This window comes from Anguilla rostrata, chromosome 9 (assembly GCF_018555375.3).
Source record: "Anguilla rostrata isolate EN2019 chromosome 9, ASM1855537v3, whole genome shotgun sequence".
Lineage (NCBI taxonomy): Eukaryota > Metazoa > Chordata > Actinopteri > Anguilliformes > Anguillidae > Anguilla > Anguilla rostrata.
In genome coordinates, this window is record NC_057941.1 from 13,706,177 (window position 1) to 13,809,946 (window position 103,770).

Sequence of the window (103,770 nt, forward strand, 5' to 3'; positions counted from 1 at the left end):
CCCAAACAACCATTGTTTCAGAAACTGCTGCACATAATGATATTTATAATCACAAAAAAATGGACCGATGAGGTTTTCCTTAGTTGATAAATCACCTTGGATTTCTACATTAACTTCAATGGACAAGAAGCGCTTTTGCCCTTAAGCACGCACATTAGAGGCGGTTTCCCTGTTACTTCTTAGGCTTCACCGCCTAGCCACTCCTGCTCTCTCCGATAGGCCTATTTCACAAGATGGCGACCAAAACCTGATGTAGGGATACTTTGTTTCCGGTTACCGTTGCTACGGACGCAAATCCATTTCTGACAGCGAAAATGGAGCCTAAACAGCGACGTGTGTTCTCACAGTCCCTAATAGCTCTGCCTAAGTTCACTATGTCGGATGTTATTCGCATTGTCGAAGCATTGCGAGCGAACGTTAAGAGGTCTAAACTAGACAAGGGCTATAAATTATTTTTTGAGAAGTTTATATTCAGCTATGAAGGTAAGCAGGGCCGGCGTGCGTGATGCCTTGGCCCGGGACAAAATTATTTCAACGGGCCCCGCCCCCAATCAATATCAATGGCCAATATTTTTGAGTGAGGATCAGTCTCTCTCCTGGGCCCGGGACAACTTCCCCGGTTGTCCCCCCCAGACGCCGGGCCTGAAGGTAAGTACAGCGTTAGCTCTGGTTCGGCAGAAAGCTAAATAGCGAGCTTGCTAACCACAGCAAGTTAGCCGATTAAAGAGATATTTCACTTCGATATGTTAAAACATGTTATTTTCTGGAGGCGACTCCATTGTGTTTTCGTAGCGTGAAGCAACATCTGCTGTCCGTTAACAGCGTCTGTTCCTCTCGGTTGTAATTTCGCCGAGGTCCGAAAATGAATGAATAGGGAGCCTGACAACCGCGAGGAAAAGCGATTCTGTTAACGTTAACGGTCAACAGGGGAGACAAAGCTATGTAAGTACAATGTGTTAGGCTCCACAAAATTACTTATGTTATACCGAAGTGAAATATCTCTTAACTAAGTTTTGTACTACCGTTACTATTTTGTGACATGTTTGTGCTTGTGACGCTCCATGGCGGATAGCTCATCGAGATATAGGAGCTTGACCGATCTTTTTCCAAAGTACGGATGGCGTGACCACAGGGACATTTCACATTTTGCTGTCTATCGCGCGAACCCGATCGATAATAGGTGCTCTCACGCTAACGTTAGTTCAAGCAAATCAGCCAGAAGATTAATTGCAAGGTTTTCTATGATGACAAAACAATGCGAAATAGAAAGTAGCTAGCTAGCCATGGCTATAAAGTTAGTAGGCTATGTCCGCTGTTTAGCACAAATTACCGTACCACATGTTGAATTGTCATCTCCATCGCTGCTGAAACAAGAAATAGTATAGATACATTACAGCACACAAGTAATAAGTAAAACTTCGCTCCTGGTTGGGAACTGTTGAATCTAGGCCTATAGGCCATTATCCTACAAAGAGTATTGAAAACGTGCAGAAAAACGCAAGAAAGTAACGCGCGCTGCACCCAACAAGCACTACATTCGTATAAATAGAACGCAAAGTAAACAGTTTCAAACATAAATCATGGACTAACAGCCTATTACATGAACACGTTATACGTAGGAAGATAGCCTAATGTATTTTATCTTCAATTAAAGGGCAGAGAGATGCCGACATCATGATAAGACGACAGAGCACAAAAATGTAAAAAAATGCAATAGCTATTATTATCAGAAAATCAGTTAAATCAAAACAATGTGATAGCCTACTGTGTAAATACCGCACTGAGCCCACCTGTAATTAAAAAGTAACGTTATCTTGATAGTGAATCGTTCCTGTAGTTCGTTGATGAGAAGCAGTCTGTTTCTAACCCAGCTCGGCTTTGGAAGTCTTGTCACAGTCACACCGATTAAACAAATCGGAACGACTCACAAGTAGGCAAGTAGTAACCCCTCCTATATCAGCTGGCTCACAGCATAGACATTTACATATGTATATGTCTATGGCTCACAGAAGGAACGGTGGTGCTCCTTCTGTTTGTCGGCGTTTAACAAGCGTATTTGCTTTGAGGCAGATGAGTTCATCCGTAGACACTGGTTGGTTGCATTGAACACGAGACAGAGCGCAAAAAGTCCCGCCCACTCCGGCGGAAAAAACATTCATCGCTCTCCATTGATTTTGTATTGCGTGAAGGTGCCTCGGTGAAGTCCTTGTCATTTCCGTCTGCTAGCAAACATCAGAAAAATGTGTGGTGGGATGCACTACCAACAGGGTAAAGAACCCAGAACTAAGTTTTTTATAAGCTGTCGAACTGAAAAACTGCTGTTCTCATTCGCTTTAATTTACAGATGGCAGAGATGTGGGCGTGAATTTACGAGGCTATCAACATTTCTGTAGCCACAACGACTAGCTCGTTATCGTTAGAAAGTTTAGAACGAATAGCCCGTTCCTAAAACAAGAAAGCGAGGTAGCTAGTGGCGTGTCAGCTAGCAAGCTAGCTACAGGCTACAGTACGTTACTCTCATTCGAATTAAGTTGGAGTTGGCTAGTGACGTTGTTTCAGCAAACTTGTAGATGGCTAAAAAGGGGAAGCTAATATGAAGCAATATATTCCTCTCTGGTAGACATAGGGTGCTAAAAATAATCCCTTGACATGCTTAAATCTAATGTTTTCAGCTAGCTACAGGCATTTTGTTAACATTTCAGCCCATTTCAGTTGCATATTGTGGCATATTTTAAGCATGTCAAAGGATTATTTTAGCACCCTCTGTCTACCTGCGTTAGTCTAGCTCTAGCTTGCTACTTCAGTGTAGCGACAATGTTATAACGGTCTCTGAAAAACGGTATTTGCCTTTGGTTCGGGAGGCTTCTGGTGAAACTGATGCAGAAATGAACCGTAGTTTAAATATGGCAGCTAGAACTTAGCTAACGTTACCTACTTATTACCTGCAATTTTATTAACGCTAGCTAAGTAGCTATCATGTTACCCAATCAGCAGCGACGTGTAGCCTACATAAACCCGCCGTATTAAAAAGGCAGTGCGCACAATGGATCCATCTGAAGTCCTATACAAATGCGTCCACTGCAGCTTGGTGTATGCAACAATTGAAGACATTAGAAGACATGTTTGTCATAAGTATTTTATAGTATTAAACACGTATTTAAACCGATTTGGCCTTCTCAGCTGCCATAGTTGCAACGCCTGCGTAACACGACAGGTTGTTCAACGCACCACCGTTTCCGTTTAAATAAACGTTTTGCTACGTTTTGTCGGGGTTGAACGCGCCCATGGTCTTGTTACGTGTACTCCGCAGAAGTATAAAAACAGCCGTAATGTCTTCGGCGTGGCCCACTTTAAAAAAAAAAATATATTTTACTAAATAGGTTTATATTTCTCAATTTCACCAACAGGCCTCACAGATACTTATGATACAGAGCTCAGAAATCACAGCCCTTACATAAAACGTGCTGTAATGGTTGACGTTAGCCACAGATTTACGAAGGTATCACTCTGGTTACAGGTGGCACCATTCATTTCTTAATTATTTTGCACAGACTTGAGACACTAATTTCAAGCACTGTGCCCAATAAACAACTGTGCTGAGGTTTTAAATTGTGTAAGTGCAGCCTTATGTGGGACATATTGTAGGCTACTCTCCCTCTCTGTCATGCATAAAAACACAAAAGTACTCAAGGTGCCATTCCGCCATAACAGGGACATGCAAAGCAGAATGTTAAGGTGCGCAGACCACACAGCAAACCACTGAAAACACATGAACATACTACAGTTACAACACAGCTCCGAAACATGGGGTTCGACTGCCATGGAGGTGCACCTGTGCCCCCCTTCAGTTTTGGGTTGCTTGGTCAGTGCAAGTCCTACTTACAGGGGGTACACCGAATAGCTCAGAGTGAAGAGCTAGGGTCATACTTATCGGGGTGTGCCCAAAAGCTATGAGCACAGCCCACTTATAGGGGTGAGCCCAAAAGCTTGGAGCACAGCCCACTTATAGGGGTGTGCCCAAAAGCTCAAAGCACAGCCCACTTATAGGGGTGTGCCCAAAAGCTGGAAGCATAGCTGGCATCCAGGAGCACACTGCAAGCAGGCGGCCTGCATCGGCGTGGACCACTGAACTCGTGGACTTCGTTTTAATGACGTCATCGCATCAAAGCCCAGCACTTCCGTATACAAAACGATACGAATGGAACCGTAGGGGACTCCCTGAAAACTTGGGCTGCGTCCGAATAGTAAAAAAAAAAAATACGTCCTGTCTTTTCCGAACCACTTTTCCTTGACCTCGATGGAAAACGTCACGAGGTTAAGGAAAAGTGTGAAGGAGAATTCATGAAGACTTAGGAAAAGACAACCGCGGTGCTAAGAGAATCCGACTGCACGTACACTGGACTACGTAATTATGCGACGGCGGATGTTATTGACGTGCGTCTACCGTCATGAAACTACAATGTTCCGAAGATGGACTACTAAAAGCGCATCTTAGATACTTCGCCCCGTGCGTTCTTATCGTGTTGTTTCAGGAAGGCTTTTCGAACGGAGACAACCCGGTGAAACATATTACTTCATTACCAAGGTTGGGATTGAAATAAAAAAGGAATATTGGCTACCAGTCACAAAAGTGAAACGAAATGGTTGTCACATTGAGAATGGTTGCTCAGGCTCACCCTCCTGTCCACTCATATTTATCGACATGAATCCCAATTAGTATGATTGTATGAACATAATTGTTAAATATGCAAGATAGGCATAACATGTTAGGCCTGCAAATCTACTACTGTACATGTCATCATTCTTAAGTTTAAAACATGTTGAATTAAAAACATCATCTGGCTAAAAATGTCTCTCATCCCTTTTTCTTGAAAGACAGATTGATGTGTTTTGGTTAATATGCTGATTATGATCTGATTATAAGCCTATGCATATAATAGCTTAAGAACCACCACACAACTCAGTCGTGTTGATTGTTTGTTTTCATGAACGGCCAAATTTTTGTATGTCAAACAAGAACAAGAACAACAATAATAATAATAATAATGATAATAATAATAATACATAAAAAAAAATGCCTTTCAGGATTCCCAAGGTCACTTCACAGGGAAATCAGGATAAGACGCAGAGTACAGAGAACACTAAACACGACACAGAGAAGATTAAAACATTTTTTAAAAGGATAATAAAAAATGAAATAGATATAAATAAGTAATAAACAAAAATATTTTAAGCCATACAATAATTATTGGAAAATACAATGTAAAAATTGTTAGTTAAAAGAAAGAAAAAGATAATGTATGCATGTGTGCGTACGTGTATGGTTAAATCTCTTCCATGTACGCTTGTCTAAATAAGTGGGCCTTGTGGTGTTTTTTGAACAAAAAGAGTGTGTTAGAGGAGAAAGCGTGAGGAGGAGGTTTTGGTGCAGCACAGCTAAATGCCCAATTATCAGGTGAGGAGAGGCATGAGGAGGGGATGGTGAGTAGGCCAGAAGAGGAGGTGCGAAGAGAGCAGGAGGGTGAGTAGTCCAGAAGAAGGTCAGAGAGATACTGTAGGTGGGAGCTAGATTGTGAAGGACTGTGCATGTAAGGAGGAGGATCTTGAATTGAATTCAGAATTTATCTGGGAGCCAGTGGAGCTTGTGAAGAACTTCAGTGATGTGGCCATGTGGTTTTTTGTGGGTCAAGAATCTAGCAGTAGTGTTTTAAATTAGTTGTAGTTTTTTGACAGCTCTGTTTGGGATACCTATGAGAAGTCAATTGCAATAGTCCAATCGGGATGTTACTAGTGCATGGATTAGGGTTTCTGTGTTGTAATAAGAGAGAGAGAGTCTGAGTTTGGGGATGTTTCAGAGGTGGAAGAAGGCAGTTTTGGGGATTTTTTAAATGTGCGGGTCAATGGAGAGTGTAGAGTCAAGAAGGACATTAGGGCTCTTGACTTGAACAGAAACAGGGAAAGAGACATTGTCAATGGGGATGTAGAAGAGAGGAGTTTAGGACAAAACCGATTTTGAGCCAAAACAAGGTCTTGTTACTGTTGAGATGTAGAAAGTTGTGAGTCATCCAGGTTTTAATGTTGTGCAAGCAGTTGGTGAGAGAGAGTGGAGGAATAGGAGTAAAAAGATGAGTTTTACTTAAAAATAATCTTCACCATGACTTTCCTCAAAATAGCCTCCTTTGGCTTTAATTACAATTAAACAAATTATTAGAAGTCTATCCTATCATTTTTGCAAAGTGGGTGGTGGAGGGGTGAGAGGGAGGTGAAGGGGTAGAGAAATAAACTGAAATCTTATCTACTTTAAGTTTTTAAAAAAAGCACACATAGCCTAATACCATTCACTTGTAGTGTAAGTAAAATAGGAACTAAAGTTGCAAGAAATATGGCAAAGAAGGAGTTAGGCTTTGATGTGCAGAGCCAAGTAAACATATTATTCCCGGAGAAAGAAGCTTAAGATTTCCAGGTGTAGTGTTCAGTACACACTCAGACGGGTCCAGCTCATGGGCAGTAATGTTAACATGAGAAGACTGGGAAGATCAAGGGGAAGAAGATCCATATCTTGTGTTGTCTACAAAAATCATTCTTGGTCCAGTGTCTTTTCTTCTTGTTAACTGCTCATAGCAAGGGTTTTTTCTAGGGCTTTTTCTCAGATTATTATATAAGTACTGCACTGTATAATTTCACTACACTGTCTTTTTGTTTTACCTGGTGACATCATCTTTACCCCTAGAATAATGGGCCAATATGGCACCTGATCCTGGCTACTTCTGTCATATTCATAGACAACCAAGTTACCTATTTTTAATGATTTCTTTCTGACCTATCAAGTCTATGTATAGTCTCTGTCCAATATATGTCTTGTGTCCCCTCCACTATATGTGAAGTTGTATGTATGCAGAACTGTGCCATGTATTGTCATGCCACTGCTTTGTACCAAAGGAAGTTCCTTTTACATTGTTATGAAGTGTTTTGATTCTGATAAATATAAATGAAACTGTCACTTTGATTCCAGAACTTGCGTGAGGAAGTAAAAAGTGGGAGCAATGCTGGATGTACCTGTGGGAGAGTCCCACAGCATCATTTAATCTAGAACCAGGTAAATGAATCAGACATTTGTTTTAATCTGTTCTTTTTAAGCTTAACTTTCAACAATCTCTTTGATCTTGTTGTATCGAAATGTGAAGCACATTATAACCATGCTTATGAAAAGTGCAATACAAAATAAGTTTTCATTAGTCGAGTGTGAAGAAATTTTAGAATTTCGAAGTCTTGTCCAAAATAGTATAATTTATAAATTAATATTTAGTAAATTAATAGTTTTGAATGGACTTCAATTTGAAAATGAGCCTTTTGGCACCACAGGATTAATGGTGTTTTCATGATTTGATATTAAAACAAAATTATATCACTTATATTTGTTTTTTTCAACCACTTATTAATTATACCAGCCCAGGGTATTTAATAGAGTTGGTATGTTCAATGTTCAGTGCATTACTTCAATTTTTTTCACTGATCATTGATCTCAAATATGAACATAAAGTAAGCCATTGACTGGAATTACGCATTCATCTGATGTTGAAAGAACAAAAGGAACCCTATCTTTAATATCCTGTCTGTATCAGATGGACAGTGTATATTAAGAATTAAAAGCTGAAAGCCTATGGTGTTCACTGCAACTGAACACATCAACTTTTGCACAAAATCCCCCATAACTTGCAAAAATTGCATTTTGGAAATAATTTCTAAAATGGACCCAGGAAACACAAAAAGCTAAAATGGTACATGCTTGCTTGCTGGCCATTCAGACAGATTTACAACTGTCCAGGATGATTGGATGAACAGTCAAGTCATCCAACAATGGTAATATTGATAGCTGTTATTGTAACCCACCTCCAATTATAATCACTTTTTGTGTTGCTATCTCCATTTGTTGCCACAAAATTACCCGGGTGAGACAAGATGACAGTATTTATCAGCTCAGATTTTATGTTCATGAAGAAGATGACTGCAATACCTGTTTTCGTTTATTTGGCAAGTGCCTTTATTCAAAGCAACGTACAATAAGTGCATACCAAAGGTCATTGGACAACTACAAAACACAGGTCTGATGAGGTGCAATACTCTTTATGTAACAGGTATCCATAGCCATGAACATCAAGTCCAGTTTACCCAGTAAGCATTGGCTAGGACAGAAAGTTTAGACAAGTCAAACTAGAATGAGGCATGATGACAAGATGAGACATACATACAACATCAAGATGACCATACAGGCTCAATATGCTGGATGAAGATACAAGTGTAACATGAAAGTGCCAGAGGATTAATATAGAAGGATACATGCGATAAGAGCGATTCTAGTTTGGAAGTACCCTGCAGAGTAGTGACAGTTAATCCAGGTACAGTCTGAAGAGATGCATCAAAGACCACAGCAGAAAATGGACATGCATGCACTGAATACACTGTCAGTCAAATACTGTCTCTCTGCGCAAACACTGGTCAATTATATGCCACCCTGTGAGGCTGCTAGCCACAGCTTGCCTTAGCATGGTCAGGATTACATTCTGAGCCATAGTGTGATACGCTGCATACAAAGGTTTTGCTTTAGCTGGATATGCCAACTTGCAGCTGTGCACTTGCATCACAGTTAACCACAAGAGTTGTTGGTCAGATATGTATGCATGTTTAAGGTTGTGACATATGAATGTCAGGGCCATATTTAGAATGAAAGGCTTCTGTCATTTCTGTCCAGCTCCACTTAAATGGAAAACACTCACTCACACCTCTTCTGCCAAGCTCTCACAGTCAGCATTTACTTTATAAATAATAAACAGCCACACATTTCCTGGACTTGGTAAATTTCTCTGTTCTTTTTAGCTCTTAAACTTAGTAATATACAGTGGTAATTTGTTTTGTGGGCATGTTCTTTTCTTTTTTTTCTTTTTTTTTCTTTCCCTCTGGAGCCATTTGTGTTGCTGTTAGAGCATCAACAGCAACACAAGTACAAAGAGAAGATGGCTAAATCATCCCTTAATACATTTTGTGTAGGACACTGCCATCACTTAAGCCAGTTAATTTATCACCATACGGTTTAGTTGTTTCATCTCCTGAATTTTATATTATAGTTCTTATAAGTATAAGTAATTACAGAAGGTTGCCAAATAGGTGAAGATTCACTGTGAGAAAGGTGATTGGTATTGACTGACAATAGTTTTAAAATATTTGTGTAAAACATGGTAAAAAAAAAAAAAAGAGTTTGTGAAGGTGCTATTTTTGTTAAAAATCCTTTGTGAAGGAAATACAGATGTATGGTGTAGTCATCCACAGAGGAAAGAGTTTCACTGTGTAGTCCTGCGTAATGTTTTTTTGTCTGAGGCGTTTGACACTTGGCATGTCTGTCAGCCACTCCCAACACAAGTTGTATCTCATTTTAAGATTTGATTTAAATAGCATCATTACCAACCAACAGCTAAGATCAAATATAAAAGTATACTAAGGCAAATGGTTTAATTCAATATATCATCTTTTTAATTAATTTAATTGGAGTCTTAATGGCGAAGTGTACAGTTTCTAGTTTATATTTTGTTTCATCATGAGTAAAAATCTAAAAATGCAAAGGAGGGAGATGTTAAATTCATGAAGGCTTGCATGTGCACCCAGTGGCGGACACTACGTCAGAGTCTCTACCAATCCGGCTCCGTTTCTCAGTCGCGTGTGAGTATTCGGCCGGGCAGCAGAAGCTAGGCTACTCGAGACCGCAGAAGATGGCATCACCAAGGACAATAACAATTGTCGCTCTTTCCTTCGCTCTTGGTCTGTTTTTCGTCTTCATGGGTACTATTAAGCTCACACCAAGACTAAGCAAAGATGCATACAGCGAAATGGTAAGAGCATGATTATGCACACGTGTGTAGCATCCCTTTGTGTGAAAATGAACCATTGTTTCAAGGATGCGCATGCCTTTTGCATAGGGTCGGTTGCTACAGATTTGCCTATACGTATCCATAAATACGAACATGACACAATTGTGTGTTTCAGCAAGGCGTTAATTCTGTAAAGTATAAGGATAGATTTTTTTTCTGTTAATTTGTAGACTACATTTGGGTCCCTCGACAACCGCAGACACAGGAATGGGTAACAGTCGTAACCTTAAATTTACATCTAAATGATCGAAATGAACTAAATGCGTGAATCTGATTTTGTGAAGCGTATTGAAACATACTGTAAAATGGAAACAGTTTATAATGGAGCAATCTCATTTAGCCCATTGGTTTTTATTTTAAGACACCCCAGATCAAAATGTAAATTCATTCATCAGACAAAAGTGCGAATGAAGGTTAGGCTTTACGTAATATCCGAAGTCCTAAAAAGAGTTATATCCTGCTTTAGCAATGGCGGCTGTTTCCAGCAATTTCCATTTGCACCTGCCGGTGCTGATGCTCATCCCCTTCATGAGAGCGCAACGGCTCAGCGTCCAGGGCATAGACATGATCAGGTTGTAAATTAGTGCTACATTATGTAATTCATTGGCTTGATTAATAGTTTTGATAGCAGTTTATTCTTTGGTAAATTGTTCCGGCGAACCAGTATCTAAAAATGTAGGATTTCAAATAACAGATAAAAGTTCATGAACAAAGCTGTTTGTTTGAGTTCAACTGGGGAAATCCAAGATATGATTTCTGGTATTAAGCGGGACATAACTAAATGTCACAGCATTAATATGAAAATATGCATACAAAATAATAGTCCAGTGTTTGACATTACTGCGAATGGTTGTGACTGTAAATTGATGTAAAAAAATATGCAGATATAAATATTTCGAAGAGACATATGGGTTCATATTGTGAGCTGCAATGCAACTTACTATTTCAAAATGTTAAGCTTTTTAATGAATACTGAAAGGTAATAAGATGGATGCAAGTGCTTTGTCAAAACAGGGTCTATTAAGTGTGGCCTGGAAAATGCCTTGCTATAAATAGAGGCATCTGACAAATCCACGAATGTAGCCATATGTGGAGTTCCTCCATGGGACCAGATGTACCTCATGATTGTGAAGTGGTTTGAAACAGACAGTTTTAGTGAAATTAACAAATTTCATTGTAGTGAGTCCAGGATGAATACCAGATGCCTCTGTCTCCTTTGTTTAAACTGGGTTATTATCACATTCAGACAAATTTATGATGTGGTCAGGGATATTTAAATGCATTTAAACCAACAATTGCACTAATGTAAATCCAGCCACATGACTATAGGTCTTCTGGCATACTATCTTATGGAGAAGGGCTTGAGTTTGGCGCTAAATTTTTTGTTGATTATTACTGCACATGAGCATCAATTTTAATAGGTAGATTGAATGATTATGCAAGGATCTACAAAAGACAAGATCCCTGTGGGTTCTTCTTTATTGTTTAAATATGCAGTGCAACAAATATCCTAGGTAAGCATTCTTGGTACATTTGAATTTCCTGACATCTGTTTCAGTCTGTACTTCCCTTGCAAATGCCATTTCAACTGCTTTGCAGAAACGAGCGTACAAGAGCTATGCCAAGGCTCTGCCGGGCCTGAAGAAGATGGGCATCACCTCGGTGCTTCTGCGCAAGATCATTGGCACGCTGGAGCTTGGCTGCGGCGTGGTGCTGACTCTGGTGCCTGGGCGGCCCAAGGACGTGGCCAACTTCCTTCTGCTGCTGGTCATGCTGGCAGTCCTCTTCTTCCACCAGCTGGTGGGCGACCCCCTGAAGCGCTACGCCCACGCCCTGGTCTTCGGGATCCTGCTGACCTGCCGACTCCTCATCGCCCGGCAGAACGAGGAGAGGCCCGAGAGGGAGGAGAGCAGACAGCAGCATGTCAACGCTCAGGAAAAGAACAAAGTCAAAGTGTCCTAGTGCGTCACACTCTGCTCCACCCCTCCCCGTCCCCTGGCCCCATCCCCACCTTTCCATGCTGTGCAGAACCATGCCAAGAGGATGTATGGACGTCCCATTGGATTATAGAATTACTGATGAAACAAAACAGTTGTCACACAAAAACGATAGCTGCAGCCCTCCTGACTGGCGGTCTGATTGTTTTCCACCTGCTCTCTTCTGACAGGCAGCCCACTGCCCCCCCATACCCCCTGTGACCCATGCTGTCTATACCTTTGCCATAAAAATCTCTCACTTCTGCCTACTGTTATGAGTTAGTACCTAATGGAAACCTAATGTTATGCAATGAGACTCCTCCATTTCTTTGTTTTGTTCATAATGTAAGCATTTTATTGTGCCATCCTATAATAAATAATGGTATTGTAAGATGGTATCATATCATACATGAGTGAGAATGCTACTAATATGTTGTCATCAGGATGTGGTTTTCATTAAGTCATTTGAGTACCGAGAGTTGTGCAATCTATATTAAACACAATATATAATATCCCTTAAGTAGAATCCAGAATGGCACTGTATAGTAATACAGTAAAAGCAAACATTGAAAAATATTGATAATTTAAGAATTGATTATATTATTCTTTTTGCAGTGCACATGGACAGTATGTAGAATACAACATTGTATTTATTCAATTTAAATTCCTTTAGTTTAGGTGACTACTGTCCTTTCATATTTTGTTCTACTGATATCTGTGCATGGAAAATAATTGCTCCTCCACATGAAATTGCTAACTCCCTCATTGTGCAAATGCAGCCATTTTTCCTGTTATCAAATGGATTTGGTATATTTGCAAATACTGGCAAAGTAGTCTTTGCCCCCTCTGTTAATGAATCATCAAATTAGATTTCGTCAACACCATTTCACTTTGTTTGAATATAAAATAATGTTGCCAACAGAAATAAGGGAAAAAAGGAAACAAAGACCTAAATCCAAATCAAATGGCGACCAAAATAATAAGGAATTGGTGTGCTCCAGAAAGTAGCATCTACGAGTTTCAGAAGGTAACTCATAGTTTGATAAAATAAGCTGATGGAATCCAAAACGTGTTTCGGTCTAAGTGTTATACTTTTATCTGGAGTGCCAATGGATTTGGGTTATTTTTAACCTAAACCTATTATGGATTCACATATAGAATTGCTATGACTTGAAAATCGGTGAGTTCCATGGATGTCGATAGATATATTATACTACTACACCATAACATGAAAGGGATATGTACAGTAAGGGTACATTTTGTACTATGTTGTCAAAAGATTTAGAGGTAACTCAGGTTAAATGTGGTATAAAGATAGTATGATGGTATGTAAGGCATTAATTATTTGTCACACATCCCCCCTTGTCCTTGCCAGTGTAGATAAATAAACGAATGCCAATAATGCTGATTACTGAACCTGATGTGTGCCAATCAGATGTGTGCGTGTAAAATTAAATGAGAAGAATAAAGAATGAAGTTTGGGGAAAATTAAGTGTTTTTTTTCTCTACACATTACATTGCATTAATACACATATGAAGTTGATTTTATGATTGAAATCCATCATGCTAGTAGTGGAAACACAGATATTTCAGAAGAGGCTTCCAAACGTATTTCAGAGACACCATAATCAATGCATCAATGAATTCCAGGAGTGGACCAGAATTTATTTTTATTTTCTTATATATCTTTTTTCTCATGGCTTCATCTTGCATCACACGTTGATAATACACTGTTCACACACAAACTGAAGCAAAAACTACTGGATTTGATATCAAACAGTACAACAAACTGTTGCAATCCATGATTGTGTCTGAGATTTTGGCTCATCATTCAACTTTAAATAGTATGATGCATGAGTCAGTATGTTCATCCATTGATGGTTAGGAGAAGAACAGCTGACTGGTTTGGAGTTCTATCAGCATTGAAGTGGCAGAATAAGCCACAGGAAGCCATTATTAAACCAAGAGATTCAGTGTACAGGTAAAACAGGAGGGGGCTCAGGGTGGATCCCTGGGGTATCCCTGGGGCTCCCATAGTATGGCTGTGGGACTTTGGGAGAGTCATGCCTGGTCACCTGAAAGAAGTGAACAGAAAGGTATGACATGAACCATTTATGCGCATTTGCCTGCAATACCAATTTCTGTCAGGGTAACTGCAATGACCAGATGGCCAGCTGATACATCTTCCATATAGGCTGCGAAAGGAAGGCCTCATTCGTTAACTTATACAATGCTGAAAATGGGGGTACTCAACACAAAAATAGCTGTTTCTATGAAATGGTAACATACGCATGTAAATACCATTAAATAAATGCCGATTGTCAGTACTTCAGTCTCAGCGGAATTTTTTAAATCTCAAATCCAAATGCCTTAAGTATATAGCAAAAATAACAAATTTCACTATGTCATTACTATAATTTTGGAGCGCACTGTATGTGTGTATGCGTGTGTCTGTGTGTGTGTGTGTGTGTGTCTGTGTGTGTGTGTGTGAATTCTATTTGATTTGATTGTATTTAGTGTGGTAGTTTTAAATTTCCATGAAATGGCTTCTCTTTCCACTGGAGAAAAAATTATTTAATGTTCATTCCTGAAGTGAACTAAGGTTTTCTATGTAGAGGAAAGAGAAGAAATTTCATGGAATGGTTCTACTATCACATTAAATACAATTAAATCAGAATGGAATTTGCTTCTCAGGAGAACTAAGCTGGTGTGCATATTGATCATGAAGTGCAATCACAAATCACTTTGAAATAGTTGTGAATGAATGCCAAGTTCCATGCTCCTGGCATATGTAACTCTGACTTGCAGTTGTACAAACATCACCAGCATTGCAATGCATGGAATGGGGAATGGATTTAACTTTCGTGATACAAAGGCTTGGAACTTGGCATTGTGACAGCAGATGTAAAGGGATTGGGTGCAACTGAGTTCAGATAAAGGATCAATGATAAGCAACTGCACAATTTGTGCTGTAGGTCATTTCCCAGAAAGTTTTAATTCAATTTTAGAGATCCTGTTCATCCACGTGTGTGTGTACAAGCAAGATTTTTACATTTATTTAAAAAACTATTTTAAAAGACATATATATATATATATATATATATAGGAATGAAATAATCTATATATTTTGGTCAAACACAATGATTCTTGTCTTGACACACTCAAATTTTGATTTGAACTTGCTGTGCTCTGTCAGGCTATCTGCTGAAGACTGGGTTGAGGGTTTGGCTGGTTCACTGCTGGGATGACGTTTTTTTGGCTGCATGCTGACACTGAGGGGTTGGTCTTTTTTTCCCGGGGCCCATTTCCAGGAAAGGCCTGTTGGTCTGGGGTTTTTTTCCCCACCAAAACCTTTACCTCAGACTTACTTTGAAGTAATAGAGTGAAATAAGTTTTACCTTGTTGCAAAGCCTAATAGGCAATGTTTAAGTGATGTAAGTCTCATCACAAAGACAATGGAATTTGAATGGATGAACTGCTGCAGAGCTAGTAGAAGGGATATGAATCCTTTTTTCTTCGAGTTATCACAGTTGTTTTAGCGGAATGATTTTACTATGTCCACTAGATGGAGACATTTCATAATTTTAACCTAAAGTGGTCTTCAAGTTATTATATTTTTTTTAAGTATTTCAGGATATTGTGAATACTTTCAGGATGTAAAATGTCTGATACCAGTGTTTTGGCCTCGTTGCAGTCATAGCTCATATAGCTGAATAACTAACAGTTGAAAACATCATTTCCCCCTGAGTTTTATAGATTAAAAACGGCACTGTTAATTTTAAGTTGGTTTTGGGCAATATAATTCATGCCACATATATTTTGTGCACTACATGTGAAGCCAGGTGGAACAAGATTTGCTTCTGAGAGCAGTTTTTTTATGACTGCATGGTGGGTTGGTTGACCCCGGTATAATATCTGTCAGTTAAGTTAATCAAGCATGGAAATTGGATGATGCAACAAAAGTTAACTGCTGAACAGTCTTCATTCCTTTATTCACACCTATCCATCACAACACCAGTCACTATATAATGGATATAAACAGTAGAGGGCAAAAGTATTAGGCCACCTAAGGTTTAAAAAAAAAAAACTTTAGGTAGAGAAGATTTCACTTAATATATGCACATATATTGAATAACTAAGCACAAACATTTTTTTTCCATTTCTACCTACAATAACACAAAAAGATTTTAACACTTTTAAATGCTGTATTGTGTGACCAGACTGATCGAAAATTTCACCACAAAAAAATGGAATGCAAATAACCCCACTCCAAATATAGGCCGGTCGTGACTTAAGAGGTTAATGGCTTAAGGGCTGAGAGTCTGTGGCTGTGGTAGTTATTTCTGTGGGAAACTCTGAAAAGTGCTACATAGGTATGGGACATGCCTCGCCAAGACGTAACTTGGTGGATGGCATACTTGCCACTCCTGTATATATACACAAACGCAGAGCTAATACAATATATATATATATATATATATATAGTTGCAAGGAAAAGTTTGTGAACCCTTTGGAATTACCTGCATTTTGGCACTAACTACTCATTAAATTGGGTCTGATCTTCAGACCGAATTTAATGAGTTGGGTCTCAAGTCAGCGTTTCCCAACCGGTGTGCCACGGCACTGTGGTGTGCCGTCAGGCGAGGTCAGGTGTGCCGAGTGCAAAATCCTTTAAAAAAAATTTAATGTTCAAATGAATTAAAAAAAACTTAAATGAACAAATCTCATTCACAAAAGCCAAAATAAATGTAATTAAAATGCAGATTGCTTCATTAAAACCCCAAAGGAACATTTAGGCCTACTGTTGTAACATGTGGAGGGGGGCTGCAGGGTGTTTATTTTTTATGCTTTTGGGAGTGGTGTGCCATGAGATTCTGTAAATTTGGAAAGTGTGCCGTGGAAGGAAAAATCTTGGTAAACGCTGATGTAAGTCACAATAATAGACAACCACATTCTGCTTAAACTAATACTGTAACACACAATCAATTGCACTTTTCTTTATTGTCTTTATTGAACATATTATCAAAACATTCACAATTCAGGCTCAAAAAAGTATGTGAGCCCTTGCATATAGTAACTGATAGGACCTCTTTAGCAGCAATAACCTCCACCAAATGTTTTCTATAAGTGTCACTCATACTTGTACAATGGTTAGGAGGAATTTTATTCCTCTTAACAAAACTGCTTCAGTTCATTGATGTTTTTCAGATTTCTTGCATGAACCGCCCTCTTCAGGTCATGCCCCAACATTTCAATTGGGTTAAGGTCTGAGCTCTGACTTGGCCATTCCAAAATGTGAATTTTCTTCTGTTTAAACCATTGTTGCTTGACAGCTGGGACGAGATCTTGGTGTTGGTGAGCAGTGCATTGTGCATTTCTCCAAAAATGTTTATCTTTTGTCTCATCCATCCGTAGAACATTGTCCCAGAAGCAACGTGGTCTTTTTAGATATGCAGCAATGTTTTCTTGGAGAGCAGCGGTTTCCTCCATGGTGTCCTCATAAACAAATGTTTCTTGAGAAGAGCAGGCTCTGTCAATAACCAACCTTTGTGTGCCTTTTTTATAGGGCAGGGCATCTCCATCTCACACCTCCAATCTCACCTCATTGATTGGAACACTGGACTCCAATTAGCTTTTGGAGAAGTCATTAGGTTCACATACGTTTTCCAACCTAGACTGTGAAGGTTTTAATGATGCGTTCAATATTGACAAGAAGAAGTACAATTATTTATTTTAAGCAGATTGTATTTGTCTATTATCAGTCCACATTAAATGTATAATATATATTCATATTAATATATTTATATACATATACAGACGGACGGATGACAAATTCAAGGAAAAACCAACATAAAGTGTCTTAGTATGGTGTTGGGCCACCATGAGCCACCAGAACTCTTAGATCCTACAAGTATCAAACCATTCAGTGACCCCTCGTGCCCCGTGGATGGGGGCATGGTCATCCTGGAAGAGACCACTCCCATCAGGATAGAAATGTTTCATCACAGGATGACGGTGATCACTCAGAAGAACTTTATATAGAGGGTCTGCATTGACGTCACTTTCCCACTGGAATACGCCCCCTCAGTCGGGACTGAGTGGCAAAACATTTAGTAGAGGAAACTGCAAAACCGGGAGTAAATGATTATCTGCTTAAATTAAAGGCAGTTGGACACGACATTGATCCTTACAACTTACCAAAGAACCAGTGGTCCATGGACATTCAACAAGAAATCGGAGCTATCTTTTTACAGACTGCCGAAAGCTAAAGAAAAGAGAAGCAAATTCATCGCTGCTATTCGCAGAAACAACTCGAATCCAGGCACCGAGTTGTCAGGTATGTTGGATTTTTGGGTAAAACAATACCTTAATAATTTGTATGCTTGGCTAGCTAATACTATCTAACCATCCCCCATTTGTTTGTAGAACACAAGGCTCATCATCATGGATGTTTTTTAACATCCAACATACCTGACACAAAATGACAACCGCAAATCCACGTTTCGGTGCCTGGATTCCAGTTGTTTCTGGGAATTGCAGCAATCCATTTGCTTCTCTTTTCTTTAGCTTTCGGCAGTCTGTAAAAAAGATAGCTCCGATTTCTTGTTGAATCTATTTGTACAGTCAATCGCACAACAGCTCTTTCCCATTTTAGATGTGTTTTTTGTTTTCACAGCATTCAAGTTGAACGCTAACACTGCCACTCATAGTCTTCTGCCACTCAGTGAATGTAACCTCAGTGACTTCCACTTATTGTGACATCATGTGCATACCCTCTATTGATTTGCAGTGACCCTTCCCTCTAAGCGGACAAGTGGACCCAAACCATGGCAAGAAAACACCCCCCACAGCATAATGAAGCTACTGTACCCCCTCACTGTAGGGGTCATGCATTCAGGCCTGTACCGTTCTCTTGGTGTACAGCACACATGCACTCGCCCACCTGTTGAGGATACGGTGAAGGATGACACAGCTGCCCATATCACTTTTTTCCACATCTATGTTAACCAGTGCCTATGGTTTTTACACCACTGAACTGTACACTTGTCTTTGTAATGAGGGGTTTATGCACTGCAACCCTACTATAATATCTGTCTCTATGTAGTTGTCGAAGGACTGTTCTTGCTGACACGGTCTGATCATGTCCTGCAGTGACTATCTCAGTCACCTGAGGAAGAATTGCTCTTCTGTTTTTCCTTACATATCGCACTAACAACCACTTTCAACCACAATTCCTGACCCTGACCAATTCACTTTCAATCATGTGTTGAGTCCTGCAGGAAAATTGGTATATTCCACTGCCACCTCATGCTCAGCACAGCAGACTGAATCCAGACACAGAGAATTCCTCAGGTAAGCTGTGCTTTTGTATTAGGCTTTAGTTTAGGCTTTCAGATAAATGGATAGACTTATTTGTTTTGTATGCTAACCCAAATTGTATTTGTTACTAATATTTATTTAAAATGATAAAGTTGGCCTATTTGTCTCCTCTCTGTTGTGTACTGCCACAGGGTTTCTGTACTGCAAGGGGTGTAGCTAGGGGTATAACAGGGAAAGCTTTCCTGGGCACTGGTGGGTCCTGGGAGCCCCTAGAGGTGGGGTGCATACGGTATGTATGCATGTGTGTGTGCACAGGCAGAGGTTTCTCCTATTTTTGTTTCTCCTATTTACACAAATAATTTCTAGATTCATCCCCACTTGCAAGGACAGCAGCTCTCTGGGCACAGTGGAGGCCACACATCTCCTGAAGTCTTGATACAGCTACAGTAGTTTCTCCACGTGAGTGTCTGTATGCACCATAGCATATCAGAGCTCTCCTGCAATCACACGCTGCGGATCTTCACTTCAATTAAGTGCCTGGATGAAGGAGTATGCCCTTTCTTACTATTAATAAGTGATGCAGCGGTGTCAAGATTCATATTATATTCATGTATAGCACATCTGGGAGAGGTTCGCTAGCACAGAGGTTTTTCAGTACAAGTTCCTGACCTTGTTGGGTGGTGTACTTCTCCACCGCAGGTTCTCGGCTCGTTGAGTGATGATCCCATCCTGCTCGGCTTGCACGAGTCCCATCTGTCAGCCCCGCCCCTCTGTGACCCGGGGCTCAGTGGCTCTTCAGCACTCCCGTTGTCCAATGGCAGGAAAGACACTCTGGCTTGCTGCGTCTACCGCAAAATGTGCTTTTCATATTTTATTTTCTCATCTCTGCAGGTGTCAAACCTCTCTTTTTTAACCCTAGGTGACCGACCCTCTCTTTCTTGTTCTTGCTGTGTCCATCTCTCTCTGAGTTTGCCTCTTCATCGCTGTCTTCTCTCAGAATAAGGTCACTGAGGGCATGAACAGCATGCTGGTGATGTGCCTGATCTGACACTCAGCACATGGTTTTCAGGGTCACCTCAGCATCAGTCTCAGTGCCAGGTTCTCACTCTAAGTTGTTGCTAACACTATTCTTTGCAAATTGGTAAATGGACTGCATTTATATAGTGCTTTTATCCAAAGCACTTTACAATTGATGCCTTTCATTCACCCATTCACACACACTCACACACCTACTCAAACAGTGAAAGGCTGCCATGCAAGGTACCAATCAGCTCGTTGGGAGCAATTAGGGGTTAGGTGTCTTGCTCAGGAACACTTGGACATGCCCAGGGCGGGGGATTGAACAGGCAACCCTCCGACTACCGACTTACCTCTTGAGCTATGTCGCCCCTTTTGGGGTTCTGTAGACAAATTGGGGATCTACAGACCCAGAAAATACTTGCAATGTGACTGAAATATAATGGAAAGCCAAGATATGTCCTCCCTGTCATTGAACAACAGATGGAATCTAAGATACACACATACATATACAGTGAGTAGCGCTGAGCGGTACCTGACATTTTGGCATTGATTAGATGCACATTTGAAACAATTTGTCCCAAATATTATGGTGCTCTGAAATGGAGGGATACGTATAAAAAGTGCTGTAGTTTCTACACGGTGAAACCAAAATGTATGAAACAGACCCATTCATAAATGCTAAGAATAAAAGCGAAAGAATGCAGTTGAACCACATTTGAATTGTTTGATTACAAGTCAAGAATTCTGGAAAGTCAAATAAAAGAAAACATTCTTTAGTACAAGTGTAAGAGAGCTTTCAGTATGCTGTCTTTATTCTAGGATTTTTATTGCTTTTGGAGTCTGGTGTTGGTGTTCGTCAGCATAAGGATCAGAGTTTTGCCAATGAAAGTCTAGGAAGCCATATGAGACTGAGAAATATGAAAAAAAAACAGTCATAGGCCAAACTTAAGGCTATCAAAAAATTAACTGTTGGAACATCATTAAGAAGAAATGCCTGGACACTATACTATACTATGCTCATACTGCTGAATAAAATATGTTTTTGTCTTGTACTTCCCTTAACAGCACTTCAACACTCTGATGAGTGTTTTTATCTTTTGTATTTTCAAGGCTATCTCTTTAAATGGCCTGCAAATGACTCCCAAACTCCTGGCTTATATAGTATTTTAGGGGTGTCAATTTATGCTAATCAAAGCTCTGATTTTGGTATTTATTAACAAACGCATATTGATATGAAAAACACTGTGTCTACACGTGTTTGGAATTGTTAGTTTACGATTATGCTTATATTTACACATGGCTTTACAAAAATATTGATAAATGAGGCCACTTGTTTCCAAGGCCTAAATAAGATGCTAACTTACAGAAAAAAACAAAGACTTCCAGATGTGTTTTTATTTTTAACCTTTATTTACCCAGGATAGGTTCGCTGAGCATGGATGCTCTTTTGCAGGAACGCCCTGCTTCACACTCATACACATTCACACCTGGGAGCTGCCCAGTACAACCACAATCCTCTATTGTTGGCCACTGAGTAGCTTTCTGTGCTATACCTATTCTTGACTAATTTTGACTTGATTTATTTAAATGTTCACTTTGTAGTCCAACGAATAAGTGGCTCTACACTTGTTATGTCTCTAAAGAACGTGGCTTTATTTGCATTAACTTAATTCTTATTTTATGGATTTTTAAAATAAAGAAATAGTTTCTCTTCTATCTCTTGGGTGAGTCCATTTTTATGTGCATTGTTACATGGTGTGTGTTTGACATCATTGTGCAGCTGGGGCATGTTGTACTGTAACTTCCAGAAGGAGCTCAAGGCTAAAAGCAATACAATTAAGAAAATAATATTTAAGGAATGTCAGATATAAATATGATGTTAATGTGTCCTATCATCCAGTACCCATGAATACACAATTATATTTCATAATTCAGTGCAGGTACATGAGGCTTCAATGTTTCATCCCATAAATAATGTACAGTAAATCCTGCCCTGGTCCACAACATCTGGTGTTATTCTATTGAGATTTAGAAGGGAAAAAATAGCTGTTTTCTGAGTGCTGGCAAGAGGGACAACCTGGACCTCGATTTTACCAGTGGGTGGAGTTTTTAAAAATATATATTGATAGTCCAGTGTTCTGTTTGTCATTTCTGCTATTAAGATATTAATATTATTTCAGGCATATGTTAGAGTGTTATTGTGTGTGACAACTGTGATAAACTTAATCTGACTGCTATGTGATGTTCTTAACTCCCCGGGCCACCAGGGCCACTGGGAGTTTGTCTGAGCAACTTGAACCTTTGAACGTCAACTCCTGACTGGCACTTGCTAGGCTAATAGGTAAAGTTGATGTCACTAGAAAGAAGTGAACAGAGATCATTGTAGGCATTGGCGACATAGGTGATCACCTAGGGCCCCATCTGTATGAAGGAAGGCACCCCCCTCCGCCCTTCCACAACTGCCACCCCCAAGCAACCTCCCCTCCCACCCTGCAATGTCAAAGTGACTTAAAAGGGGACCTCCACCAGTCCAGAGCCATACATATATAGTATATGTGCTGTCTATTTATCTTACTGCTACTTACAGTGAGTTGAATTTTGATATTTCATATCTGACTGTCATGTAAATGCAGTGGTGACCTTTTTGTATCCGGACTATTCTGTTTGTACTGCTCTGTACATTTATAGGATTTGGGCTGCCACCTCTCTCCATGCCACTGTTGTTTTTGGCTCGTTTTGTGGCGGTATAATCCGAGGTGTACTGTGAAATGTAGTGCAACAAATTATTTTTAAAGTGCGCTATATAATTAAAATTTCATTTGATTTCTTCAATGTTTTGAAAACCCAACAAATAAATGTTTTAATAATTTTGAACATTCATCTGACCATACACCCCAAAAACAAACTCACTTTTTTGCTCAGTTGAACTGAATAATAATATATTGGCTTTATTTACAATAACTTTATTCTTATTTTATGGATTTTTAAAATGAAGAAATAGTTTCTCTTCTATCTCTTGGGTGAGTCAATTTTTATGTGCACTGTTACATGGTGTGTGTTTGACATCATTGTGCAGCTGGGGCATGTTGTACTGTAACTTCCAGAAGGAGCTCAAGGCTAAATGCAATATGATTAAGAAAATAATATTTAAGGAATGTCAGATATAAATATGATGTTAATGTGTCCTATGAACCTTTGAACATTCATCTGACCATATACTCCAAAAACAAACTCACTTTTTTGCTCAGTTGAATTCAATAATAATATATTACATTTATTTTATATTAATTTATGGCCATAATCACTTTAAGAAGATGAATTGTCTGGTGGGAAATCAATGACAGAAAGTCATGTTTAAGAAATGCTATTATGGTCTGAGAGTAAATTGATTCTTAAAAATAGATTAGGCCTATGAAATGCTGATTATTCCTACCTTTCCTAAAGCAATATCTGTTTGGATTTTATGCACAGTCTGGGTACAGATTTTAAAAAATCTGAATAAAGCTTTTAAATCCTGTATAATATTTAATTGTTTATTTTAAATATATATATTTTTGTGACGCCATATTACCATTCCACTGAACTTGCAATTTTTCAAAATGTAAAATACTCCAGCAAGCGATTTACTTTTAAAAATTCAGGAAAACATTTCTAAGCTGCCCATGATTTTTTTAAAGGAAGAATGGCTGTTAGCCCAGTTCTCCTATGTCTAAAACAATAAAATCCCTCACATTTATTGCCTGCAAGCGAACCATTTCGCTTGCAGACAGTATGTCAGCTTTCAAATATTAAGGACATTCTAATGTCATCTTTTTATGTCCAACATGACACACATGTTACTTTGTGTAAACTGTGTGCTTTGTTCTGCAGAGACAGTCAATAGTCTAGCTACTTAGTGCACAAGTAGCCATAAAATTAGAACGATTTAAATCATTTTGGTTTGGGTAGGTTGCCTTGCTAATTCTGATTCCCCACCCAAGTGAAGGAGGACTTTTATTAAAGCAAATAGTTTGAGACTCAAGCTTCAATCCACAACAGAATGAAAACGTTGCTTTCTATTTGAAAAGCTTTTAAATGCGCTTACATTCATTCTTTGAATTCGTAAACTGGGCACCTAGGCTACCTGAACTATGAATCCACGGTCGCTAACATCGAAGATATAGCCTGGACTTGCCTTCTCAGATATAAACAAGGGAGGTTTATTATTTTTTGAGAATAGCCAATTAATTATCTTAATTGAAAAATCATATCAATATACGAATTACGTGCTGATAGTGGATGTATAAGATAATTCTACAACTATAGACAGGACCATTTAACAAGTGTAGCCTGTAGAATTGATAGAAAAGGCAACGTGAGCTCCCTTAAGCAGTTCTCTGATGTCAGCATCATTACCGGCAGGCTGCTTTCCTTCACAGTGCTACTCTGACCGAAGTATCGTCGTTTGAAATGTGCATTTTTCTCTGAACAGTCTTCTTCTCGCTTGTAACTGGTTTGGTTTTCACATACGAAGGGATTTTGCCAAGGTGGAGCATATTAATTTGATGGCAGCATAAGCTGCTGCCCTGCATTGTATCCCATAGGGACGAGAAGGTAAGACTCTTGTACTTAGCTAACAAGTATTATAACTACACTATAGCAGGGTATGCTGCTATTCGGTTTACATCAAACGATCTACTTAACGTATATGCTGGTAAAATGAAAGCATCACCGGAGTTATTTCTCAGAAAATCGATAAACGCTTCTGTGTGACTTATTTCGGTAGATCCTTGAAATTTTCCATTATAATTACAAATAGGCTACATCTGTTAAACAATACCCGGCGCCTTTCATTACACACACACCATCCCACCGCTGGGTGTCTTGGTTGTCCCAGCTAGGTTAGATTTGACAAAATACGCTCTGAAATCGGTTAAATGCAGGAACAGGTTATTTATGTGATATTTTGTTTGGTAGCCTATATAGCCTAGATGCTGTGCAGGCGTTCTTAGAAATTTAACTTGTCTTCCAAGATAATGTAGAAAATAATTAAATGCAACTTCCCCTTTGGGATTCTGGTACGAAGCAATCAGTTAAATCTTTGACATTGAATACGTATTGGATATTGTTATGCCATGTTGCAGCAGGTCGTGTAATAAAGGCAATGGATTTTTATATTTGGGTGAGCTTCGAGTTAAATTACGTTACTAGTTTGCGGCTTGTTGGTTCACCATGGGGCTTCGTAAAATGCAATTATACAAGTAAACTAGTTTAACCTTTCACAATACATAAAAAAAAAAAAAAATGAGATTGGTTCCCACATCTTTTTAAGAAAAATATCGGAAGATTCTATTCTATTTTTCGTACCTTTAAAACGGCGACTGACTTAAGTTGTGACTGGAGTTTGCTCAGCCAGTGCAGAGCGCTTTGATACTGTCTCAAGGTAGCCTACACAGACGCTTCGGGTAGAACCAAAGGTAGGTAGAGGGTATGTCACAACACTTTCTCCACCTGGTGTGTTTTGTTTGATTAGATGTGAGTGTGTCATTTCGACGTGTTCTCCGGTAGGTTTTTTTCTTTTTCAGTCGATCCTGTTGTACTTCCGTTACCTTTGCGAATGCCCCCTTTCGCCGGCATTTTTTTCTGGTGACCGGGGCTAGGCTACAGCAGGCTATGCTCCCAATCAATCAATGGAGACGTGTCAATGAGATTTGTTGCAGATTCATTAAATACTTGACATCATGATGCATGTTTCATCGTTTCACTCACCCCCACCCCCCGTCTTTGAAGATAATGTCCTTCGGGTTGAAGATCACTTATAAGATCACAATAGGTGGAAATCCAGTTCATACAACTTTATTGCCGACCAGCTTGCTGTCTTTATTTATTTATTTATTTATTTATTTCGAAGAACAATATTTAAATGTCACCACAAGTTCAATTGTTAGTTTGATCTTGAGGAATTAACGTGTTTTTGATTAAGTAATCTAAAAAAGCAAGAGAAATATGAACAATCTGAACTCTTTAAAAAGGATTTTTTTAATCCAAAGATAGACGCCAAATTTTAAACGGATATATCCTCCTCCTTCATTTGCCAATTGCACGTTTAAGGTCATGATGATTTATTTAGGTATGTCATGACTTTGCTCTAAAATCTATGCCTTTTTTAACTGTACAGAGGGCAGCAGTTGATGTTAAATTGTGTGAAGGCCTTTGTCAGTGATCTGGGTAATATAAACATAATTCCCATTTGTACGTCATGCTCTCTTTGTAAGGAAATGTCAGATTCAGTTTAAATGCACCGTCGATGAAAGGCAGGTCTGTTTGTTGTCTTCATGATGAGGCTAACAACCAAAAGGAGAGCTGCTAGCATCCTCCACCTTGTCTCAGGTTGTATTAATGTAGTGGCAGGTGAGAAGGTGAAATAAAAAAGAAAAATACAACCTTTCATCAGGTGGTGGCGCTGTTTATCATGGCATGTCTGAAAGCATTCTTCTTTTAGCAGAATAATTGTATACAATCTTCAAGCAGGGCAGTAAACATGATGGTTAGAAGAATACTATGATTGATGGGTGATTTCACATATTTGTCCCTTTCTGCTTAGCTTCATACAATACAGTCTGCTTGCGTTGCAGAGCAAGTCACCGTGTTTGGTTCTATGACTGTCACTTCCTGAAACAGATGCCTCGGTTGTGTGAAAAAAAGGTCTTATGTTATCTGCTCACTGGCATTATCCAAAAGATGTTTAAGTAGGAAGTGTAGAGATAATAGAGGGAGAAAATGCTGTAACAGGGTTCCCACCACTGCATACTGGGGTATATAGCCTACAGTTTGCAGGCTATAGTCTGTGCTATGTCATTAGCTGGCATTGGCTGGGGTTCTTCGGGTACCTCTGTACAAGCACTATCTAACAAACACCAGGTGACTGTCTGTTGTTGTCATAGTGAGAGAGCACCTCTCTTCAGAATAATGCTAACGTTGCTGTAGTGTGCTGTGTAGTTTGAGCTGTGGGGGAAAGCCATTGGCTCACAGGCAAGTGAATAACAGGGACACCGTGCGCTTCAACTGAGGTGCTCTCTAAATGGGTGCGGATGGCACGTGACATCGCTGATGTGAAACCACGGTGCAATCAGGGAATCCAAAAAAAGGGAGAAAAAGCAGAACACATGAAAATAAGTACAATTTTATTCCAAATGTGGAATTTCTAATTGCAGCTATAGGCACATCCCATTGCCGTAGCATTCCCCATTGATTTGCTTGGCAAACAAAGCCACCATTAAATGAATGATATTGAGTCTGGCTGAATATGTTTTCCAGGGCAGGGTTGCATAGAAAGGCTACAGCGTTCCTCCACTGGTTACTAGTGGGTTGGGGACACATCCCCAGACTCAGCCCACTGATGTCAATCCTTTTAGCTTCTTAACAGTCTGCAGTTATGTACTTGAAAGAATGATATATGTTACTACACACATATCTCTACTGGTATAGGGTATGTGAACTTGAGAGCTTTCTACATTTATTTATATGTTTACATAGATTCATATAAATATTACAATAATTTATTTCTGTCTTGCTTTTTAAAATTTTTTCTATGGATCAGGTAATGAGTTCTACATTTTGGGTGACATTTTTGATGCACCATGTCTTGTGCATCTATTATTTGCAGTCTGGCAACAGACGGCAAATTAATTGCTAGATATTTTCCATTTTTCTGGCAAGATGCATGAATTTAGTTTATTCGCCACGTTCCGCTTCTAGCTGTACCACTTGACTTTTTCATACTCCTCTGAACATTCAGCTTTGCATTTAGACCTTTAGCAAACAGCTGCCTTTGTTTAAAGAAAATGGGAAATAAAGTGCATTTTGAACAGGAGAGAGGTACGCGTTCTGATTAGTAACAGGATGATAATGGGCTTGTGGTGGCGCTTTGGGGCACAAAGCCAGTAAAAGATATGGCAGGACGGTGGTGCGTGTGTGTTTTTCAGGTTGCTTTGAACGGCCTTCATGTTATCTCCACTGTGAAGATGGGTGAGCTGAAACATGCTTTCAGAGGCTGGCTCTGTCCCTTGTCCCCTGTCATTACTTCAAAACAAAATTTCTTTAATTTGTATGCCCGATGATGACATGGTCTTTGCTGCTATCCTGACACTTGTTTCTTCACATGCTGTTGGCCTCCAGTTTCTCTGTAGTCATTCTCTCAGCCTCTGACATAGCTGTCAGGATGTGAGTATGAAGTCACGTGAAACAGTCTGAATGGAGTAAAGTGTGATGGTAACAAGTACAGTGGCAACAGTTTTGCTTGTGACCTGTAGAGGATTCTTTATTTATGATAAACTGAGGCAACTGGCGAGACCAAGACATAATTGAAAGCCATTAACCTTAGATTTATACATGCCTTAGACTCTTGAACTGATTTAATCAGAAGTATGTTTCACATGAGCAATGTCAGGGAGATGTCACAGTGGTAAGAAAACAACAATTCACTCTGTCACAAGTGTTCCCTGTTCACATGTTGACATGTTAGAGTTGAGTGATAATTCTTTAGTAATGTATCACAGGATCCATAATCACAGTAACCATAGTTGATAACATGGGAGTGGATGACATGTCACCTCCTCTTTGTCATCTTCAAGGCAAGGCCATTAAGTGATCCCTGTATTTATTCACCATGGCCCATTAGTCTGCAAAACAGATAATATCTATGCATGTACGATATTCTTTAAGACTGGAAAGGCATGACCAGGACCCAAGTTGAATCTTCTCAGTTCTCAGTTGCATAAGGACAAGATTGTTTGTGAAATGTGCTATATAAATACATTTTGAATTGATGATTTGAAGATGGCCACTGTTCCTTTTTAACATGCAAGAGTGTTAAAATGTTCTCTGTGCACACAGGGGGTCATGAGTTGTTCAGACAGTGATTGCTACAATTTCTACAATATTGCATTGATGGATCTAAGATGTTCCCCCCAGCCTTGTTGTTATACTTTGTAATATGCTTTGGGTAAGCTTCTGCTAAATGCGTGCTGTGGATAAAGTTTGTTTTCTCACAAATTTATATTATTCTGTTTTGAATTTCAAGTGATTTAATTGCATTCTGTTTGCTTGATGTTCATCTGTACTGGAAGTTATCTGTACAGATATAACGGAAAATAGAATCACTGTGCTGTGGTCATGCTTATGCATCATGTTACCAATAAACTGTAGTAGACATAGACTAGCACCGTAAAATACTGTAATTGTGGAAGACCTTCTTTTGGAAACAATTTGTTTCAGATCTTTTTTGGCCACACAGCCAGAAACAGATGACCAAAGCAAAAGCAAATGGATAAGTTCACGAGACAACAATTAGGTACCTTTAGATACGTGAGCAGTTCAGTTTTACAGTCGCATGAGTTTTGCATTCAGAATGTTTTTGCTTTCACACTGTAATGTTTAGGCATGCCAGTGTTGCAAACGTCCAAAGATAATGTTTTTAAACCCTTTTTAAACCCCCCAATTTCATCACTGTGAGGTGTTTCATGGCTTCACACAACAAAATCACAATTGTTTCGAACGAAACAGTCAAATGAACTAGTTTTAAAAGTGGCTCTGAGAACTTGTATTGATTGAGTCATTGAGCTCTTTAGCAAGGTAATTAAAATTTAATTGTACATTTTAATTATTTAAAAATCACTTTACAAGCTGGGCATATAAGCCATGCTCTGTAACTCATAAAACAAAAACATTGTCCCACGGCATGGCGTAGAGAGATGAGCTACTTTTTGCACCTGTGCACTATCCATCAGACCATACTCATCATGGATCATTTAACCTCATTTAACCTCACAGGCTAAAAGCTTCTGGGCTTCCGCCAGAGCATTTCAACTTTGGTGCAGCAGAGTGGTTGATTGTTTGCAATTATCCTTGTATCCTCTTAAAAGGCTCAAGAGGAGTAGAAAGGTTTAAGTTTTACTGCTGTGTGAGACATTGGCCACTGAGAGTGGAACATAATTAACTGTAAAAGGAAATTTCTAAAGTGGTGGGTCATGTGTTCTATCTGAAATTATAGGTAAAAGAATCTTTACAACCTGTTATTTGCTGAGTAGCAGCAAGGGCAGCCTGGAGTGTTTGACGGATTTCAGTTAGCAGTGAAGTGTGGGTGGCGTGCCCAGGCCAGGTCAACGTGACTCTCGCCCTGTGGAAACGATCGTTAGTCAAAACTTTGCATCCCGCACGCTCCGCCAGTCTCCTGTCACCATGATTTATCAAACAGCAAAGGTCACACTGCCTTGCAGTAATACATTCTGCCTCGTTTGGCACTTTAAGATCCACAGATTTCCCCATTGCAGGAACATTGTTATGTATTGTATCCCCGAGAAATGTCAGAGCAGAGAGAGAGAGCAGCTTTCATTTCAAAGCTAATGTCCTGTTATTGAAGCCTAAGGCATCCCCAACATTGGGGACAGGGACACACACACCCTCTCTCAAACACACACACACTCACTCACTCACTCCCCCCCCCCCCCCACCCCCCACACACACACATATGACAATTGGAGATAATTACTTAATTGATGTACAATTTATTAAAATCTATTTACATTTTTTTTTTTTTTTTTTTTTTTTACAGCAAAGTCAGGTCAGTCAGTCACAAGTAATGCAATAATCTTAAACATGTGTTTTAAGTGGGTCCTTAGATTTGTGCTGTTTCTATGGAATTTTGTTTGCATTGGAAAATATCAAAGAATGGCAGGTGATATCTAGGTTGGTGAGGTTTACACTTCTACAATACTTCCATATATTTGTTCCTGTGTCAAGTTTTCATTATAGTCAGATCCAAAGGCCGCCTTGTCTTTAAAAATGCACATCACAGACATGAATCTTTTGTGGATTAACTTGTCTTGTGTGTCTGATTATTTCAGTGGTTGTAACTGTATAATAAATGTTCCTGTTAATTTTAACTGTCCTAGTAGTGTAACAAAAAGGATGAATGAATGAAAAACAAAATATGTTTGCAAAAACAGAAACCGTTGTGCAAATGGATCCCAATCTATTTATATCATGCATGCTAATATGTAGTTTTGTTTATGCTGTAAATGTTTTATTTTTTCCAAAATGTTTATTTTTTGTGAATGCACTCTTCTCATTGTATTCTGTTTTTGTCGTGCATGATGTGTATGTGTGTAATAAAAATCCCACAGAGGATGTATTCATTGATTCTTGAGTATGCATTCAGTACTGTGGTAGATTAAACTTCCTGGCTGTAATCATTACTTACCAAAACAGCCTCTTTTGGAAATGGTTGACAGGGTCTTTAAAAAACCCTGTTAATGATACATTTTGATGATAATAAGGAGCTCCAAATTTAGACATGAATGGACTGTTTCTCCTCATGGCTTTATCAGTGCCTGTCATAAAGGTTTTGGAAGTGTGGATATTACATTAAGAGAAATACAAAGGATTTCTTTTAGGCAAAACAATCAAGACTTGACCTTTATATTTATATTTAATAAATGACTGTAATCTTGAGAATTGTCTCAAGGAAGAAGGCAGCAGGTAAAGAATTTTTAGAGGTTATTTTCAATTTTCTCAAGGAGCCAGTATTAAATTCCATATATAATTGTCTCTGGTCTGATGGCTGTGTCAATAATTGGATATGGAATATGATAAGTAAAGAAATCTTAACCAAGTCACATCTATATTTAGATCACTGCAACCTTACAAGTCAGTAGAATCTCTATATGTAAGCCTTACCGATGACAGAACCACACAGAATCTAACAAATTTAAACCAGCTCTATACTTTTCCTCTGTGGTTCTGAAGAATAAAGAAATGTCGGCAGTTTCAAAATACCGCGTTGCAGGATTATATTTCAATGAACAAAATACACTGTGGCTAAAACTCTCCCTGGCATGTTTCTGCACTATTAAATGCATCAGGAAAACCAGGCCCACATATTCATACTGTGCCTACGGGGTCTGCGTGAGCCCCTCCTTAGGTTGTATCCTCATTCCGGCTGGTTGGCTCTTGCTGAAGGGATTTGCAGAAATGATTAAATTAGCTACAGCCAGGGGCTCAGCATGTAAAGTGGTAAACCGTGTCAGGGCATTTGCACGCTCTGTCTGATTCCGACTATTCACTAGGTCTACTTCCCATCTGATTGCAGGTGATCAATTAATTTAGTCTATCTGGTAAGTTGGTGCTTATCGTTAAATAGAATTAAAAAGAGGCACGGTGCACACTAAATTAGGGATGGCTTATCTGCACAGGCTAAATAATCATCTGCAGAGTACAGAAATGGTGATTATAGGATGTGTGGCAGTGTCCATTATTGTTTGCCAAAAGCACTTTTCTCTGATGGGTCACTGCAGGCTTGAGGAAGAGTGTTCGTCCTTCATGTATTTGTTTATAAACACCTATCTCCCCAGTGTGGAAGAATCTCCCTGCTGAAGGAACACTGCAGGCACCTTCCAGGCACCATCCCATGAGCTTTTTTTCTACTCTACGCACATCATAGGGGTGTGTCCCTCACTGTACACAGCTGGTAGGCTCAGGGTACCTAGCTAGTCCTCGATAAAAGCTAACAGAGCAGTAAGCTTTGTAACCACCACTGCATGTCTGGTCATTGTCAACTAATTACATATGCTGGGCCCAGACCTGAACAATTTCTGGGTTATAAGGCTAAGCTTGCACCCATGGTGGACACCTTTAATTTTTAATTAACCTAATTTTTAATTAACCATTTTAATTAAACCTGCTTAAGATGTACAGTAAATGCACCTATGCATTTACATTTCTGCATGATCAAAATAATTTCCTTGTTGTTTTAGAGTGATTTATATACTTCTAATCTTGTACAAACGACCAAAATAGCATCCATAGGTCAGTGCTTTTATGCATTCTGTGCCATATTCAAAATGCTCTGGTTTTTTCCTCAGTAAATATCAAATCCTTTGTGGAATGCTGTTATACAGACTATCCAGCTCTCCTGTGAAGAGTAATCCTCATTCAAGTGCACAATGTTTTATCTATGACAAAACATTTGACTTCAGTGCAAATTTACCTTCTCCAACACGCTGCATTCCCTTCAGTGATGTCTATATATAAATTGGTTTTGTCTGGAACAGTGTGGAAGAACTTGACTGGCTTCGGCTTCAACCCCAACCACCGACCCCAACCCCATCCAGCATTCTAAAAGCACCTGTTAACCAGTGTAAAGATTTGAAAATAAGGGTAGTATGTGCACTATTCTTGGTTTTAGTTGGTGCCCTAGCAATATCATTTTGTACTGATTGAAGCTCGCCACTCATTTTTGAGGAGTCCAGAGAGTAGTGCATTACAGTAATCGAGATGACTGGAAATAAAGGCATGCATTAAATCACTGCCAAGAATAACACTCAGGTTCTTAGCCTGGGAGGTAAATTTAAAAGAGTGTGAACTTAAATAAGAGATTACCTTCACTCTCCTTTACCCTGAGATCTCCATCTTATCTTTGTTTAATTGGAGATGATTATTAACATGTATAACCGCAATATTTTGAACAGTAATACTTTCGTATCTAGGATGATATATTATCCATGTTCATAGGCATCCTCCTCCACCAGAGAATCAATGATGTCGCTGTCCTCATCTGACTTACTCCAGAAATCAATATCAGCTGGGTGAGCATATGCCTTAGCCATACTCAGTTGTTCTCAAGAATAATAATATTTTCCTAAAAATTACAGAAAACAATTATGTCTCGCCGGGTGCAGTGTCTTTTACTGCTATCGCAGAGGCTGAATGCGTAACGCAGCGACAATGAGACAAAACTTTTGGTTACGCTGGGCTATAAATCGCTATTCCGAAAGTCAAATTAGACATGTCATACATCATTGGAATCTTGTTTTTATGAACTCCCAGATTGATGCTATTGTCCAGTGTGTCACGATTGGGGGTATAGTTGCAGAACAGAATGCAGGGAGGGGGTGCTTGTTAAATGAAGGACCTATGCAACAATGGTGTCACTTGACAACTATGTTAAACACAAAGTTTCTAACTATTGTCAACTAATAAAGGGCCGTATTTGGGCCTGAGTGGGTTCATTTGCATTCATTCTATTTTTTTTACACTGAAATTTTCAGTCAATCTGTTCACTGGGTTTACATTTCAATAACATTGCATGATATTCAAAGGATGGTAAAAGGTATTTCCAAAGGTAAGGGGCTTGTGACAAAGAAAAGCGAGGGCAATGCTGGCCATACCTCCCCCTCCCCTGCATTTCTAACTGAGACAGAGAATTGGTACTGTAATTGGGAGGAGACGCTTCAATAAGAATAGCCTGTTCCTAGCCAGGTTTATGTTAAAACAAAAAAAAAAAACAGTCTGGTTTATTGTCACAGATAAGATCATTGATAATAAAAGATTTATTTGTAAGTGACCTGATATTAAAAAGTGCTGTAGGGCCAGGGGTAGTGGAACCACATGCAGCTGGGCAGAGAGCAGTGAAACCATTGGCAGCAGTGCCAGGTGGGGGTGAGGCACAGATAGGGTGAACAAGGTCCTCGTCATCCAGTCGTGAAAAGCGGTTTGTGAGGTCCAGAGAAGGACAAGGAGAGCCTCCAGGGCTTGTGTGGTGTATGTATGTGCAATACTTATTCAATTCAGCAAGTGTTCACAAGTATGTTGTAATGTGCTGTTTGGTTATGGCTTCCATTTCATCACATAGGTCCTCTATCGAATGAAGCCAGCCAGCCTTTGCAACGACAGTATAGCTGCAGTTATGAATCAAATGAGTAAATAGCTATCTAGCTGCCCATGATTGAAAACATACTGTGAAACCATTTTGATCCAAGATCAAGTTTTTTTCAAGAATTTTAATGCATTTTTATTTCATTAAATGTTCCACAAGTGGTAGTGGACTGAGCAAAATGCTGGCTTGCTACTTGACTAGAACATGAGGGTCTGCAATAAGTGTCTGGTTGCCCGATCGTATCTACGCCAGTTTGAGGTTTTTTTTCTGGAATCTTGAGGTAATGTCTGCATTGCATTGTAAGCCAATTTTTATTACGAGATGGCAGTGGTTGTTTTCCAGATATTAGTCTGACACTCGTGTTTTGCCAGGAAAACAGTAAAAATAAAATAAACATTCATTATGAAAGCAAAATGTCCGACAAAAATAAGTGAATGCTCTAATGTTTGTAGGTCTTGAGCTGGATAATTTCTAGAGAAACAGTTTCAGAATGCTGACACCAGCTCTCATTCACACATGACCCTATAAAGTTGCAGAACATTTTATGGGAAGGATTAGTAACAGAAGTCTCTCTTTCTCCCATTTCGCATGGATTTCTGCAAGGAGCGGGAGGGGAAGGGGTATTTTTCATGGGAGGAAAAGAGGGGTGGCCTAGAGAGGCCTGCCCTTAACAAAGTCCTGTTGCCTGTGCTGTGTATTCTCTGTGTATCGAGGCAGTCTCTGGAAATTAATATCAAAGATGGCTGATATGTAGTAATCACTCCCTGTGTGGGCCTTCGTTCCCAGCCTGTCAGCTAATCAAGCCTGACAAGACCTCAAACTCAGCCCCCAAAGACATCTTCAGTGTGGCCATTTCCTGGTCCTAATCTGAATTAACAGGAACCTGCATTCACTGACGTGAGGCCAGTCGCTCTGTTGACTCAGTTTTTTAATTGAGACAATAGTCTGTTGTCATTCTTTTGCTCTAACGATGTGCAGAGAAATGATATTAACCATTTCGGCTCCACTAATATTGCTGCTTGTGTTCAAGTTTACACAGGTGTGAAAAATAATTAGCTTGTTTGTACAGCAATATCAGCGGAACCCCTTGGGGGGCTGCTATAATCATTTTTCCTATTTTAGTGCCAGGGGACAGTTTGTGTCATAAATTTGCCTACAAATCAAATAAAGTTTCTCAGAGAGAGAGCCAGCAGCTGTGGGAAGGATTGCTATCATGCTGTTTCCCATGTTAAGGTCAGCAGATGATTCAATCTTTTGAAGGTAATGCCTGCTAAGGCACCAAGGGCATATGTAGCGCCAAGCACATTCCAAAGAGCAGCTTATTTTGTCTATTTGAAGGGACAGCAGATAGTCTCTTCTCCTTATGTGCTCTTTCCCTTATTTTGAGAGGGTTACAGATAGAGATAGGGTCACAATGCAGGAAGTGCCATGGCAAGAATCAAAATCCTGCCTTCACAAGGGAGTTGTTGGTAGGTTGCGTGTCAGCTATCCTACAGACTCATAACCTGCAGCCTATGAGAATATTACATTCATAGCCCCAAAAGTGGCATGTCTAATTGAGATTGTCAAAAAATAAAAAATAAACCTGAAATATATTTTGCAAAAGAGCAATTTGTCATTGTGCACTTTATGGATTGTGGATACTATGGTCTTACAAGTTTCTATGGATTGTGTTACGATTTGGGATCACACATACAAAGATACACTTTTACTAAAAAAAAGGTTCTCTTTTTTGCCCCTTGCTGCTTTGATGCCAGGCAGCAGAACACTCCTCACTACCACAGGTTGGCCTCCTAATTAATTTGGAGTAAACTATTGGAAGGAGGAGGGGTTTCAGTATTTGATTTTTGATCAGTTCTAATACAATAATAAATTGCTTTGAGGGGAAACTAAGATGTCCTTTGGTTACAGCGTGGCATATATACAGAGACGTCCCTCCCACTAGGCAGATCAGGCTCTGTGCCTAGGGCCTTGCCTTCTCGCCCAGGGCCCAACCTTCTTGCCTTCCTTTGACACCAGGGCTAACAAATGACATAAATCCTACAGAAAATTAATTAATTATGCAAATTGAAGATGCATTTCGTATTTGGGTTGTGCTATTGGATATAGCCTTGCAATATTAGTATAGCCCATTTTTTGTGATATGTTGTGATCTATGAGACTGGTGAAAGGGGCGTGAATTAACTTTAATAATTTTATATGAAATAGGTTGCATTCTTGCATTGTTTTTGAATTTTGGAGGGACATTGCTGTATGAATAAAATTGGGAGTTGTTTTTTATTATTCTATGCCATGGATCATTAAAGGAAGCTCATGGTGATTGTAATCATTCATATTGATTAGATGCAGCCATTTTCTATGCCGTTTTTACTTCTGCTAAACGTGCAACTCGTTTTGTTGTTCGTATTGATCAGAACACAGTTTTTAATAACTTTATTGATTATTTATCATTTTATAATACATTAAAAAGCTGTTCATACAAAAATGAATTACATAACATATATCGTTTAGCAAATAAAATTAACCTTTATATTATATAGGCTATCAATTTCAGTCCAGAACAGAACAGGCTAGCCAATCCGTTTTTCATTCTGTTAAACATGACATTAATTTTGCTTGTACCTAACAAACACTAGGCTACAGGACCACAAACTTATTTGCAAATAGAGTAATATATTATGAATGTTGCTACACTTTCATTGCCGTGTTTTTAACGTGTCTTTTACATTTATTTGGCAGAGAGAAAGAGTGTCTTCAATGACAGAACTAATAAATGGGGTTACTATAATTTGAAATGGGAGACAATTTGCACATCAGAGATCAAATCTGGTTGGTTATGATGATGCAAATTTTTACCACCTGGGGCTTGAAGATAAGCTTTGGCCACCCCCCCCCCCCCCATGCCGCCTCAACAGCTAGGCCCACGCCGCCCGCAATCCCAACATGCCTTGCGGAGGTGACCCGCCACCTCTCATTGAAAATTAATGGAGGCGCCGTCTCAGCCCCGTGAAACTGCTTTCGCTGTGGCTTCATCATCAGGCATGTCAAAATCCATGATGAAAATACCTCTTCGCCAGTGCGACAGCTCGCAACACACCACGCACCGACTGGAAAATGGAGCCCCTTGTCACATGTGGTTAATCTGTGAAGGCCATTAATCAATAAGTGTGTATAGCTAGATAGATTTGTTTGTTCTTGAAGAATGACATTAGATATGAGCACATTAGTAATAAAAAATGATGACGAGCTATATTGAATATATAATTTCCAAAAAGCCTTGTTTGCCACCATTCAGAGCTGCTCAATATCGTTGGGGAAAAAAATAACATGAAATGCTACTCTACTTGCATCATTAATGGCACTTAAAATATTTCCCCCCACTTCTTAATTTAGCAAATGACTTACAGCTAACAATCATTGCACTCAATCACTCAACCTACAGCTAATTGTGCATCTTAATTTAAAATTAATCAACAGAAGCACGGTGGACAGTGTGGTCATTATTGGTTGTAATTGCAACGTATTTATTTATGATTTATTTCTGCACTTCGGGTCCCCGGAAATTGGTCTCAGACGTATTTTCCCCATGCCTCTGCTTATGAGGGACCACGTCATTTCACACTTTGATGAAGAGGTGTTTTTTTAGTCAAACTGAAAAATGGTAAATATGATTGAATTACATTGTGTAGCGCAGTGCGCTTTTCTTACCTTCAGACTGAACTGGAAAAGGATGTCACCAGGGGGTACTCTTTATGTAAGATCTGAGGTGTTTCATGTTTTTCAACTACCTTTTTGTGACAAATGAAGAGCAATTCCCATAGCAGTAAAAGGTAGCAAGTGGGCTGCCTTTATGATGCACAGTTCTGCTGTTCTCCCGTTCTTCCACTTTGTATGATTTTTGAGGTTCAGGTCTTGAAGTGTGACGAAAATGAGAAATGGATGTTTTTAATTGTCAAGAAATTGTCTTTTAGGGAGAAAGACCTTTGTGGGTGTTCTATTTTCACATTTAACCTCCAGCAGTTCCTTATTTATTCCAGCTTGTCTCTGGAATAAATAATTACCAATAAATGCATGAGTGAAAATGTATACATTTGTAGAGATTTTATTCTCATCTCAGAACTGTTAGGTGATACCAATGCCAGCCCGTGCAAACATTGAATATTTACATCCATCCATCCATCCATCCATCCATTATCTACACCCGCTTATCTTGGTCAGGGCCGGGGGGGTGCTGGAGCCAATGCCAACGCGCATCGGACGATAGGCAAGAACACACCCCAGACAGGACGCCAGCCTATCACACAGAATATTTGATATTCCTAAATAATATGCTACATCAGTACTATCTTTTGCATAATAATGACTTACTTACACATGCATTTATATGAAAAATTGGCACTGTGACTGCATTGAATGCAATGGATTTGCAAACATGTACTAGATGACAACTTTTTTGCATGTTAATTGCATTAATTTGTCATTATTTTTGCTCCCCTAAAATGATGCATAAAAAGGGCAGTAATTCCTACACAGATCATCTGATATGCATGCAAATACCCTCAAAAGTACAGCACATTAATGATATCCTTTAACTGGACCCTGTCTACAGTTATATTCAAATTAAGTGTGTGCTCTGCAAACCATGTCTGACTTGTGTAATGCTAATAACCCATGAGCACAAGCAGTAATATCATAAACTTGTTGAAGTCGTCAAAAAAATAAAATAAATAAAAGACTGGCCAAAATCAGATTTTGTGTAAGTTGGTAGGCCTATGTCACATCCTTTTATTTCATACCACCCCCAGATTTGTTCTTCCTGTTCACCATGATTAAAATACACATATGCCAGTAGTTAAGGTAGTTAAGGCAATAAGGATGTTAGTCGGGTGTATGCGTATTTCAATAATGGTGATTTCATATGATTATGTTGAGTTTACCTTTTCAGATGTTCATGGCAGTTTATTCTTTAGAGTCCGGTGAGATTAAAATGCTGAAATAAAATTAAATTTTCCCTGAGAGAAGAAAAGTATGGCATTCAAATGTTAAAGCGCATAAACACTATGGACATATAATTTTTAAAGTGTCTTTGCCTCCTACAGAGAAATCTCTTCGTAACACAAAAGATGTGTCCTTTTACTCTGTTTTTGTCGACATTGAAATTATCTTGACGTTGCTGTAAAAGTTATGTTCCAGATAAACTTTAATAAGGGCAAACTGTACTTGCAGAGTCAATCTTGTGTTAATGTTTTATTGTGGTTAAGGTTTTTATTAAAATTTGATGGCACAATACTTTTACATTTACTACATTTTGCGACTCAGAAAAAAAGAAAAAACCTAACAGGCGCTTGATATTTCAGTAATCTCTTGTGATCTCTTGTAGTAAACGTACACAAGAGGTAAAGTACTGTTGCATGTACTGCTTGCTTTACAGATCTGTATCTGTTTCTCTATGTGCTGATTGGCCAAACCTTATTACTGCACTCGGTTTAGTTTCCAGCTAGTTACACACCACATGTGACAGTGATATTTCTCCTCATCTTCCTCCCTGCGGTGCAAAGCACAGGTCTTCCATTTGAAGTAAAACCTTAAATTATCTATCTGGATTAATTATGAGGTATTTTCCACTGGCAAAGGAATGAAAAAAAATGGCTATATGACAGATTGTACCTTACGTTGATGAAGCAGTTGTATGATTAAATAAAACATTTCAGCAGCCTAGCAATTACACATTGAAATGTTCTCCCATTTACAGTCTGTTCTGCATGTTAACAACACGCTGGCAAACAACACTCAATGCTATTTACAGTGGTTTTATTTTTACGTATGTATTTCAGTTTATGTCAAAATTTTGTCCTGTGTGGCTGAATCACTCATTGGCTCGTTCTCTATTTTCAAAATTATGTTTAGTGCTTTAATTTGTCAATGTCAACTGAAGCCAGTTCCTGCTGTCTGTAAAATAAGCATTCATGGGTAATGTGTGGGCGGTTGTGCGGGAGGGGATAAATGGCGATAGTCTAATCCCCGCTTGTGTGTGTGTTGTGTTTGCTTTTGTGCCTCATCTCCCTCTCCTGTCATTTTCATTCCTGTTGTGGTGATGAGATTAACGGGCAACGTGATGACTAAACACTCACTGCTGACATCTCTGCTTTTAACACCTTCAAGATATGTGTCAGTCTGGTCTTCCCATTGAGGGACATGCAGGCCGATAGCGCTTAACTGGTTCAGTCTGTCATCATTTAAATGGTCAACCGCTCTCCCGTAGCATTGCCTTTAGCTTTTGAATACAGACAGCTTTGCTTGGAGGTTAGTTCATCCAGCGGACACAGTGTGACACATTAAGCTAATCAATACATTTAAAATCTTTGTCGGTGGGAACTGGTTAAGTCAATGTAAGGATGATGTGATGTAGAGGAATCTGACTTCATGACCTGTCTCATTTTTTCTCACATTTAATTTTTAAAACAGTGGTGCTGTCAGATGTATCCTTTTATTTGCCTATAAAGAGCATTGCATGCTCTTTATAGGCAAAAACCTTTGACAAGGATCCTGGTGAATTGCTGTAAAAGGAAGGATAATCCATTGAGCATTTTATGCAGCGTCTGAATATACTTTCAGTATATGCAATTGAGATATTTGTTGTCAAGATTTCAAACATGTCTCACATTTTTGTGAAGGGCTTATGCCTAGTTGTTTGTCTGTGTTGATGGTGGTATTGGTATTTTCATTGAAGTTTGCTTTTCCACACGCTGCAAAAAAACAAACAAAAGCCTTCCTGTACTTTTCCAAATGTGAAGCTTGTTTTGTGTCACGGAGCTTATAAAATGTGCAGAGTGCAAAGCTTTCTCTGCAAACCTACATTCTCAATTCTGTCTCATTCTGTCTCCAGGCATGAAACTTCCTCTATTTTTGCTTGTGTGCAGTGTCTCTCCTGCTTAAATGATAGCTGATATTTGATATGAATTTCGTATTGGAACTCTTGTCCTACAAGAGTATTTTTAGTCCTGTATTTACTTATTAATGATGCAATGGAACTTGCAGTTCTGCAGTTCCAATTCAGTCCTCTGGGAGACTTGAATGCTGTGTTGATTAGTTGCCAACTTAATGTTTAACTTGTAAATTTCTACCATTGACATACAGCTTTGCAGTGAAACCCAGTAGAACTGTTTATGTATGAGATTTCAGGTGAGCATTTGAAGCAGACCCTTGAAATTTTGTGAGCCGTGGTACTGAGGCAGATGGTGTTTGACATGAAGTTGAGGTGGGCCTTCAGGGATTTGGCCCTTGCAAATGAGAGCTTAGAGAGCCTCTAGTGGAAGTCTACATGATGAAGTCTTCAGGATAAACCTTCCAGATCTGAGCAGGCATGGGCTTCAACCAAGAATAAATGACGCTGTCAGGCTATTTTATAAGACCGACTTTATTAAGCTTTAATTTCATTCATTGTTCTTTTACTGCTAATAGTTAAATGAAAAAAGTATTTAGTTGAACTCTGCTGGAGAAGGTGTGTGGGCTATAGAAACACTGGAGCTGTTTTCTACCCTTTTGGTGGATTTACATCTGCTGTAGGTTGACATAGGGTGCCTTATATTTGCTTCGTATAGGTCATTTGTGAAACTTCTGCATTTGTCTTTGTTAACATTGGAGAATTGCATTGCTCAAATTACATTCCATACCTCTTTGTCTTAACAGCATATTTCATCTGTTCAAAAGTGACTGTACTGCAGAGTTTTGCAGCCTCTGAGGAAAAAGGTACATCAGGATATATTAACAGGCAGCGTTCATCATTCTACATACTTCAACCAATACGGAATATGCATCCACCTTGCAAACTTAACATTTGATCAAGTCAGACTCCATTGGAATATAAAATGCCACCAAAATATTATTGTCAAGGATTGCAGACTGTGTGCATAAGTAATGGCAAGATAAAAGCTATTTTTTGGCTTTCATGCAGCAATTATGCACATTTTACTCCTGTAACATAATGCAAGTCGTCAGCAAAGCCCTCCAGTCCTCTGCTATACCAACTGAACAATGAACAGTGACATTTCAAGGACACCTCTGTTCATCTGAAACAGGAACACCAACAGAGGCATCAGTATGGGAATTGCTTGAAAAACGGCCATTAAATTGGTAGTGAGTATCTTGGCTGCAAATAAAATGCCATATAACTTGCCACATGTGAAGACCCCCTCGGCCTGTCACACTTTATCAGCAGTAAAAACTGTGCCCTGCCAGTGAAGAACCGATTATGAATTATATTCCAATTAACTGTATCAGATGGTTATTATTTTTTTATTTATCAAAGGACTCTGAAGAGGGAATTAACTGCAATTGCAACACTATGATAGCCCTTCTGTGTGAACCTTACAGCCTTCAATAATAGTTAATGTTCTGTAGTTTGTTTTGAACTAGTACAAGCAATGTTTTTCCAGTAGGAGTTAAGATTTAAGGAGAATAAAGATAAAGGTGTTAACAGCCTATCACATAATGATGCCTTGTATATTTCACTGTGTAAATTAATTATTAATTACACTTACATTTTAAGTGTGATATATCATATTCAAACTATCTGCTGAGTAAATAAACCATTTTGTTAAATTACTCTCCCATTTTTAAATGTATTATTAATGTAATCGAAGATAAAAAATACATTACTTGCTTAATTTTACTGTGCTTAAATTTGTCATCGAAGAGGTTTGCTAATGAGTTAAGTTCTCTGTCAGCCAGTCGGATGTTGAAATAGCCTGTACTTATTTCTGAAATGCTAGTACATAATTTGTCTCATAAACACCAAATTCTGTGCTCACGCCTATAGGTCATTGAGTGTTGAGAATGACTATTACAGTGCTCAATTACCTGGAATGGTACCCTAATTCACCATGAGCACTTGTAATGCTTTATGGTGCCAATTAACCACCTTTGAATAGGTCTAACATTGTTTGGTAATTTGATTCATATTAAAACATCCAGCTGTCGTCAGTCCTCTTTTGAATCCATGGGCACATCCCTGTGCCATTATTTTCCATCCTTCAATAATACCCAATATCCTCTCAAATTGATCATTTGTACATTTCTCCTGAACTATACAAAATCAGTCATAACAACAGTCAATAACAATTAGTGATGAGCAGCAGGATTCCTGTGGTTCACCAGTAAGGTTTTGCTGTGGTTTCTCTAAATGGTCATGTTTAACATATTCTCCCAGTGGACTATGGGTTTTGCACATACAAATTTACTTTGGTTTCATGTGGAGGCAGGCTTGTGGTGTGTGGATTTAGCTGAAAACACATTTGTTTGTCTCTCTCTGGCCCTTTACGTTGCACAAGTCCACGGTAGCTGGGACTGACCATTCTAATCACCCCTGTCAGTACGTCAGCGCTGTTCCACAATGCATCCGAAGCCAAACTTCATTAGCTGTGTCCATCATGTGCTCACATCTGTGTGCTCATTGCTGACCAAAGATATGCAGCTGGGAGAGCGGTTCCAGAATACAGCTGAGAGAAATAGCAGTGCAGTGTCAATCCTTTTCTCCCTTTAGTTTTGTCACAGTTCCCAAACCTTTGATATCTGTGTTGAGGGTTGCTGCACTTGTCGACTTCTGCACATTGCCTGAGGCCAGAACGACAGGATCACATGATCAAAGGGCCCTTCCTCTCCATCTGCGCTGCCCCACCATTGCACCTGGAGAAAAGGAATAGCCTATCTTCAGGTATCCTCAAGGGGGTCTGTTCTCTCATGTTGTATGTTTTCGAAGTGTGTTTGTTTGAGGGATGATGGGACATAACATCTGAAAATGGATTCTGCATCTGTGCATCATTCGTGAATCATAGATTTTTCCCATGTAACATTGATTCCATGTGACTGGGTAATGGTGTCAACAACAATACCCTTGTTGCATTGCCTTGAACGATTACTTCCAACCAACTTGTACTTGGTCATTCCTCTAAAATGTGGAAGAGATCTAAATCATAATCTTGGCTCATTGTACAGTTTTTTTGTGCTTTGTGTGCTCAAGTTGTATCTGTTTCATTGTCTTAATATCATATTGTATTTTGAGAAAATATCTGCTTCATGGTATGTAATTTGGATCCCAGGTAGATCAGCAAAGAAATAACACGGCTGTGCATCCCTGTGGGAATTTTAGAGGTACATTTTTGGAACAGTTTTAAAGGAGTGCCTTGACTTTTCTGTAACACTGCTCTGCAAATTTACCTGAAGTTTATTTCTAAAGCTAAAACCTTAACCTATAGGCTAAAATAGGCTACCAATGGACTTTGTGAACATGCTTTCTGTTGGTTAATCTTTGTCATTCCAGTTGTAATGTGGATGGTTTGCCTGATCTCATTTCTCATTTCATTTGAGATAAATTTATACATTTGTGGTTGTCAAAAGGAGTAGGCTAAGAGTGGGTCATGGCGATTTTCAGAGGATAACAAAGCTTTAGGAACTGCATGTGTAGCTGAAGCCTTGCTGCAGGAGTCATGTTGGGGTGGCTCATCCTATTCAGCTGCCTCTTGAGTTTATACAGATTGAGCCAGCCTGTATAACAAGAGTCAAAGGCTTTTGAAATGTCCTTCTGCCACATGACACATAAGGATACAATAGTGCGGCCTCACTCAGTTGACAGTGCCCTGTGTGACACTGTCTTGCCCTAACTTAAATTGTCAAACTAAATCTAAGCTCTTGGAATTGAGCCTTACGAACACTCTTCATAAATACTCGTCGCTTGGTGTATTCTCAAATGATCTTACTGACCACTGCACTATTGCGTGTGTCAGGGATACCAGCCTCCAAAAAACTGTGTCTCGCTTTATTATGAAAAGCAGCCTGCCCAGGTAAAGCCTATGTCTGGAAAACAGTGCTTAACCTGTGGGCAATTCTGAACACAGGGTTTTTAGACCAGTGCCTCACAAGCACATAGTCGGTTTGTGAGGGGCTGCGATGCATTTTTAAAAATAATTCCCTATGAGCTCATAATGCAATTATACAAGATTCAAATGGCCATGAATGCTGCTGTTGTTTCCATTTGTTGTATTCAAACTGCAGAGGAAGTGAATAATAAGAAACAGACTCTCCCAGGCATTATGTGTGCAGGTAAAAATGATCAGGAATTTCTTAACACTGGGCAAGCCCAAATGAATATTTTCATCAGAAGGGACATTAGTTGGATTGGTCGGATGATCTACACGAGGATAATTCGACATGAGCCTCCAGGCCAGCAGGGACTGGGCGGTGGTTGGACTGGGTGGTGGTCCCCAGTTGGGTGAAGTGAGCCCTAAGCCGCGTTTCCACTGCAGGAACTTTCCCCAGGAACTAGGAACCTTTTGAGGAACTCAGTGCGTTTCCACCGCACCAGGGTCTAGTTCCTGGGACTTTATTTTACCCCAAAAAAAAGTCCCTGCTCGGGGGGTAGTACTTTCCAAAAGTACCGGAACTTTTGGGGTGGGGCGCAAGCTCTGAATATTTCTGATTGGTCGACTACTCGCAGTATTTTATTTCAACCGCCATTTTTAAAAATCTGCAGCCGCAAACCGATTTATTTTCATAATGATAACTTGAATTCAAACTTGTATGTTATGCGGCGCAGTAGCCTACTTTTGGTTATAGCCTGCCAACGTCTTGGAATAGATGAGAAATTAAGATCAAGGATTATAACGGGTGCTCTTTTGTTCTTTTCTTGCTTTAGTATTCGTTTTATATAACGTTAAGCATTCGTGCTGGGACAGCATATTATGTACCAAAACATTAAAATGGTTTAATTCGGTGGCTGAATATTTTCTTCCGGATTTTCTTTGTTAGCCCGTTATAATTGACTCAAAACGTTTGATACAGTTATTTGAGGTATGCGGTAGTTCTGCTTAATTTACATTGGTGATACAGTAAAAGCAAATTGGAAATCACTTTCCGCACTTTTTGTCAGGGTAAAATTACAGGTTAATCCTAGTAATCGTCCCTTTTTCTTTTTCAGACTGCCATAATTTTACTCAGCGATTCTTCAATTCCACAAAAATACCAGGAAGACTGGATTAATTTATGGTGCATGGTTCGCATCTGGAGGGCACACTTCGCTGCTCCGCTAGCAGTAACTTCGAAGGAAAGCAAACGGTGGCGTACCACTGCAATATTAATTTAAATTTTCACGCAAGTCTGAGTTTTCATTCTATGTATTCTTGTCATTTTGCGATTAGCCTATATGGAATTGACGATGAGAGTCGAAGTAACCAATTCAACAGCAAATTGTTTACGACGTGTGCATGTTTTCTGCTGTTGTTACCAGTTATTTGTGGAATGTGAATGCATTCTGTCTCCTCGGATGTCAAGACATGAAAGTGAATGTTCGCATAATAACATAATGAATGTGTTTGAGAGGATATATAATACAGTTACAATCTGACTATTGGCCTGTTATGTCCTATTTGTTGCAATACAATGGTCCAAGTCGAACTACCAACGAGAGTTTTGCTTGAAAACGGTCAAAGGGAATGCTGACTGACCAGGCATAAATGACTACACCCCACCGGATCCATGCTGTCAGTCTGTCCCTGAAACTATGCCCGAAGCAACTGAACTTGCCTTTCCGAAAGCGTATGGGGGTTAGTCCCCCCCCCCCCCACTCTCCCCTCCACTGCCCTCCTGTCCCCTCTCCTCTGCTGCTCCTCCTGGGGCTTCTGGAGGTCCTTGTTCATGTGCTGTCTTCTGGAAGTCTAGTGGAGCTGAGCACGGCTGAGGATGAACTAATGTGACAGTCTCTCCTCCCCAGTTCTCTGGTGTTCCTGGCTCTTCTATCATTTGCATCTAAGTCCCTGCCCTGCTCTGCCTCTCTTGGTGATGCAGTAGGACTGAAGTGGCAGCAAGCAGATTGTGGATGTTATCTTTTCCAGGAGCTGGGTGGCTGCTTGGTTTTCCCATAAATTTTGCTGGATTTGTGCATGTGTGCATTGGTAACAGTGTTTGTCAGCGCAATGGTAAGACTTTGCTGTATGTATGCACACGTACCTGTGTGTGTGTGCATGTGTGTGTCTCCGTGTGTGCGTGTGTGTGTGTGCGTGCACATACCAAAGTATGTTTGTATGTGTGCGCATGTGTCGGCTTCTGTGTGTGTGTGTACTGGTTTTCCTTATTTGTTAATTTGTGTGTGTGTGTGTGTGTGTGCACGCATACTTGTACATGAAAAAGTTTGTGTATATGCCATTGCTAAATAAAATCCAAGTCGGCAAGCAGTATTCAGATAAGATTAACAGAACCTGACATTTTCCAGGCTAGAGACAGATGCTTGAACCCGTTCTATCCAAACATTTTTACCCTTTATTATGGATGCTGCTACACAATGTATATCTGTTTTATTTTTACCAACGAGGACATTAACTTTTATCCGGGATACAGATGACAAACCCTGAAGTCCTACATGGAAACAATCTTAATTAATCGATGACCTTGGATTGATATGCTTCTTTTTATTTCTAGTATCTCAGATGTCCACATGAGGAAACCCATTTAAAGGAAGTGCCTGTGTGCCAAGCCTTTTGCTGCTCCTTTGGAATGGAATCACTACTGTGTGACAGGAAGTCTACTAACCATGCTTGTGCCATTGACGGTAAGTAAAACAGGCCTTTGGGTGGGCTAGCGGCAGGCCCCTATGTAAACTAGGCTGACAGTTTCTTAGAGATGAGCAAAGCTGCATTAACACCGTATTTTTAAATGAGGACCAGACTGCAGAGTCTTCTGACCATTTTAAACAGTGCAGTAGACTGCTTCTGAAATGGAAATTGAAATGATTACTTTGCTGTCTCTGACCAGAAATTGCTTGCCATTTTCTGTGGAGGTCCAGTCTGGCTGCCTCCCCTTTGAAGATCCATGAATAAAGCTGTAAGAGGCACAGAATTCTGTTAAAGTAACAAGACCAAGGCCTGTGTAAATATAAAGTATTGGGGCACTACAGCTTACAATACAGAGGTAAAGTATTAGCCTTGCAGCTCTGCCACAGTTGCTTTTCTCTGTTGTGGATTCTTAGCCCTTTGCTAATGTTAGTTCCACGACTTAAGTGTTTGCATATCTTCCTGACATGAACCTGTACCCATGAGATTTTCTGTGGACTGTGAAATGTCATGAATTGATCCTGATCTGCAGTTTAATTAAACAAGGCTGAAACAGAGTGCACCAGCACCAGAGGTGTTCAGTATGTTACTCTGTTGAAGCCTAATCAGATATTCTGAGTACATTTGACTTTGTTTGACCCCCGAAAAAGTAGGATGTTCATTGAGTCTGAAAATACTGACTGCTTATCCACCCTGCAGATTTTTGCAGGGAGCAAATGATCCCTGACCATTCAATAGGAAAATGAATTAAAGATTGGAATCTGTAATGTGGGTGGGTTTTCTATGCTTTATACAAGTTAACTATACTTACGGCACACTAGCCATAGTACGAGAACAAGAAAAACATCACATGATTGATACTAAATGTGGCTGGTTTAGAAAGGCAAACACGGCATATTCCATTACATAAATAGAGGAGGTATGCCAGTAGAATTACTGGCTGGAACATAAACCAGTGTGAGTCTAATGAATGACTCTGAACAAATGTTGCTGGGTGCACACAGATTCACGCATCCATCTGCTCCTAGTTCCAAAGCAGAGTAATAGAGTGGCAGGGATGATAGGGTAGGAGCTTGGTGGTTCACTGGCATTCAACAAACACATTAATACAATCCCCTGAGGGAATCCTTAACAGAGGGACTCGTTCAGGGTATGAATTCCAGCTGAAATATTGGGCCTGGCTTATTTTCTCTGTGGTGATGCGGAAACCTAGTCGATATCTCATAACTGATGAGCGAGTTCATCCATATATTGTACATTTAAACCTTTTTTTAAAGAATTTAAATTATTTTTTGGTGTCAGCTGTACAGCCAGTGTTCTTCGCTGAATGATGATAAAACTTCAGCTTCAGGAGTGCCATCTGCATCAGGCTGATTTACAGTGCTGCCACAGCACCACACCCTCTGGGACAAGCTCCTGACCTGTGTTCCAATGGCGATGTAAATATTGCCTGAGCTTGCCGTTTTTATGCACAGACACAGAAAAGGTTATTTATGGCAACATTTACTACTTAGCCTGCAAACAGCTTGGATACTAATATCTCAAATATAGCATGAGTGCAGAATTCTGGCTGTATGTAATGAGCTACATATAAACAAAGCAATAGGCCCGGCTGACTTGCAAAGGTCAGGAAACTCACCAAGGCTTCAAAAATGACTTCAATAGTGTATGAATTCTATAGACTTGGTTAATGTCACAGATTTGTGGACAACTTTTTGGCCACTGCTCTCTGTATAGTTCAGTGTTCCAGCGTGCGGCTGGCATTGTGGTCCGAACACTGTGTGATTTTGTGAGACAGCAGAGATGCATACTTCCTGTCCCCAAGGAGGCAGGAGAGGCAGTCAGCAAAGGAAAGAGATTAATCTGCAACAGTGATGGGGAGCAGAATGTAGCCCCTGCGATCTTCAAAGGCGCCCAAATCCAACTCCTGCTCGGGAGGATTGAATCTACTCCCATTAGCCAGAAAGGTTGTGAGCTTTCCCCCCCACCCAAAATCATCTCTCAAGTATGCAACTTTATCTTTTTTGTTTATTTCAACTGGAGAAGAAAGCCTTCATTTTGGGGATAGAAAGTTGGTGGTGATACTTCTGAAAAGTTATGGGGGTAATTAGTGCATACCACTGAAGACTCTCTCCATCATCACTCTTTCTTTTTTATTATTCAACTCTCCCTGTGGTTCCCTCTGGAAAGAGGCTGTGATTGGTTGATCATAAAGAGGCATTTCCAGATTAATCATTTTAAGTTTTTGTAACTTAACCCGGTTTGTTGGGAAAAGAACAAACTTTGCGGCATATTCTCTTCTTTTAATATGGTCTGATTGTATTCGTTTTTGGACACGTTACTTCATAAAATTGTCAGCCTTCTCTTCTGTTGGTCTCTTGAGCTCAGCAGATATCCAAATTCCTCAGATCCAATAAAGAACTTTTTAAAAAATTGAAGAAGCATTAGAGAAGAAGCAAAGGTACTGCTTGCGTACAGCCACAACAAAAATTGATTAAGTGCTGATGCGGCACAGTCCCGAACACAGAAGCAGTGAAATGAAAAATCCATCTTCGTTCTGTTTGAAAAGTGCTGACTAAAGAACTCTCTGACAGGTTTATACTATGGTATTGAGCTGTAATGAAAGGATAGGTATTGGGTGGTAATAAGCGTGATTCTACTATAAATGAGAAATGGTAGTACAGGCAGCAATATTGGGATTGTTGAGAGAAAGAGCAGGCTGATTAAAGCGGCTCAAAGATCAACTGGGGCTATTGTGAGCCCATTGCCAAGACCTGATTGAGAAATGTGCCGTTGACCAATGCACCTAAGGTATTTGTACATAAGGCATGTTGCGGTGCAGTTGCTCAAGGAGTTATTGGGCTCTATTTTCCGGCCAGCGCATGGCATGTTTTGAGCTGTCGCATTGGCAAAATAGTATTTTTGCCATATATTTTGACTCACCAAAGTTGGAAGGGACCCGCTGCTGGGGGTGTCAGTCAAAACCAGTGCAATTTTGGCAGCTTATCAGAATTTTCTGGTCAGTCCAGTCTGTAATTTGTGCCGTTTGCCGACTGCCTGCCCAGACCACATCTAAGGTATATGGCGCAGGCCATTATCCAGCAGATTGCTAATTTCTGACCTTCCCATGCAATGAGCGCATGTTTCACAGTCTGTTCTAAAGGTTTCTTGGATCATCTGCTCTCCGATTCAATTTATAAATCCCAGTAGCAGGAAGGATACATACTTTACATTTATTGTTCATTGTCTTTTTTCTTTTTTATAATTTTAATTCCTGTATTTATTTCTGTTTTTAATTGTTTATGTTGTTCTTATACTGTGCTGTAGTCATATATTTCTTTCTTTTTCTTACAGCTGTTTAATGCAAAGAATGACAATAAACACAACTTGAACAATCTTAATTTTAATTGACTGTAGTTAAAATGCTAGCAACAGTACTGGCACAAATTATGGATAGGCTGCCCTTACAGTACTGTAGCCTTATGACGCTGTTGCTGACTGTGGCTGGTGGCCTAGCAGGGTGGTGCATAATTGGTGGTAGCAACCAGGGATGGATGGGGTCAGACAGCTGGCTTGGCCTCTCCTCATGCAGCAGTAACTCCTCTGCTCAATCAAGTGTTTGCATTTAAGAATTTACTAAGATCTGTTCCCTCATTGTTTCACTGCCTTTTCTGGTTTCGTTTAGGTGTATTAAATTATGTCCAGTGGAGTTCAGAAGGGTCCCCAAGCATTATCTGTGTCAGTAAGTGGCACACTTGATCCTATTTCCTGCAGCATAGCCATGCTTTTTTGAAAGTGCCTACCGAGTCGCCACATAAACATCACCAGCTGTCACTTGTTTGTAATTCTGCCCGTCTACACGTCCTGAATATCAGCTAGATTCACTGCGTTTGCGGAGTCGTTAGTTGTTAGTTTGCTGAGTCGTAAGGCAGCTGTTTTTGCCTTCTCTCTTTTTCCAGTAATTAGTCAGAATATTCTGGTTTGGATCTATGCAACTGGATGTAATCCTCCATCAAATTCTGCTTGAAGAGTCACTTAATCTGAGCCATGGATCTGGAAAACACAGTCTGCTGTCTCAATAGTGTGTGTGGAACAGTTGAGTTTTCCTGGGAGAAAGTCACCATAAATTCACAGTGAAAGTCTGCATTTGTTTGAACAGATAAGGTCAGGAGCAGAGAAAAGGGTTGCAGACTACTTTCCTATGCATCCTATGTCTTCATTCTTTTTTTCTACAAAATAATAGCCTCTCCACAAATCATGAAGGCCACCTTAGGTCAGGGTGTAGGTCACACACATATACTAACATTCATTCACTACATTTCCAAAAATATGTGGACACCTGAACATCACACCCATATGTACTTGTTGAACATCTCATTCCAAAACCATGGCTATTAATATGGAGGTGGACCCCCCTGAGGTTTGGCACTGATGTTGGGCATAAGGCCTGGCTCACATTTGGCATTCCAGTTCATCCCAAAGGTGTTAGATGGGGTAGAGATCAGGGCTCTGTGCAGGGCAGTCAAGTTTTCCCCACTAAACTCAGCAAACCTTTTCTTTAAGGACCTTGCTTTGCGCACTGGGGCGTTGCCATCCTGAAACAGCAAAAGACTTTCCCCAGACTGTTGCCACAAAGTTGGAAGCGCACAATTCTTTAGAATGTAGCATTAAGATTTCCCTTTGCTAGAACTAAGGGCCCTAGCCCAAACCATGAAAAACAGGACCAGACCATTAGTTTCTCCTCCACCAAACTTTGCAGTTGGAACTATGCATTCTGCTAAACCCAGATTCATCCATCAGACTATCAGATAGTGAAGCGTGATTTATCACTCTAGAGTATGCATTTCCACTGCTCCAGAGTCCAATGGCGGTGTGCTATACACCACTCCACTTTACACCGATGCTTGCCATTGTGCATGGCAGTCTAAGGCCTGTGTACGGCTGCTTGGCCATGGAAACGCTTGTCATGAAGCTCTTGACGAACAGTTCTTGTACTGACTTTGTTTCCAGACGTAGTTTTGGAACTCTGTAATGAGTGTTGCAGCCTAGGACGATTGTTGTTACGCGCTACATGCTTTAGCACTCGCCAGTCCCATTCTGTGAGTTTGAGTGGCCTACCGCTTTATGGCTGAGCTGTTGTTGCTCCTATACGTTTCCACTTCACAACAACAGCACTTGCAGTTGACTGGGGCTGCTCTAGCAGGGCAGAAATGTGATTACCTTGACTTGTTGGAAAGGTGGCATCGTATGACAGTGCCATGTTGAAAGTCACTGAGCTTTTCAGTATGACCCATTCTACTGCCACTGCTTGTCAATGGAGATTTATGCACCTGGGTGTGGCTGAAATAGTCAAAATGAGAAGGGGTGTCCACATACTTTTGGAAATGCAGTATATATCTGACATTGACCCAGAATGACTCATTCCTTTTCCTTGACTGCAATTTTAAATCAAAATGTATGCCAGGACAGTATTTTATAATTTTCGTAGCTCACTATTTTCATGTCTGTTTCATTTTTGCCTTTCAAAGTTTCCCAGAAACTTTCATCCCCCTTTCAAGTCAGGGCCAAGTTATTTCACAAATGTACAGTATCCTAATAATGGGAAATCTATATAATGTTTCACACACATACACGCATGTTCTTGCATGCGTGTATGTGTGTGTATGTGGGTGCCCAATCAGCTGGTTGTCGTTCCAGTCATTATATGTGAGATGAAACAAAAGTGTTTAAGCTGTGGGTGTTTGAAATGGTTATTATGATGGGTATATTTTGTGATTTACAGTTGGTGGTTTGCCAGCAATGGTGTCATTTAGGCTTACTGTAATGGTCCATCAGGTTGTCACAAGGTCTAGTCCCTCATGGCGCGGCTCAACTCATAACTTCTGTTTTTTTCCCTTTGTGGGGAGAACTTGGATCATGGTGTTGTAGCTCTTCAATTTATCCACGCCAGATATTACAGTACTTACAACTCACTGTGCTTCCACTGCTTGTACTAGGAAGTGTTTGAAGATGGATGAACCAAAACCATTATTCTGTCCTCACAACTCACTTGATGCCTCATTATGTGCACATTTCCAGCATATATTTTACAACATAAATTACAGAAAGATCCTGACATCTCTTAAAATAACCAAATGTGGGGAAAATTGTAATGTGTGTATGGGCAAAGTTGTTAAGTGGCCATTTTCACACTTAAAGATAATAATTTTAATGGGAAATTTAGGATTCTGTTAACTGAAATTTTTTTTTACAATACACTTGTGTATTCTGGATAATGGCAGTCATTTCATGCTGTTTTCTCAGTAAATTGGTTCTTCTGCATCGAAGTTAAGAAACATAATGCCCTTAAACTGAGTGGCAGATGTCCTCTGTGGGGGATGTCTGCTGAAAGGCAGGGAATGTTTTGTATGGCTGTTTCATACAAAATACAAGCACGTATATCGCTAGCAACGGGATAAGATGAGTATTAGAAGGAAACATGCAGTGCTTGTAAGACTATGATGATCTTGCCCATTTTCCCCTGTCAAAAAGCTCTCATTTTAAAGGAGATATTAAATCTTTAAATTAAATCTTATGTGTACACATCCCATTTGATTATTCTCGGTAAAGGCCGTGGCATTACTCTCTCACCAAAGATGTACTACATGCACATTTCCCCCCTACAATTCATTCATATTCATGGACTTGTGTTACATCAAATGAACTATACAGCAGCTATGTAAGTATATATAAGAATTCATATTTAATTAAAGTTATTTTTATACAGTAAGTCTCCCTGGGTGGAGGCTTTCACCAAACACACATATTATAATGATTGCTTGCCTGTACTAAATCCAGATGTATAAGTGCACAGTCAGGCCAGATTCAGAGGGCAGGAAGTCACACCATGAACTCTGATGAACATTTCCTATTACCTATCATTGTACGACAAAGGCTTTGAAATCATCCTCAGAGTCTTTCCATTATAAACCAGAAGATAAATATCAAATGAAACATAATTAAACATTTCCTGAATTACAGTACAGTTCAGAAGAGGATTTGTAAATTAATAAATGTCACTACTATTGCCTCCTCTGTTGCAAAAATCAGTGAGCCATTGTTCATTAAATGGCCTCTTCTCGTGTGGAATTATTTGAAGAGATCCCAAAAAGAATCCATGAATTAATGCTTTGCTGTTCACAATGTAAATATACAGTATGAATTTGCTGTTTTGAACAGGGAACAGAGTACACGATGCCTTCATTCCTTGCATGAAATATAAGTTTTATTTTGAAACAGGATTGAGAACTTAAAATAATAAAAATGTTCAAGAATACCATTGCTATTTTTGCTAAACTGTATGAACCCCACCCCCTGACTGATTCTATGAAGCATTTCCATTCCAATAATAAATCTGAATTAGATATTAATTTCCTGTGCAATACCAAAAGTATTTCCAAAGAAAAATGCACCTTATTTTGGGACACAGAATTTTCAGTTGGACTAGAATTCACATGGTCACATTGACACATCACCGCTGTTGTCACTTGAATTAATCTGCTGTCATGAAATCAATATTTGTGGACATTTCCATATGTACTGAACATTCTGAAATAATTTGAATATCCATATTGCATACAAAAATGTTGTTTTTGGTTTTATCTGATTTTACTCAAAAATGTATTTGCTTTCATTATATGTATGTCTTAATGTCAAATATTACTTAATAGGTTTTAACTGTAAGATGACAAGGTAGTACCAGAGTTTTGCTTCATTTGGAGGTCTAGGAAATGTTACAGTACCTCTGCTCTGCTCTTATCTGTGTAGCCCTAGCCCCGCCCATCATGCTTGCTCTGGCAGCACTGTAAACGCGCAACTGCCAGCAAGGCAGACAGCTGTCCTGATTGGTTGTAAAGATTCAGGCATGGTGAAATTTGGAATTGCTGTTGGATCTTTTAATTTATTGCTATGTGTCATTGAGGAAATGTAACCAAATATGAACAAAAGCGTTCTACAACAAACTTACCTACTGCACCCTTAAATGACCGTGAACAGCCAAATTGACCGACATTTATCTTGCCTGTACGCTTTATCATTTTGATTGCTACATTCAACATTGTTGCAAAAATAGTATCATGCTGTACCCCTGCTGAACAAGCCCCTGCTTAGGCGAAGCCTGCAATATTAGTCTGAGGTTTTAGGGCCAACCTTGCTGTCATGTAGCTGTTTGAGTCATGAAAAGGGTTGGGTAATGAAACCAGGTAGCACCATGGCACCGGTTCCCATACTGTACCGACCACACTGAATCACAATGCAGACAAGCAGTGAGACTTTGCAATAAAAAAGTTATTTAATGTCATTGTATGCTGTCTATTTGAAAGAAGGTAGACTACTTGTAACTTCCCTATACAGTATGTCCATTTTTCCTGTCAACCTGAATCTCCTGCAATTGACTACTTTGATCAGACTACTTGGTCAGCTGTTGTTAATAGCAGAATATGTAGCTAAAAATACAATTTGGAGAATTATTGATTGCTGGACTGGAGCATAAACCAAGTTTGCGGCTTTATTGTGTGGACGTGTGAAGTTGTATCTGAATTCTGTGGGTTTACATGAGGAGGCACAGACGTTAATGTTCTTAAGGGCTGAGAGTCTGGGGTCAGTGTGGTTATTTCTGTAGGAAAACCTGAAAAGTGCCAAACTGTCTGTGCTACACTATGCTATAGCATATAGGTACGGAGCATGCCCTGCCAAACCGTAACTTGGCGGATGGCATACCTGACATCCAGAAAAATCACAGCAGGACCAAATAACCTTTAATTTGTTGTGAGTTATTTTTTTTTTGTCATTTTACAGAATTTTCCAGAAGTTGTAATTAATGCTCCGGGGAACACACTTGTGTCACAGTTAAGACACGTGTTGTTTATATAATACCTTCTATTTTATTTTATTGTCTACTTACTTTTTGACTGAAGAACATACTCAACTCATCAAAATGCCTGCCTCGTCTATATTGCTTAGTTAATATCAGTTTCAGTTGAGTGTAAAGGGAGTATTGAATGAAAATTTGAATTAGAATAGTTTTACTCCAATTTTAAATTACAAATAGTTGTGCTTTGTAAGAATAGATTATAACTATTATTCAAAAATTGCTGTATCGTTTTTCCATTTATCTATTGAATGAGACCCTAATACAGTTTATTCAGATTTGCCCTGCATATCTGACTTATAAGTTCTTGTTAAGAAGACAAGTGCTTTGACCTCTAATGATTTTTTACAGTCTACTGTTCCTTAGGCATAAGCACAAATGAGCTGAATTCATTACCAGAGATCCCGAGACAGAGATCCTGTCAAGTGGTATGAAAAATAACTTCTTTTAATAGCTTCCTGGCTGATAGCACATTTTGACATTCAGGTGATGCTCTTATCCAGAGCAACTTAAACAGATTACATTTATGTCGCAATTCAGGTTAAGTACCTTGCTCAAGGGTACAGTGGTTCTCCAGTTGAGAATGATGCTTACAACCTTGAAGTCCACTTCCCTTACCATTATTGTACACTGCTGCCCTCATGCAAGTTTAAGATCTCCTCACCTCCGGTGGAGGAGCCCAGGAAACGTGTTATTGTAAAGCCGTGGGTGTAAGTGCTCCGTGTTTGCACTGTTTCTGTAGCCTGAGCAGATGTCCGGAAACAGCTAGCCGACACACGGATTTAGCCTCTAACTGTTTTATACCTTGGAAAAAGTACAGACGGGCTATTGCTCCATCTTACAATACAGCAGCACTGCTTAGCTATGCTGTAGCTGTTAACTCTCCCAGAAAGGCTAGCTATTTCCCTTCCTACAAAATACATCAGCACACTACTCCCCCATCTCCCCTTCACAAACTTTGTGCCACCCCCTCTCTCTATACTTAAGGAGGTCTTCCCAGTCCACGCAGTATTTAAATGGGTACAGCAGGTTCAATCTGACATCTCACGTTATTTTCAGTTGAGAAGTACTTGTGTCTTTAGGCCCTGATGAAGATCAACACCGCAATAACCCTGTCCACTTTCCATAGAGGGACAGTTGTCTTTGCATTCTGTCTGTGAGGAGTAAACAAGCTGCTTTCTTGAAGTTTACCTTAAGCAATCTTCATTAAAATATGATAGCTGCTCATCCAATGCTACAGGTCACAGATTTCAGTGACTTGTGGAATTGTTTTCCTGATGTGGAGAGCTTGAAAGCAAGTTTTAAAAAACACGTCTCCAGTGCTGTTAGGCAGTCTTAACTGGTGGTGACATTTATTTATGCTAATAGCAGTGTAATTTATAACAGAGCACTTCAAAATGACAACAAGAGCTAGGCCTACATATGCATGAGTGCAAAAAGTTTGTCCATTGCATTACAGTTTCATCACCAAAGACTAAATAGTGCAGTGACAATTTGTGGTACCCTTTCAGTTTGAATTGTCACTTTACTTTCCATAGGCTCACCTTAGAAATCCATTATTTTGACTATATAAATATATATTGTAGTGCTATGTATTGTGAAATATGCTCTAATAGGTTGCCTTAATTCTAAATACGGAAGAAGCTATTTGTAATGTATTTCCGATGCAATACATATAGCAACAATAATACCAGTGTCTGTTTAGTAGTATTTGCATATTATTTTTACTACACGCCTTGCTGTAGTTCATAAGCAGGTCATTTTCCCAGAAACTGAGCCATCCTTTTAGCGTGACCTGATTGTGTACAGTAATATCTGTGTAAACAGTGAAATGGACGAGTTAGTCCTCCAGGGATGCATGACTGTAGCTGCTTGTACAATTAGGGCCCTTCTAATTCTGCATCCATGCCCCCCCCCCCCCCAAGCTCTCTGTAGAGAGAATGGGAAACAATGCCCTCTACCAGGTGCGTAGACAACGGTCTTGCACACTCAGCTCAGTGGACGCCTGTAGCACTGTTAGCGGCTGCGCTCGGGTCAAGGCTTTTTTGCCTTTTTAGCAGCTTGGCTGCGTCTTCGTCGGTCGATTGATTGGCGCGCGTTTCTTTGCCGCGTAGACGAGGGAGGCCAGCCGCCCGGGCGCTGACCTTTCCCGGTGGGGACGTGGGCCGCGGGCTGCCCTCCCTGTCACTCAGGTCGGTGTGCTGTGGAATGCCGATGACAAAGTGCCCATTGAAAGGCGGATCTCCACGTGTGCCTCCCAGCCGGATTCCCTCCCCACACCACGGAAAGTAAACAAGCGCAGCCTCTGCCAAGAAGCTTAGCAGATGGTAGAGCTGTCAGTGCTGGGCATAACCCACGTTATAATGACACAGAGCCTGGCGTCTCTGGACAGGAGATAGCGGTGACCTTGAGGCGAAGGTAAGTGCCTGTCCCCTATCCATCATCCAGGCAGGAAGGTGGCTGATCTTACAGGCAGCACAGCCATTCAGAGTAAAAGGTTTACTCATTTTGACATTTATTTTATTTATTTTACATGCCCCTGTGCACCGCTCTGTGTGTTTACGGGAAGCTGCACTGAAGAGTATTTACGAGAGTTTTCTTTGATGTAGCCCCAAGGAACAGCCTGGTGAGACTTTAGAGAGACCAGGATTTGTAATAATTGCTTCCATTGTCAGGAAGTATTGGCTGCGTGTTTGTGTAAAGCTGTGGGTTTGACTACCACTTGGTGCGCACATGCTACTTTGTTGCCATGGATGCTGGAGGTTTCAGCTCTGATGTTTGCATACAAGTATATATGTCCACTGCATACACTCATGTTCCCCTTGGGTGCAAGATAAATTCTTATCTTATAAAGCTAAGTTCCCCTTTTGTGTGTTTCTTACAGAGAATGGTACTGTGGGTTCTATGCCTTCTTACCAAATATCTGACTTATATTCTACCCTTATGTGCACAGGTAGCATGGATAGTGCGACACATTTTTCACAAAAGTATTTTTTTGTACCAAAGCCATTGTTGTCTTGGTAACCTCATTTAATTTTGCATCGTCCATTTCTATCTGTGCAGAGGCATATTTTTTGGCAATGTTGTAGACGTAGTAATTGCTGTTACTATGTTTGATAATGGAAACTTAATGAAATGAAAGTGGAAATGGCTAAAGGTTAGTTATGCTGTCTCAGGTTTGGGCATATTTGCCACACTGTTTTTCTGTGAAGCAGAATACATTTTTAACCTTCATTTAAACGATCCTAGGCAGATTTGGGATTGGGCATTTTTTGTGCTTGTCTGATGAGATCTGTGTCTCTGAGATAAGTGTGCAGACATCTGAGATGAAGCTGGGGAGTCTGTGATGGTGACTTTGGGAGTGTTGACGGGAGATTTTATGAGGAGCAGGGGAACCTTTGTTAGGTTTCCCTGAACAGAGCTGTCCAAAGCTGTTGGGCTGTTGGGGATTTAACCGTCTCTGTCTCGCTCTGTCTGGGAATGAAGAAGAGGTGGTAGTTTTTGCTCATGGCCAGGACCTTCCCTGGAGTCCACCTGTGTTCAGTCTTAGGTCAGGGTGACTCAATATTTGTATTTTTTATACAGTTCACAGTCAACATCCCCCCCCCCCAAGAAAAAGCTGTATATTTGTCTTCTATCTTAAAATAAATGTTGTTTTCCTTTGTGTCTGGTAGAAGACACATGCTTCATTGTAATTTTGAGTGACAGGTTCCATTACCAATATATATATGTAATCATAGAGAGACGATTTATCAGGAAGAGACAAAGATTAGAGATAGGAGTATAAGACCTGAAGCTATAATTCCTTTCAAGAGTGAGGCAGAGCAATCAGGTGAAAGAAATCTATACTGTAAATTCAGTGATACAGCTGAATACTCTACCTGGAAATGGGCATAGCATAAACTGGAAGTCCTATAATCAACAGAAACTTTTTCGTTTCTTTTGATGGATGCACAACAATGCATATCTGAATAGTTGCTTGTATAAATAGTTTTGTTAGTTGAGCAGATACAGGTACAGATAATGTGTGGGTTGACTAGATACAGGTACAAATAGTTGTGTTGATTTTACAGATATAGGTACTGTACAAATTCAGATACTGTTCACCATGAGAAACTATAGTAACAAGATTGCTGATACTGAATGGAAGAGGGCAGTTATGTTGATATTCTCAGGCAGTTCATTGGCCAGTCAGAAGAGGTGTCATGGTCCTGACAATGCACTCAGTCATGAGATGATTGTGTCTACTGTATGTGCAGGCGTGGGTTGAATGCTTGAAATTCAGATTGCTAACAAGGACCGCTTTTCTCCAAGGAGATTTTCCCTTGTGGGCACTCTGTGTGAAGAATGATGATATGTGTCTTAGTGATATGCACTTGGACACTGATGTCTGACCCTTGCGGCCAATAGTATTGTTGGTTTTCTTTCTTTCAGCCTAATGAGAAACTGATTTGGACCTGGTACTTTGGATGATTGGGACCTCTTGTCAGTCAGTGATTTTAATCAGTCCATTGACTATCGGGCATAAAATAAAACTAGCTGTGACACAGGGGTTGAGGGTTCTGTGTCAGTCTGACTGCTGAAGGAGTGGTCTTTGGCTCATTTGTGCTGGTCTTTGGCAGCCCCCGGCCGGCCTTCATGGCCCAGGTGTCACTGTGCACCCAGGCAGCAGGCGAAGGACCCTGAAGGGCAGGAATCTGGAACAGAAGGCTGCAAAGGGGGCGGGGACCACGAGGCGGGAGAGATGAACCTGTGGAGCGAAATCAAGCGCAAGTCCCACAACATCAGGTGAGAGAGCTCATGGAGCACGGAGATGAGGTCAGACCAGTAATGGGTAAGTGATGTGCGGGTTGAAGTTTGGGTTTGAGGTCCACATCATGAAACGATCTTGAAAAGTGTTTAAATACTGCTTAAACGTGTGTGCTACTTACTCTTTGGAAATTGGCCTGTAAATATGGGAAAAGTCTGTGTATCAACACAAGAGTTTAATATTTATTTTCAGAAGAACGTAACCTTTTGGTCTGTTGTGCCAGTAATCATAGATGGTGTATTTTCTTCCTTCGACATGAACCAGAGTCACACATGTCATACATTCTGTGACTAGATTGTCTCTTTTACCAGCTAGCTTCATACCACGGGCTATAATCTGCTATGGTTATTTGTTCTGATAGATTCGCCATTACTACCCTTGTACCATGTAGCCTATTTTTTTTCTACTGACACCAGGCCAGCAAGCTGAAGATAGGCTGCCCCTGTATTTCTGGGTACATCCCAAGATTTCTTTCCACTGGGGAGTTTATACCCTACTTGTTATTTTTTGGGAGTTCAGGCCTGGTCATCCACAATTTTCAATTTCTGGTAAAATGTTTTTTTGAGTGTCTCTATGCAAAAGTGCAATATAAATAAAATGAAATTGAATTGAGTTGGGAGTGTATACAGTGTTACAGTATACCTCAAGTAATGTGCTCAGTCTCAATGGCAAAATAAATTCATACAGCTCTATAAATGCTGTTTAATCTTGGATATTCATAGTCAAGGAACAATTCTTCTACTGATTATGGCAGTAATTGCTTCTTTTAATGAGGCAGCCAAGCTGGCATTGTGTCATATTATATACTCTGTTTACCCAACTGGCTCTTAATTACTTAAATGACCCCGCTGAATCTTGGGAGATTGCGGTGCAATTCGGGGATTTGTTCAGACAGTACCTCGGGAGTGAAGTGTAATGGGAAGCAGCTCAGGCCAGAACATGTGTTGATGTGATTTGTCTGAGGGGTAAATCTGAGAGAGAACACAAAAGATTGTATTAGAGTGGCAGAAGAGGGATTAGTTCCTAATGGAGCCTGAATGGATCATATACCAACAATAAAATGGCAGGAGGGGCATCCACAAAGAACACTTCGCCAGCTAATCAGGCAGAAACGCACTGTGTGCTGAAGTGCGTAGTGTTTCTCAGTCTCATCGTTGATGACCTTGATCTCGACTGGGTACCTCTCGGGTCCCTCTCAGTGGTAGCCTCACATGCTTCTGGTGCTATGTTCTAATCTCCCTTCAGAACGTCTAGGATGAGACCAGTGAGAGATGCTCTGTCAGTGTTCCTTCAGAAGGCACTGTTTTCTCTTGTAGCATTAAATTACCTTCGGAGAATGCTGCTGTAGGCTCCTGGGAGGGTGGAATTCTGGGAATGCTGCGGGAGCAGTGTTACTGCCATGCCATCCCCAGCGGAGGAGGAATTGTCGGGATTCCTGTGGAGCCCCGCCTGCACTGTCCAGCTGTGTGGGGGCCCTGGCTTCAGAGCCCCCTCTGTTGTCTGACAGAGCTCCATTCTCTCCATGGCACTGGAGCAGGGGGGCGGGGCAGGGCACCATGGAGTCAACCCCGTCCCACACTGAAAGTGTTCATTGGGGCCCATTGCTTCTGAGAGACATCTTGAAGGGGGTGGGGGCGGGGGGATAATTCTCACCTAAGTTAATGTAGTTGAGAAAATACAAAGAATCTTTTAAATAAAGGTTATTTGGTAATGTCCACTGGCCTTTAAATAATAGCAGGTTCTTATCTTTCTCTCTGAAATTCCGGCTGAATTTCCAGGGGTGATACCTTGCCGGCTCCCAAGGTTATTGTTGCGCACCGTGAGTGAAATCTCATGACCTTTTGCAAAATGGAGAGAACCACTGCTGTGCGAATCGGCTTAGTCTGCCTTCAGGATCTGTGCAGGCTATTGAGATAAGCTAAACAGATATTTGGACACATCCCCAAGCCTTAGGGAATATGAATTCTCTCATTCTTTCATTTTTATTTTGTGCAGGCTCTCAAACATCTTTAAATTTCAGAGACTAATGAAGGAAATATCAGTTGGGAATTATAAGAACATGAATTATTGAATAACCTGCACTGCTTTGCAGATGGAAGAATTAAGAACTGAATTAAGTCATTTGGATTTGCAGGTTAGATCTATCGGAAATGCAGCAGCACTACATGACATAAAACAAATTTTTACCATAACAAAACCATTTATTGGTTACAGAGATTGTCTTAATCGTGTTTTATTTGTGCAATGCTTGAATGAACAGTGGAGAGAATAGACCACATCAATGTGGACAAAAACGTTTCACTGAATCACAAAATTTTACAGTAAGGACCTTATCTACTGGCTTGCACTACCAACTATTTTCTTCACCTCAGCTGCACCATAATTGTAGGTTGTATAACCGAAAGACAATATAGATAGTGATATCTGTTTATATGTGTGTGTGTGTGTGTGAATGTGAAAGTTTGTATTTGTGTATGTGTGTATGCACATGCGTGTATGTGTGTGCATGTATGTGTTTGTGTGGGTGTGTGCGCGCACATGTATTTTTTTATATGCACGTGCATGTATATGGTGTATCTTGGTTAATGTATCTTGATGAATCTGGGTTAATGCATGAGGTGCACCATTCAAGCAGAATGAGAACTACTTCATCACCCCTCTAAGATCCACACCTTCCTGTCAAACCTGGGCCCTGTATCACAAAGTGGGATTACTGAGTTGGCTAGATAACTGTACTAAGTAAAATCCGGAACCCTGCCAAATCTGGAACATGGACTGAAGTAAAAAGAACTGTGGTTTTACTCAGAGCAGTTATCCAGCTTACTCAGTAATCCTGCTTTGTGAAACCCCTCAGCAGGCTACAAATAACATGGCTATTCTTTTCTTTAATGTCTGGCTTTTTTTGCTGTTCATATGAACTATTTTATACAGGATAATTTTTAGATTGCCTTCAAAATTGTATATGTATATGCACCTGTATAAAGACAGTTAACAAAGGAAAGACCTGAATAAATAAATGAGTGGAGAAACATAATGAATGCAGATGCTTCCATACAGATATACTGCATGATATAATTAAGTAATGAATACCCTATCATCCTCTGTGGCATGTATAGAAATGCTGACCTGGCCCAGATGACCTTTATTTTGGATCAAGATGGCCAGAGGAAAAGATCTAAGTGACTTTGAAAGATGGGTCATTATTGGGGCATGGATGGCAGAAGCTTCAGTCACAAAGGCTGCTCAACTTGATACTGTTTCAGTATGAACAGTAAATATGGTCGGAAATTGTGGTCAAAAGAGCATATTCGATGACAGTGATGCTCATGCATTAGTGCGATATGTAGGGAAAAACAGAAGAGCAACTCTTCCTTTGGTGACTGAGAATGTCAATGCAGGATATGATCAGACTGTGTCAGTAAGAACAGTCTGTTGACAACTACTATTATAGAGGGATATTGTAGTATGGTTGCAGTGCATAAACTCCTCATTACAAAGACGAATGCACATTTGAGAGTTCAGTGGTGCAAAAACCATAGGCACTGGTCTAAAGAGATGTGGAAAAAAGTGATATGGTCAGTTGAGTCATCCATCACCATATTCTCAAGTGTGCGAGTGGTACACCCAGAGAATGATACAGGCCTAAATACTTGATCCCTACAGTGAGGGGGTCCAGTGGCTCTCTTATGCTGCGGGGGGCATTTTCCTGACATGGTTTGGGTCCACTTGTCCCCTTAAAGGGAAAGGTCATTGCAAATCAATACAAAGTTATTCTGAGTGATCACCTTTATCCTATGAGGAAACATTTCTATCCTGATGGGAGTGGCCTCTTCCAGGATGACAATGCCCCCATCCACAGGGCATGATGGGGTCACTAAATGTGGTTAAAATGCAGATTTTCAGCTTTTATTAAGGGGTACTTTTATACATTTTGGTTTCACCATGTTGAGACAAATGGCTTCAAAGGTGTTTCATATTAGTCAGGTGTGTTCAATTGCTTCTTTTGTGCAGGTATAAGAGAGTTTATCTAGTCTTGATTCTGGACTTATGCTCACCCAAATCAACTGTTTGAAATGTCATTAAGAAGAAAACACTGGTGAGCAATCACAGCAATCACAATGGGCCTGGTAGGCCAAGGAAGACCTCTACAGTTGATGAACGAAGAATTCTCTCCATAGTCAAGAAAAAACCCTCAACACCTGTTTAGTTAGCTGCAGAAACAGGATGACCAGGTTATAGTTTGCTATGAAGTACCTCAAAGAGTCTGCAGAGTTCTGGAAAAAGGTCTTGTGGGCAGATGAGACCAGGATTCACTTGTGTCAGAATGATGGCAAGAGCAAAGTGTGGAGACCAAAAAGAACTGCCCAAGATTTTGAATCTGTGAAACTTAATGCTGAGGGTGTTATGGTTTGGGCATGTATGGCTGCCGCAGATGCTGGTTCACTTTTTTCATTGATGATGTAACAGCTGATAGCAGCAGCAGAATGTATTCTAAAGTGTAGAGAAGCATGTTATCTGCTCAGGTTCAACAAAATGCCTCCAAACTCATTGGATGACGCTTCATCCTACAGCTAGACAATGATCCAAAACATACTGCTAAAGCAACAACGCAGTGTTTCAAAGCTAAAACTGGGAAATGCGCTTCAAATGCTGAGAAAATTCTTGACTGGCCAAGTCATGCACCCAATTTGAATTGAATTGAACAAGCATTTCATATGCTGAAGAGAAGACATAAGGCAACTAGCAGAAAGCTGAAGATGGCTGCAGTACAAGCCTGGCAGAGCATCACCAGCGAAGATACTCAGCACCTGGTGATGTATATAGATGACAGACTTCAAGCAGTCATTGCTTGCAAAAGATATGCAACAAAGTACTAAACATGACTACATTAATTTACATAACATTAATATGTCTCAATATTATGGTGCCCTGAAATGGGGGGTTTTTTGTAAAAAATCCTATAATTATTTTTTGAAACCAAAGGGTATAATAATTAAATATATGTAATATAATCTGTATGAATGTGCACTTCAACCACATGAATTGTTTGATTACAAATCTAAAATTGTGGAGCACAGACAAATTAAGAAAAATATGTCTTCCAAACATTATGGAACATTATGACGTATATATTTTAATGGAATTATTATTAAGACAGTTCTCCCTGCTTCACTGTGCCGTGTTGTAATTTGTATGACAGGAAGAAAATGCATTGAACCACAAGAGAATGCTAGGGAGAGCCAGGAGGCATGCTTTTAAAAAAAGTCACAGAACATTAGCAATAAGCATGGCGTACGTCTTCCCCCATTAATTAACCACTGATCCTTGCAGTGACCTCTGCTTGCTCTCCCAACCTTTAAAATTATTTTTTGTTTTAACTGTTAGTATTTGAATTGAAGTGCGGAAAATAGTGGGATGACTTGTAGATGTGTGCAGTTAACATTCTGTCAAATAAATAATAGTTTTTTCACAAGACCACCGTTCACCTACAATAGAGGAAAGGAATTGTTTGTTGGATCCTCTGGTAATGGCTCCACAGTCCCTTTGTCCCTGTGATTGCTCATTGTCAGTTTCCTCTTCTGTTTTTATGACTGGCTTCAGAGCACGGATGAGGCTGTTGAAATGGCTCCACTCATTTTCTTGGCAAACAGCTAGTCTTGTGACACCACAGTATGGAGGGTCGACCCTATTTGAGAACTGTCCCTAAGTCAGTGGCCCAGGTAAAATAAATGCAAACACATACACACACACACACACACACTCGCACACCAACAGCCTCCCTCTACCCTCAAGGGATCACCTATGCCAACTCTCCTTGTTTCTTTTATGCTGCTGGCATCTGCCATCTGAGATCAGTAGAAAACACCCATGAAAACCTATAATTAATCCTGTACTGTGCACTACTTTTGAAACTGTTTTTGGCTGCTAGAGCTGGCTTCAGCTGGCAGCCTTGTGTTTGCTAAGGATTCCATTACCCAAGCTGTATACTTCCATTTGGCTCTTCCTGTGCTGTAAATTTGAATGTATTAGTCTAATGGATGACTTTGCTTGATTTGTGATTTTCAGAGTGTCACGGTTAAAATGTGCGCAGTGAGTGAGCGATGGATGAAAGGTTTCAAATGGCCGAGAGAGAGAGTTTTCAGAGGGACTGTGTCCTCACTTGAGTTTTGCTGATGACAGTTCCTCCCCCAGCACGAAGGTTTGTCTTTGACGTGGAAGGTGCAAAAAGCCATTCGTTCCAGTGAGTGCAATTGTATGCCTGCCAAAATCAGATGACTGCGGCCGAGCAGTGAATCCTGTACTGTGGACAAGGGCGCCAGGATTCATAATGTGAATTATTTGGTTACTTTCCAAATTTCTGTCCCTTCTGCACCTACCTAACAGAGAAAAAATTTCATTTCTTTGAGAAATGAGAAGCTCAGAAAAGCCAATGAATTTCCTGGCTCTCAGATTTCTTCCTGCACGGAGCTTTGACTTTTTTTTTTATTAATCGTCCTGTTCTCCAGCTCAGCGGTGTGCGTGCACATATGCACGCTCCCCCAGCACTGTAAAACAGCTGTTCTCCCAGCAATCTTGCCTTCTGTGCATCCTACTCTGCTGCACCGCTGCCTGCCACCCCCCCTGAGGTGAGCCCAGTCTCAGTGTTTATCAGGACGGTGGGAGAAGCATTGCGTTTCGATGTAGGGGAGGGCATGCGTGAAGTGCTTCCGCCTTGCCGGTGTGCACCTGGGTCCGTCGAAGGCGGCCTGCGCCGGTCACGGCTCGCCGAGCTTCGGATGGCAGACAGAGGCTCCCCGGAGGGAGGGGGACATATGTGTCTGCTCACGCACCGTGCTCCCTCTCGGCGAGCGGCGTCACTGAGGTGGGGGGTGACCGTGGTGCGGAGGGGTGGGTGGGTAGGGGGAGCCCACCGTGCATCTTAAGCTCGCTCATGTTGACCGTGAGCAACAGCTGTGGCCCCGCTGTGCCTCTGATCCAAACTCCTGGGGTATCGCAGGGTTTAATGTGTTATGTGACCATGGATGTTGCCGTGTTCTCCATTGGAAATCATATTTTAACACATTTCCTGGTCATTCAAATTGGTAATGGTGTTGTATCTGTTTATGAGATAGGAGCTACTATATTTAATCGTCTCATGGGTTTCCCACTTGGATATGGAAGTTTTGAAATAAAATGCCAATCTGATGAATATTTATTGGGTTTAATTATGCACAGAGAGAGTCTGTACTCTATTATCTTTTTCCACAAAGCTGCAGTTCTATGGCTTGGCAGTCTGCTGTAAAGCACAGAGTGCAGTACATTATTGGCCAACTTCTTCACCTAAGTCCTGGGTAGACAGTGATTGACAATGGTTTAGCTTTTTAAAAAATGCATGTTCTGTGCAGCATAATGGACGGAGTGGTGGGAACCTGATCATCCAGTGGAATTCATTGGTGGACGATGAGATGCTGTTGTCCCGGTTGACTGAAATCCTCCCATCCCTGGGTGACGCTACAGCCAATTTTGAGTCTCCCTACATAGTCGGCACTGGCACATTTTGTATCGGATACCAGATTGTGGAGCCCATCCACAACACTGCCTGAACAAGATGAAGTACTCAGCAGCCACTGGCAGTTGAGTTATTTCCAGAGTTCCAGAGTTATTTACTCTTTCCAGTTGAGAGTACATTTAGAAGCTGTGGAAAATGATTGGTTGATTCTGTATATTTACTAGGTATTATGTGTGCTAAATATTGCATCAAATTGCTCTCTGAATTTCAATGTTCAATGCATCCTCCTCTCTCCCTCTTTCTTAGTCTTACCTCTAGCTCAAATGCATGCATGCACACACACACACACACACACACACTCTTGTGTACATTACATTACAAAAAAACATTACAAAAAAAAAATTAATGTAATGTGTACATACATGCAGGCACACACATGCATGTGCACACAAACACAAGAGCATGGTTGTACACTTGAAAGCACAATTATTTCATGTTAAAGAAACATACACAACTCTGGGTTCCAGCAGTGTGACAGGGTTGCCTCATTAAGCCGGTCTTGCATATGCCTGGTGACAATGGTGTGCATAACTAAGATAAGAATATATGACATGGACTTTTAACTGTAGGCAAGAGCATTTGCTTGTTTCCTTCTTTCTGTGTTTTCAACCAGCCATGGTCAAAATTAGTGTTGCTTCATTGCCTCTACAATGTCCTGTCAGAAAAGTGTATAATTTCTGAGATTACAGTCCTATTGCTTTTTAAAAGAGAAACTGTCAAGCTGAAACTAGTAACAAGATCAGCTTGCCAATCAAACTGTCCTTGGATTTTCATGCAAAATGCTAACCGTGCACTGATTGAGAGGGTGAATCACCCACTTCTTTTGATTGCTGAATCTTTGTGCATGTATTATCTCAGTTCAGGGTAGGATTTTCATTGACCATTGCTTCCGCTGGCTTGACACACAGTTGGGAGGCTAAACTTGCATGTGGTGGGCACATACAAGCTGGGCACCATGCATTTCTTATACATAATTTAGGTAGTTTTACGTTATATTCAGTTCTGTTGACAGAATGTACTTTTGGCAGGGTGTCTTTCTGTATGTTTGCATCAGACTATATGTTCATGCACAGATTCTGAATGATAGGATTACCGTTTGGACGCAGCCCCAAACGGTTGGTCTCACAGTCGGCAGAGAGTGACTCGGGTTGTGGTGTGTGTCTGTAGGGCAAGGCTGGAGGCCTTCTCTGACAACAGCGGGAAGCTGCAGCTCTCCTTGCAGGAGACCATCGACTGGCTGACACTAAAGGACGAGGAGCTCTCAGAGCAGCTGCCCGTAGGGGGCGATGTGGAGACCGTCCAACAGCAGAGCGAGTTCCACCAGGTAGGCCCATAGTGACGCAGGTCTGACAGTTCTTCCAGGTTCTGCTACACTGGACCTGAAACCAATCCGTTAACATGAAATGCTGATGTTTTCCTTTCACTGTGTAGTACAATCAAGTTTGTGGTATTATCATTCATCGCTATAAACCGCCTCTCATTTCTTTGAAAGGTGCCAGTTTCTGACTGACCTCACTCTCTTTCATTCTCTTTATGTTTCATTGAGAGTAGTTTGCTCTGTTACATTTCAGAATTATTTTTTTCATCTTTTGTTTATGTAGGTTAATTTCTCTCCTGTCGGTGCACTCATGGTCTTTAACTTCTTCCTCCATCATCACATTTAGCAGTTTGAAATCTGGCAAAAATTCACACAAAAAAATGTGTGACATTTATGTTCAGTGACATTTTACACTTCACACTATCTGTGCGATATCAAAATCAACAGACTAGTTTTGCCAGCCATTATAGAATTGTATGAAGATACATTTGATAACTTAATTTAATCAAGTTAGATATTAGTTTTATTACTACCACAATAAACATAAGTGACAGCATATGCATTTAATAAAATGGGTTGAATTTATCCTTGTCAGCTGTACATTGTGTATGGCAGTGTATGCTCTACAATGGGACCTCATTGGTAAATAAATGTGGACCAATTAAATTTTGCCTTAAAGTTTGCCATAGGGAATCACCAGCGATCGTAATAGACAGCCGCAGCTTGAGAAAACAATGTGTTTTCGTTTGGCTTTGTGTGCTGGTTCACAGAGGCTTCCAATTGAACTCGGCTACATGGCACAAAGTATAAATGCAAGTGACTTGTTGTGGTCATGTGCTTAAACAGGCAAAACTAGGCTCCAGCTGTTACGCTGTGTGGATGCTGCTTTCTTCAATAGAAATTGTAATCTTTTCATGTGATAAGAGGATTGCAATGCAAGCTTTTCAGAAGGAGATGAATGAAGGAACTTAATTCCACAGTATATTACTGCGGTCCCTACCCAAGATAATACAGAAGACAGCATTGCATGAGTTAGCAATTCCGCATGGTAATACCAGTTCTCAGTCCCAAGGGGTGATGGTCCCAGTGCTTAGGAAATTAGATTCATTGGGATGTACAGGAGCGATTAAAAAGAGCTTACCCTAAATTACCCCTGTGAGCAGTGCTCAGTTCTGTGTGAGTGGTACAGTATATCTCAAGGCCTCTGTGTTCATTGTCATTACAGTATTTCTGTATAACATTCTGTATTTAGAGATTTTGTGTGCAGAACAGTATTATGTATAGGAGAGGCCGTGATGTTTAGTGTGTTAGTATTATATATCTGAACAAAAACATGTATTTTCCTGTGTTTTTTCATCTTACCTTCTCACTCGAAGAGAATGTGGTGAATCGAAAGTTATGTGTCTGTGTGTCTAGAAACACTAGAAATGCCACAACAGTCAATTTGACCATTGGCACTTTCAATTCAATTCAATTCAATTCAATAAACATTACATTTACATTACATTACAGGCATTTGGCAGACGCTCTTATCCAGAGCGACGTACAACAAACTGTATAACCATAACCAGGAACAAGTGTGTCAAAAACCCTAGAGAGAAGTACTGTTCCAAGTGCAGGGAACAACCACATTCATTAATAACTTTAAGATATAGAAACAAAATCAGCTTTTATTATTGTAACATTTGTGACTTTTCCAAAATATACGTATTGAACATTCTATTATAACATTCTGTTATATACATTTAAATGGCCACGAAAGGTCAAATTTACCATAATTTATCTTGATTTAGCATTTTGATTGCTGCACGTAACTTTGTTGTAAAATAACTCAGCTGCAGGCCTGCCGAACAAGCCTGTCTCTCGGTGAAGCCTGCAATAGTAGTCCAAGGTTTTAGGGCCTACCTTGTAGTCATGTAGCCATCTGAGTCTTGAGTAGGGTCGGGTAGCGAAACCTGGTAGTGTATCAGTGTTACATTCTTTGTAGGTAGTGGTCATCAGTGTGTCAGTTTTGTATTGTGTGTAGATGGAAGTGCTCCGTGTGTTGTGTTGTACTACAAGTAGGTGGACTTGCTCACTGTGTGAATGTTGTGTGTTGGTAGAAGTGCTCAGTTTGTTGGGCATAGGTAGACATATTCAGTGTGTCAGTGTTGTGTGTAGGTGGTTGTGCTGGAGTTGTTGTTCTCAGTGTGTTGGATAAAATATTGCTTTAATATTCAATCTAAGAGAATAATTCTTGTCTGGTCAATTTCGTTTTCAAAGTGATTCACATGAATGTACTTAAAAAAACTCTGGACATAAAACTACATAGTATTCTTCCAAGCAGCCAAACCCAGACATAAAACTGCTTGAATAAATTTAAATGTTTTGCTGTCTGGTGTTCACAACATCCTGGAAAGTCTAACATACTGTGGTGCTGTCAGTTCTTTGAATAAATAAATATTTAACAAATTGCAAACTGCGTATTTTTGGAAATTTGCATTGAATGTTCATGTTGGGCTACCCAAGAAAATAACTGGAAACACTAATTTAAAACCACTTACTGTAACAGGCCACCAATTGAGTTTACCAGCATCTGAAATTATGCTGTAAGATGCCTCTCCACAGAGAGAGTCAATCAATTTCCTCTTAGTTTATGGAAATTGGGGGGAAAAACTCGGAAAATCCGATAAATGCTCAATATGAGTAAATGAGAAGGCCAAGACACATGAATACTGACTGCTCATTCTCTGTTTGAAGGCACTGTCATATTTAGGCACCCTCTCTGCAGGAAATAAATGCTTTAGCGTGGGGTAAAGAATAGCTCTAAGTAGCAAGTAACTAATTACATTAGCTTCACATTCGAGGACTTCGAATGCATCTACGTCCTGCCAGGAAAATGTACTGCAAACTGTCACCTTACCACTAGAGCCCTTCACTCTTGGAACACTGCTGCTTTTCCTTTTTTTCCCCAATACCTGTATACTTCCTGCATACTTATACATTGCCTGTATGCCTGTACTTTGCCTGTATGCCTATGTATCTCCTGTATGTGTGAACAAGTGGAGGGTGCCGTGTGGGTCTCTGTGCTGAATTCACCGCTGTCTGTGATTCACATCCACAGGCCTTCGTGGAGGATGTGAGGTCCAGGGGTCCCATTATCTACTCGGTGCTGGAGTCGGCTCAGGCCTTTCTGTCACAGCACCCCTTCACCGAAGCAGAGGAGGCGCTCGCTGACTGCAAAGGTTTGCTCGCAGACCCACTCTGGGAATTACTGTGGTGAAATTCACTGTCATCTTGAAAAGTTTCCACTTTTTGAAAATACCTGCACTCTTGTATGATGTATCTTTCTGGAAAAGACATAGAATAGAAACTATGGTTCTGTCAATTAAAAAGTTGACACAAAACATGTTAATACTTTGGAAATGTTGATGTTTCATTAGTTGACTGTTGACTCCCTCCTAATGCTACTTCTGTTGGATAGGGTCCATCACAATCATTTGCTGACCAATAGGGGGCCTACCCCACCCCACCCCACCCCACTCCCTCCGACCCCACCCCCACACAGATGTCTCACCGCCGAGACGAATCCAGAACGTCAGCCGCTCGGTGTGGAAGCAGGCCAGCGTGGTCAGCGACCTGTGGGAGAAGCTGACGGCGCGCTGCCTGGACCGCCATCGGCACATGGAGCGCACGCTGGAGAGGCTGTTGGAGGTGCAGGGCGCCATGGGGGAGCTGTGCGCAGCGCTGGACCAGGCCGAAGGAGTGAGGGACGCCTGGGAGCCTGTCGGGGACCTCTTCATCGACTCGCTGCTGGATCACATCGACGCCACCAAGGTTTCCCGCACCTTTTATTTGTCACCTTAAAGCACAAGTCTGATGCCCAAATAAGAGCATATCAGTGTGTAGAATCATTTTGAATCAGCTGTGCTTTACAGTCTGTAATGGATAAGGTTATTGGACACTGGGGAAGGAAACTGATCCTTGCTTGTCTGGTTTTAAAGGTCTTCCAGTTTATAATAGCATAAGTGCAATAGCTGAATGCTGCAGCAATATCTGCATATAAACAGGGCAGCTGTAGCAATGATTGGTAAAGCAGGCCTTCACAAAGCACGAAACAATTTAATCTAATTACATCATCAGTGATTTACAAATTCAGACCAAAGTGCTTGGGTTTGTTCAACTCGATCAATTATTAATGCTGCAATTATCTTTAAATGCATCTTAATGCATCAAGAAGCCCTGCCTTATCTTGCCGCAGGGAAATGTTTTGAGTGTACACAAAAGCCCATCACCATATTTCATGGCTGACAAATGCACAAACAAAGACAACTGTTCTCTTGTCATGAAAAGCCATTATCAAATATTTTGACGTGAGACATGATTCTCGAATGATAATGAGGCAGCTTGTGATTATCACTGCGGCTGATCAGATCATAACTTGCCCTCCCGTCCAGATACCTTATGTGGAAATGAATACATCGTTATCCGCACATTGCTTGCTGCGCTGTCGCCTATCGCCTCCGTAATTCTCAGAACAGCCTTGTCAGCTGCCTGGCTAAAGAGAGGCCTCATGTTTATGCCATGAGCCAGCTGCCGGGATCACATGAAAGTAGTCTCGGTGAAAACCCGGTAGTTCAGAGCAACGAAAACATCCCGGGGGATCATTAGCGATGTTTTGTTTGTACACACTTGAAGAGTTGGCATGGAGATTTGTGCTGCCCTCCAGCTCCCCTGCGGAATTGGGAACGTGAATGATCATTGCCCCCCCAGCTGTTCAAGGATGAGCTGACTCAGGTGAATGAGGCCATGAAGCAGACCAATGACCTGGCGCACCAGCTGGCCACCTCCAACGTCCACCTGTCCGTGGAGAACGCGCGCGCCTTGGAGCACCTCAACAGCCGGTGGAGGCTGCTGCAGGTAAACTGCATGCATGCGCACATGCGCGTACGCGCGGCCGCTGCGCTGACCTCCCTTTCTCCCCGCGCGTCGCGCGGAAGAGGCTGAACATCCGCGCGGGTGACCGTAAGCCAAGCAGACCTGTTAATCAGAGGAGCCTACAAAAAATCCTTCAGCATTCAATGGTTGAGTGGTGGTGGAGTGATTGACAGGGATTTCCCACCCACGGAGTGTATTATGCATGCTCAATGCTCCTGTGGGGAAGTGGAGGTTTCTGCACCATTCAAGGCTAAGAGACCTAAATACTCCTCTCTCCTTCTCCTTGTGGCTCTACACGCTCTCTCAGCAGAAGTTCTTCTGCTAAGTAATGCGTTGAATGCAAAATTGGTTATACGAGTAATCTGAATTAAAACTGTCCTCCAGTGACAAATATAATGCATTTTAGGGGCTCATTTCCACTGTTTTCCTATAATATTTTAGACCTTAATAAATTATTGATGTGGCTTCAGATGGCAGAACATCACGCTGTAGTGTGTGGGAGTTGTTCAGTGGTGCTCAGGGTAGATGCCGCCACTTAATGTTTTGCGTGCAAGTTCTCCAGAGGCCTCAAACCCCCCCCCCCCAGTGCATGCAGATGCATAAACAACATATGTAAACAGATAAGGGGGGTTTGTGTGCTGTGAACACCGAGGAAAAATATGTTTTCCATCCCGATTGTTTCATCTTGTATTCACTGCTCTCTTTTCTGATTTGCCTGAGAAAACAGAATTTCTGTTGGCGGACATGCAGGCTTTGGATGTGCAGTCGGATGTTCTGACATTTGCTGGCATTCATTTGCACAGTAAAGCCAGTACCCTGTAAATAAACTCAAATTAGTCAGCCTAAATCCCTCTGGACCTGTGTGGCAGAAAAAAGCTGTCCAAAAACCAGACGATAGAGAGAGGAACTTATTTGTGCCCTGAAATCCCCTCTACTGAAGTCTGCACCATTGCCCTCCCCTGCAAATGCATTTATTCTAGCACGAATGGCTGCCTTTGTGTGAATGGAATTAAATATTTGCTTTTCCCTTCCCTGTTTAAAAAGGGAAAATAAGTTTTTTTTTGTTGTTGTTGTTGATCTCCTTTATTGCCAGGACCTGGGCATTCCATCTTCAGCCTGTAGAGATGGGGTTTTGGGATTGGCCAGCTGGCTCAGTCTGCCTCTGTCCCCCCAGGTCACACTTGTTTGTTTGTTTGTTGGTTTCAGGGTTCTATTGAGGAGAGACTGAAGCAGCTGCAGGATGCCCACAGAGACTTTGGACCTGGATCCCAGCATTTCCTGTCCAGTAAGATTCCTCTACTGCTTGAGTTCTTTCACCATTCTACTGTGTGTCATTTTCGGGGTGGGAGGACAGCCCACAGCAGCATGGGATTTCTTCTGAGGGTTAACCAGAGCCAGAAAGTCTGGATCAAAACTATAAACTCCGCTATTTATTGGTTAGCTAGCTGGTTAATTAACTGCATGGTATGATAAAAATACATTTGTTCTTTGTTTCTTTGAAATACATTAATTTTCCTAATTTCTGAATCAGGCCCATGCTCAACCATATCGCTGGTCCCAAGGTCCCGTGATCGCATGTATTGAGCATCTTGAGGTTTTCTGACCTCTGATATTGTTCATTTGCAGAGGTTAATCTGTAACCTACTTCTGGCAGGTTCCGTGCAGATTCCATGGGAACGCGCCGTCTCCCCTAACAAGGTGCCGTACTACATCAAGTAAGTCCAGGAGCTAAAGGTGTGATATTAGGAGAGGAGGACACGGCTTAACCAGTTGTCCTGACCTAATGGGACAGAAATCAGTGAGCGTGATTCCACGCGATTCCAAACCCCATTCATCTTATCGTTTGGGAAAGGAATGGAACTTTTATGTTGCCAGCTGTAGTGGAATGAGTGGGTCACAGTCAGGGTAACTGGAAAGCAATCTTGTTGAGCCTCCCCTATTGAATCCCATCCCAGAGATTAACTTCTATTTTCTCTTCAGCCAAGACACTTACAGATCTAGTAAGCCTGAGTAAGCACATTGGTACTAAGGGTCCTAAATTGCTTGTGTGGAGTGGTATTGAACTCACTCTGTCTTCCTTTAGGCATTTAACTGTGATCTCCATCAATACCCAGTCTGCTCATTCATGCTGCACTGTTTGTTTTTTACTTTGATGAGTGAATCTTTAATATTGTTCTTGTCTCTGTTTGCACACTCTGCAAACTGACATTGTTTCTTAACCACATTAGTATAACAGTTTCAGTAGTACTATAATATTGTCTCTACCATGTGACTGTAAATGCTTTAAAGCCCCCTGAGACTTACCATGTTGCCAGTGGCAAGAAAGGCAGTCCTCCTAATCTATTAAATACTTCTTAATGTAATTTAAATCCGTTTAAAATTAAAAAGCAGATTCAAAGAGGGGTAGGATTTACCATAAATCTACCAATGCAAACTAAAGCACTCCTTCCATTCTTTGGTTGGTAACTTTGACTGACAACATTGTAGAGCCAATCAGAAAATCCCGTTCAGAAACTAAAGCCTCTTTCACAACGTCAGACCATTAAATTCCTATGGAGGGAGCACCCAACTTTCCAGCAACGCTGAGCCTGGCACAGTGTACAGCTCAAAAGTCATAATGATAACTTTAACCTTGTTAAAAGCTGATCTTTTGTAGCATGCCCAAACACATCACAGCTTTTTATGAAGCAGGCAGATAAACATGGAAGAACATTTTGGGTGAAGGATAAGAGTGAGTTCCCCTGGCATCACTCTCACCTCAAACAATCAATTGCTTGTGGCCGTAGTAAAAGGAGAAAGGGGCATCGTTGAACTCAATGCTGTATGGAAATGTAGTCCACTTGCAGACTCATCAGTTTTTCAGTTATATTTGTATAGTGCTTTTTACAGACAACTGTCACAAAGATTCTTTACAGAATGGCAAGTGTGAAAACAAGGCAAGGACCCAGCAAACAAACTGGCAAAAACCAAGCCTGAACCCCCAAATAGCGAGCATGTGAGGTATACAGGGGGAGCCCTCCCTCAACTGGCTGGCTTTGTGTAATGTAGTGGTAGAATTGATGTAACAAAAAAATAATATGGAATCAATCACAGCAAATAAAAATTGAGGTAATAAACGAACTGGAGTAGTAGCAGTAAAGATGTTCACTGGCCATAGTATGCATTGTATGCAATATGACTGATTGTGGGACGGGATAGCGATGCCAGGTAAATCTTGTCGGAGGGTGTGTGGCTTCGCCCTCCGACGAGAAGCAACTTCATGATCGCCTCCGTGTATTTCAATGTAACGTTTGATCGGAAACAGCAATTACTGTGACAACAGACATTACGAACAGCCCATTGTGGTTTATTCCTTACTTAATGCAACCACAGGAAACTTTTCATCACCCTAAATGACTCAAAAGAGATTTCTAGGAAGCACTGGATACAAACAAGTGAAGAGGACCAAAATTTGTCAGGAACTGACAGCTTCTTCACCTATATGAAGTTATCAGGACAGAATCGACCCATTTGAGGATTGGTAAGTACTTCTGTATATACAATATGTACAGTGCACAGTAAATTAATCTTTGTATGATCTATATATCATATTCTGTGTGCACATTGTGTGTGTTTAGTGTAAAATGGGTACTTCTGACTGCTTGTAATTTCACATTTTGCGTCTGAAATGTATGTTGTTTACATTGTTTATAATTTGTAATATAGGTGTCAGCATTCCATAACAACTTTTTAATGTCTATTTTATGTCTATTTTAGTGTGTGGCAGGAAGATGGAGCTGAAGCTCAACTGAAGCACTTCCACTTCAGATGCTTTGGGTTTTGCTTCAGCACCTCCCACTGTGCTGTCAGCAGCTTGGGCTTCAGCATCAAGAGGTCACTATCCTCTGCCAGCACGGAATAGAGGAAGAAAAGGAAAAACGAGCCACAAGAGACCACAGGGACTGTGAATACTGCAGGGCCACAGGGCAGGGGTACAAGATAAAAAGCTGTGGAAGTGCAAAGAGTGTCAGGTGCCTCTCTGCAGCCTGGCATAGTTAGGCTAGTATACATAGTTGGTTATAATTTATTTGTTTTATAGTTTGATGCTTGGCACAGTTTTGTTTTCTGATTTGGGTATGCTTTGAATTATATAAGATCTTTTTGTGTGATGTGCGATGTTGTTTTTTGGTTGTTGTTGTTTTCTCATGCCAAGGCCTTGGTGTGAGAAACATGAATAAAAAGTGTTGGAACACGTAGTGTGTGGGCTGTGTATTATAAAATACAAGAATTCACATACATTCACATACACATACATATTTTTTTTAACAGAGGGGGAAAAAACGTTTTCAAAAACATCCGTATACGTGTATAAGTTTCATAGTTTGTTCATATAGTCCAGCCTGTTCTGAAAAAAATGAGCCATGAATTGATGGTAAAGGTAAAGGCAGACTAGAGTTAAAAAGTAAGAAGAGGGAAAATCTTCCAAAATATCCTTAAATTTGTGCAGGTAGAGGAACTGGGTAGCACTTTTCTCAAACCATATGGCATGATGACAACATTGCACTGTCATAAGCTTGACATAACATCTTCCAAACCCAGTCATGACAGTGGATTACGGCTTGTGAGTGATGTCATTGCACAGACATAATGTTTATCGCAATCACTTTGTGTAACAGTTATGTTTATATCCCCACAATGCACACGCAAAATACAAAATAAAAAAAAACTGGTGCATACATTATGATATGACAATTGTACTGAGCGGTAATGCACTATTGTAGTTGGTCATGACAAGTGTAATGTCAAAGTCATGGCAGTGTTATGTAGGCTTTATGGTGTATAGTTCAAATATAGTCAGGTGTTACGAGAAACTGTTAGGCAGCCAAACTGAAGAGCGTTCTTAGTGGACCATGACTGCACTTCCAGGTTCTCCCATGCTGCTCATCAGAGGCATGCTTGTTTATTCATTCTTCATCTCCATTTATAAAAGCCTTTATATGTCCCGCACAACATGCTGTACGGTTAGAACACATGTTGCCATAGTGATTATATTTTCTGCATGGTTCTGTGTTTAAGTGTTTGAACTTTAGAGACCTCTCTCTCTCCTTCTCTCACACTTTCATTTGTTTTCTCTTTCTTTCTCTGTGTGTTTGTCTCATGTTCATTTGCTTTTTTTTGGCATGAAATACATTTTTTGGACATTTTGGCGGAGTTAACAATTAATAACAGCATAGAAACAATAATTACTCTTTCTTTGTTTAGCCATCATGCTCAGACAACCTGCTGGGATCACCCAAAGATGACAGAGCTGTACCAAGCACTGGGTAGGATAACAGTCTTCTCTCCTCTGTAGCTGTCAGGTGAAGTCCTGAATCTTTACACTTTCGTACCTTGCTCGTGGAAATCTTTGCCACCCCAGAGGCTGTGACATGACTCATTAATCTACACATGCAGTTCATGTGAATGTAACTGACTTTGATTAAAACGCATTCAGACGTTAATCTACTCTGACTGGGGGTGGCTGAGCCACCAGCTAACATGCACCGATGAAGCTTCATAACAACGCGTCCGATGGAGATGGGTGTGCTGGTAATGAGGGAGTGCGAGATCGTCTTGGCTCCAGGGGAAGAGCCGTCCATTTGTCTTACCTGCTCCCTCTCGTCTGACTTTTTCTGTTCCTCTCCCCTCCCCTCCTCTCATCCTCAGCCGATCTGAACAATGTCAAGTTCTCGGCGTACCGGACGGCCATGAAGCTGCGGCGGGTTCAGAAGGCCTTGCGATGTATGTGTTGGGTACCCTTCTTTGCCTGTCATCCTGCAACCCCCACCCCCTCAATGTCGCCAGAATACTTGTCCTTATTAGGGCAGTGTAGTGCCATTTTGAATAGTTTGCTGGAATTGAAAACTTCAGTCAAGTTTAATGCAGCCGCAGTCTGGTCAGAAGGCCTTGGGGGCTCAGCTGTTTGGACTGATTAAGTCCAAAAATTGGTCCCAGGAAGTAATTTAGGGATAATGAAGTCCTCCCTCCTGGTCCTTGGAGGGGCCTATTCTGGTTGTACCTCATTGCTGGCTGCCTGTCAGCGCTGATGGTCTTTGTTCTGTCTGTCCCCTGGGGACAGGCCTTGGTGTTTGCTGGAAAACTGCAAAGCAGATCATAGCTTGCTTTCTCTGTTGGTCCCCAGGCTGAGCTACTTAGGATAACTAATTAACTGGCTATCATGACTGCAGACTGTCAGATTTTCACTTATGATTGGTGGGGGTCTTTCATAAAAATGAGGTCAGGACCATAAACCGAGGCCCCGCCTCTACCTCTATTCATTGCTATTTCAGTAAATCAAGACATCAAGAGAACAGCCACTGTATGTATAATCTAACATAATTGAATGTGAGGTTCTTGCTCTGCCTTTCTGAGCCTGCATCTGTCCGCTTGCACGCAGTGGACATGCTGAGCCTGGGCAGCTTGACGGACGTGTTCCGCGAGCAGGAGCTGCAGCACGGCGAGCACGTGATGGACGTGGTGGACGTCATCCGGGTGCTCACCGGCCTGTACGAGCGGCTGGAGGAGGAGCGCGGGGTCCTGGTCAACATCCCGCTGTGCGTGGACATGTGTCTCAACTGGCTGCTCAACGTGTACGACAGGTAGGCCCACCCCTAGCCTTGCCCCTGCCTCTCCTTCAATCTTATCCTCACCCATGACCTTGATCTTGCCCCCCCCCCCTCACCATGGTGCTGGTAGCTCCGTGGGGGTTGTCCGATCAGCGTGCCCCCCGCCAATCACAGTGCCGAGAGCGGGATCCTATGGCACGCAGGCGTCTCACTAAAGGAAGTGAGCACCAGTCCAATCAGGGCCAATTAACAGTACAAAAAAACTCCTCCGTTTGATTGTGAAATGACCCACCGCCTGGTGCTTGATTGAAATTCTGAGGTGCTATTACAGGAGAACAGAAGACAGACCCCAGTCTTAATTCAAAGTCCATCTTAATTTAAGTAGGTGGCTGTGAGCTACCTTTTGCTAATGAGTGTAATATCTGTACTTTCCCCATCAATTCTAATAATTGATTTTTTGGCGCTGTTTTCTGGTCTGCTGTGGGAATATGGCAAGGCATGTTTATTTTTTGACAGCATTTCTCAGCTGTCTTCAACCTATTATATGCTCAGTGGCTAAGACAAGGGTTATGTGGTCTTATTTAGAAAGGGTGTGTGGGCTCATAAAATAACAACAGTCTTTCTGACAGCCAACAATCTTCATCAGCTGTTTTGTGAAATTAGGTCATATTTATTTTTTAAACGTTTGCATTTTTATGTTTGCTTTGTGTGTATGTGTGTGTGGGGGTGGGAGATTGTAGTCATTCAATTAAGGATATGTCTTTGATTTTGTGCCCGTAAGTTTTGGCCGTGACTTCCAATGTACCTGAGTTACTCTTTGCTCCCTCTAGTGGCCGGAATGGGAAGGTGAGAGTTTTGTCCTTCAAGACCGGGCTGGTGTGCCTGTGCAATGTGGATGTTCAGGAAAAATACAAATGTGAGTGCGTGAAACGTGAGCTTCTGATACATTTGCATTCATGACGTCCTCGACCACCACGCAACACACAAATAATGGCATTACATGTGTCCACTTACTTAAACCTGTATCTTTATGTTCCAGAACACACGTATCTAAGCTGTTTCAGAAGGCCTGCTGCTGTTAATCTCCTATTCTCTGGGGGGCTTTTCTATTACTGAAGTTGTTTTAGATTTTTCAGTTAGCGGTGAGATTTTTATTGGTGCACTGCTATAAAGGGGGGACCTTTATGGCTGATTTTATGAGCAGGCGCTTTAAATTGTGTTACAGAGGGGAGAAACGTGTCCATGTGCTTTAGCTGGGCTTCAGAATGCACAATGGGGGAAGAGGGATCAACAGTGGGTCTATAGGGTCAGTGGCATACATTTACTACACAGGGGCATGCTGGGATTGGTTGTTAAAATCTGGGTCTTCATGTGCACTCCCTGTGAATTACGTCCTTATCAGTGAGAAATTACAAAGGCTTTGTGCAACACAGCTGAAGGGTCAGACAAACTTGGGAAATTTGTGAATTGTTGACAAGCGTGCTGTGGTCTCCTCTGAAGAAGGCTGAGAGTCACCTGTATCTGCTAGGATTCAGCTTCTCATCCAGTTGCACTCATAGCTAGCTATCCTGGACTATACCTTGACTAACTACCACCACTCTGTATATTTCACTCTAAATCCACCCCCCCCTTTTTCATGACACTTGTTACATGTTCCCCCATCCCAGCACTTTTTGGTAATTAGTATTTGTTGTAATACTGTAGCTTATTCTTCTGCCTAGTTGGCTTTGCAGAGGTTAGGTCAGAATAGTGTTCACTGTGTGAACTAAACTGTGTTCTTGGCTAGAAATAGCTGTACAAAATACGTATTGTATCTTATTGAACCTGTGTTTTGTAGTTGCCCATGACCATGAAATGCGCTTTTTGTTACTTCGCTTTGGATAAAAGCGTCTGCCAAATAAATGTAATGTAAAGTAATATATCCAATTTGAGCCAAACAAAATGATCGTATATCATTTGTAAATGTACATTTATGCAAACAATGTGGAATTTATCATATGTCAGTTTGTTTCTAGGATTCAAATGGATTTCACAGGTGCTCTAAGTTGTTTGTATTGTGTACGTAAATGAAAAAAACACAGTTGTTTTGCATGTTTGTGCTTTTATTATTCCATTCATTCATTTTTTATTTTGATTTAAAAATGTGTAGCAAAATTATTTTAATAAATTATATTTCAACTGAATATTATATTATAATAGTTTAAATTATTATATGAAAATCACAATTGGATTCAACATAAAAAATTTGATACTTCATTTGTGTAATCCTGATTAGGCTAATAGATTAAATATAAATTCCATAAAACACATAAACGGAGTTAGCTATAAATAGGGCGCAAAAGTCGTCGCGTAGGCCTTCATTGCTATGGCTGGTCTTGCTTTATTAGAAATAACGATTTTCTTTGCCCCCTGTTTCATGACAAACCATTTTTGTTTTACCAGTTGCATAGTATGCGACACTTGAGACACAGAGTTTACAACAACAGCTAAATCTTTCCAGGCATTAGCCCTCCCCAGCACCCATACTCCACTTCCATTAACAGCACTTCAGTCTCTTCTATTTGTTAGCTTATTTCCAGTTGCATGAAATTTACACATGGTTTTACAAAAATGTTAATTAATGAGGCCCATTGTGTCTATTTTTACTCTTCGAAACTTGAATGGCAGAGACAGAGGGAACACTGGGTCAAACCCTGTTAATCTGCTCATTTGATTTCCTTTCCTACCAGGAGAGAAAATGCATGCTTATTGACTCAAGAGACCCGCTCTCAACATCATCTCCACTGATAGACAGCAGGCAAAGATCCCTAAGCCTGTACTAAGCACATTTCAGCAATAGGCAAATACCTGAAATGTGCCAATGGGAAGGAGTGAATTAGAGCTGTCCGTCTAATTTCCAGCATGCAGATTGTCCTCGGCCTTCACAGTGTTCTCACTGTCTGGAGAGCCACTATCACTATGGAGGTCTTTCTATGGTGCTTTTGCATGGTCTGTATTGGTACTCCGTTTCAGCAAGCTATGCTCTAGCAAGCTATGCTAATAAAGTAATAAGTAATTGTCATTCCTTATTTCCCCATCTTTCTGTCAACTTCATGCATTTCAGTGGTGCCAACTTCTTGCGGACCAACTAGTCATACCTGAGGGGGTCAGGTTCTAACACTGTTCTGCGTGTGTGCATATGTGTGCCTGCGTACGTGTCTATGTGTGTACGTGTCTATGTGTGTGTACGTGTGTGTGTGTGTGTACGTGTGTGTGTGCGTGTGTCAGATCTGTTCCGCCAAGTGTCGGGGCCCGGTGGGCTGATGGACCAGCGCCACCTCAGCCTCCTGCTGCACGAAGCCGTCCAGATCCCGCGGCAGCTGGGCGAGGTCGCGGCCTTCGGGGGCAGCAACGTGGAGCCCAGCGTGAGCAGCTGCTTCCGCATGGTGAGCTCTCCCGCTGCGCCCTGTCAATTCCTGTTATGCCCTGCCACTTACTTCCTGTGAATGCGTCAGATTCTGTTGGATTTCTCATTACGTTTCTTACTATGTGTCATGCATTCCGGGGAATGTAGCGCTAGCGAAGTAAAAATTATCAAGCAAATATATCTACTGTTAGTCTGTAAAATTATGATTTGTGAAATGTGTGCAAGGCAGCTGTTAATTACTAAAATGTCCAGTGAAACTGGTTTGCTGCAGCCATTTATGATTATGCAGGTTTACAATAGGATTGTCGGGGATTTTCCACAGCACTTTAGACATTTTCTTGGTTCTGAGACACTGATTAGCACTAGCTGTGTATTGTACTAATCAGAAGTTTTGGAGTAAGTGAAGATTTATTGCTATTTTTGAACAGCTTTATGCTTTTAAGGGCTTTTCTGAAGGACCTCATACTTGATTAAACCCTTTCTTATTCAAGTATTTCCCCCTGATGACAGCCATTGCTAATTAAAATTCATTCGATTCAACATTTGGCCCATGCCAGGTACTGTAATCCTTGAAGAGATGTCAATTTTCGACCTATCTTCAATTCATCAGTTAATCACTTAAAAACAGAAACCATGAATACTGGCTTGGGTTGCTGTGGGTATATTTGTCAGAAGCTTGGCTACTGGAGAAGGTCCAGATTTGCCAATTCACATGGGTAACATTATTTAAGGCGTCACAGTAGTTCTGTGAACTTCAAGCCCAGTTAGGAGAGAGCCTTAGCAAAGAGACTCTGTTGTTTATGGTCTGAGTCAGGCCGGGAGCAACATTAGCCGAAGTCACTGTGAGGAAGTGTACTGCAAACCAACTGAAGGAGACTGCTTTTTACACCTTTTTACACAGACCGTCACCATGTTTCATGCTGAAAGACAGCCAGGACCCAGGTCTTTGCTCCAGCCCCTTCCTCCATTCTCTTACCCCTTACCATTTTGTGAGCTCATACCTCCGATTCTCTTTTTCTCACCCTCTTTCTCTCTCTCTTCATCCTTCCGTGCCTACGCCCCTATTTGTAGGCCCCAGGGAAGCCGGCCATTGAGGTGTCCCACTTCCTGGAGTGGATGAGCCTGGAGCCGCAGTCGCTGGTGTGGCTGCCCGTCCTGCACCGCGTGGCTGCAGCAGAGTCTGCCAAGCACCAGGCAAAGTGCTCTGTCTGCAAGCAGTGCCCCATCAAGGGCTTCAGGTGAGGCTGTGAGTCCTGTGGAGAACAGCATGCATAGCTTCTGTGCTCCTTCGGTGGGAATCTGCTGTTTATGGTGGGCTGTATGTAATGAGCGTGAGGTTTTTAATTAGCACATGCTTTTGAAATAGATTTTGACCCAGTGCGAATCTTTTTAATGATTAATATTCATTCCATATTTTTCGATTTTCCCCACATTTGGAACCCTCAGTTGTAGCTGTAGGACTGTCCCACCGCTGAAACATCCTCAGCGCCATCATGTGGGAAAGTGCAGGGTTGCACCTTTCACTGAAATGCACGTGGCTGCTGTTTCTTTAATGCTGCGTCCACCAGCTGAGCTGCACAGGGAGAATGTAAACCCTTACACTGCTGGCACAGGGAGACTGCAGACAAGGGCAGGTACCCAGCAGCCAAGGGAGGTGGTCTTGTGGAATTAGGTAGAAACTATTTTTCCATGGTACATCCTCCATCCTATGGCAATATTATGGCCTATTGCCTGCCTCACAGTTGACCCCTGCACTTCAGGATTTTATTCTGAATTGTGCAGCACATTAGTGCACAAAGACCTAGTATTTCAGTTTACAAGCCTCCAAGCCGGTCCTTGAGAATGAACTTTAGAATTAGCTGTTTGTTTTGAATCAGCAACAGGTTTTGAATGAGCATGTAGCTTACAAAAACCCTTTTGTGTTAGACTACAAGTGTTCTGTCTCTTGTCCTTGGCCTAGGTATCGTAGCCTTAAGCAGTTCAATGTGGATATATGCCAGACCTGCTTCTTGACGGGTCGCACCTCCAAGGGAAAGAAGCTCCACTATCCCATCATGGAGTACTACACTCCGGTATGCTCTACTCACTCTCTGGTCTAAGGTGGGGTGGTTGAGTGGTGGAAGTCAACTAAAGAGATCTGTAAAGTTTAGTCAAGTCAATGGAGTCTTTATTATCCCTTAGGAAACTTGTTGTGCATTCTGGGTTTTAAAAAAACCCCAGTTATAACAAGAATTGACAAAAGTCAGAAACCACACACTACACCCGTATAGTACCAGAAGAAACTGATAACTCAACACTGCTTGGTTGACCTCCAATGTCATCTGGAACTCAAGCTAATCGCTGTGGTGAAGTGAAAATGCATACCTGTGGAAGAGTGATCATTTTGTATGATAGGAGTTGTGGGGATCGGGGTTAGTTTAAGGTCCACAGTGTATTGGACAGATCTATAGGTGCCCTACATATTTCTGCTAAACTGTATTTTCATGATTGCAGGTTGCAAGTTAGAAGTTGCACAACCTTAGTCATAGCATGCTGTGATCAACGATGGAAACTGAAACAGCCGAAGCCTAAATTTGACACTGTAGCTTGCTCACAATAAGCAGAGGAAATTACAGTTTACACTCCATTTTTTGGTCTGTGTATCTGTGTATTCTTTTTCGATTTTTGGAGGAAATTGAAGGGACGTTTTTCTTGCCCTGTGTATGCTGAGGTTATTTGATCACTTAACCTCAGCAGGCTTAAATCACTTGAACTGAAGCATGACTGAAGCTGCAGAACTGTAGAATGGTAAAAAGGGAAAAACAAGAAAACCTGAATATACACAGAACTGAACATTTCCAAGTTACCAATGTCCATAGCTACTATACTAATATTATTCATCTCCCGCTGAGTGGTTACTGTAGTGAGGTATCCTTTAGGATTTAGATTTTAGAGAAGGATATTGATTTTTTAGTATGGCTTAATAACTTATCTCCTTCGAGGCAAATCTGGCCTAGACAGCGCCGTTTTTCTTTTCTACCAATTAGTTATTGATTAGTGATTGATAAATCCACTGATTAGCCAGACATTTAACTCACCTGGTGTCCTAGGTTTATATCAGTCTTGATTTGAGGGGAAGAAAACCAGCGGTACCACTGGCATTGAAGAACAGATTTGAGCATTCCTGCTTCACAGCATTGGAGCAACAGGCAATCTACTTTGTAAAGTTCTAGGCCTGCATCAAGATGCTTTATATTCTGAAATGTCATTTTATCCCACAATTGTGAACATAAAAGTGGTACCCAAGACTGGAGTACTTGTAATAAAGCATCGTTATGACAATGTCTCTGCGAACAGTGCTATACAAATAGTATTTAATTGAATTAATGGTAGCTGTCTGCCTAACATAAATGTATAAAGCCTAATTACTGTAATACTGTGACAAAAAATATACTGTAATATTGGATATGATATCAGAAGCTAAAATTCAACATTCACCATAAGATTGAGCCAGCTTTAATGTCTTATTAAAATATGGGAAATATAATGGGAGTTAATGGCCTGCAATAGAACAAAACACTACACTAACTTCAGTTATTTTACAGGACTGTTAAGGAATAGTATATGATTAACGATCTATTATCTACTAACTATTAGGGTTGTTGTATGGTACTGTACATAAACTACTCTCATTTTGAACATGCATGCTTACGGCAGAGCTGAGGGTCTTCATCCTTTATTGACTTTTCTCGCACTGCTTTGCAGACCACCTCTGGGGAGAAGATGCGAGACTTTGCCAAGACTCTGAAGAACAAGTTCCGATCCAAGCAGTACTTCAGCAAGCACCCGCAGAGAGGCTACCTGCCCGTGCAGTCTGTCCTGGGGGCTGAAAGTGCAGAGACGTGAGTTGTCACATTTGGCCCTGATAGATTGGGTGCAAAGTAAAGCAGGTGTGAAATGGCGCAGCTGCAGAAAAGTATAATGCGAAGGGATTCAGACAGCTAGTGAACTGTCATCTCGGTAAATGTAGTGGCCCAAAAGTTCTGGCACAGACTTTCTATGGGGAGACATAGAGAGATAGGGACTTTTTTGACAAGTGTGTGGAGTGTCCCTCATCAGAGAATGTAAGCAGAAGCATATCGGTAATGCCAGTTTGGCTCTTTGATTGACATTTCCGTCTCTGTCACCACCAGGCCCAGCTCCTCCCCCAAGCTTCCCCATGCGGACACTCACTCCAGGATTGAGCACTTTGCCAGCAGGTAGGACTGAGGCCCTTCCATTTAAGTCCAGCTCATTACTACCACTAGACACTCTAGAAACAGCTTTAGTAGGAGCCAGTCCCACGACTGCAGGGCTGGTAGGGATTAATTGTGGGGTGTCCTCTGATGTGGCACAAATGAGAGTCAGTATGGACTGCAAGGCTAAGGGGCCCTGCAGGCCAGATTGTTCTCTACAGAGTTGACTGGGTTCACCTACCACTGAATACCCAGTGCTGCTCTACTGAGCTGCAGGCTGCCCACATCCCTCAAAGGTGCCAGCTCAAATTATTCTCCTCTGGTTGGAAAACACTTCATTGTATCAGTAGGGAATGCAAAATGCTGTACGACATTTCTCTAATTGAATTTTTCTCGCTGTCAGTCTGCTAGTGCTACATCTAACTGCCGTGATGGGAAAAGGGCACTTTTACTGATATTTAACTTAATTTACCGCATCTGGTTTTCAGCTTGACAGTATGAATTGGAATTTTTCAGAAATTAGAGGAGGAATGGAGTGAAACTTGTGGATGTTTTCCTCAAAACTTTATGACATTGCAATGGAAGACTTTGGGGTGGGATTTGTAAGCCAAAACTAATCTGTCAATCGAAAGAAAAAAATATTTTAATAATAGACAAGCTGCGTTTTTTTACTACCTTAAACCGCTGGGAGTCAGGTTCATCCAGCTTTACAGCATCGATTTTAGCACCCACAGCAACCTAATTTCAGAAAAATGATGACATGTTGCTAAATGTTTTTCTTGAAATAAAAGGCACAACTACCGATTTCAACATTTTTATTTCTAATTTATATCAGTTTTGTTGTGTAGGTGAAGGAAAATGCACCAGGCACATTAAGCGCTGAAATGTGCAACACAAGCAAAACACAAAATGGCGATTGTCATGCGGTTGTCTTTAGTCTTATTCCGACTGCATTTGCTGACATGGCACTGCGTTTTCTTCCCAGGAGTGATGGGTCGCCGTGGTTTGGCTGTGACCACGGTTGCTTTGAAGGCTGCTACTTCTGTCTTCGACTTTATGTCATTTTCATGCAGCTCATATCCCTGGTCCATAATGAAGTCATTTCTCCTCTCAGTCTTGTCAAGAACAATGCGTGTACACTCATTGCAGCCAGATCAAGGATGTAAAATAGAGTTGCAGTAAAAAAGTAGCCTGTGTCGGAGGTGTTGTCCCCATGCTGAGGTCAATAATCAAAGTAAATCATCTTCATCAAACAATTGCAATCATTTTATGTGATTATATGTGCAGAATCAGTTTTTATAGTGCTTGATTCGTTTCAAAGTGTCAGTCATTCAGTTGCTGAATAGCAGAGGAGAGAGCAACCAATTCGGATATGGGTACCAGTACCTGCCACTTCTTGTCTGGTGGGGGGGGGGGGAACATCCACTGGCTAAAAAAATCCTGAAAGTTGTTTTCTTGTCCTGTGTACATACAGATCACCTGAATATTATCAGCACTGCAGGAACTAGCTAGCTTTAACTAGCAGATTTCACTGACAACAGCCCACATACACTTCTGTGCATTAGCTGTGTTGTTTACTTGCTGATAACTTTGCGTGGGAACTTGAAGTGACCGCCCTCTGCATGCTCTCAGCAGCCAACCAGAGTGCAGGCATCAGTAGCAGAATTGAGTGTTCAGTTTAATTGTGATGATCATGATTTTTCCCCCAGGCATCGGAGGCCATCTGACAACTTCTGAGAATTAATATGGTGCATACGCCCCCCATAATAGCCCCAACTCACTCTTTCTCCCACAGTGCCTCCAGCTCCGCCTTGCAATCTCAGAAAGCCCCCTGGGGGTTGGTACCACCCCCGTTTAGAAGCCCTAATCTAAAGGGAGAGAATTGCTTTTAAATTATTGAATACAAAGTGGGGTGTCTTTCACTGCTGACAGTGATACAGCACTGTGAAGGTTTCAGGCTCTCTACACTTTTTGCATCGAATTTAATTGTGATTTGAAAACTTAAAAAAATATTGGTTTGTATGTCCCACTATGAAGATACCAGCAACAGTTGACAGTGGCATGGTTTGGATATGATCCGAGACTGCAGGACTCATCCATTCACCACAGTGTGCTGCCTTAACTGAGAATGGCACATTAGTGGGGATTGTTGTTGGCAACTGCAAAACCAAGGGCAACTTAATAGTTTCATGGCACTTTATTTTGGATTTGTAAAAAAATGTCTGATAGAAAGATTTTGGCAGTGATGCAGTCATGCTTTTATTCAGTGAGGACAAAGGATAAAGATGCTCTCTGTGATGACAGGCTGAGTCCATCCTTCTAATCGTACTCCTTCCTTCAGACTGGCCGAGATGGAAAATCAAAATTGTTCCTTCTTCACTGACAGCCTCTCGCCTGATGAAAGCCTGTGAGTATATTACTGGCCCTCACACCGCTCCCTTAAGTCACAATCCATAGCTGGATGTGTGTGTGTGTGTGTCTGTGTGTGTACATGTGTGTTTCAGCAGTTGCAGTTGTTGGAATGAGGATATAAATCATGGTAGAAATGATAGGACACCAGCACCCTACATACGCCACCTTGATCAAACTAGCAGTGGAAATACAGAGTCAATTTGCTTTTTAGTAGAAGAGGGTTTAACTGGGTAGTGTAGCTTAGGGTTAGGTGCTCTAGAGTTGTTTGAGTCTATTTGTCAATGTGTTATTGACTCTTTGCTAGGTCCCACCCAATGTCCTGCCATCCTTAGCAAGCTTTTCCTGCCAAGACCAGCTGTCCTTTGGCTATGCAAAAGCCTATATTTTGGCATGATAAATCAAATTAACTCAAAGAGCACATCTTTACCTACTTGAAACCCTAACAATGGTTAGATTTTTTATTCCCATTTATTTTTCATTATGAATGAATAAAACTGGTCTGCTTCAATGTATGGTGAATCATGAGATATGACAACTAATATTTATCCGGCTAAAAAAGCATTTTTGACACGGTGTTCCCCTTTTGGCATATTTTTTACAACAGACCACAAAAAACGGCATCTCTTTTTATCAAGTATCTGTGAGTTAAGAGCCACAAAGTGTCGTAAAATGCTAAGCTAGCACTATTGAATGGTAATATGCTGTCATCTCTTATATCTGTGCCTCATTTTATCAAAGCAGCTCTGGTGTCGCTCAGTTCGCTGTCTCCTCTATGTGGTCTCAGGGATGAAGACCAGTACTTCCTGCCACGTTCTAGCCCTGCCATGGAGCATGACTCCCTGACCGGTCAGCACCTCCTGGGCAACATCAACTGCGAGGACAGGGACGAGCTGCAGAGGACGCTGGCCCGTCTGGAGAATGAGAACAGGTGAGGAGACACCTGCGTTAATTATCTCAGGACTGGTCACACAGCCAAGGTGCATATGGCTGAGAACACTATTGCATACAGTACTTTAATATTTGCTGAGGTGATATCCGCTATTTCGGTTGATAGAAGGCTGCACAGCAGGGGTATGATAGAATAGAACGAAAACTCGGACTTGCGTGAAAATGTAAATTAGTAGTGGTACAGCCACCGTTTGCTTTCCTTCGAAGTTACTGCTAGCCGAGCAGCGACGTGTGCCCTCCAGATGCGAACCATGCACCATAAATGAGTCCATAGTCTTCCTGGTCTTTTCGTGGAATTGAAAAATGGCAGTAAAATTGAGTAAAATTACGGCAGTCTGAAAAGCTAAAGGAAGATTACTAGAATTAACCTGTTATTTACCCGGATAAAGTGCGGAAGGTGATTTCCAGTTTGCTTGTACTGTATCACCAATGTTAATCGTGCAGAACTACGCATACCTCCATAACTGTATCAACGTTTTGAGTCAATTACAACGGGCTAACAAAGAAAATCCGAAGAAAATATTCAGCAACCGAATTAATCCGTTTGAATGTTTTGTAGCCTCGTAATATGCTGTCCAGCACGAATGCTAGCATTTATAAACGAACTAAAGCAAGAAAGGAACAGAGAGGCACACGTTATAATTTCAGACGTTGACAGGTTATAACCAAAGTAGGCTACTGCGCCGCATAACATACAAGTTTGATTTGAAGTTATTATGAAAATGAATTGGTTTGCGCTGCTATTTTCAACATGGGGGTAATGATGGAAAATAAATACAACAAAACGCTACGAGTACTCGACCATCAGAAATGTTCAGCGCTGCAGCTCCACCCAAGGTTCTGTACTTGGAAAGTACTTTCCTCCACAGGAACGTTTTGGGGGTTAACAAAGCCCCAACTAATTTAGACCCTAGTTCCTGCGGTGGAAACGCACTGAGTTCCTCAAAAGGTTCTTAGTTCCGGGGTATACTTCCTGCGGTGGAAACGCGGCTTATGTTTTTTCTGGTGTTTAAACAATTAAATTACATCTGTCTCAAATATTTGGAAAAAATTTGAATCAGGCCACATCAGAGTGGTAGTGAAAATGCACGCTAAAATATCTGCTGGCAATGAAGTGCGTGGACCCTGACTTAGCCAAATTTATAGAGACATTTTTATGCCTGTTTAGTGACTTTAGTTGTACTAAATAAGAGGTGTTGTTCCACCAGGATCCTGCAGGGGGAATACCGGCGGCTGAAGTGGCAGCATGCGGAAACTGCAGCCTCTCCTCAGCTAGCGGAGGGTGCGTCCCTGGGTCAAGAGGACCAGGAGCTGCTGGCAGAGGCCCGGGTCCTGAGGCAGCACAAGTCCCGGCTGGAGACCCGCATGCAGATCCTGGAGGATCACAACAAGCAGCTGGAGTCTCAGCTCCATCGACTCCGAGAGCTGCTGCTGCAGGTGAGGAGGAGGGGAGTATGCAGGAGAGAGAACAAAAAGCATTGGGGACAAGTGATAGGACTGCAGGTGGGATCCTGAGGGGGCGCAGTAATTGGTCAGTTGAAATCAGGGTTGCCAGGTTCAGAAATGGTTAAACCCAAACAGGGACCAGGGGTGGGGTAGGAGGTATTGGTCGCTGTCATAACTGACTGGGGGGGAGGTATGTCAGGGAGGAGCTTGCAAGAAGAGAGAGGAACCAGACCCCAGCAGAGAGCAGAGAAGGGAATGCTGGGATTTAGCGTCACAGACACCGACTGTAGGCAGGAGGGAAGACAGATTTAGATCAAAAAAGGAGAGCAAATTTCTGACAAACAAATCTGGAGATACTTAATTTTTTTGTTTTCAAAACAAATTTTTTTTATGCCTCCGCGATGGCACCACCGTGGCCGGAGGCATTATGTTTTTTGGTTGTCCATCCGTCCTTCCGTCCATCCGTCCTGATTCTTGTGAATGCGATATCTCAGGAACGCCTTGTGGGAATTTCTTCAAATTTGGCACAAACGTCCACTTGGACTCATGGATGAACTGATTAGATTTTGGTGGTCAAAGGTCAAGGTCACGTTTTTGGCCATAACTCAAGAATTCGTATGCTAATTATGACAAAGTTTCACACAAATGTCTAATAGGATAAAATGATGAAGTGATGACATTTTATATCCAAACTGGCTACTGGTTGGTGGAGGCATACAACCACGAGGCGGTATTTCTAGTTTATTTTTATAAAGGATATTTTGGATAAATTTAACGCATTGTTCTTGGGTTGCCTTATTGAATGTACTGTTCTTGGTTGTCCACAAAAAATTTTTTTCTTTTTCTTGACAGCCTAAAGGGGATTCAGAGACAAATTCTGTGCCGTCATCAGTGTCTTCTCCTGTATCTGCAAGTGGCCACCAGGGGGAGCAGCCGAGCAGAGGAACCCCAGACACAGAGGCCACAGGTTGTAATTCATACAGTTAAACTGAGGGAGATTGGGAGGTCATTGTTGGCCATTGCAGGGCTGTGACTCTGGTGTTTGCTTCGTGTGTTTGCAGGCGCAGATGAACATGATGAGGAGGACACTGTGCTACAGCTCCAGCAGGTGATTGACCAACTGAGGAACGTTTTCCCTGAGCACGGTGAGTCCACAGATGAGCCTGCTGGATGACGTTCAGTTAAAAGGGAGCAGCTGCATCGCTTCAGCAAAAATATGCAGCATTTTCAGATTTCTGCTTGCTCTCCGGGTACATTTTGAGATAGGTGTATTAAACACCAGAATGGTTTACGTAAGTGTAACAAAAGAGCAAGCTGAATGCCATCTATTTAGTCTCTGCAGCAAAGTTTGTTGTCATTGACTATCAGGTTGAGCAGTGTCAGCTGCTGGTATTGGTAACAAACACTGGCTATTTGACTTCTACTACAATAAACCCAATTTTGTCAAAGCCGTGTCGTTTTTCCTTGGTCTCTAGGCACTGCATGACACGTCTAACCCTGGGCGTGGCCTGGAATTTGCAACGCTGCCCACTAGGCTGGGTCCTGTGGGCTGTCCTTATCCAGGAGCGCATCCCCAGCGGATCACACACAGCTACATCCGTGCGTCCAAGCGGAAGACCACCACGGATCGTTCTTTGCACTAACCTCCCGGACTGCCCAGACCGAGGGCGTGTCTGCACAGATGCTGTGCTAGCCTGCCGTTTGCCATCGTGCCAGGTCAAGCTTTAACCAGTGCAGCACAAATGCCTAGATAAGGCTTTCGCCAATGCACAAGGGTTTCGGTTTGCATGTGCCCGAGCTCACTCACACCACAGTGTTTGGTAACACCCTCAGCTAACGTGTTAGTGTAACTCCCTTCTTTCGTTTACCTGTCGGCTCACGCAAACTCTTTCAGGTTCCGTTTGGGCCCACGCTGCCTTGTGTTGAACGGCCCCGCAAAGAGGAACTGATCACCAGGCGCCAGGGAAGCTTCATGTGAGCTTGTTTCTTGGGCCATCCCTCTGTATAAACCACAATTTATTCATAACAGCCACAGTGCCTGGGAGAGGGATTGCTCCCTTGCTCCAGCCACTGTTATCTTGTGAAGCTGGGTGTCTCTCATGTGGTCAATCTGTCAGGGTCACAGGGAGTTCTTCCTGTTCACTCTCTCTCTCTCACACACACACACACACAAAGGAACTGGCAAGGAAGTAGAAACGGCAGTTTTCTGGCAGTTTGTTTTTTGCCACAGGAGTGTCTGAGAAAGTCTTGCGGTGAAGGTCATTTGTGCACAGTATGTAGCTGTGAAAGCATAGGCCAGTGGACAGCATTCATATTTTCAGATGGTGCTACAGCTCAGAGGTACGTGACTTAATAAAGGACATCTCAATTTCTGTGCAGTAATTGAGAGCTGTTCAACGTTCCTGTAATGCATCCTAACAGATGTTTTGACTTGAACATTTACATTTGGTTTCAGATTGAGATCAGATTGATGCTTGTATCACTTCCTGCTTCGATTTTTTCTTTGGGGAAGTATTCACATCAGTCCACTCTGCAGCACTATTGGCTGCTTGTTTGAATTCAGTTGCTTGGAAACCGTCCCTGCAGATGCTGGTCAATGTTTTGCCAGGGGCTGGGGGGTGGAATGATTAATCCTGGTATGGCCAAATTACCATATGCGAAGAAAACCTGAGAACTGGTCTGCCTCCTTGCCAGCTACACATCCCTGCTAATTACCGTAATTATTTATCAAAATCTAAAACTGCTACTTTCACAAGGGAAAGAGGTTTTTCATATCTGTATTATGTTGGTGTAAGAAGCAGAACATGCCTTTACATTTTCAAAACATAACTACTTATTTTCTAATTATATTCCTTATACATTAGTGTGTTCCTCAATATTGTTTATTCAATCAAATACAGTATGTGCCACAATGTAGAATGCCCATGACTGATCTATACCCTACAGTTTACTTTACTTCTGCTAAAGAAGCAGTCCAATGTATGTACAGTGCAGTCTGTAAGTATTTGGACAGTGAAACTATTTTTATTGTTTTGGCTTCGTACTCCAACACATTGGACTTGAAATGTAACGAAACAATAAATATAACATTAAATTGTCAGCTTCAATTTAAGTGTACTTACTTAGGGGACCAAAGTAATCAGACAAATTAACATAATCTTTAAAAAATCACATTTAGCACTTGGTTTCAAATCCTTCATTTGATGACTGCCTAAAGTCTGAGACACATAGACATCACCAGATGCTGGGTATCGTGCCTGGTGATGCTCTGCCAGGCCTGTAATGCAGCCATCTTCAGTTCCTATTTGTCTCGGGGGAGTTTTGCCTTCTGTCTTGTTTTCAGCAAGTGAAATGCATGTTCACTTGGTTGGAGTTGTTATCTTACTGCAAGGTAATGTGGCATCCAATGAGTTTTAAGGCATTTAGTTAAATCTGATCAGATGTTTCTGTACACTTCTCAGAATTCATCTTGCTGCTGCCGTCAGCAGTCACATCATCAATAAAGCCAAGTGAGCCAGTTTCAGTGCCAGCCATACATGCTCAAACCATAGCACTACCTTCCACCATGTTTCAAACATGAGGGGGTATTTTGGATCAGGAATATATCCTTTCTTTCTCTTTACTTTGGTGCAGATTAATAATAATCTTCCATAAGAGTTTGTTCCAGAACTCAACAGTTTTTTAATATACTTTTTTTTTTTTGTTGCAAACTCTAATGTGACCGTTCTGTTCTTGAGGCTGTGGAAAAGTGGTTTTTCTTCACAACTGAAAGTGTTCTTTGGTCATCCACTACAATGGTCTTCTGTGGTCTACCAGGTTGTTTGCCATTGCTGCGCTCACCAGTGCATTCTTGCTTCTTCACAATGTACCAAACAGTTGATTTTGACACACCCAGTGCTTAGGCTTTGTCTCTGATGAATTGATTCAGATTTTTCCACCCCGTGATGGCCTGCTTTATTGACATTGACACTTCTTTGGTCCTCATGTTGAGAAACAACAGCAGCAGACTCCAAATGCAAATTCTACAGCTGGAATCATCTCTAGACCTTTTGTCCGTTTTTTTTTTTGCGCATGAACTGATGAGGTAACAACACACAGCTGGCCAAGAATCAGCTGTGCACCCAATTGTCCAATTACTTTGGGTCTCCCAATAAAAGGAGGACTATGTATAAGAAGGGCTACACACACACCGCTACTGCAATTCCTACATGGTTCCGCAGATACGGATGAAAATATCCTCAAATTAAAGCTGACAGTCTGCACTTTGACCTCATATTCATTGTTTCATTTCAAATCCAAAGTACTGGAGTACAGAGCCACAAATAACTCTTGCAAATAACGCTTGTATTCACAAGCTGGGTGAATAATAATAATAATAATACTTTGCATTTGTATAGTGCTTTTCTCACACCCAGAGCACTTCACAGTAATGAGGGGCAAACTCACCTCAACCACCACCATTGTGTGCCACCCAACCGGCTGATGCCTGGCAGCCACTTCGCAGCACAGCACTCACTGAATGACTGGTACAGCAAAAACAATATTGTGCTCTTCTGCTAAGAGTGTTTCCTCATAAAAAGCACTTAATCCTGCAGCTTTTAGTGCCCATCCGGATCCACCCACATCACCACTCCTTTGTTACCTTTGTTTTTACGGTGATTCTCGTCTGATGCAGTTATAGCTCACTCCAGGATTACAGTTGCGCTACATCCCACCAGAAACACAGGTGTTTGAAAACTGTGCAGAATATGTAATATACACCCTGAAGCTAATTACTGTCTCCATATGCATAAACATATTTACCTGCATTAAATGATTTAATTGGATGTTTCAGACCTAAACGCTATGGCTAGTTCTAAAGAGTGATCCTTGTGCTAACTAGTTTTTCCTCAAACTCACTGTGTCAATGAACCATTCACATTCTTGTGTTCAGAATGGATATTGCCAGTGGATGTCACTGGCTTCGTTTGTTTTTCATACTTTGAAGGAAGCCTGCTTGGACACCTGAAACATGGCTTTTTACTTTTAATGTCTTTTAGCTCTGACCTCCCCATCTCACATTTTGAAAACATAATTTATTTGCAGTGAGCTCCATAATGTTTGGGACAAAGACATTTGACTGACCAAGTACACTTTAACCACATGTGCATTGTTTGATTACAGATATAAAATTGTGGAGTACAGAGCCAAATTAAGAAAAAAATTAAATTATTTGTCCCAAACATTAACACCTGTTTTTTTATTAATCATTTACGTACAAGTATTGTTTAATTTTTTCTTTTTATTTTATATTAAAATGACTGTGAAAGGCAGTCTTTATAAATGGGTTACGGGCTGCTTTCTACTCATACTCTGTACAGAAATAAATTTGTACTTGCTCTACGCAATGATTGGGTGTCTTGAATTCTTGAAACTAGTATTCTTCAGTGAAATAGTAAAAAGTGAGAGACCCTGAGAATAGACTGTACTTATTTGATGGACCACAGGGAAATCCTTGCTCTTGGTCCTTGAATTACCCTTGATTTCTCAACTTTTCCTTTATTATTGGTGCTTATCTGTAACTCTTGCAGGTCTGTTCTGCCCATATGATAAAGGTTCAAGAATTGTAATTGGCAGATGGTTGCTGTGAGTTCATTGGCGGACATCATTCATTGCCACTCCGCCCCCCCCCCCCCCCCCCAGCACCTGCGTCTTGCACTTGTACTTGTCTTGCCAAAAGACGTTATTTTTCACACCAGTGGTTTATGCCAAATCGGTGTTAAGATTCTCACTTTTGCATCCAGCTGTGGCACCTTCACTTCTTCAGTGTGCTTTCACTTCTTATTCAGTCCAGGCACCCTTAATAACTTCCTCTCACACCACATGCTTGTGTTCTCTTTTTCCTGTCTTTTCCCCCTCCATTCTCTCTTTAACCACCCAAGCAACTCTTTGATAGGCTGAGCTTTCCCACATCACTGTGATGGCTAGCTTGTCTTCTCTGGGCTGTGTTTGACCTTGTTTTTCATGTTCATATTTTCCAGCTTGTAGGAGGCAACAAGGGCATTGAAGATGGGGCTTAAATGTGAGCATGTTAAATGGCTCTTCTGGCTTTTTAAATACAATGACAGAGAGACCACTGTTTTTAACCCCTGATTTACCCCTTCATAGCCTCTTTTTATAGTCTTCTTACACTGCCCTCTACTAGGCTCCAGATGGCATATTCATAGAATGTGTTGGCTAGGTGTTGTGACAGGCTTTTGGTCCTATACTCTAGGGTAATAAAATGATCAGAGAACTGCACTTCTAATGCAAATGTTGTGCATGAAAATTAATATTTGACTGTGAAAGAAAGAAAAATACTGGGCATCTTTATTGCAGCTGTCATCCTTTCAACTTGGTTTGTGTTAAGCCAAAAATAAATCTCACATTTTAGCGCCTCCTCTGTTGAAAATCAATGTCGCTGAGCCGGGTCGTTGTTATGCTGTTTGACAGATACTGCACTCTCACTTCATACCTGGTGTGATTAGAACACGTCTTTTCCTCCACTCGGAATATTGTGAATAAAGTGAATATTTAATTAATTGAATAAAAAGTATATAGACACTGGCCTCTTCTCAAGTGGGCCGTCTACTGTTTTTGGCAAATAACCTGCAGGTCTGACAATTGCATAAAATGCTTAACTAATTAAGTTAGTTTTACATGTTTTTTTTTCCATCCGAGGGTTTTGGGTGTTATAGCGTTTTTGGCGACTAACTTTAAAACAATGCAAAAGGTCTAAGAAAGTATACTTTGAATTTTTAATAACACTTTTATGTAAATGGACTGCATTTATATAGCGCTTTTATCCAAAGCGCTTTATAATTGATGCCTCTCATTCGCCAGAGCAATTAGGGGTTAGGTGTCTGGCTCAAGGACACTACGACACGCCCAGGGCGGGGTTTTGAACCGGCAACCCTCCGACTGCCAGACAATCGGTCTTACCTCCTGAGCTATGTCGCCCTAATGTAAATTATCCATCAGTCACATTCTGGAAATTGTGTGCCTTAATGCTGTTTAAACAAAAGCATTATAAACAGGTTGACATAAGTGATACGCAATAGCATACATGACAAAAAGATTAAAATGCATGACAATATTATTGTATCCATTTTAGGTACAGTCAGACATCTAATTCACCATTGGTCTCAGCCCAGGCAAACTTCAAAGTGCTCAGCCTCCATGGCTTGAAGATAGGACCCAGAAGCAGGAACTGGGGGTGGGTTGCCATTTGAGGTATGAATGTGTGTGTCTGTGTGTAAGTGTGGGTCTGTGTGTGTGTGTGTGTGCAGATGGCCTGGGAAACCCCATACTGACATTAAAAATTGGTTAATATACCTACTGGCACTATGTTGGACATTCTAGGCAAGCCATACCGAAACAGAGTGAACGTCAGTGTCACTGCTGACTTTGTAACTTGGTTTAATTATTTCTTAATCTAGTGTGTCCACATAGTAGCATGAGGACGGAGTGTAGCACAGTGGGTAAGGAACTGGGCTTGTGGAAAGGTCGCAGGTTCGATTCCCGGGTAAGGACACTGCCGTTGTACCCTTGAGCAAGGTACTTAACCTGCATTGCTTCAGTATATATCCAGCTGTATAAATGGATACCATGTAAAATGCTATGTAAAAAGTTGTGTAAGTCGCTCTGGATAAGAGCGTCTGCTAAATGCCTGTAATGTAATGTAATGTAGTAGCTCACAACCATTCCCATAATGACCAGAGCCGTCATTCCCAAAAATGACGTGAATGAAGAGGTGTCCATCCCCTTCCCCCTTCCTCTCTCTCACTAGATAAAATATGCTGCTTTCCTTTAGTTAGAAGTCAGTTTGGAAAAGTTGGCAAGAAGTCAATTTTTGACAGGTAGTTGGAAGTGCGCATCAGAGTCCTGCATCTAGATCTGCATTCTACTGCCATTTTTTCCCCCTTATCTTATTCTACTACAATGAATTATTCTACCCTTATCTTTTTCTTTTCTGATGAAATGTTCTCTTACACAGTTCCACCTACATACACGTCACCTCATATCTTTTTTCCTTTCTTTTTTTGTGAAGCTGTAGGACAGGAAACCCACTGTGAACCAATTTAGACTAGGTTGGGCAAAGGTTTAATAAGAACATTGTTTTTTCCTGTACAAATAAATGAATTAAATGAAAACTGAACTGAAGAAAACCAGGAAATTAAATACACAATAAAACACACTCAGAAAATAGCTGCAGCTTAGCAGACACGTGTGTAATGTGAGAATACAATTAAGAGATACTTGACACAAAACAAAGGGAATGCACAGAACACAGGTGAGAACTAACTCCGGGAAGCAGGTGGAAACTGCCTGTCGGTAACTGGAGCTGTCACGCGAAATTGAGGTCCACTGCCCAATAAATTTATAGTTTTATAAATTTATAGTAATATAAATTTTCTAAAAAGCGAAAGACAATTCCAAATAAGCACACTGTTTGTTTTGTTTATTGCTGTGACTTGTGGGCCAGCCCAAGAATGAGGAAACTACTGTTCACTTCTCCCAGATATGAGTCAGAATCTCTTTACACGTGTCCTACCTCATTGTGCAACTGGCATCTGGAAAGAAACTACAGTTACTGACAGATTACCCATCAGATTGTGCAGCTGGCATCCGGAAGGTAACTGCATTTACTGCCAGATTACCCATTGTAATAATGAGATATATACTGTATAGTGAGGCAAGGCTTGGGGTGACCA

At 41.0% G+C, this 103,770-nt stretch overlaps 2 protein-coding genes across 2 annotated transcripts; both read left to right on the forward strand.

Annotated features, from left to right (window-relative positions):
* Positions 1-9,601: 9,601 nt before the first annotated feature.
* Positions 9,602-12,287, forward strand: LOC135263005 (novel acetylcholine receptor chaperone-like). The gene is made up of 2 exons (XM_064350529.1): positions 9,602-9,881; positions 11,520-12,287. The coding sequence occupies exons 1-2, from the start codon at positions 9,762-9,764 to the stop codon at positions 11,880-11,882; spliced, it is 483 nt and encodes a 160-aa protein (XP_064206599.1). The 5' UTR covers positions 9,602-9,761; the 3' UTR covers positions 11,883-12,287.
* Positions 12,288-24,569: 12,282 nt separating this feature from the next.
* LOC135263006 (dystrophin-related protein 2-like) lies at positions 24,570-97,341 on the forward strand. The gene is made up of 24 exons (XM_064350531.1): positions 24,570-24,829; positions 48,396-48,525; positions 62,057-62,222; positions 70,961-71,117; positions 74,215-74,335; positions 74,659-74,927; positions 75,864-76,010; positions 77,235-77,313; positions 77,683-77,743; positions 81,270-81,331; positions 81,714-81,788; positions 82,444-82,645; positions 83,443-83,528; positions 85,880-86,037; positions 87,090-87,256; positions 87,979-88,090; positions 89,763-89,899; positions 90,191-90,256; positions 92,574-92,639; positions 93,429-93,572; positions 94,801-95,029; positions 95,891-96,005; positions 96,100-96,183; positions 96,514-97,341. The coding sequence occupies exons 2-24, from the start codon at positions 48,471-48,473 to the stop codon at positions 96,522-96,524; spliced, it is 2,769 nt and encodes a 922-aa protein (XP_064206601.1). The 5' UTR covers positions 24,570-24,829; positions 48,396-48,470; the 3' UTR covers positions 96,525-97,341.
* The last annotated feature ends 6,429 nt before the right edge of the window (positions 97,342-103,770 follow it).

Coding starts and splice junctions, on each gene's coding strand:
- LOC135263005 (XM_064350529.1), top strand. CDS start 9,762: ATGGCATCACCAAGGACAATAACAATTGTCGCTCTTTCCTTCGCTCTT. Junction 9,882..11,519: donor AAGATGCATACAGCGAAATG/GTAAGAGCATGA, acceptor ACTGCTTTGCAG/AAACGAGCGTACAAGAGCTA.
- LOC135263006 (XM_064350531.1), top strand. CDS start 48,471: ATGGAATCACTACTGTGTGACAGGAAGTCTACTAACCATGCTTGTGCC. Junction 77,744..81,269: donor AAGGTGCCGTACTACATCAA/GTAAGTCCAGGA, acceptor TTCTTTGTTTAG/CCATCATGCTCAGACAACCT. Junction 81,789..82,443: donor GGTTCAGAAGGCCTTGCGAT/GTATGTGTTGGG, acceptor GCTTGCACGCAG/TGGACATGCTGAGCCTGGGC.